The sequence below is a fragment of the Eupeodes corollae genome, chromosome 2, assembly GCF_945859685.1.
Source record: "Eupeodes corollae chromosome 2, idEupCoro1.1, whole genome shotgun sequence".
Taxonomy (NCBI): Eukaryota; Metazoa; Arthropoda; class Insecta; order Diptera; family Syrphidae; genus Eupeodes; species Eupeodes corollae.
The window spans coordinates 79,303,622-79,447,800 of NC_079148.1; the positions used below are offsets into that span (position 1 = coordinate 79,303,622).

At 33.0% G+C, this 144,179-nt stretch overlaps 10 protein-coding genes across 20 annotated transcripts; 6 read left to right on the forward strand and 4 right to left on the reverse strand.

Moving 5' to 3' along the window:
* The first annotated feature begins 630 nt into the window (after positions 1-630).
* LOC129948235 (uncharacterized) lies at positions 631-9,847 on the forward strand. The gene is made up of 6 exons (XM_056059152.1): positions 631-3,345; positions 4,484-4,826; positions 4,894-5,378; positions 8,962-9,317; positions 9,382-9,571; positions 9,628-9,847. Exons 1-6 carry the CDS (start codon positions 1,410-1,412, stop codon positions 9,789-9,791), a joined length of 3,474 nt encoding a protein of 1,157 aa, XP_055915127.1. The 5' UTR covers positions 631-1,409; the 3' UTR covers positions 9,792-9,847.
* On the reverse strand, positions 7,637-8,716 carry LOC129948236 (uncharacterized). Its single transcript, XM_056059153.1, has 4 exons — positions 8,404-8,716; positions 8,259-8,345; positions 7,992-8,128; positions 7,637-7,935 (listed from the first exon to the last, which is right to left on the reverse strand). The coding sequence occupies exons 1-4, from the start codon at positions 8,574-8,576 to the stop codon at positions 7,667-7,669; spliced, it is 666 nt and encodes a 221-aa protein (XP_055915128.1). The 5' UTR covers positions 8,577-8,716; the 3' UTR covers positions 7,637-7,666.
* A 9,125-nt stretch (positions 9,848-18,972) lies between the features above and the next one.
* On the forward strand, positions 18,973-20,738 carry LOC129945318 (pleiotropic regulator 1). Its single transcript, XM_056054975.1, has 3 exons — positions 18,973-19,200; positions 19,265-19,608; positions 19,729-20,738. The coding sequence occupies exons 1-3, from the start codon at positions 19,088-19,090 to the stop codon at positions 20,667-20,669; spliced, it is 1,398 nt and encodes a 465-aa protein (XP_055910950.1). The 5' UTR covers positions 18,973-19,087; the 3' UTR covers positions 20,670-20,738.
* Positions 20,739-24,799: 4,061 nt separating this feature from the next.
* Positions 24,800-35,304, reverse strand: LOC129948042 (ubiquitin carboxyl-terminal hydrolase 7). The gene is made up of 4 exons (XM_056058853.1): positions 34,666-35,304; positions 34,252-34,467; positions 31,769-34,134; positions 24,800-26,037 (listed from the first exon to the last, which is right to left on the reverse strand). Exons 2-4 carry the CDS (start codon positions 34,364-34,366, stop codon positions 25,270-25,272), a joined length of 3,249 nt encoding a protein of 1,082 aa, XP_055914828.1. The 5' UTR covers positions 34,367-34,467; positions 34,666-35,304; the 3' UTR covers positions 24,800-25,269.
* A 1,678-nt stretch (positions 35,305-36,982) lies between these two features.
* LOC129948041 (1-phosphatidylinositol 4,5-bisphosphate phosphodiesterase gamma-1) lies at positions 36,983-41,197 on the forward strand. Its single transcript, XM_056058852.1, has 2 exons — positions 36,983-38,567; positions 38,619-41,197. Exons 1-2 carry the CDS (start codon positions 37,293-37,295, stop codon positions 40,998-41,000), a joined length of 3,657 nt encoding a protein of 1,218 aa, XP_055914827.1. The 5' UTR covers positions 36,983-37,292; the 3' UTR covers positions 41,001-41,197.
* Positions 41,198-46,610: 5,413 nt separating this feature from the next.
* On the reverse strand, positions 46,611-56,480 carry LOC129946821 (WASH complex subunit 4). The gene is made up of 10 exons (XM_056057165.1): positions 56,335-56,480; positions 55,720-56,258; positions 55,436-55,657; positions 53,117-53,881; positions 52,719-53,051; positions 52,382-52,661; positions 52,161-52,315; positions 47,624-48,047; positions 47,257-47,474; positions 46,611-47,199 (listed from the first exon to the last, which is right to left on the reverse strand). The coding sequence occupies exons 1-10, from the start codon at positions 56,351-56,353 to the stop codon at positions 46,750-46,752; spliced, it is 3,405 nt and encodes a 1,134-aa protein (XP_055913140.1). The 5' UTR covers positions 56,354-56,480; the 3' UTR covers positions 46,611-46,749.
* A 1,406-nt stretch (positions 56,481-57,886) lies between these two features.
* On the forward strand, positions 57,887-60,778 carry LOC129946140 (uncharacterized). 3 transcript variants are annotated; one of them, XM_056056204.1, is made up of 7 exons: positions 57,887-58,241; positions 58,303-58,418; positions 58,636-58,768; positions 58,829-59,012; positions 59,341-59,559; positions 59,637-60,026; positions 60,367-60,778. In XM_056056204.1, the coding sequence occupies exons 2-7, from the start codon at positions 58,338-58,340 to the stop codon at positions 60,584-60,586; spliced, it is 1,227 nt and encodes a 408-aa protein (XP_055912179.1). In that variant the 5' UTR covers positions 57,887-58,241; positions 58,303-58,337; the 3' UTR covers positions 60,587-60,778. The 3 variants fall into 3 exon arrangements, with proteins under 3 accessions (XP_055912179.1, XP_055912178.1, XP_055912177.1); XM_056056203.1 differs by having other exon boundaries at positions 57,888-58,200; positions 58,296-58,418; XM_056056202.1 differs by having other exon boundaries at positions 57,891-58,241; positions 58,296-58,418.
* Positions 60,779-68,835: 8,057 nt separating this feature from the next.
* On the forward strand, positions 68,836-119,675 carry LOC129944149 (uncharacterized). Of its 9 annotated transcripts, none has more exons than XM_056053350.1 (12): positions 68,836-68,965; positions 69,617-69,814; positions 108,901-109,521; positions 109,601-109,720; positions 109,850-109,930; positions 115,212-115,320; positions 115,406-115,529; positions 115,592-115,727; positions 115,921-115,977; positions 118,147-118,411; positions 118,676-119,154; positions 119,220-119,675. In XM_056053350.1, the coding sequence occupies exons 3-12, from the start codon at positions 109,023-109,025 to the stop codon at positions 119,336-119,338; spliced, it is 1,989 nt and encodes a 662-aa protein (XP_055909325.1). In that variant the 5' UTR covers positions 68,836-68,965; positions 69,617-69,814; positions 108,901-109,022; the 3' UTR covers positions 119,339-119,675. The 9 variants fall into 9 exon arrangements, with proteins under 9 accessions (XP_055909325.1, XP_055909324.1, XP_055909322.1 ...); XM_056053349.1 differs by having other exon boundaries at positions 68,849-69,091; positions 69,617-69,831; XM_056053347.1 differs by having other exon boundaries at positions 68,849-69,091.
* A 5,292-nt stretch (positions 119,676-124,967) lies between these two features.
* On the forward strand, positions 124,968-143,963 carry LOC129948181 (CAD protein). Its single transcript, XM_056059060.1, has 7 exons — positions 124,968-125,259; positions 129,900-133,887; positions 133,947-134,051; positions 141,056-141,195; positions 141,253-143,137; positions 143,202-143,585; positions 143,654-143,963. The coding sequence occupies exons 2-7, from the start codon at positions 129,916-129,918 to the stop codon at positions 143,849-143,851; spliced, it is 6,684 nt and encodes a 2,227-aa protein (XP_055915035.1). The 5' UTR covers positions 124,968-125,259; positions 129,900-129,915; the 3' UTR covers positions 143,852-143,963.
* On the reverse strand, positions 133,997-140,036 carry LOC129948182 (uncharacterized). The gene is made up of 4 exons (XM_056059061.1): positions 139,492-140,036; positions 137,569-137,703; positions 135,771-137,496; positions 133,997-135,715 (listed from the first exon to the last, which is right to left on the reverse strand). The coding sequence occupies exons 1-4, from the start codon at positions 139,836-139,838 to the stop codon at positions 134,456-134,458; spliced, it is 3,468 nt and encodes a 1,155-aa protein (XP_055915036.1). The 5' UTR covers positions 139,839-140,036; the 3' UTR covers positions 133,997-134,455.
* Positions 143,964-144,179: the final 216 nt, after the last annotated feature.

Sequence of the window (144,179 nt, forward strand, 5' to 3'; positions counted from 1 at the left end):
TAATTGATGAATATCAAATCATGACAAAAAAAGTAAGTTTTCCATTTGTCTGACTATAAAGTATGAAATACAGGGCTGTAGTTACTGTGTTTCACATAAAGGTATGTTTGCAAAATCCTTAGAAGTTGTTCAGATTGGTGTATTGTTCTATATAAATATGTATAATATTTGCATTTAATGGTTTCAATTAAATAAGAAATAAATTAGGTGGTGCAGCAGTCATTCCACAACTGGGGTCTAGTGACTTACAACTTTCAAAGATTCCTGTGTGTGAGAATTGTTGTCAATAATAGATGGAACCTACAGTTTTAAGCCAAATCCGAACGGCTAATTTGAGAAGGCACTTTTCATGACAAGAATCACTTTGCTAATTCCTCGCAAGAGGCAGATGGCACAGGCCTGTGGCATGACAGTTCAACGAACTAAACATCATGCCATGAGCAAATGCGAAAATGGTTGGATTTTGATGTTACAAAAAACGAACACGAAAATCGTTAACTGTAAATTGCTATCAGGAAAGTTTTCTCTGCAAAACTACAAACTGTGAATGTAAAATTTTCATAATTTTTTTGTTGAACCATATATTGGTTCTATTTATTGATGTTATAGTTTTTATATATAAAACTTCAAAAGATAACAGCAGACCTGCAATTTCTGCAATTTTTTAAAGTAACTTAGAAACCCAAAATTTCTGAACACTCAAAAATATAAAAAGAATCATTACCAATTGGTATACAATACAAAATGTATGCCAGTGACAGATGTTACGGAACAGAAGTGCTCAAGAAAATTTAACTCCCGAAATTTTACTCAAATTCTCGTATGTACATACTCCTTGTCTAGTGTTATAACTTCGAAACAAACAAGTTTTGATAATTTATTTGCAAAAAGTACTTAATGAAGAAGTATTTATTTATAAGCTCTTCCTTTAAAAATCACGTAAGGATACGTATCTACATATGAAAACAACTAAAAAAAAAAAAAAACAAATAAGCAACATCTACGATTACGAAAGGGCTCGATATTTCTTTGTATCTTCTTACAGAGGGCCTTATTTTTTCAGAAAAACTGATTCGTACCTGAATTAACTCTATATGCACTACTGTACTGATCAAATACACCATTGCATACATGAGAAGGGAGGGTATCTTTTTCTTCTGAACTCTTGTACACCAAATGACATATTATGTACGCTCTTACACGTGAAGACCAAAAAGGAGAAAGGTAAAAGCTATAACCAACCAAGTCGTCGCACAATCAATTGGCAATGCTTTTGGCTTAGTCCATCTTCATCTATCCGAAGAAGTTATCATCATCATGAAGCTAGTTTTATTTCCATTTGAAACGTCGACGCGTGAATAAGAGTTACGCGTTTTATCCGTAAGAACATATAGAAAAAGCAAAAAAATATGTTTAAATCATTTATCGTTGTTGCCGGTTGTTATTTATGGGTTATTTGGCATTCGGTTGAATCCTACGAATATGGCTACCATCCAAGTTCCGAGGAATTCGATGGTTTATTGCGTGAAAAAACATGGACTCGGGATATAATATTGCACGATCGTAGCACGAAAAAATTCACACCAAAGTTTAACTTAGACAAACCGAAGGAAAATTCATTTGGGTCCACGACGTCGGTGATGGACAGTCCGTTCTCGGTTGGTTCAATGAGTGTTTCGAATAGCCATCTAGGATATATACAACAAGCTGGCGTTATAAGCCATTCTAGTGAAAGTGTTGTTGCGGAAGTGAACGAAAACCAGAATAACAATTCTACCTTACCGATATTCTTCACAAATCCTGTGACTGGAATTGTTTATGCCATTACCGAGGTAGGGGTGAACACAAATAAAACAGAACTAGCCAACAGTGGGACGATTCCTATTTTCGTAAGTAAGGAACAATACGAAAGAGATTTATATCTGCTGAAAAAAAGCTATGAATCCAAATGCTCCGGGAAGAGACCATCACAAGTAATTAAAATAACCAATGGAAATAGACTTAAGAAACCAAGTTCAAATGTAGTAAAAACACGCCTTTTTGTTAACAAAAATGGCACCCGGGTAGCCAAGGAAAAAAAACGAAAACGTTATAGAAAATCAAAGAAAGCTAAAGAGGTGAAAAATCTCCCAGAAAATCCTGGGTCATCGGACAAGAACATTAATCTCGACACACAGCTGGAAAAGCCAAATGGTTTGAATGTGTTGCCTTCGGTTTTTAGCAGGCCCACAAATAATTATAAACTTAACGAATCTAAGCTTAATAGTGCATTTAATGAAAGTAAATCTCCCACAGGAAGTTTATATCAGCACAAAGTAATCAAAAGATCTCTAAACAATACAGATAAACCTACCACAATCTCCTATCATGAAGCTAATAAAATTTCTACCAGATCAATTAACTCTTCGGATTCAACAGAGAAACCCAAGAAGATTCTATCTACTCAAATTCAAGTAACTAGTGAATATCTTGAGCCAGCGCCATTGCCAGCAAAGATTAGGACACCAAAAAACTCGCTCGAAGAAACCAGTCAAACTGAAACGTCTGCACTTCCGCCACCCTCATCGTCACCTCCAAAACGTCTGATTCCTCCGTGTAAGGAGTCTAAGTCCAAAGTCAAAAAGAAACCCCCTGCCTCCGATGAATACGAAGATGATGAAGACGATGATTACGGCTTTGGGGGAATTTCTTATAACGATGATGATGGTAGTGATGAAAACGATGATGAATCCTCGAACCAAGATCAAGGCAGTGAATCTAGTTTTGAAAATAATGTATCCGATTATGGTTCACATGAAGAGGGAACATCGACGAAGACATCCAAACACCAACAAGACGTTCATTATCGCTTCAAAAAAACCACAAGGAAACGAATTAAGCGCCGAAGACCTTATGGCAGTGGGGAATACGATGACGACTACGCCACCGATGATAACGATAATGATTATGATAATGAAAGTGACGATAGCATGTTTGGAATGATTCGCGGTTTATTTACACCAGTTCAATGGGTAATGGATGTAATATTCGATAGGGCTGAACAAATATTTCAGAAGCCCCCATTGCCAGAAATTATGGATAACCGCAAGCCGAAGTTTCCACAATATACAGTATATAATGCAGCTTCGAATATTGATGCAGCAGTTGAAGGGGAGACTTATGATGGTGATGAAGCAAATTCAATTGGATCGTGGTTTGGTTCATGGTTTGGATTTAGAAGACGCCGACGAGGAACTAATACAACGCCAACACCTACTACAATATTGCAAGAAGAACCTAGCTGGTTTGAATCTTGGTTTGGTAATGGCTATAATAAACCCCAAGACAGCGAAGACGAAAGTGAACGTAAGTTTAAATTTATTAATGCTTTATGCTTTTTAATACGCGTGTAATAATCATTTTTGTGTCTGTTCCTTAAAATTGAGAGCCTAACTTTTGGCCAGTAACAAAGTATGGCTTTATTTTAAACCAATTATTAGAATTTTTGTTTGTAGGTTGCTTATATCGATCAGTGAAAATATTAGTTATTTAAAAAAACGAACGAAAATTTTGTTCGGACTGAAATCTGTGGGTAAAATAAATAAATTAGGTGGCTCAACAGTCCGTAGAGACCAGGGCCAAGTGACTTATAACTCTCAACCATATTCCTGTGTGCGAGTAATTCCAGGGATGGAGGAGACCTACAGTTTTAAGCTGAATACGAACGGCTAATTTGAAAAGCACTTTTGCATGACAAGAATTACTCTTGGAGAATTTGTCAATTCCTCGCAAGGGGCAGTATCCGTGGATAAAACTTTATGTGGCACAGGTAGGGATGGAACCCAACGTCTCTCGCATGACAGTCCAACGTACTAAAAAAAGTCTTGGTTCGGAGAAGAATACGTGTACAGTTTCTGATTTGATAAGTATATGAAATCAAATTAAAAAGCAGAGGTAAAAGTATGTAACACACACATGCAACATATTATATTTCTAAAGTCTTGAAAATGTTTTGAAATGAATCACTATTAAATATCCAAATGAAAGATTCATACACCAACCAACGACCCTACGCTTTGCTTTTTTGAACTTTAAAGAACCAGTTTTTGTTTAAGCTACCTAAGACAAAACAGTAAATTAGATAGATAGTCCAAATAATATAAATAATGTGGAATCTTTAAAAAGCTTATCAAATTCAGTAAGATTCTAGAACTTGAAAATTTAACTTGTATCATACGTAAAAACTATTTTCTCATGCACAATAATGGGAAATTCAGCGATCAAATCAAAATTTGAATAAAACACCTGGATTTTAGAATCCCGCATAAGATAAATAGCATCAGAAATGTAAACTAAAGCGGTTTCTGGTGGTATAATGTATATCTAAAAGTTTCTTTATATGTATACACTTTCAACTTAACTGTAGGGACTTTAACATTATTTATTCTACGGAACAGTAGTATTAATATTTATTAATTCTACAAATATCATCTTTTTTTTGTAGCATGGTTTTTTGGATGGTTTAATGGAAAGCCAAGACCTAAGAGAACAACAACCACAACAACCACCACCACTTCTGTACCAATACTTACAATATCAGAGCCGTTAAAGAATCCCCATAAATGGATAGGGCTCCTCGCACAGCACATTATCAACTCCACTTCAACTAGAAGTCCTATAACTGAAACAACCACCGAAAATCCAGACATCCCAAGAAAAATATCCTATAATAAATACCAAATTTGGCGTTTGAAGCCAAAAACCGATTCTCAGGTCAAAGTACTTGAGGAAATAAAAAATGATGAAGAAGGTGCTCGATTGCAATGGCTTAAAGGGCCTTCCTTAAGGTGAAGATGAAATAAACAATGTATTTATTTATGTTCTTATAATTCGTATTATTCAATCTTATTCCAGAGGTCTAACTGATGTTGTGATACCTCCAAAAATGCTAATAGACTTCCAAGGAACATTGGACTTTGAAAACATCGGTCATGAAATTCTTATTTTCGATGTTGGAAAAGTTATTTCATACGAGCAGGCTAAACAAGATGATATGTTTTCTAAAAAGCCTAATTCAGGCAAGGCTATAATGTCATGGAATCGATACTACGATTATGACAGTATTATCAAGTACTTGGAATTGTTGCAAATACGTAATTCACAATATGTGGAATTAATTCATATTGGACGATCGTTTGAAGGACGACCTCTAATCATAGCAAAAGTTGAAATGAAAAAATCTAACGACAAACCACCAAAGAAAAAGAAGCTTCAGAGTAAGAAACCAGAGCAAGTGAATAGTGTGTTTATAGAAGCAGGTGTACATGGCAGAGAATGGATTGCGCCGGCTTCGGCAACATGGATGATCAATGAATTGTTAAAAATTATGAAGAACAATAGTAAGTTGTATGATGTTTTAAATGTTGTTTAAAGAAAGTGAAAGTTTTACATTATTGGTATGGGACATTTTTTTATGATGATTTAAGCCCATATAAAGGATACTTATTGTATATCAACACAACGATGACGTTTGTATTTTTGATCGTTAAGTTAAGTATTGAATTTTGGAAATTGTAGTTGTACTTGTTGTTTTTTATATGCATATGTGAATTATATCTCTTTTTATATTTTTTAGCAGCTTAATCGGAGTAAAATAATTTTTTAAATGCTTCCTAATGTTCGCATAGGGACATGTTATCGTAATTGGGGATAAAAAGCAAAACACAGTGTATAGTGTTATAGGAAAATGATCATAGTTAATTTTTTTTTATTTATAAATTAGATCCGAAACCCAAGTTTGTAGCTGAATCAGATGAAAATGAAATTTCTAGATTTGATTTAACAAGCGCGATTGATAAAAACAATACCAAGATGGATAAAATGTGTAGACACATTAAAAAACAAAATTGACACAAATTTGATTTATGGACTTTTCTTTTGATAAAATAGCTCTGTTTATTTTTAATTAAATTTGTCAAAACGTTAATTCAACCCATTTTCGCTGTCACTCAAGAAATATGAACAGAATTTATCTACTTACAATTTTGTACCTGTGTTTTTTTTTTAGTAAGAACGGTTTACTTCCTTCCATTTGAAAGATTCATGGAGCGATAACTTACAGCTTATAACATCGATAGATGAAGAAAAGACTTTGAAAAAAATTAGTGGTGGTATTCTTGCTATAGCAATTTGTGAAAAGGGAAAATCTTGGTTGACCCTTAATATTTCACGAACTAATAACGCTAGAAACTTTACTTAAATGTTATATTATTTAAACTTAATGCGTTAGCAACTGACTTATGCATGTATGTTGTTGATGCTTTCAAAAAAAAACGAATATATAACGGGTTATGCATTTTGTAGTTTCAAAATTAAGGGCTGGAATTCGACATTTGTCAAACTAAGTTTTTAAACCAATTCTTTTTACAGTTGAAAGTCTGACATTTACGAAAATACATCGCTTTACTATCGCACAACGCATACAAATTGTTAATAACTACTACAAAAATATTGATTCTGCCACAACCAGTGCTACCGACGACCCGAATGTGTCGGTTAATCGTCGTCTCAGGAATTGGGAGTGCCTTACGGCACATTATGTCGTATTTTGCATTTGGATCTACACCTACATCCATTTAAAGTCCAGCTCACACAAATGTGTTTTAATGACTTTTACTTATGAAACCGAAAAATGGATAACCCGTTATATATTCGTTTTATTTAAAGCATCAACAACATGAATATATATTAAAGGGAATTTGGACTAAAAGAATGTAAAGATATGTTTAAAAAAGAGGCTACAATATGACCTGATAACTTAAAAGTTCAACAAAATATTAATAACAACATTTTGTAAGAGATGAACAAATTGAAAGTCAATATCTTCATTTGTTCTCATAATACTTGAGTCGAAAAACATTTCATATCAGTTTTTTGTAAAAAAAAGTTGACAATTGGAATTTCTGTTCTTATACAAAAAATACAGATTTTATTTTTCTAAGATTTTTATTTTACGTTATTCTCGAGATAATGGAAATTGAACATCAATTTTGTATTTATTATGAAGTACTTTTTGTAGATTTTAATTTTTATGAAATAACATAAAATTGAATTTTTAATTTTTCGTACTGAATGTTAAAAACAATATTTTTTTTAAGTTTAAATTATTTTGAAGAGAAGATATTTGAGTCGAAATTCAATTTTTGCAACTTTTAGTTTTTTTTTCGATTTTTCTCAACATATATTATACATAGGTGACAAATATTTTTTTTAGTTTTTTTTTGATTTTATATATGTATACCAAATTTATTTAACGTATTGGTTCCTGAGTCATTTTGTGTTAGCAAAATCTTTTTTTTAAATTGATATAGAAAGACAACACCCACTTCTTTTTATAACACTATACAGAAGTGGGTGTTATAAAAAGAAAACAAAATTTATTTCAAGTCGAATTTTCCTAAAGGTATGGACGACGAAAAAAACGCGAATATATAATCGTACATACGCACGCAGAGATATCTCTCTAAAAATCTCTGATTTAGATTCTACGGACCTCAGACTGATAATAATAACTTCCTATGGGAAGTTAAAAATGAGCGAAATTCGCCTTAGAGAGAACGGACTGTTTAAAACATACAAATTCAAATACAATTTTTTTACTTTTGAAATTATTTTACTCTAAACAAATTTAATAGTTTTCCAATAAAATATCTTTTATACTAACAATTAGGGATGGTTTATTGTTCATTTCCGGTGTCAATCCCGATAGATTGAAATTTCTTGACGTTTTAAATACTTCTTTTTTTCTCTCGTCAACAATGGTTACAGTAAATTTCTTGGGTATGCTTACATCAGTTTTATTTTCACTTATACGGCTTCTGACATTTTTATCTTTAATTTTTACTTCTAAATACTCGGGTTTCGGAGGTACAACCAACTTTGCAGGAATACTTGTACCTTTTTTAGAAAATAGGTTTTTTTTTCTAAAAAATTAAAATAATTTGAAATGTTACCTGAATTATTTTTCATGGTAAGTTGCATTTTATCTTGACTCAGCTTATGTTTCCAACTCATTTTATTTAAAATGACTCGAGTTGTAATTGAAAGGAAAAGTATTGTCAAAAGCCCTGACACAAAAATCTTTGTGCATCTATAGAGAGAAATGTATTTTGAAAAAATGTAATTTTACAGATCACAACATTATGGTAAGGACGGAATTTAATATTTATGACAAGCACATGTGCGTTGCCAATTCATCACTCTACTCCCATTACACTTACCGATCAGAATGATAAGTTGTTCTCAAGCAGTCAACTAAAAATCTTGCGATTGAAAACCAAAAGATAACAGATCCGAAAAATATGAACCTTAAAATAAATATTTTTACTAAAAAAGTATTCACTTCAATTTAAAAACTAAACTAACGCTATAATACAAACTAAATCAGTTGAAAAAGATAAAAAAGTCCGTTGCTCCATATTGTACACTAAATCTTCATTTTGATAATTTGAAGATCTTTGTTCAATTTCTGACAGTTTTCGATAATTTTTGTTTTGACATTTCTGTTTTAATTTGTAAAGTACTTCTTCTTTGTCCATTTTCTTTAATATAATATTTTAAAAGTTAAAAATATTCACACAACAAAATTTTGAAATTTCTAAACAGATTTAAAAAAAAAACAAGAACTTCTATTTATGATGTTTGTAAATAAAAAAATTACTTTTATTTCAGTGACAAAATTTTGTGAGTTTATACTTCTAGGCATATCAAAACCCACAAATAACAGATTCAGTGAGCCCTCAATTAACATACACACATGAGCAATATTCTAACTCACTTTTGATTTATGGTAGTTTTAATTTTAAAAAAGTTCAAACAAATGTTAACAAATATATATTTAACTCAAACTCAGAAATAGGGCTAACCCAAGCATTATAATTTATCTATAAAGATTTTAAAAGGTATTAAAACTTTCTTTTTTAGAAACCAATTTGGGAACTGAGTACATCAAGAATACAACTTGGTATATTATGCCTATTGCTAATCCCGATGGATATGAATATAGTCATCAGTATAATCGGCTATGGAAAAAATCACGAGCCCGGTACATTTCAAAACCAAATGGCATCATTGACTCCGCTATGACTTGGTTGCAAAAGAAAAAATCAGAAAAGGTGTGCTTTGGTGTAGACTTAAACCATAATTGGCATTTTAATTGGGGAAGAAAAGGCAGTTCGAAAGCACCATGCAATGAGTTCTTTGCTGGTCCAACATCATTTTCAGAGCCAGAAACTCGAGCTATTTCAAAATTTCTAATGGACTATCGAAAACAGATAAAGGTTTGCTATAAATTCAATTTCATTGCAATAACATTTCTTTATTTGTGAATTTTTGTTTATTCAGCTTTTTGTATCACTGCAAGCATACGGTCAAATTATTTCGTATCCAAATAAATTCAATTCATCATATCAAGCTGAAAAACTAGATGACCTCCTAGATGTAGCAATGGTTGCAAGTGATAGTCTCAGGAAAAAAGGCAGCAATTCTAGGTACAAAGTTGATGCTAGTAACGATTTAATAGAAAATAAATCTGGTAATTTATTTCGATGTTATCAAAATAGAATTGTTTTCAATAATTATATCTTCAAGGTTCTTCGGATTATTTTGCATCATTTGAAGTTGGGATACCGTTTAGCTATACCATTCATCTATCTGATAGCGGAATTCATGGATTTTTATTACCGAGTACATTTATAGAGCCTACTGCCAGAGATGCGTTTGATATGATAACGGCCATGATTGATTACATTTGACAATAATTACTAAAATGGGGTTTTGAGCAATAAATACATACATAAAATTAACAAGAGTTAAAGTATATTTCTGTATACATGCTACAAAAAGGAAATGAATCACATCAGTACAGTTTTCCCCCATAAGAAGCTCTTGAGTTTTTGTCATCTTTAAAGCTATCCAAAAATACGATTTTTAAAATATAAAAGTCTACTATAAAATCCGCAGAAACAAACAATAAATGCTGGTGAGCTACAGGGTTCAGAGTCGAAATAAAAGATTTTTAGAAAGACGTCTGTGCGTGCGTGAATACGTCAATAATGCAAGAACCAGCAGAGATACCGACTTTAAACAAATTTTGTTATACATATAACAAGCTCTTTATATCTCAACTAGCTTTTAAAATGTCTTCTTTTAAGGCTGACATTTTAAAACTTTCTAAAGATTTTGCAATTTGCAAATTAAATGCATACTCTGTAACCAACATCATGGTCGATAGTTCTACTTTGACTAATGATTTGGCACAGCCTATTCCTACTAGTTTCTCTTCTACAGGTGAAGATATTCTCGCGCAATCAGGTTCTGGTGTTAAAATCGCAGAAAGTATACCTGACAAACAAAAGAAAAGTTCTAAAACAAGGAGCCGAGAAACCTCTGAAGTTGCTAGAAATTCTACGCCCCCCATCAAAAAGAACAAATGTCAACATCACCCTTATACCTACAGATCCCACCGGAACTCCCCATATACCTCTAATTGCTGACTCAAATTTAGCTTCCAATAGTGACTCCATTACAGGAACTGTAATAAACAACTTCATCGATATCAAACTTGTCTCGAAACCAAAAATAATTTGTATATCTCGTGTGGACAGTTACAACGCCAGAAGACATAACTTCCCACTTAGTATCTACCAAAGAGCATACATTCCAGCTAATTCATTAGTTGTACTAAGATCAGTAAACCAAAACACTTTTTTTCGTCTTTTAAATTAATAACGAATCCCACTTATTCTGATTCTATTTCCAACCCAAATATATGGCCCGCAGAAACTTCAGTCAAAGAATTTACTCAAAGTTGAAAACCAAGTCAAAAAACTTAACAGGCTGCGCTCTTCTAAGAAAACGTAAGGGGACTTTGTAGCAAGACTGCTGTCATTTTTCTTAACTCCTAATCATTTCCACACGACGTATTCGTTTTGACAGAAACGTGGCTTAATTCAAGCTTTTCCTACACAGAACTTTTCAGTCAAGAGTTCGAAGTTTACAGAAACGACCGTCATGTTGGTAATGCAAAGCATTTAGGTGGAGGTGTTCTCATAACGGTAAAAAATACATATTTCTCTTCTTCTGTATCTTTTTCATTTGAATTATCAATTGAACTCGTATGTGTAAAGATAACGATACAGACTAAGACTATTTTCATTTTAAACGTCTTCATTCCTCCAAAAAAATTGGAGTCTGTTTATAACGATCTCTCCTTGGCATTAGACTTTCTTATTAATTTGTCCAGCTCTGACATCAATATTTTACTCTTAGGGATTTTAATTTAACACACATTGACTGGATTCCATCCGAAGGACGAATCCTGCCATGAAGCCTCTCCTTCTTCTTCACAAATGGAACTATCTCTTCTCAATAAAGTCCTTCTTACTGACTTACAGCAAACAATTTGTATTAAAAACTCAAAAAATCGAATTCACGATTTAGTTTTTTCTTCTGACGCTATTAGTACTCTTTTTCTAGAATCTAGATGAGGAATTACTAATATTGATAAATTTCAACCACCTTCGGACATTTTTTTTTTACTTAAATAATCACCTTTCTGAACACAGTAATTCCTTTGATTGCTTATGTAATTTTGATTTCAGAAGAGCCAATTTCCAGCAGTTGTCTGCAGATTTAACCATTTCTGAAATTGCTGATACCTCAGCATTTTCTAACATTGACGAAGCTGTTTCAACTTTGTATATGATTCTTAATTATTGTTTAAAAAAAAAAGTAGGTACCCATAAGTTATTCAAGAAATACAAACGTTAGCCATCGTTGGTTGGAAAGATGGCTTTCCAGTTAACTTCACTTACAAGAACCTTAAATTAATTAAATTTTCATAATCTTCACTCCTTTTCGCAAACTAGCTGTAGTCACATACCTGTGCTACAGAGTACGGTCCTTGATCTTTTATCTGCGATAAATGATGACTGTTCAGCCGGTCCCGATGGTATTCCCCCGATAGTACTAAAAAAGTGTAGTAATGCTTAAGTTGAACCCCTTACGTTCTTATTCAAGTTTTCTCTAAGAGAAGTCATTTCTAACACCAATTTTCAAGAAAGGTAACAAGGCGGATATAACAAACTACAGGCCCATTGCAAAGCTTTCTTGCATTCCTAAATTGTTTGAACAAGTTGTTTGTGAAAGTGTAGCATTTTTTAGTAAAAATATCATTTGCGAACAGCATCATGATTTTGTGAAAAAAAGATCAACCGTTACTAATCTCCTCACATGCTCAAACATTTGTTCAAACGTTTTAGAACAAGGTTATGAAGTTGACTGTGTTAATACTGACTTTTCTAAAGCTTTTGACCAACTTAGCCACGGAATTATTTTATTTAAACTTAAAGCTCTTGGTTTTCCAGCATTTTTCCTAGATTGGATCAAATAATACCTTGAAAACAGATCATATAATGTAAAATTTAGAAATTGTCTTTCAGAACATTTTGTCGCTCAATCTGCTGTTCCCTAGGGAAGACATCTTGGCGCTTTTCTGTTAATCCTGTCTATTTACGACATATCGTCATGTATACGCTCAAGTGAAGTTCTCATTTTTGGTGATGACATGAACATTTATTAGACTCAAATATATTTTTAAAACTTTGAGATATTGGCTTTAAACTACTTTTTTCTTTTAAAAAATATTGTTGTCAAAATTCAAGAAAATTTTGAGAAAAATCGAATTGACAGTTTAAAAAAAAAACTTAAAACCTAAAAAAAAAGTAATCATAGCTTAGCCAACTAATTTTCACTTAACAAATATTGTTTTCAACATTCGGAAAAATTTTGAGAAAAATCTAATTGACAATTTGTTTACAAAAAATAAAAACCTAATAACCTTGATATCTCTCAAATTAATTTTATTCATCGAATTTCTAAAAATTTAATAAATGCTACTTAAATTGGTTAAATTTTTTGTTAGACTAAAAATCTATTTAACAAAACTAGATTTTCAAACTAAACTATTTCTTTATATGAAAAATATTGTTGATTATTTTAAATTTTTTAAGAATAATTCAACTGACAAATTTTTTAACCCAACACAAAAACCTACAAACTTTTAAGCAAGACAAATCAACAGATGTGATGATAAGTTATCAGTGTGGGTTGCATCCTAGCCTCTTTTTATTAATGATATCCTGCCTGAAATTTCTAGTCTACTTACCTGCTTCGCTGACGATAGCACCTTCAGCTTTTCATATTCGATGTTAGATTCATCTTGCTCTTCCGATTTAGATCGGATGTGATTCCAACGGCATTTGCAACACATCAGATTTCACATTTTTTACAACTACTCCTTAGCATCCCATTAATGAAACCAAAATAAACTGCTTTCCCTCTGTTTTGAAAAATTTCAATCCAAATACTTGATCATGGCTTCATCAATGGATAATTTTTCGTGTATTGAGCCCTATTGTTAATATTTTCGACACAAAAGATTTGTAAGCGGTCTGAGCTATGTCATTTTGTCTCTAGCATCTAATTGATTCTTATGTGAGAAATTAATGTATTTTCGAATCTCTTAAAAATGGTTGCGAAACATGTTGTTTGGTAAAAATGCGGTTCGATTATCCTCATCTAATTTCCAACAGATTTATTCTCTGGGCATTGAGCGGTAACCATTGTATAAAGCCTATAGAATGCTCTTTTTTGCAAATGAGAATATGATGAATGAATTCTATAACCTCTCTATCAAACAGTATTTGACATACATATTTTTACTGGGGACTTATTTTCCAAATAACATTTCACATTGATCTTGTTTACCTCAAATCTATTAGAACGGTTCAACGTGCTATCAGTACCGCTCTTAGACCAAAGTGCTTGAGTTTGAGATTGCCTTAATATTGCCTCATATCATTGTCAAAATAACTTCGTCCTCCACATTGAAATCCTTACCCATAACAAAAAGGTTATATAACCTGGATAACATCATTGGGAATTGATCGGTATGCAAATTCTGTGTGTCTTTTTGATCCTCCTCTGCATCGTAATCTGATTCTGGTGGTAAAAATACAGTGTCAAACATAGCCTTTGGAAAACAAAAATTGTCAGTTTTTACCATTGCATCCAAGAGGGTTCACATAATTTAAGGTTTACTTACATGATTGGAAGAAAAAGAAAATTAACCGATCTGTCAACTCCCAAACATTGTATAGCATCCAATATTGTGACAATTTCCAATTTTCTATCAATTAAAAATTTTCCGTTTATACGGTTGGGTGATTGTATCCAAATTTTATAATTTTTTTCAAAGAAAATCGGCTGACAATTGCAAGCAATTTGTAGGGAGACTTTAGAAAGAAGAAAATTGATAGACTCATTGGAAGACAATTTTCTTAACAGATGGAAGAGAATAAAAGAACTTGTTTTAGATGTAAAAACATCAGGTCGTGCAAAAACATTTAAAAGTGTATAACATATAAAAAAGTGCAACAATAATGAAACACGCAATACCAGCTGTACTAAAAACATATTCATTAGAGGCCATAGAGGAAACATATTACCCGTGTTTTGTTGGAAAATCTATCCATAGTAAAGTAGGATTTTACACGAATAACAAAAACAATATCCATAGTGAGAATAACACCGATAAAAGTTAGAGTAGAATCTCACTATGGATAGGTTTTTGACATTTATACGAGCCTCGAATGGATCTTATGTGATTTCGTTCTCAAATGTTAGTACGATTGATATTGCATTTGTATCTCGATGGCTGTGTTCGTTGAGTTTTTCTGCATTTGGAATCATGTGTGTTTTCCATTGCGGAAAAAACGAATCTATTACTGTTGATATTATTTAGTTTTGTTAGTAAAAATTGACTAACTGGGCTTATTTTGCAAGAAAAAACAATAGAAAAGATATTTATGTTTTGCTATGTTTCCAAAAAAGGTTTATCTCATTTTAGAATAGATAAATCTCTACTCGATTCAGGTATATAAAGAATTCAACACCACCATGTTCATTAGAGGCCATAGAGGAAACATATTATATATTAGTATATATTATATTATTATAATCTATTTTCTCTATGAGAGAAGCGGTGAACCAGAGCTCTAAATAATTTTACCACCTTCTATCTTTAGTTTTTTCAATAAATTCTTGACTCCGTAAATTCTTTCGAAATACTTTTTGTTGTTCTTTCCTGCTTTTTGACAATTAAATATTGGATGGTGTTGTGGACAATCGTCTAATGATTTAAAAATACCAGAAACAGGGTGCGAACCATTGAATATCGCCCAAATTAAAAATTGCATAGCGTCTGAAACAATTGTATTAACATTTTGTTGTTGTACGATTTTTGCAATTTAACCGATCCTTTGGGCGTTTTAGCATTTTGGCCACAAAGCCCAAAATCAGTGTCATATTGTCTAATAGGGCCCGTACACTACACAAACTGTTTGAGCAAACGAATGTATTTTGTTGTTTTAAAAATGTTTGTGCAAACTGTTTGAGTAGTGTGTAGTGATTGTGCGTGTTGGTGCAAGCGGTTTGAACAAAATCAAAAAATTTGGAATTTTCCGTGCCTGCACAAACATGTTTGTGTGGTGTGTATTGAATTTTCCTCAAACCGATGCCAATTTTCATAGAGTTAACATAATTAAACAAGAGGAACAAATTTATTGGACACCAAATTCTTTTTTTTTTGTTTTTCTGTTTTTTTTAATAGCCAAGGCAATAATCAAAGCTGCACATGCTAAATCACTCATTGCTCCGTGTCCGTAGGTAGTACTTTTGAACAAACGTGTTTGCGTTTTGTATGGGCCCTATAAATCAATTTAAAAATATCCGAAGATGACATGTTTTAATGTTTGAACATTCCGACAAATTTTTTGTTTATGTTGGGCACTACAACGTTTTGAGTTTTAAATTTGTTCAGATCGCCTAAAAACTTGGAACGTCAAGAAAGCGTCACAAATATGTTTGGCTTTATTTCACTTTCCGGAAGGGAAATATAAGTCCAATTTTCAAAGTGAAATAAAACTAAACGGTATGCTTGCTCATAGTGCTAGCATCCAGCATTATGGCGAATAAAAAGTGAAACATGAATGTAACTATCCTGGCTGGGCTCACTATAGGATTTGGGATAAGTACAAGGTTGTGTGAATGCAAAGCATCTTTACATGCCCCCCATGCGTACCTCACTGTGTATATACATACATATATGTCTCAAAGCCCGAACATGTTTTGGGCGTACCGACATTATGACATTTTGTTTGGGCTTTGTGATATTTTTTACGACGATTTATTTTTGGTAATGGTGTCTTGGATTGAAGGGACCTAGTTTTAAGCCGATTCCGAGCTTCTAATTTGAGAAAGTTATTTTTATGGAGGATTTGTCAATTTTTCGAAAGAGGAAGTACTTGTGAAAAAAACAAGCAGTGTTTGAATCCAAGACCTCTGGCATGACAGCCCCACGCACTAAATCACCACGGGTATAGCGATTTATGACTCTTTCAAACACAAATCTTAAAGAAGAATTGACGATTGATTGCATTTTAAAAATTTGTACCGTTATGTGATAGGTCGATGACTTTTGCTTATTTTAAATATATTTCATTTATTTACTAGAGAGAGAGAGGGATCAAAATCTTGGGAAAATAAATCCACAGAAAATTTAAAACATACAAAAATGAAAACAGAAACCCAAGCTTTCAAAGCATTGCCATTGTGAGCAAACATTTTTAAAGTATACAGAAGTTTGTGAAAAGGTTTTTTGACACCATTAATAATTCTAGCAGCCAATTTAATCTATGAGTTAAACCTATGGATTATGGCAGTTTTTGAAGAGATTTGATTTCCTAGATAAATACTTCGAAATCATTTTTGTTTTACCATCAAAGCTCATTTCTCTTAATTTTTTCAACGAGATATCACGGCTTGCTGTGGTGGTCCTTCTGCACAAACTTAAAGTTCCATGATCACATTGTTCCATGCTTCCTTGTCATCCCTGAATTAGGTCGCCCTTAGGGTACTCCATAATATATATACACATAGAAAGACATCACAACATAAGACTGCACAGCAAACTAACATGATGAAGATACTGATGGGATAAGGAAAGGAAGAGCCATAGTTTGTGAACATTGCCACACAGAGATATCAATTTGTACAACATGTTTATATACAAAATGTCAAAAGTTTTCATTGGGAAGTTAGTTTAAAATAATAAAATAGCTCATATGCTCTCGAGATAAACCGACGGAGGTACAGTGGCGGTGAAAAACTGTCCAGTGGTAAACTGGCAGAGGTAAACGGCTGTTGGTATTGGTAAAATGGGAAAGGAGAATAGTCACGTCGTGGACATATGCATGGATCTGTCTCCCTCTACTTCTCTGTATTTAAAATTATCTCATTCTAAAGCCCGATACGCAGTGTTGTTCCATCTAGACAAAAAATGTAGACTACACGATTGTCTTCGTGTAGACAACTCAACGTAGACAATTCATCATTGTCTACATGTCAATGTAGACATTGGAAACAATGTAGAAAATCAATTTTATTTCAATTTTTCAACTTTTTTTTCTCTTCTTAATCATATAAACAAAACAAATTTGTATTATTTTAGTCTTTCACTTTGCATTTTATATTTATTTAAACAAAAATAAAAAATCGTAAATGCTTATGTATTTCATAAATACAATAGAAACCTAATTCATTTTTGTCTTCGACGTCTTCGTCAAAACAATTATATTGATTATCCTCGATTCTCAATGAATAAAAATGATGAATAATTTTTTTCAATCGTTTAAAAATCAAGCGGTTTCTCGACATGGAATGAACATTCGACCAACTTGAAAAAACTCTTTCCATTTGAGCGGAAGAGGCTGGAATAAAAATAAGTTTTTTGAAAAATTCGCCAGATTTGGATGTTTTATAGAATCCATATTCCAAAAAAACAATTGGTATTTTAATATCTTTTTCATAAAGAATTTTACAAAAGTTGATTTTTCTATTAAAAGAGTCCCAATCTATAATTCCATCGCTATTCAGCGATGATTACACAAAAACTGGCACGCGATTTCATTTTGACTAACCGTCAGCTTCAAATTTGCAAAATGAAGGTGTAAATAATAAGCTTGACACCTGTTTATTAATGTGCAGACAGATGAAGAAGCTCGATGTAACTCTTAAGCATTATTCACATGAGCACGACCAATGACCAACGACCGACGAATGAACGAATATTCGTCGATTTTGACATTTCTTTCACATGAGAGTTTTTAATTCGTCGCGAATAAAGTTTGACTTTGACCACCGAAACCAAAACAAGAATGATTTTTTTAGGTTAAGTACGTGCGATTATTTTATTCGTTGGGAGTGTGGATAATGTGGAACGCGAATAAAGTTTGACAGTTCGTATCAAATTCAATTTTTTTCGCGACGAATAAATTTGTTTTCTTAAATTTATTAATATTTGATATTGAAAAGTAAAAGTATGCATCATAAATCAAATAGAAACTATATTGCTATCGTTTTGTAAAGAATTTGTGTGGAAATATGTCTTCAAACGTATATAAGCTCACATTTTATAAGTCATTCGTCGTTCGTTGGTCGCGCTCATGTGAATGCTGCTTTAATATATTGTTTGAACCCTTTTAAAATCAAAGCAACCTTGGCATTAATATTTTTGTCGATTAAGTCTTTGGCTAAAAGATTTCCAATATGACAGATGTGCTATGATATATAAAAGTTTCTGTATTTTTAACCATTTTCTTCATTGTTGACATCATTGTCTACCTTGTCCACATTGTTGACACAATTGTCTACGTAGAAATGTAGACAATCAAAGTCGACATGTAGAACAACACTCCCGATACGTCTACAGGCAGCCTTAAAAAAAAAAACAAACCTCTCGAAGGGCTAGATGGCGCCAGTGTTTTTGACATTTAAGTTGTCATTATGACACTTCTTTTTAGCTTCACCCCACATTCCACAAACAAAAACGTTTACTTTGCTGTCGCCTAGTTAACGAAATATAAAAACCTGCAATTTAATACATTTTTAAATTAAAATATCTCAAAAAACTAATTATTCTAAATAAAAAATGGAAGAAGTGCAGAGACACAGTGTGCACACATTGGTGTTTCGTTCGCTGAAAAGAACACATGATATGTTTGTTTCCAATCAAGGTGCTCTTCCGGAAATTGATGAAAAGCTGTAAGATTGCGCCTTACTATTTCTTTTATAAAATTATAAATTTAAAAATATTAATCTTTGATAGAGACAAAATGAGAAAAGCAATAAAAGCTAGAGATAGCTATTCGCTCGTTTTTGAAAGAGTAAGTAAAGCATTAGAATTGAAACAGCTTAACCCCACAACAGGCGCTGAGGAACCCCAAATACTCGCGATTACTAATGGACCAACTACTTCGGGAAGCAAATCCAACGATACTAATAGTCAAGCAATAGTACCGGTCACTGAGAATTATCAATCAACTGTCGCTGGACTAATTAAAACTACGACAACAACCACAAATAGTGGAATGCAATTGATACCTAAGAAAGCACCCAGCATTCCAAAGCCAACTTGGCATGCACCATGGAAACTGTCACGAGTTATATCAGGTAATTCTTCTATCTAACTGGACAAAATTAAATCGTTTTTGAAGCTAGTAGGTTGGAATCCCAAATACCATTTTTCAAATATTAATATTTAACTTATGTCATTACTGAATTCTTTTTCAGGTCATCTTGGTTGGGTGCGTTGTATAGCTGTAGAACCTGGAAATGAATGGTTTGCAACAGGAGCTGGTGATCGTGTGATCAAAATATGGGATTTAGCTAGTGGAAAACTAAAGCTTTCCCTGACAGGTCATGTTAGTACAGTTCGTGGATTAGCCGTTAGCAATAAGCATCCCTATCTCTTCAGTTGTGGTGAAGATCGACAAGTGAAATGTTGGGATTTGGAGTACAACAAAGTTATTCGTCACTACCATGGACATCTATCAGCAGTCTACTCTCTTGCACTGCATCCTACAATCGATGTCTTGGCCACATCTGGACGTGATTCCACCGCTCGAATTTGGGATATGCGAACGAAAGCCAACATTCACACACTCACCGGCCATACAAACACTGTGGCGAGTGTTGTTGCACAAGAATTCAACCCACAAATTATAACCGGCAGTCATGATTCCACAATACGTCTGTGGGATTTGGCAGCTGGTAAGAGCGTGTGCACCTTGACAAACCATAAGAAAAGCGTTCGCAGTCTCGTCATCCATCCAAAGTTGTATATGTTTGCGTCCGCTTCACCGGACAATATCAAACAATGGCGTTGTCCGGAGGGAAATTTCGTGCAGAATGTATCGGGTCACAATGCAATTGTTAACTGCATGGCTGTCAATCAGGATGGGGTTTTGGTATCGGGCGGAGACAACGGTACCATGTTCTTCTGGGACTGGCGAACTGGCTACAATTTCCAAAGATTTCAAGCTCCCGTCCAGCCTGGTTCAATGGACAGTGAAGCTGGTGTTTTTGCAATGGCATTCGACCAATCTGGATCACGACTTATTACTGCTGAGGCAGATAAAACAATTAAAATCTACAAAGAAGACGATGAGGCCACCGAAGAGAGCCATCCTGTTAATTGGCGACCGGACATTCTTAAGCGAAGGAAATTTTAAGCCGCTATACTTTAAACACTTAAGTTTATTATGACAAATTTAATTAAAAAAAAGAACATAAACGTTTAATTATTTTTGTTAAGCCTTAGTTTTTGGAGAATCAGGAATAGGTACTCAACTTCTTCAGACTTAATAAAAAATGAGAAGGGTAAGTTCCCAATAACAATCAAACAAACTGCTAAAATGTCATGTAAATATCTGCTTCGAAAAAAACAATAAGAACCGTGATTATAATTAAACCCAATTATAAAAGATTTTTGGAATATTTTTTTTTGAAATTGTACTTATGTTTTTGAGAAAATATGTATTAATCGAATAAATTAACTTGGTCGAATTTCTCTTCAAACAAAGTTTTCTTTTCGTATTGAACTCTCGCATAAATATAAGAAATTATAAAAGCGCTTCTATTTTCACGGCAGAGGCTCATGCTATATTGGAAGCGGTCAAAACTTCTCTAAAAAGAAAGGGTAAATACATTATAACAACCGATAGTATATCTGTTATAAACGCTATCCGTAATGATAAATACAATGTTTCCGTTATAAACAAAATTAGAGACATTCTCATTCTTTCACCAAAAAAACTTAAAATAATGTGGACCCCTGGTCACACAGGAATTCAAGGGAACGAATATGCCGACGAAGCTGCTACTGCGGCTCACAAAACACCACTCTACCTCTTTGAAACATTCACTAAAAAAGACCTAGCTAACGCTATTCAAATTGGCAATGCAAAAATGAATCAAGAGGAATGGAAAACATATATTCACCACTACGTCACCATTAACCCAAAACGAGACAAGCCAAATTACCCAACATCTACAACAAAAATCGAGAACACAAATTTCATAAGACTTCGTTTAGGTCACACATCCTCCACCCACCAACATCTGCTCCGTAAAGAAAACCCTCCGATTTGCACTACATGCAACGCAGTCATCGATATAAAACACATTTTGGGCTTAGGACAATGTTCACTACCTAGTTCCATCATAAACGATATTCTTAAAAATAAATCTATTATATCAATTTTAAAGGCTCCATCCATAGAAAATATATTAATAATTAATGAATTTATAAAAGCATCAAATATTTCTATATAAATTGTATCTAAACATTAGAGCCGTTAGTCCCTGCAGCTTGTGCTCACTAAACAATATTACCATTGTAATTATTTTATAATTATCTTGTTAATAAATAATAATAATAATAATAATATAAAAGCGCAAATAAAATATTTTTGAATACGCGTAAAAACCGAATTACTCTCAGAATAGACTAAATTTGACCGTCGAAACGATTTTTGTTTGGAACTTGTAATCTATTAAACTACTTAGCTCATGACTTGGAACTTAAACGGCAGTATATGATAAGTTAATTAATGTTTGGTTTCGCAAGCATTGAGAATTATTAACCGTATAGAATTTAATGCTTTGAAATTTCAAAGCTATTTTCTGTCGATAAAGCATAATACGCCAATTTGAATTCGATCCATCAAATAACCAATGTCCATCAGTTTACCATTGAGCTGGATTTCGAATTTACTTTTAAGTATTAATTATGCTGTATCTAACTCCGTTTTTCCCTCCCATTTTAATGTTTAATTTTCTCTTAAATTATTTCCCATACTTAAACTAACGCTTATTGTGTGTTTAAACATATTAAGGGCAGTCATAACTCAAACAATATTTAGACTTATATAGTATACTATCATCTCTACCAACTTGTGTCTACTATTTTTTTGTTATTCGGTTGAGATCTTCTTAAACCTGAGTCGAAATCTTCCCACAGAGTTTTTGATGTATTTTATATACATATTTTGCGTTATCCTTCCATAAAAGTGGCATCATAACTTACTCGGTAAAGGTTTCTTTTCAAGTTCGAACCGTTATTGAGAGATTCGAAAGGTTCTTACTTCTCTTCTGCTTCTTAGCCGAGTGGTGAGGTGAACAATTATCGACCTTAACCTTCTTATATCTCAAACATTTTTAAAAGCATTTGATATGATTTTCTGAGTTTCCATTGCACGTCATTAATTACCCCAGCAGAATACTATTTCTTAAAAAAAAAATATATTAGTTCTATCCACTGTAAAAGACTTAGAAAACGGGAAGGAAATTGATTTTCACTGAATTCTGCCTTGAGAAATTATTGCGGCACTTGAAGAAATATCTATCCTCATTACTGTCTTCAAAGTCATCCCATACACAAAGTCGAAAACATAATATGGGATCTTGGTAAAATAATTCATAAGGCCTAGGTTTTGTTAAAAGGTGGTATAGGGAAGTTTCAAGCCCTTTTGTTACCGGACCATTTATATGAGGTCTATACGATCTTTACTTAAATATGCGTTTTAGGTTTGGTATCTGTATCAAGTATTCACATATCAAGAATTAAAGGCATCGAACAAAGATTCATCCGTGTTGTACTTCAATATATTTCCTGGAAAAAGCTTACATCTTCACCCCTTATCATGATCGCCTCTAGCTATCAAACCTCAACTTATTACAGGAACATAGAGAAATTGCTGACACACTTTCCATGCATCGGATTATTATTCCCTGGCAGAGTTAACTGCACTAACATCTTCTATTTACCAACACACCTCCTATCAATCCAAATTCTTACTTGCATATGGATAACCTCAAACTCTTTTGGACCCATGCACACTGCACTAAATCAAAAACATAAAATGTAATTTTTTGACTTAGGACATCTCAAATGGAATGGGCATAGGTTTCATGAATGGATGGAATTTTCATAGACTTGAATTATGTATGATTACCGTAGCGTAGGTAAAGGGGTAGCGGTGATATATTCTGCGAAGGGTGTAAAGAGGGTGTCCATTTAAACTTATATATATCGTTTTTCAACATAAAATATGTAAAGGAAAAACAGTTAGTTTTTCTAATTCTAATTCCTCGCAAGAGTCAGTACCCGTAAAAAAAACTTTAGGTGGCATAGACAGGGATCGGACCCAAGACCTCTCGCATGACAGTCCATCGCACTAACCATCATGCCACGGGTACTACTAATTCTTGACATGTTTTTTATTTTATCTTGTGTAGCCGTTCACGGTCATTGTGACTGCAAATATAATGTCTCAGTATAACGTGAACCAAAATTAATAACTTAATGCGCTTTAATGCATGTACAAAACTTTCTTCTATTTTAAAAATTATATTTATTTGTCCGCTTCCATAAATTAATATACAGTCAAACATTTCTATAACGACCCTTCAAGGGAAAAAACATTGCTTCGTTATAAATTTGTATACAAAATTCGTTATACAGAAAATTTATTTTTCTTATATATAAAATTCTTATTACATACCTATTTATTATAAAAATCTTTCACATAGGAAAGGTGTAATTATGCATCATCTGAGGTTTCATCTAAACTCAACTGTAGTTTTGCTATAATTATCGTTGTTTTTTTTTTTAATAAATTCGATTTCGGCCATGTGGAGTCTGATTCCTCAGGTGTAATAACATTCAAAACTATTTCTTTAAATTTAATAAGAAGTTAATCATCGCTTAGTTAAAATTGCTGTTGTTTTCGATTATTATTGACCTTGTTGTTGACAATGGAACTGAGACTTCATCGACAGATTTCAAATTTGAAAATTGACATTTCGTTATACAGAATCAACTTTGCTTACGGGCCAAAAAAATAGTTCCTTATAAAGAGAATTTCGCTATAGAGAATTTCATTATAAAAAACCTAAATTGTATGGGATATTTCTTAAGGGGAAGGGGAAAAAATAATTCGTTATAGAGATAATTTAGTTATAGTTATTAGTTATTTTTAAAAATGATTACATAAAACATCGAATTGTTGAAAGAAGTCAAAATATTTCTAAACCGTGTTTTCTAACTTTCTACATGTCCAAATTTAAGGATGTAATACATCGAATTTCTATCTCAAACTGAGATCTACATCAGAGTTCTACGAGTTGAGAACTTGATTAAAATGAGTTACAACGCAATCGAGTTCTTATTTTTCGATAAAACGAGTTTTAGAGTTTAGGACTTTGTCAAGAAAGTGGTCTACGTAAAAGCTGCATTTATAATAAATTTGTCTCCAATTATTCTTACATAAAGATTTTAATAAAACTCCATTTGAATTACTTCAGTTTAGCATAAGATTATTTTTTTATTTTTAAATTATGAATTTCCTCAATAATAATAATAATTTTTTTATTTCTTCTCTTTTGCATTATTAGTTGTGTGTTGTTAAAAGAAAGTATAATTCAATTGTAACCAAAAATTAAAAAACAAAACAAAAAACACAAAAGAAAGAATTATAACAGAAGCACAATACACATATTTACATGTACCAAACGGCGGAAAATAAGACTGGGAACTGTTTTAAATGTATCTCAACCGGGTGCTTAAAAGACGTACAACAAATATATATTTTTTTATTTATTTTTTTTTTTAGTTTTATTTTTAAAATTTTGAATTTTTTTGCATTTTAATTGTTTTTTTTCTTATTTTTATTTTTTTTTAATATGTATTCAATTATAGTTTCAATAAGCAAATCAGTGTTCTGTTTATTAATAATAATTTTGTTTGTTTGTATTTTTTTGTGTTGGTTTTCAATTATAAATTTTAATAGCTTTTTCAGAGAAATTCAAGGATGTTCTCTTTCGGGACTTATTGATGTGATCAAGGCCAAAGAAAGGCAGTTGGGTACCACCGACAACTGTCGCCTGTGTTGTTCCATTGGGTTGGAATACATCCAAATCGATAAGATTACTATCGACCGCTTCGTTTATGGTTCCATTCGAAATGACAAAAAATTTGTAACTCTCCCATTCCTTGTCTGGCACATTGAGGCGTTTCTGGATTCGCTGCTTCAAAGCCCCATAGGTTTCATTGTGCTTACACTTAATAAGAAAGGGAACTCCAAATGAATTGTACACTTCCTTACTGAAATGCGAAACTGGTATAAGCATTTCGTTGTCAGCTAATTGTGTGTCTTCTATTGGGACTTCCTCAATGCGGAACGTTTTTTGGTTGTTCTGACTGGAGACTGTCTCGCTGCCCATTTGCAAATTCTCAAGCGGAACGTCCTCTTTGAAAACGCACATAATTTTGTGACTTGCCATTTTCATGAGCCGTAATTTCTTTCGACTATTTTCGGGAAATTGAATTTTCTTAGCCGCTTCGTCGAGCAAACTTTTAACTGTTTCATTTTTATTAGGATACAGAACTAGCTCCTTTTCTTCTCTAAGATCGTTTGATACCCAAATGCATTTGAATTGACGTTTGTTGTCAAGTTCGTGTATACTCAAGGACAGTCTTTGATAGAAAATCTTTTTGGGGGCCGTTTTGCTGTATAAGATTAGATCTTTAATTAAACCCTATAAAAAAACAAATGTGAGTTGTTAAAACGTAACAGTTATAGATGAAACAAAATAGAAGGAAGATTACAAGCGAAAAATAAATTACACAAAATAAAAAATAATACGGATAGTAATTTTATAAATAATGCCATTTGCAAAGCTCTTTGCTCTACTGTATTCGATCACATGACTTCAATTCAAGCTTTAAACAAGAAAAGCTCACATAATTCCCTGCTATGACTTCTTTTTTTGTTCACCATATTCTAAAATATTTGAAGTCAACTTAGCCTAAGAAAATAGTATAATAAGATATTCTGACAACATTTCCATAGGCTTTTTTACACATGTGGATTTCAATCTGGCGATACATTTTCGGAATTGCTGTTTTTGACAGCTTTCACGTGATTAATGATCAGTTTGTTTTGCCATTTTATAATGGCCAAACAAAGGGTTCGGTTGGCGCGACACATCGGTGTCGGTCGATATAATCGCCCAGCAAAGTTGGTAGTAGTTGAAACAACCACGGATCAGATAAACGATCGGGCGATCTGAAAGGGCTGCATTATTTTTTGTGGGGTTACATGAAGCAGTTTGTCTACGCAGAAAAGCCCGAGATTGGTGACTGGGAAGAAATATTCATCGCGTTATTTCTGACATACGGCTCTAAAAAAATGAGCAAAAATTGAGACGCTTGCCCGAAATTAATTTTAATGGCAAACCCTTATTTTTATAATAAAACTAAATTTTAAGCCAAAACATTGAATTATATGCTTTTTATTTCTTTAGTAATAGATTATTTATGCTGTTTATAATCTGCTACACCTAGGGCTATACAAATTTAATAAGAGAATAACCAACTTACAAACTAGTTTTTCTTAAGGGCAAACTTCGAATTCAGTAAGATTAAATAACGATATGTTTGTTAAAATATGAGGAAGAAGCTATTAAACCATGCTTTGGATGTATACAGCCATTTTAGTCTTTGATAGCTCATATTTTGATTTTATAATTATTAGAATTTTAAACTAATTTGTTTCCTCTGTCGGCAAAAATCATATCAATATGGTGTCTTCATTGAAAGTGATCAAAAATCTGCGATGCACTTTCAAACGATTTCTTCAACATCGTTCTGAAAAGAATTGTGCAAAACTCAGCCGTCAACACTAGAGGCACAATCTTCCAAATTACTCGAATACGCTGATGATATTGAGATAATTGGAAGATTAAAGCGGGATGATAGTGGAGCTTTTTTGAGCATTGCAACGGAAGCGGAGAAGATGGGTTTAGTGGTCAATGAGGGCTGTGAGCACAAGTGGAGATTGAAGGAAGACGTCTTTTACAGCTATAACTTTGATGTATTTAAGGACTTTGTCTACCTAGACACCGCTGTAAATTCAGACAACGACACCAGCCCTGAAATCAAACGAAGAATAACTCTTGCAAATCGCTGCTTCTTGCCTTAGAAGGCAATTGAGTAGTAAAGTCCTCTCTCGAGCAATCTCTTTTATCTTTCAAAGAAAAATGAGAAAGTCTTAGGATGCTTCGGGGGAAAATTCATTGGGCGATTTTTGGTCCCGTCTGCTGGCTGTAGACGCATGTTGGTTGACGCCCAGTTCCGTCCGGACTGTAGCGCCACCTTAAGTAAGCAAGCAATCATAGTGACTCACAATCTAATAAAAATCTATTGGAGTAAAATAATTACCACTCTTTATTTATTAAGCAACAATGTTTTCTTTTGACTTTTAGAGTTTTCAAATCTGTATCAGCTCATTTCTTCACTCAAGTACTAATTCTTAAGCCTATAAATTTGGAACCGAGTATTTCCTAAGCAACTTCGCAAAACAAGCGAGAAACTGGTTATTTTAACAGTTGTGAGTATTCGATTTGGAACCAATTGATTTCTTCATAGAAGTACTAAGCTATAGTTCTCTCAAATACCAAGTATTGAAATCAAAGTAATCAATTTTAATCATTTTCGAATTTTATTATAAATATGGAAGTCCATTTTTTTTTCATGTCGCAACGGAATCATATTGAAATATGATTTTTTGTGTGGAGGTAGTTACGAGGTTGGAGATTGTTTTAAACTTAATTTTAACACGGTAAAATATCTCATTCACAGCTCATTTGAGCAGATCCGCCAGTTACAATTATAATTATATAATTCAATATATTCTTTTCGTTTTAGAGCAATAGTATGCTAGTAATTGCATATCATTAGGTGGTGCTTGCTTTTTTTGCAATATAACAATATCGAAATCTTTGTTATTTTAGTTTGCGATAAATAAAACATCAACATATTTGTTTACTGTTGCAGTTGAAGTTAACACATCAAAACCAATTTAAAGTGCTCCTAGAGCTGCTGCAGACGAAAGGCATTCTATGGCTTTTTGAAGTGAATAGAAAAAAAGGTTCAACTGAACAGCAAAGGTTTTCCAATAAAAGATGGAGATGTTTGACAAATTTGGCTTATTCCATTAGTATACAGTATGCACAAATGCGACTTTAAAATTTAAAGTTAAAAAGAAAGCAATCCACAATTCAAAGGAAATCAATTGTATGAGGGCCAAACCCAATGAAAATTTTGTGTAGATTCATAAAAGTTTCACTAGAGTAATGATGCAAAAACGTTAAAGTCACAAACACAGATTGTGGTATCACTTTTAACGTCAACTGTTCATTATTGTAACGATGCATAAACTGATGCGCAAGAAAGTGATTAGTTGTTGAAGCCTTTGATTCATTTGGAAATAAGGAGAAGGAAAACGAAAAGGAAGTAACTTAATAGCAAACATTTAATAAATTAATATTTATTTATGACTGTTTTGTGTTTTTATTAGTACTTCACAAAATCTGAAATAAAATTAATTTTAATATTAAACGCTCTTCGTTGAACCGCTTACTAATTGCTGCACGCATATTGTATACTAAATTATATGTTTTCGGTCATTATAATCAATTAATGTTTTCAATAAAAGAACGTCTATTAATAATTAAATAACAGAAAAAAGTTATTTTAACGTCAAACAAATATCCGATCAGCATCGCATCGGCAAAAGGTGCTATGCATCAACATGTGTGAATTTTCTCTTTATCTATCTCCACTTACTGCAAGAAGCTACAGCAGATTTGCATATTTGAAAAAAAGATGGTTGAATTCAAGTGGGTGTATTTCATCTCAAATTCACGCAGATGCGGACGGCTGTTGCAGTATTAAGAAGCGATCGCTTTAAATACAGTTGATAGTTTCGGTTAATTAGACGGTAAGTTCTGGGACAAGAACATGAAGACCAACATCAGGAACAGTAGCATGAAGTTGAAGAGCCATCAGCAGGAAAGAAATGACTTCACGTTTCCCCTTTCAAAAAGGAAAGAACTTAGCTTTTGGAGAAGCAGTGTGTACTTCAAGTACTTCAGTGTGGCTTAAAAGTACTTCAGTGTGGCTTAAAAATCTTTTTACAAAATCGTCGCGTCGAATAAGTTAAGCGTTAATAGATTTAATTTGGTGTCAAAGCTCCATCTTATAACACTGATCATCAATGCGATTTGCGACGATTAAAAGACGATCAATGCGATTTGCGACGATTAAAAGAAATTGAATAATTCCGCATTAAAACGCACACAACCTCATAACTGTATTGAAACATTGGATTGAAGGCCTGATTTGACATTCGACAATTCTTTGATGTTCTAATACATAAAATATAAATTGTGTGAAAAACGATTTCTTACAAAAAATAAACAGAAGTGTCCTTCGTGGAGAGGCAATCAGTTCGACTGAATTGATTTTCTTGGAAAATTGGATTTGAAATACGAAAAGAGCAACCTTCGCATCGTATACATTCGTGTCACATGTAATCGTGGAGGATAACGTGTAGATTTAAAACACACGTGTAAACATGAATAGACGAAACAAGCAGCCCGTTTGTAACGGTATTTGTAACAGGCTTCAAGGTCGCCTAGAGTAGTAAAGCCAAGTTAAAAATAGAATTTAGCATTTTAATCAAGAATGCAAAAAAGACAAGTCGAGAATTACTATCCAGATCCAGACCTGGCGTTCGAAAAAAAAAAATCCACAACTTACCAATAATCGATGAGGAAGTTCGTCAAGGAGAAACTACAATAACATAACTTAATTCACTCCTAGGAGTAAGCTTATTGAAGTAGTAAGATGAAAAGCGTGACTATATCACACAGAATTCAAGGACTGCAAATGAGTTTGTGCAGGATGACCATTGAGAATTCACGCTGTTGGAAACAATTTAACAGAACCTTTCGATGTCAAAAAAGGTTTTAGACAAGGTGATGCGCTGTCATACGATTTTTTTAACATCGTGCTTGAAAGAATAGTGCAGAGCTCAACCGTCAAAACTAGAGGCACTATCTTTCAAAAGTCTGTCCAATTACTGGCATATGCTGATGACATTGACATAATCGGAAGAACTCAGCGTGATGTCAATGGGGCTTTTGTGAGTATTGAGGCAGAGGCGGCAAAAATGGGTTTAACGGTTAATGAGGGAATAACAAAGTACATGCTTTCGTCTAGAAAGGACATATAACACCGACTTTTTGGTCAAAACGTCACAATCGACAGACGTAACTTTGAGGTAGTCAAGGACTTCGTCTACTTAGGCTCCGCTGTAAACGCAGCAGACAACACCAGCGCTGAGATAAAACGCAGAATAACTCTTGCTAACCGCTGTTTCTTTGCACTAAGAAAGCAATTGAGTGGTAAAGTCCTCTCTCGAGGGACCAAGTGTTGCTATATAAGAGCTTTATCATCCCCGTCCTGCTATACGGTGCAGAAGCATGGACCATGACAAAAGCGGATGAAAGCACTTTGTGTCGCTTCGAGAGAAAAATTCTTCGTGTGATCTACGGTCCCGTATGCATCGAAGGGGAGTGGAGGAGAAGATGGAACGACGAACTATACGGGCTGTACAGCGACGTAGACTTAGCCAGAAGAGTAAAAGTCCAACGACTAAGATGGCTGGGTCACGTAGAACGAATGAAAACCAATGCTCCGGCCCGAAAAGTTTTCGAATCCGCACCCACAAGACAGCGCAGTAGAGGAAGACCGCGGATCAGGTGGCGCGCACAAGTGGAAGCTGACCTCAATCAACTTGGATAGCACATGCTAAGAGTAGATGGTTTTGATTTTATTGAATTTAATTTATTGTTTTAATATGGTTCTGGGCATTGCACACGCGTGAACACACAACATATAGCTGCGGGAGAAGAACGGCTTTTCTATATTCACCCATGCTACATTTGCTCTTGCGCGATATTAATTGTTATAGCTTAACTAACTTTAATAAAGAATTAAAGTTTTTTAATTGAAATGGTTAAGAAACGCCTAATGAGACCAAATGGAAACACCTAATGATATACTACTAATTCCTGTTCTAAAAAAAGAATCAATTGAATATCTAATTACAAATTTTAAAAGCGGATCTGCTCAAATAAGCTGGAAATGATATATTTCACCTTAAGCCTTGTAACTACCTTCACACAAAAAAAAATTATGTCATAATATTGCTCCGTTGCGACGTGGAACACGGGCAAACAAACAAACAAACTGATTTTCCCATTTATAATATTAGTATAGAATGAGAAATGAAAAAATTACAAATTCTTTACCGAGTGGGAAATGCTAACATAGCCAATACTAACCTAGCCTTTGTTCCTTTATCATATACAAAATTAGATATTTTTCAACAAAAATAATAAAAAAAATCAAACATCTTACCTTATGTGTATATGGAATAGCATTCCCCGGAGCGTCCTTGTAGCTGTGATTACATGTAAAGAACTGCAATTTATTCGGATCGGTATTAAGGCGTTCCGCAACTGCCTGTGCCATCTGATCGTAAGTGTTGCGATTAGACAACTCCAGCACGAATTCCGGATCATTAGGGTTACATTTATCACAAAATGTTATCTCTATACGATATAGTAAATCCTTGAAATAGTCATCGACAGTGGGCAGTTCTAGTTTCATGCCAACATGTTCTTTTTCGAAAATCAATATGTATTCCTGCAAGTTGTCTTGTGAAATTTGCAAAACCTTCTCCAGAGATTCTTCCAAGTTTAAGATTTTCTTTTGGCTTGACTCGTCGTAGACAGTTAGTTCGGTGCCCGGTTCGAAGCCTAAGCTTGCATTGATACCGGGTATAATTTCAATTAAACGTCGCCGAAGATCCTCTTGGCTGCAACCAATGTAGTTAAGGCGCTTATTCGTTGCATCGTAGTACTTGTAAAAAATCAATACATCACGCTTCGGATTGAATGGCAGCAATGGACCTGGAGAATCTGGCGATGCTAGTTCTAGGAATATATTCCAGGGCTTTTGAGAATTGGCCACATGGTCTATAGTGCGATGACCCTCGCGATTGAAATCGATATAGCTAAATTTCTGTAAATGCGATGAGGCAAGTGACCAGATGCGCATACGATCCTTTCCAACGCCAAAAGTTCGCACAAACATCGCAACCAAATCATCGATTGTTTGGCTTTGTTTTAGTTTGAAAATTCGAGGGTGTACTTTGTCTAAGTCGAATAGTTTGCGTTTTTGCTGCGACTCAAAGTACTCCTCCAATATAACCTGAACAGTAACATACAAATTAGCTTCGGTGCGTTCCTTGCGACGGATGGACTCGATATTCTTCTCAACAAGCAAACGTTCAACTAACTCTTTGGGTATTTCGCTCTCCGGAATTTCGGCAAGGACCTTTGGCAGCTCTGAAGCACGAATGTATACCAACATATAGGCGTTGCTGCACTTGGCATGAAACGATATGTCCTCATCCATGCCTCCGTAGTTTTGATTAATTGCTTCTGCTTTGCGGCAACTTGAAACAACATCGTCATCAAATTTGAACCATTTACCATCGGCTTTTGGATTGATAAAAACCACATAATGACCTCCGTGATTGTCACCGGAGTGAACCAAGACAGCGTGCAGAACGTAGTCAGCTGGGGTCTCCTGCTTCTCGGCTAGATAGCGGTCTAAATTGATCTGCTCGTAGAATTCGAAGCGGTCATTGTACTTAATCGAACTATCTGTTATCGGATCGTATTGGAAACGCATTAAATGCAAGTGCAGGACCGGCGGAAAGGAGGTGAATATAACGCCTTTGCTTGCCTCCTGCAAGCCATGTACGCCTGCGTCGTATTTGTTGTCTCCTTCGAGGGTCTCCGGAGCTATGTAATCCTGAAAGGAATCATAAATCGTCTTCTTGTCCTTTATGTTCAATTGAATGTCGTAAAATGTCTCGTAGCGGGTGCTGTTATATTCCACATTCTTGCATTTTATGTACGAGGACATTTTTCCTTCAAAGAGGCTGGGAATAGTGCCCTCCAAGCAGGTGCCTTTCATCTTCGATTCCAACTTGTCAAGAAGAACACGCAGGAACTCCTGAACATCGTGTTGCATAAAGGAATCCAGCGTCTCCCACCCAAAACTCTTGGTTAATTTTTTTGTGCCCACGGGCCTGTCACCAAATTGCAACTCGTGGAACACCCTTTGCAGCGATAAACCCACAGACTTTGCACTATCGTCTGCTTCAGTTGGTATCTTGTAGACGGCTGCGCGCAACTGATTAGTGAAGTAGAGGGTTTGCAGCAAAGAATTCATGTAACAAGTGGCTCCTTGGTTCTTCAAACCCACACAACCTGTGTGCTTCTTTGAATCCCACAAAACCCCATGTGGAGCATCTGCAATCACGTGAACTTCAAGCACGATTGTATCGTTTCTCACGTAGCCCTTCTCGGGGTCCTGCAAATCAGCCCAAGTTATAAAATTCGAATAACCATAGTCGTTCTCTTTGCTGTAGAACAAATGCTTTATTCTGGCTCTAGCGAATGGCGGAGCATTTGGCTTGAAGCACTTCAGCCTCAGCTCAGCTATGGCATTACACGACCAAGCTGTTGAATCGTTCTCTCCATTGCACTGTAGAAAGAACCCCATAGAGCGCTCAATGGGCAAGACCATGATCTTCCATGGCAACATCCGGACATATGTGGGTGGCGACAAAATTGTCGTCTTCAGCGTGGAGATGTTTTCAACAACAAACGAGAATGTTGCTTCCGCACGGAATTGATCGCATTTTGGATCTGTTTTTTTTTTTTTGTTTTGTATTTTTTTTTTTGGAGTAGAATGATGTTAAATTTGATAGGGAAATTTAATTTAGAAAAAAAAATAATAGATGTTATATTTCTACGAGGACTTACCATTTTCATCGGTGTCTTTGGGCTTAGCCAGGGACTGCTGCTGTTCGTCAACCACATATTCTATTTCTTGAGTATCCATAGCTTCTATTAGTGGGTCGGCTTCTACCACATCCATTTTACGTAATGTAAATAAGTAGTGATGTTGTTTTCTTTCTGCCTTCTTTGTCACTTGAAATGCAGACTTAAATGCTGTCACCGCGGTTTCCGCACCACTGTCTTTATGGAACAAAAAAAATCTATATATGTAACCAATAACCAAACAAGGCCGATTTTGTGTCGAGTGTTTATGAAGTTTATGACATGAGAATTCGGGAGGAGTGTGCCGCTGTCACAGCCGCCACCGCCGTCGCCGCATGCATTTAGCGATTGTATATTTTTATAGCAAAAATAATTATATTTACGATATTTTCTTACCTTTTTGTCTTTTTCTGAATATGGAGACTGTGCCCAAACAAAAAATAAGAAAGAAACTCAAAAATTAAACGATCATCGAAGTCGAAGACGACGACCACGACTACGAGGGGAGCAAACAGAGGAGGCGAAGGCGATTTCTTATTCGACTTTTCCTATTCCTTCCTTTCCTTTGTAATTAGAAAAAAGTTACTCAGTATATTTTTTCTTTTCTTTTTGTATTACGAATTGGCGTGTTCTTATGATGAGAATTGGTTTTGTTCTTGTTCTTGGTCACAATAAAAAGGATTCACAGGCGCAGAGCAACTAAATAAATTAAAATAGATGGATTTTTCAGTGAATTTTATGATTTTTTTTATTTTTGGAATATCAATACAGGTGTGAATTTGAAGGACTGCGTGAAAATATTTAAAATATTTACGATTGCAAAGTAAGTTTTATAGATTTTTTTTAGTTTTTACATTTTATTCGACTGCTACCGCGATTACATGTGAACAATAAAAAAAATGGAAATGGAAATACACAATTTTTAATTCGCACAGCCACAGCAGAACCTGTCAAAAACACACGAAAATAGAAATGAGTTTGAGTTATGAGCGGAGTGTGCTCGGTTCGGTACGGTTTCAATGGATGGTGGTGCTGCTGGCGCTGTTTGTGCAGTTTATGCAGCGCTCTCAACCTAAACTCAACTATTAAATGAAAGCGTTCAACGGTAAAATTTTTGCGCAAAAATGTGTGGTTTTCGCTGGTTGAACGCAACAATTTTCGCGTTGTCGAGAGGTTTTACTATCATCGTGGGCTTTTATGGACGCGGCACCTAGTATCTACGGCGACATTAGAGTAAGCAGTTTTCTTTCTTAACTCTTGTATATAAAACTTCCAACACCTCCTTGATTCTAAGACGAACGTTAGCAAAAAACAGCTCCATAATAAGACTATTGATTTTATATGAACAGATTATTGGTATATTAGTGGAACATGGCATAATTCTGTTTCTATATGAAACAGTATCAAGGTATTGAAAACTGACATGAGAGTCTACTTTATACAAATGAAGTTGAAAAGAGTAAACGGCAACAAATTGTTTAACTCAATTAATTACTAAATTTTAAGTGGCTTTTCAAATTTCATTCACGTTCCCAGGTAAAACTAAAATAACTTAATCACCACCGAGCCAATTGGTTTGGAGCCCTTTGTTTCCTTAATTATTGTATGAGATAGACTAAACTAGTTAAATAGTATTTTGATGGCAAAATAAGATTGAGCCTTGGATCGAACTCGTTAATTTTTAACTTGATGAAAATTCAAATAGAACGGCTCAGGTCCATTTGGATCTTTGCCTCTATCGTGCATATCAAGCTTTAAGCTTCGCATTACTTCTTGTAGTGAGAAAACTTATAATATTTTCAAATGCAATTTTTATTTGTAGGCCTCAATAAGATTATTTTTCAAAGAAACTAATAATAATTAAACATCAATTCTTATAAAGTTTGAAAAAAGAAACACAATACAAGCATCAAGTAACAAAAGTTTACCATATCTGCGCTGAACCTAGAGAAAGGCTAGAACATCAGCGCGAAGTTGGCTACTAGCAGTCCAGATCTAGTCAACGAAAAGGGGACATCGGCTGGTACAGGACAATATACTCAATACTCAATTAATTCTTCAGCCTGTTTGTTCAGCACAAATTTGACTTAAAACTTAATTTGATCTTCTTTGGAGCATTTATATTTTATTTTATTTTTTAAATTGAATTTAGTGCTGTCAAAATCAGATAAACTCTTTTTAGTTCTTTAAGATTAAAGGAGCGGGCTTCAACCTCTTTAGAATCTCCAAAGTCTGACTTTTACAACTAGCTGACCGCTGTATGTTTTTGGTTTTTTGTTCACTCGGCAAGTTGTTGATTCCTGCGTCTTGGGACTCTCCCGCTTGCGTCTTTGCAAAGAATGATCTTCATTCACTTACCGTATACTCATTGCCACTTTTGCTTGTTGACGATACTAACTTTTATATTATCATTTCTACTTTTATACTTACTTTTTTAAATTGGTTTTTCCACTTTTCAGAATTCATTTTAAATTTATTTGCAAACAATTTGTTTTATTTTAAACTCAAATACTCTTTGATACCGTCGCAAATACTCATAAATTCTATCTCGGACGCTATTACCGATTTAAATCATGTTCCTTGAATCATTCCCAATTAAATCGAACAAAGCTTTATAGGGTTCGGTTTTTTGACAGAAGCAACAGATAGTTGCATTTCTTGACCTTACCACTCCTCTCTTTCTAACAAGATTGTCAGACTGATTGGTTTTGGTTTTCATTTGAAAAAAAAGTTTTTTCAAGTGGCTGTGTTTTCAAAGAAGTTTTTCTGTTTAAATTGTTTATTTATTTAATTATAAATAGTGCGAAAAATTCATGTATCCCACCATTTGAAATTTAGTTTCTTTGCTTAAGCCTCGCCATTCAAAGCAATATTTTATTTAACGAACAAATAATACATTAAAATTGTGTGGAGCTGGCAGCTTTTATCTCATCAGGCTGGAAGTCTTCAAAACGAAAAAATATGGAACATTAAAATAAAAGAAAAAAAAAAAAGAAAATATTTCAGGAAACAAAAGAATAACTATGAATTGTTTTAGTGCCATAAGTGTACCCACTTTGGGTGAAATGGAACAAACCATTTGCATGCTCGAGCGCGGAACTATCGTAACGAAGCTCTTCTCCAAACATCGCCCAGAGCAAAAGAAACTGATACTTGTGCGTGAAACCAGGCAGTTATTATGGTCACCTGTAAATTCCAACACTCGTACTGACTTCGAGGGTTCATTGGATCTGCGAGAAATGAAAGAAATTCGAGTTGGAAAGAATTCGAAGGAGTTTCGCAATTTTGCCGAGGAGACCAAGAAATTCGAAACTACCAAGTGCTTTGTCGTTCTCTATGGAAGCTCCTTTAAGCTAAAGACCTTCTCAATTGTCGCCCTCTCCGAACAAGAATGCGAGAACTGGGTGCGAGGCCTCAAATACATGGTCCAGGACACCATCATGGCTCCCTATCCAATGCAAGTCGAACGCTGGCTTCGAAGGGAATACTATGCAATCGAAAATGCCAATCAGCACTCGAAGGAGGGCGTCAATGTCACGGTGAAGGATTTCAAAGCGTTTTTGGCCGGAGTCAGTTGCAAGATGACCACTGGAAAGCTAATGGAGTTCTTCTCCGAGGAAGATATCCGCCGCAAGTGTGATTTGCGCTTTGATGACTTCTCTCGCTTGTATTGCCGCCTTCTGGTGCCGTCGACATTCGTAGCTGATTGTTTTCTCGAAAATCCGTGCAAATATTCCAGTGATTCTGAGACTGTGACACTGCGAGAGTTCAAGAAATTCCTGCTCGCCGAGCAGCAAGACCCAATGGGCCACGACGATATATTGGCTTCTAACTTTGTCCGTGATTTCATCCAAGACATCGAACGTGACGTCCAGGAGCCGTATTTCACAATATTCGAGTTTCTCGATTTCCTCTTTTCCAAACAGAATGACTTGTGGGATAGGAACCGCGACAAGATTTACATGGACATGAAGCAATCCATGTCCAATTACTGGATTGCTTCGTCACACAATACCTATCTCACTGGTGACCAGTTTTCCAGTGAATCATCGACCGAAGCTTATGCAAGAGCTCTTCGCATGGGATGTCGTTGCATTGAACTAGACTGCTGGAATGGCCCAGACAATCTGCCATACATCTTCCATGGCCACACCATGACATCGAAGATAAAATTCAAAGATGTTATCAAAACAATCAAGGAACACGCTTTTGTTACCTCGGAGTACCCAGTGATTCTATCGATTGAACAGAACTGTTCCCTTGAACAACAGCGTAATATGGCACAAGCACTAACTGAGGTAAGAATCCTTAATTATCTTACCTGATTCATTTACATTTTTTTTTTAAAGGTGTTTGGAGATATGTTGCTGACCCAACGCTGTGATCGGCTTGAGACTCAAATGCCATCGCCATACCAACTGCGGCGAAAGATAATTCTTAAGCACAAGAAACTTCCCGAGTATGAGGACGGGTCGAGTTTGAGCAGTGTCGGAGGAGGCTCGGGGGTTTCTCTCCGCTCTCAGGATGACAATGAAAACACCCGAAACGTTATCAAAGAGGGCATGCTTTACTACAAGGATCCGGTGGACAAATCCTGGAATATATATCATATTGTTTTGACCCAACAGGAACTTATCTATTCATCCGAAATCGATGAGAATCGCGACGAGGAACACGAACACTCGTCGTCGTCATTAATGCCAAAGCCCAAAGAAAACCTAGTGAACGATGAACTGCATTTCGGGGAGAATTGGTTCCATGGTAAGTTGGAGGGGGGACGTCAAGAGGCAGACGCATTGCTTGATGCCTACAAGCACCTTGGCGATGGAACATTCCTGGTCCGTGAGTCGGCTACATTTGTGGGAGACTATAGTCTTTCATTTTGGCGTCGCAATCGCCCCAATCATTGTCGCATAAAGCTGAAGCACGAAAACGGCATGACGAAGTACTATTTGGTCGATAACTTTATTTTCGACAGCTTATACAGCCTGATTGTGTATTACCGCAAGAATATGCTGCGCAGTTCGGAGTTCTCTATCACTCTCAAGGAACCAGTTCCACAACCAAAGAAACACGAGACCCAAGAGTGGTTTCACCCGAATACCACCAAAGAACAAGCCGAGCAGGTACTCACAAAATTGGACGTGGGGTCTTTTCTTGTTCGCAATAGTGTGCAGAATGCCAATGCCTTTGTGATCTCGTTCACCATTACCAGAAAAGTGAAGCACTGTCGTATACTGCAGGAGGGGCGGCTTTACGTCGTCGACACCACGCAGTTCGAGAGCCTGGTTAGCCTAGTAAACTACTTCACCCGAAACCCTCTCTACAGGAACGTTAAACTGCTGTATCCGGTTTCGCAGGAACTTTTAAAGCAGAAACTGCTAGCTTGTCAAGTGTCACTGGTAAACGAAAGTAATGGAAGTGATTTCAACGATGCGTTCAGTTATATGGATCCCAGTTTGGACGACCGTGTCACATGCAAGGCTCTCTATTGCTACAAGGCCGACAAACCTGACGAATTGTCATTCCCAAAACATGCAATCATAACAAATGTCCAACGGAATAATACTATGTGGTGGAGGGGAGACTACGGTGGTATGATTCAACGTCATTTGCCGGCAAACTACGTCAAAGTGATCGATGCTTCGAGTGACGAATACAATTGTTTTGTAGGCGATGAATGTAGTACAAATGAGAGCTTCTCGCGAACTGATTCGATTGAGATTCATGGAGCCATTGCAAATCTGTATGAGTCCAATGAGGAGGGCATCCTCGTGAAGATGCACATTCAGACACCCACCATGCAAAATGCCCTTGTAATTGGATTTGATAACCAGGAACAGGCAGTTGATTGGATCAAGGCCATTCAGGAGGCAGCCCAAATTGCAAATCAACTGGCTACGGAGCGGAGGAAGAAAGAGCGCAGTGCACGAGTGGCTAAGGAAATGTCAGACCTCATCATCTACTTCAGAAGTGTGCCCTTCAAAGAGCACGGTTGGGTGTTCTATGAAATGTCCAGTTTTCCAGAGACAAAAGCCGAAAAACAATTCCTCCAGCAAAACCTGCAACTGTTCCTGGCATATCATCGGAATCAGATAAGTCGAGTATATCCCAAGGGCCAGCGCTTGGACTCTTCGAATTTCAATCCTGTGCCATTTTGGAATGTCGGCTCCCAAATGATTGCCCTAAACTACCAGACCGGCGACAAAGCCATGCAAATGAATCAGGCCAAATTCCGCGATAACGGCAATTGTGGTTATCTCCTAAAGCCGAAATTCATGTGTGTGGATAATTTCGATCCCAATAACCCACTGTCCATCAGTCCGGCGGAGGAGAAAATCATAACTATTCGAATAATAGGTGGGCGACATTTGTTTCGAGGCGGCAAGAGCAACAATCCTTTGGTTGTTGTAGAGATTATCGGTGCAAGCTTCGACTCTGGCATCAAGCATAAGACTAAAGTCAATGACAACGGATACAATCCGGTCTGGAATGAGATATGTGAATTCTCTGTTCGCAATCCGCATTTTGCATTATTGCGTTTCGAGGTGCAAGATGAGGATATGTTTGCCGAAACCCATTTCATAGCACAAGCTGTGTATCCTGTCAATTGCATACGAACTGGTTATAGAAGTGTTATTTTAAGGAATAAGTTTAGTGAAGAACTCGAACTTTCATCGCTTCTAATACACATATCTGTTATAAATGGCAGCTCCTTGAGGGGTATTTAAGTATTGAGCTTAAATTACTACATAAATAGTATATACCAAATGACCAAAACCAACCGATCAAAAATTATTTTCCTAACACAATGAGTATACCTAGGATCTTCTACACTTAACAGTATATATGCATTTGTTTGTTTTGTTCGTTCGTAAATAATCTCTTGTTAAGTAAATATGTTAAATCATAAAAAAAGAAAAAAAAACAAATTTCAACTTAAATGTCGGAGCATAAAAATGCAACTAAATACACTTCCCTATTATGCTGGAGACTTAAGGTAACTTTAAATCACAAGGGGGGTAGAGTTCCTTCACAATAAAAAATAAAAAAGTATCGTTGATCTAGAAGAAAAATTGAAAAAACTTAAAATTACAGATATTTGAGGTTTTTTTTTAAATTTTTTAAAGAGTTTATCAATTTAAAACTACGTACGCGTTTACGTTACTAAGTTTATATTTTTTATTCTTTTGACACGACTGTGGTAAATCAAAATATTTTAATTTAAAAGAAACAGTAAAAAACAACAACACAGTTTTTAGTAAACTTTTATTAAAAACAATTGAAAATTCACATCAAAGTTAAACTCGTACAACACGCATTCGGTTAGAAAAAAAAATAAACTCTTTGATAGCCCTTAACCTGTTTGCCAAAGATCTAACCAATTTTTTTAATAAGCTGAAGGTATTTTTGTGCACTCTTCCAGCAGCACCTTTTAAAGGTAATTTTTAATGGAAACGTGTTGCGATCTTACCGGGTCTTCCAAATAGCTTCATAAATGTTCATTGACGGTAATGTCAGGTGATTGCAGAGGTGTCTCAATCACTTTTGCACAATTGTACAACAGCCAAGAATGCACCTTGTAGTTTTGTGCTTTGGATCATTATCTAGATAGAATTGAAAACTGTCTCTTATTCTTAGTTTATCCGAACTTGTATGCAAGTTTACCTTTAAATGTTATGGATATTATGAGTTTGTCTACAATCCCATCGATAAAATGTACATTTTCTACTCCTATATATTTTTTTGAGCTCTTTATTGGGCATACGCCAAACTCTCATCGGTGTTAACGCATGTCTTTCACTGGTAAAAAGCTTTAAGAGAACCGCTTAAGCAAAATCAACTCTTTTCAACTTGTTGATTTTGCTTACGAACGATTTCTTCCTGGGAACATGTCTATTGTGGTTGTTTTTTTTTTTTCTTAAGATCATCCAAACAGCCTCTAGTCTTCGGCTTTTTAGCCAGCTTAGGAGCACTTATTTTGGGACTTTTTGTAGAATCCATCTCCCATCGAAATCATTATAAAAAAAATTAGTATAATTTACTAAAACAACAGTTTCTCGCATGGTCTTTCCACTAAAATGAATTATAACCAGATTTTGCACATCTACAGATGTTGGGATGTTTTTTCTATATATTTCGAACAGACTAAATGTCTTATGTTTGAAAAGACTCACAGTAAAGACAGCTTAAAAACAAAAATTTAAAAAAAATTGTGGTACGAGTTTAACATTGAAGTGTTTTTTGACTAATCAAACAAATCCTTGCTTATGGTTATTTTAACCGTCGATTTTAATTAGTTTTTCTTAAGAAGTACGCGATGACTGTTTAAACTGTATAATTGCGAAATCTGTTTAAAAATGTAATGGTTCACTAATTGTTTGTACGAGTTTTATTTTAATACATTGTATTTTAAATTGTAGATCTCCACAAGTTTTAGTTTGAGGGCAGTTGTTTTTGCTTAAATTGATGGAGCTTAGTTTTTATTTTATTATTAAAACGGATCGGTAACATAATTTCCGTCAATATTCGACTAATTCTAGAATCTAAAGTCATAAGAAAAAAGTCTGAAACTGCCATTATTCAAAAATTGAATTAACGGCAACAAAGTGCCTTATTTTTGCGTGTAGACATAAATTTTTTATCAATTCCAAACAAAATCCATCTATCGCAAGAAACTACTTACATTATCTTACTCTTATGACGAGACGGGGCGGTGTGCTGACGCGGTGATTCGGCAAATATTCGTTTGAATGTTTTTTTTTCAATTTTCTTCTGGATTGCAAAATAGGGTATTGAGGATTTTTATATTTTCCAATGTTTTTATTAATCAAACTTTCATTTTTTTTCACCTACATACATACATTTTGTGTTGTGTAGAAATTTACTTATTTATGTATATTTAAATGCTAATGCATAAGTTTATTAAAATGTAAGCTGGAAAATATTTTTTTTATTTTAGATAATTTTTATAGGTAAAACATTTATATACATATACATATATTTTTATATATCATAATATTTTAATAGAAGATATATCACAAATGTAATGTACTTTATTGCATTTAGTTACAATTCTATTGATTGTAATTTACAGATATAAATTACTGAACAAAAACAAAAAAGTTGATTGAAATCGTTTTTGTTCTTAACATCATTTTCAGCGTTCTTCCAAATGAAAACTAAAGAAAGGAGAAGAATTCAAAACGACATAATATAATTGTCGTCTTTTAAGGTGGATGTAAACTGTTAGCTCCTTTTGATTTGAATTATTTGAAATTTTAAAACCATTCGAAATGCGCGGCATTTAAAACAATTTACTTGTTTTTTACACTGATGTAAGTTGGTAATTTTTTAAAAGCAAGTTTACTTAAATTTCAAGTTCCTACACCATAACGGTTTGGAAAACCGATTCTCTTTTTCTGTCAATTTAATAGCTCTTGTAAACTATTAAAAATGAAGTTAAAAATTAACCGAGAGACAGTTGCGAATCGTAAACAAAATATGCATCTCAAGTGGATATATTTGTTGTCGTTAGTTATCTCAACTAAAAACTTAAGAAATTTTGTCAGAATGAAATTTTAACAAAATATGTTAAAGAAGTTAAAGTTCTTTTATTCCCATGACTTGAAAAGTATCTTATGATACAAAATTGGTCGCATAAATACAAGTATTTTCACCGTATATTTGAACACAAGACAAATATCGTGTTAAGGTACTTGCATTCAACGCATTCCGAAGTAAAGATTACCATATACTTTCATTCCTTCCTTGAAAAGTTATATTTTGGTTTTGAAAGTGTGCAGTCTTTTTTTAATATTCATTGGAATAAGATTAAATTGTAATAGATCTGAAAAGTGTGATGATGGTAATAAGAACATATGCGATATCAATCTAAACTAAACTAAATAAAATATTACACATTTTATGTTTAAATGTTAATGTGTTTTTAAAATTAAAAAAATGTATGGCAATTTATAACAAAAAATAAGATAACATAATCAGTGTACTGAATCGTTATAAAAATATAAATGTATTATGTTTGTATACAAAAATATAGTTTATCTATTAAAAACTAAAAAAGAACTGTGCGTTTTAACTAAAACAAGCAAATAGTTATGGAAAGCTAAGCCAATTATTTGAAAGACAAAAATGATACAAGATTCAAACATTTTGAATAAAAAGCAATTTCATAAATCTTTGTCCTTATAGCGGCTATTGAGAGAGAGTTCTTATTTAATAAATGTGAGCGCAAGGCGACAACTAAGGAATACAAGGGTGAGCTGATGAGCATTCCTTACCTAAGTCTACGTAAAGATAATTTCTCTCCTACTCCGAATGGTTTGCCTGCAATATTATTAATATGTAAACCCCTTGGAGTACTGCGTTGTGTTTTCATTTCTCAAGCTATTTCTCCAAAGCTTTGAAAAGATTCATTTATTTTATCCGTTCATAAAAAAGGAGCAAACAATTATGGTATGAACTACTGGCCCATATCCAAGCTTTTTAGAGTATTGTGTACGACTCTTTCTATTTTTATTGTAGACCTATTTTTTTTCTTTCCAAAACATGGCTTTTTAAAAGCCAAATCCATTACAACTGTTTTTGTGTCTAAAAACTCTAAACGAATTAGAGAAAGGTAATGAATTGGACGTTATAACTATAGACTTTAGTAAAGCTTTTGATAAAATCAATCACCGAGTTGTCTATCTTAAACTTAAAGCCCTTCATTTTCCACAAGTTTGTATGTCATGGCTCAGATCGTACCTTAAGAACTGCCGATGTAAAGTTGTTTTCAGGTAGGTTCTCAATCTCCGATACCATTTATGCAAACTCAGGAGTCCCTCAATGGAGTCATCTTAATCATCTTTTTATAAAAAAAAAAGTTATTTCTACTCCATTTGATTCTGTGTTACTATAAAATTATCTTGACTCATTTCAAACTTGGTGTGATAGAAATTGCTTAGAACTAATAATTGCAAAATACTAGTTCATAACACTTACCCGTAAGCGATCACATCTTCCCTACCGAACTTACAGTCTGCAGAATTTTACCATTCATTTTGTCTGTTCTTTTCGCGACTTAGGAGTTAGTTTTCACACTCAGTTAAGTCTTCGAGCTCATTTAGATTACATTATTAACAAGGCCAACTCATCCCTTGGCTTCATTAACCATTGATCTATACAGAGTTCTCGAACTCCTATGTTACTAAATCCTTATACAACACCTTTGTACAATCCTTACTTGAATACGCTAGTCAAGTCTGATCTACCCATCAGAACCTTCACAGAATTGGATCTAAGAAGAAGATTTCTTCGATTTTCACTCCGCGGTCTTCCTTGGGGTGATAATCTAGGCTTACCACCTTATGAAGATAGTTTAAAACTTATTAACCTGCAAACCCTCCAAAAACGCTGCGAAGTCGCTGATATTCTCTTCCTACACCAGCTTATACCAGGTACCACAGACTTACCATTTCTTTTAGAAAAGATTCATATTTATACTTATCCAAGGAACGTAAGCCAGGTCCCTTACTTTCGCCTTAATTATGCACCTATTACAAGAATGCTGCGCTTAGCTAAAACCGTGCATACCAGTTTTGACTTCCCTTTTCCCTTAGAAAAAATCACTACAACACCTTTCTAAGATTTTTTTAAAAGGTTTTTGTTAATTAAAAACTAATGCGTGAGCCTTCAGTCCCAAGGGAAATCATAATATAAAACTAAAAAAGGAAAAAATAGCTTTAAAACTTAATTACGATATTGGGGAACCAGCCCAAATATGTGAATTATACTCGATTTTCGGACGAATAAAAGTTTTGTAAATTATAGACAGATAAGAAGGGTTAAAAACGGTTCAGTATCTTCCATTTACCTACCAGCCGTGGTTTGTGGCCATGGGGGGAGGGGGGGTTAACCCCTTTTGCGAGGGTAGAAAACATCGAGTTTTTGAAGCATTAAATTCTAAAAGATTTGTAATAACCAAATAGACATTGCTTATCATACCCTAAAGAATCCTATTTGTTTCATTAAAAATTCATAGCTTTCGGCCTAAAAATCTCCTTAATCTAAAAAATGGTTTTTGTTTCTTTTTTCAAGCGTATTTACAAAAACCAAGTTAGAAATGAGATGAATTTCATTTAACGCATAAATAGTTATGCTTCGAAAATGTAAAAGCCACCTTTTTTTAAAGCCAGAAGTCATAGTTCAGAAAAAACTGGAACCAATATCAGAGCTCCACGAGTTATGACTGGTTTATCTTTTAGACAAACAGTTTAATTATAAGTGAGCTCTAATAAATAAGTGGTAAATTGTTTGATTTAAAAAATAAAACCCAACTGTACCCAATATGTTAAATATTTTGATTTATTTACATTTTATAACTAATAATTTCAAATTTCAATTTGTAACAAAAATAATAACCTTTGTGTATCAATTTAACTTTTAGGCACATAAAATGTTTTACAATTTAATTGAAAATTAATGGAAAAATATCTTCGCACTGCAAAGATTATAATAAAGTAAATTATATTCCATTTGATGTGTGGTTATTCGCTTTTCAGTCAGTGCCAGCGTTTGTTGGAGTTTCTCATTTTCATCTTTACGTCCAGCAACATTAGAATTAATTTCATTCCTCATCAAATTGATTTTCTTACGTTCAGCTTCAAAACGTTCCGTAACCGTTTCAAACCAATGCAGCGAATTAAATTCACTATATTGGTCTAATAACTTTAAAATATAAGCCAAACCAACCGTGAAACCATCATCGAATAGAACAGCTTCTTGTTTATCTTTCTTGTGAATTTTCTCTTTGGCATTCAGAATGTACTCAACATAGTTAAGTGTAAGAGCTGGAATAATGAGATATACGTTCTTCAAATGGATATTATTTGGATTACTGAAAAATGGTTGGAATGCCTCAACTAGAATCTGTAAATGCAAAAACATAAAAATAAAAAGAGATCTCAAATGCAGGGAGGGATAGACCTTAAAATAATCAGTTCCATCAGAGAAGCTCTCTGATAAATTACGAATATTGGTTTCGAGATTTTCAGCTGCCGCAACAGATACATCATTTAGTTGATCTTTCTTGGCATAGTCGACAAACTTCAGATTTTCATCGAATTTGGGGAGAAAAATGCTGGCGCTGTAATTAGCGTGTATGCTGCCTGACCTTACAAGGCGAATATAACCCATGGCATTACCTATACAAAATTTGTAAAATACAAAATTATACTCAATTCCAACTCATTCTGGAACACATTAAATAATTTGATTTGAAGTGCTGGCATATGCCCATTGCATAAGCTTTGCGTCAATAATGCATTTTGTTTTGTTTGTTTTTATTACTCACCAACGTGTGATATTACAGTTCTAAATAAATCCATGTACGTCTTTCCATCTTGAGACAATCCCAGCTTTCGAATGTCCTTATTAAATGCATCTGCTCGTTCATACGGATAGGGTTTGCGTGAATTTTGTTTATTCTCCACCGATGCACGAAGTTCTTTCATTAAACGAGATTTTATTTGCTCATCGAAGAGGAACTGTGAGAATATGTAAAATTTTTGGCGAAGGAATTGATAGGTAAAATTAACGGTGGTATTTATAATACCAGTTCCATGAGTTCGAAGTGAATTGGCAATGTGTCGAATGCCAATTGTATCTAAATGTTTGTTTGAACTTTTTTGCTCCACAAATATTTGTGTGTTCATGTTGTAGACGTATTTTGAAACAAAAATGTGAATATTTCGCATGATTTCAAGAACGTCTATACCCTAAAAAAAGTAGAAGAACAAAAAACAATGTTTAAAGAAAATTAAATTAGTAAGAAAAAAAGAGGTCTAGTAAAATTAATGACGTCAAAACCGCTAAGTTAACGATATAGTGTATCCATTTGAGCATCATATAAAGAATATTAAGCAAAACACTTCACCACCGTACTTAACCATCTTGAACTATGCTCTATTGCTACATTAATAAAATAATGCTTAGAAAGACGAAAACTTTACTCTTGAATATATAAAAGGGGTAGTCGACGAATTAAAAGAAAGAGACATTTAAAGGGATAATCATTAATGTCGGGCCAGCTTATCCCGCATAGTTCATATCAACTACTTTGGGATTAAAGTAGAACAATGCTTGGCGTTTCGTTCTTCTAGAATTTCTAGTGTTTGAATAGAGATTTTTTTCGGTTAGTCATATGCAAAAGTGGCACATAAACCACAGAAGCATATCGCCATTTTAAAGTGGAATAATGTTAAGTTCTTGTTAGAATCTATTAGAGGCAACACATCATAAAGAAACATGGTATTGAATTTCTTATAACGTGACTTAGTCTTGGTTGCGATAAGCTTAGCAAAGTGCAACAATCAACCTATTGGATCATGGGTCAGACTGATCAACTTCCCCCCCTGCATTTTATGTATCAAACATCTATGACAGCAAAGAACTGCCAATCATCTCTAGTTAAAACTCAAAATACTTTTGCAAATAATTTTTGCAAAAGCTGCTGATGAAGTCGAAAAGAATACAATAAACTAACTTAACTTTGTTTAAAGCGTCATGAAGGTGACATTTTATGTAAATTAAAGTTTTTTTAACAGCAATACAAAAATTAAAATAAACAAATGTATGAACTACGGAAAAATTTTAACCATTTTTATACAAACCCTCGCCAAAGCACTTTTCACCAGTCTGGATCGTAGTTATCGTCGCCGCGCCGCCGTTTTGTTGCAGATCAATTATCATAGTAATATTTTATATTAAAACACTTTTTTCAGTCACGTGTAAGAATCATAATTAGCATTTAACCTACATATGTTTGCCACACGTTTCAACTAACCAGTGACATAGGAAAAAAAAAACAAATCTAAATAATATTTTCCGTCTTTCCCAATTAGACGAAGTAAAGATTGTCAACAAGAACATCAATTCGACACCAACCATCTTTTCATCCATTTTAGGACTGCATAATAGCATCTACATGGCAAACTGTATAGCGCCATGTCTAGTTTTGGCATTCCTGCCAAACTCGGTCAAAAAGTCACCATTGACAGACATAACTTTGAGGCAGTGAAGGACTTTATCTACATATTCTACGAATGCAGAAAACGTTGAGATCAAGAAAAAAATTACTTTTTGCTAGCCCCTTTTTCTTGGGCTAAGAAAGCAATTGTGTAGTAAAGCCATCTCTCGAGCAACCAAAGTGTTGCTATATATATATATAATACCCTTATCTTCCTCGTCCTGCTCTACGGTGCAGAAGCGTACATTTTGACAAAAGCGGATGAAAGTACCTTGGGTCGATTCGATAGAAAAGTTCTTCGCGTGATCTTTGATCACGTATGCTTAGAAGGTGAGTGGAGGAAGTAAAGGAAGGCGGCAGCAGGAAGATATCTAGCTAGGAACCGAGCTATATGGAGAAGTTTATTTGGTAAGACCCTAGATCACACGGGACTAGAGCGTCACCTAAAGTAAGTAAGTAAGCAACTACATGAACACTAGACACCTCTGTCAACAAAAAGAATACAAACAAGTGTGACAATACCATTACTAACGAAGACCTTTTAAGGACAACTTATCAGAGTTTAACTGATATCTTTAAATAAATTGGGTGGCGCAACAGTCCGTTTGAGAACTAGGGCCTAGTGACTGACAACTCTCAACCATTCCTGTGTGCCTTAAAATAAGGTCCTTATTATAAAACTTAAAGCTAACTTAAACTACCTATTCTACCTATAAAATACTTAAAACTAGAACAAACACAGCAGCAAATCTAACGTTTTTTGTTTTTATATTTTATTGTCTTTTTTTTATGTTTTTGTAATTTTTTTTAATTTTTTTTCTTTTTTAATTTTTGTTTGTGCCACCATGCCTATTCTACTTAAAACTAAACCCTGAAACTATAAAACAAGTATGTAAGCTGGCCAAGGCTTAAAAACCCATCCCGACTACCCAATATCAAGTGCCGATTGAAGCCACCAAAACTGGTTCTCCTGCTTCACCCTATCAGTTCCCTACCGTTCGGACACAGCCCTACTGAACCGAAGGAGCTCTGCTCCGCCTTGTGCCATGACGCGGACGTCCCGATTGTATGGCCTATCCACGGTTCTTCGTCTGACGTGGTAATTTAACGGAACTGCCCATCTATCCTGCATCAGACGCATTTGTCTAAAAAGAGGAATGCCTCTGGTGGAATGAAGCCGCTCAAGCGTGCATTTTCAAAATACTCGTCGTTCGGATAGAACCCCCCGAAAATTAAATTGTTGGCCGAAGACATAGCTCTTGCAATGTGTCCTCGAACGCGTTTTATCACGAAATTGTCAATTCTGTTGATTCGAGACCCGTTGTACAGGACCTCGTTGGAATAGTAATGCACGTAAGAAGATTCGGCTGTTCGATATAAGCCGGTACAGCGTCGTAAACACTGCCGCTCGAACACCTCTATCTAGGAAGGGGCAACGCCGAACCACACAGGACAACCATAACCGATCATCGGCCGTATAAGGGCCATGTAGCAAATTACCTTCACTCTGGGGTCAAGCCAACTGCTAAAAAAACAGCCGTTTCGTCAGAGCGAAGGCTCCTCTGGCCTTGGTCAGAGCAGCATTTATATGTCTGTCGAAATATAAATACTGATCTAACCAGATACCGAGGTACTTCACTACACTTTTGCTCGCTAATGGCTGCCGGTAAAGATCAACGATGACCATCTTGCGCCAATTCTTGCACGTATCCCCCGTGGCCCTAGCCAACGGAGTCCGGAACAGATTTGTCTCCGACTTCTGGACATTTATTTTCAGTTTCCAGTCGTCGCAATATCGCTGAATCTTGTCAAAATAACGCTACAAGAGAATTCTAATAACCTCAACCTTTCGGGCCGTTCTGTACACAATTAGATCGTCGGCGTACGCAATTGCCTTTGTAAGACTACCTATCAGATCGCTTGTGTAAATGCTGAAGAGAATCGGCGAATTCACCGCTCCCTGTTGAACACCATTTTTAATTGCGAATGTTGTGGTAGAAGTTACATTGCCACTTTAAGCATATCATAAAGTATATACAAAAATGGCTTGCTTATGCCAAGCCTGCTCAGTTTTAGGTAAAGATCCTCTAACCATACGGTGTCAAAGGCCTTTTCCAAATCAACCAGAACAGCACTTGTGCATTGTTGTTTTGATTTATTCCATTGGATATCAGAAACGAGTTTAGACAGGATGAATTGTGTCATGACCCGCCTTGACCTGTTTATCCGGAATTATTTTGTTGTCCAGTTCATCGCACTAATCATCATGTCACGAGTACTACGTGATATGATGAATTGATATCTTTACTTAACTAAAAATTTCAAAAACTGAGTAGAAAGCAAGTAAGAATTCAAACACGTTTTCAGAACCAAAATAAGATTGGGTATAGTTGGAGTCCTCTGCCAAGGGGAATATGCAAAGTGATTCTTGTCCTTGAAATTATATTCTTTTAAAAAATTAAACGGTATTTTAATTGTACATTTAATCTTTTATGAGAGGTGCAACAGTTTTAAGTTCAATTATCTTAATTATAGATTCTGTTACAAAGCTTTAAGACCTTGTTGCTTGAAACATCCATATGATAAAATGTTTATCTTATGAATGGAAGCGATGTCAAAAATATCAAAGAGACTGTGCGGGCCATTATAGGTCGATATCCATAACGTTTAAGGGATGGTAATAAAGTTGAGGTCGACCATTTTGAATGAAACTATGTTTTTAGTTTCTAGCTTATGTTGTTTTATGCTTGTAACAAAGCTAATGGCTTAACAAGGTTGTTCTATTTCTTCATGCTTAAATTTTAAAAGCACAGTTTTCAGTTGTGCATTTTATCAAAAGAACAAACAAAATATATACACATACCTGCTCAATTGTCTGGTTTGGTAAATAATCTTCGATCGGATTCAAATTCAATCTATAATTTCCCAGTTGACGCATTTCTTTATACGTTTTCCAATCGTGCAATGATATCGTCGTTAAGTTATAAAACATATTGCTCAAATAGTTCTCCACATGATCTGCAAAAAAATACAATTGTTCAATAAACTGCACTTTATGTACATATATGTAGTTCAGTTTTACACCTTGTAATATTACATATTGTCCATTTAATTCAATTGGACATATATTAATTAAATCTCTGTAGTCATTGATATTCTGATCGAATGGATTCATTTTCTCCAATTGCAAACTCGAATGAACCTCCAATCGAAGAAATGTTTCAATCTGTGCGCACAAATTACTTGTGATTTCAGTTTTGAAGCTTTCAAAATTTGATTTTTTCAACATGTCTGCCAATTTTATGTTACCCAATTTTAGCATATCTAGCGATCGGCCACAATCATTACTGGATTTTACGAGGAACTGTAAGAACAAAAAAAAAATACAAGGAAAAGTTGAACTACACTATAAATGTCTTACTTGAAACGAATTGAAATCCATTTTCTTTTCAACTATCTGCTTTAAGTAGACAGACAAAAGATTCTGATGCCAATAAATAAAAGATGTATCACAGAGTTGTTCTAGATTTTCCTGAAATGTTGCTAGTAGTTCGATTCGATGCATTATGATGGTGAATCTCTCGTATTGGTCATTTGGAAGTGTTCGACCTGCGGAATTTGTGGCATTAACAGCGAGATAAGCAACTAGTATTCTAGTTCGAGTAGCAGGACCTTGTAGGCACTTTTCACATATTTTCAAAGCAGCTAAAGCATCAACATTCTTGTCGTGCATGGTTGTGCTGGTAATTTTTTTCTGGAAAAAATAATGATTCATAAACTTTGTTTTATTTTGTTTTTTTATTTTAACTAAAATCTCACCTTAGCAAATGCAATTATTTGTAAAGCCTTGTATTGCAAATATTGAACAATACAATTGATAATTTTTGCAACACTCTCAACATCACTCTGGAAAACTAGTTGAATCATTTTCAACATTTCAATAAATTTACAAACAGCCAGCAGAGTGCTTTTGGTCATTGTTGTTTGCTGTAGAATGTGCATATTAATAACTGCCTTAATGATATAACTTAATTGACCCGAGTACTGGAGTCCCTGCAATAGCATATTGGCATGTTCTTTGAATTGTTCCACTTTAAGTTCACATGTGGCAGACTTGAGAGCATTCTTAACATTTATTATCCACAGAGATATCTGACTGCAATATAGCTTACAATCACGTTGTAAGTTTTGTACACGATTTTCGAGATAAACTTGTCTTTGCTTGGTTGTGTCGTTTAGTTGTTTTTCATAGGGTCGTACTAATGTTTCGGCGTGTTTTTTCAAAAAATCTCCTGGTGTCCATACAATATTTCCAACCAGAGTTATGCCCATGTGTCTGTTGTTTGATTCTTGTATAATTTTGAGAAGTTTCAAATCGAATTGTCCAAAAAAATCATGACAAAGAACACATAAAGCATTCATTTGGACAATCATTTGGGTCTCACTAAAATCGCACAAATCCATTGGCAGCTTTTCGATTTTGCTTAACTTCATTCTTAGATAGTCTTGAAATTGTGAACCCAACTGACTTAAAGCTTTAGGTCCAATTTTTTCTTTAATCATAAAAGTGCTGTCGAGGAAGCTCTAGAAAGAATGAACAAGTTAAATTGCACAAAGAGAACAGAAGAATTACCAAAATTGATTAGAACTTATAAGGTTTTATATAAATTTGGTCCGACTAGAGTAAGATGAAACATGTTTTTGTTCTTTGCATATGGTGACAACCCAAATATCGCTATACTAAAAGAAAATCTTTATGATAAAGGCTTACATGTGAAAAGTTTTTAAAGGGCAATATATTTTCAATTTTGTTCATAGCAGCCAAAACCTGCGTTGTATTTTTAAACATATAGCCAATCAAGAACAATGTTTCCAAAACTAAAGGTAAAGTAAATGCGATCAGCATTCCTCACAACACAATGTTGTAGTTTTGAGAACCTGCGAGACGAGGTCCTTTTTTTCAGATCATTAGGACTTTTTATGCGCAAGAAGATTTGGATTTTTTATTAAGGCTTAATTTTTAGATTATCATCTCATCGATGTGCAGCTTAAAATTCTTGCTTAATACATTTGCGTAGAATTAGTATATGACATTGTGGATGATTTTAGTTATATAAGGCTATCAATGCATTTCAGTGAATTTTGAATTTATGGGCCATCCTTTTCAGTTAACGATGCGATGTAAAATGTCTTAACCCAAATCCAGAAAATATTACAACGAAATCTATTTAAATACATTTAATAAAGAGCCATAATCTCAGATCCAAAATCCAAATTGCAGCACAAGTTTCAGTTAAAAAAGTTTCATAGATATGCCTTGAAATATACTCAAACGTTTGATTCTATCTACTTTGAAAGTCTCACAAATAGAATAGTATCACACGCCTTTGGAATCGAGTTTAGTACTGAAATCCCTCTGTTAATTTGAAGGCAAGTAAAAATAGATACAGTGACTGTTTTATTAAAGCTTCCTGAAACGAATGCATCTTCAAACGAATCATAGTAAATAATGTTTGACTTCCAATGATGGATTTTATTATTAATAATCAAGAATGTCGACTTCTATGAATTAGCAGCTAACATATTACACTACCAATGTTTTTGAGATTTTACATTTTTCTTAGATTCTAGCTAAAGTGTTTGTTTTTCTGATTAACTTGCTTATAAGCTTTATTAGGCTGTAAATAAGATTTACAAAAAGTCAGTATTTGATTTTCTAAACAAGTTCAGTTGAGCAAATACATTTTTTACGGAGCTTGCTGCACTAGTGATTGAACCAATTACATTAGAAAACTAATTTAATTGCTTATAGCAGTAATTTTGGAAAGCGGAAGATCTAATTGCATTCATAAGGAGCAGAACTAGCTTTTGATCAACACTTAAACTAAAGGCTATTGTAAAATAGACCAAAAAAGTGCCCCTACTATTTTAATAGCTTGAAAGTATTCCCCAGAAACTGCGTAAATGTTGATGTGTAAACCATTATCATTAGTATTTATTATTAGGTGATTTTTTATAAATATTTCTAAAAGTAAAGAATTAATACTACATCTAGGCGCATTCATTCAAAATATTATAAAGTAGGTACCTATATTGATAAAATTCATAGTTTATAAAAACTGTTGCGTTGGAACTTACCTGAAAAATGTTACCCGAGAAGAGAAACTCCAATTCGTTAAGCCAGTTGATTAAACCAACAATTTCAGCCTTCGAACAGAAATCGAATTTATTACTATTTCGTGTGATTTTTTCAACTGTCTTTCTGTACGATGACCAAAATCGATGAAAATTAGAATTCGAAAGAATCTCATCAAAAATCATAAGGTGAAACAAAATATTTCCCAAGCTATCAAATACGTTCTGAAAAATAACAGGCAAAGACTTAAAACCCTAACAACCTTAGAGAAATTTAAATAACTTACAAAAAATTTAAATTCAAAAACTTGGTTTTCAAATGCAATAAATGCTCCACATTGATGCAAAACATTGCTTGCTAGAAGAATACATCGCTGAACAAGGAACTGAATGTTACACAGAAATTCCAAAGAGGAACTCATTTTCTGCAAGTACTGCTGAATGTTCTTGGATTCAGCAGATTCAGTTTTATCTAGAATTTTCATCATTTCGTCATCGCTGGCTTCTAAAGTGCAAAGATCTTCGTCGATGTACAAAAATTTGATTTGCATGGCTTTGGCTGTGGCGACAATTTCATCGATTTCATTGCAAAGATAAGCAAAAGTGAGAATGCTTTTGTTCAATAATCTATCTGAATCAATTAATTTGAGAAGCGGAAGGTTCTCTTGATTGGAGTCATAATTGACTTTAATCGGTTGATTGAATTTATCAATTTGTGGTTTTGTTTTTGTGTTGTTTAGGGATTTGGCAAGTAGTTCCTTGAGAAGTTGGTCGTGTTTTGTCAAAAAGTTTCCAAAATTCTTTAATTCCTCTTCGGCGGAGGAGACTATTGCGAAATAAAATAAAATGTGTTAATGTATTTATTTTAATCTGCAATATTATTTAAAAAAAAAAGAACAAACTTTGAGTATTTTGATCCATATTAAATCATAAGAAAATTACAACTTGTTGGGAAAAAATAAACAATTATTTCGTTTTAACTTCTGTATGCCTACTTCTGTAAACAAGAAGAAATCTATTTGAAATCAGCTGCCAATGTAGTGTCAAATTAGAAGAGGTTCTGTTTGATTAAAAAAAATAATTTGCTCTCCTGCAGGTTATACTACGTTTCCACCGGGCACTAAACCGAGATTTAGCTTGATTTGTCACAAATCTCCTTGAAATCTCACAGATTTACAATAGAAATTTTAATCTCCTCAAATGAAGATTTCAAATAAAACTCATTGAAATCTACTTGGAAACATTAGTTTGTCAAATCAAACAAACTTTTGTTTCGGAGAATAATTGTTGAACCGGCAATAAACAATAAACAATTCAAAAACGAAAACGAAAGAAATCAAAAACGAAATAAAATGTAAGTATACAAAAATAATAAATACATAGGTACAAGAATAAAATAAAACTAATTACGATTGGTTGTTATGACAACGTCACATTAATCTCCTTTTATTTGGTGGAAACACCTCATGATTTATTTTAAATAATTTGCCTTAAATCTCGAATTATTTTTTGGTGGAAACGTACTATTAGGCGGACAAAATTGTATAACTAATTTGTAAACGCCATCTTTTCTTTGCATTTGGCATGTAATGACATAAATTTCGAGAAAATAAATAAAGTAAAAACAAAGTTGAAAAGTTTGTCCATATTTCCGCTGAATCTAAGTAGTTCGATCGTTAGTTGCCCAAACATCGCGCACATATGCAACTCCAAAAGTAATCAACGAAATAAACCAATCCACAGAAAACATTTATTCACTATTTCTATCTCATATACACGAAACAAAATAATTTCAAATTTGTCCTACTCTTTTGCTTATAAAAGAAAAGAGAAGAATTTCAAAATTATATAATATATACTTTTTGTTTTTTGAAAGTGATTTGAAATACATTTGACGTTTAAACCTCGTCACACTTTAAAGAATCATTCGACTGAAATGCACTAATACATGCATACCAAAGAAACTATTTTGTTGCATGTGCGCGCAGTTACGTGCATCATAGTAGGATACAGATATTTTGTATGGGTTTAAGCAACTAATAAATGTTCGCAATCAATGTAAAGTGATACTCTTCTCTCAGAATTTTTTGTGAAAGGAAAACATTGACTAATTTTTTTTCTCTCTTGCACTTAAAGAAAATCATTCAACGATTTAGCTGAATGTGCGCGCAGTTACCTATAATTCCTTGTGACACAAACTAAGGAATTGGTTTGTGGTGATCGTTTAGTTTGTTTCTTAACACAAACTAAAAAGTTGCTCGAATGGCTGACTGAATGGTTTCTGCATGTGCGCGGACTCTCGTATAAGACTATAGTGCTCAGATTAGAAACCAAACAGTTTCGAAACTAAAAGTTGCATGTGCGCTTAACTGAACGTGAATTATGTAGCCTAGTTGGTAGATTCGCTTTTATCTGCATTTGCAATTATACAAAAAAGTAAATCGGGTATGCTGTATGTAAAAAAAAAAACAAAGTAAATCGGGTATGATGTATGTAAAATAAATAAATGTTTGAATTAACAACGTTTTATAAATATAATTGCAAAAAGAAATTATATCGTGAATTGGCCTTAACCAACTACTCAGGGATTAGAAACATCAACTGACATCTCTGGCATAAACACATCTGGAATTTTGACGTTTCAAAAATGTTCGATTGGATGCTCCAATCCTACAAACAAAACAAACCAGTGACAAAATCAACCTTTTTAAATTATTTCAAAATTGTATTTTGAAAACGATTTATTAAAATGATAATAGAAAAGTTAGGTAAATTTATAATAATTGATGAAATACGACATAATGCAACTGTAAGATAATTTATTTTGTTCTTTTCAAATGATAATTTTTTTCTAATTTTTAAGCTCTCAGAAATATATTTTTTGAGTTGTTTACTTGGCTATGAGATGCTTTCCCTATCCGAAGATTGGCCAGCAAAAATTTATACATCACAGTTTATTTACGATATTTTATTAAAAAAGAAACCTGTGAGTATTTTATAGTATTTATTACTAAACTTTAATTACATTATTTAGAAACTAAGTAAATAGATTGCTTGTTAGGTGAGGGAAACCAGATTTTATAATGATTCCTAAAATGTAATACCTTCTAAAATCCGGTGGATTAAGGGGCAACATTAAATGTAGTTAGACAAATTCCTTGAAAATCATTATACCTATATAATCATTTTTATTCTATTTAAAGAGAGTTCATCCCAAATGCTTTCGAGTCCTCAAAGCCAATGTTCCAATGAAATTTAAATCCAAAGACAAAGTTATTTGGGTTACAATGTTTGAATCAGATGAAATGAAAAACAGTGTTATGTTTCATTTTGATGGTAGGTATTTAAATTTATTGTTTTCTGGTATCTATTAAAAAAATATAATTTATTTTATAGACAACATCAACAAATATTTGTACACTGGAGTTTTTAATGAAATAGACAGTTGCTTTGCAAATGAACATTTTATGGGTTACATGCAGAAAGAAATAGATTATGTTTATATAAATACGATGTTGTGCAATAGTAATCCATACATTTGTACGAGAGATATAATCGATGAAATAAAACAAATTTCTCTGTAAGTACATGAGCAATTGTTTAGCAAGATGTTTCATTATAAGTAGCCTTTTGTTGAAATGTATCTATAAAATAGAAAGGTTTTAGTCCGTAAAATGAACCGTTTTGGTTAAAATTAGGGTGCACCTAGAGATGCAAACTTTATTCTGTTAAATAATATCAAGGATCTTAACATTCTCTTGGTGCAACCAGGGAACACATGGCAGTTATTGTATTTCATACAAAAGCTAATAGTTTCTTGTTCCAAAAAATTCAAATAAAACTTGACTGCTATACTCCGTATTAAAATAAATGACAAAAAACAAGAGTCTTTTATTTATTTATATTAGGAAACATCAAGATTCTAAAATAGCAGTGATTATACCAAATTTTGGCTATGAAAAACTTTTAATTCATCTTGTACGGGCGTTTCCGCAAAATGTCTATCCAACCAAAACTCAGAGATACATACTAACCAAACTTGGTCATTCCGAGTATATTGGTACAAATGGTCAGACTTGTAGAATCATAATATTTTTACCTGGAATTCCTACTGAGTTCTTTGAAACGTAAGTTCATCGTTTTGGTAATTTACTTTTAAAATGTAATAATTTTATATTTTGTGTGTTTGTTTTCTTTTGCATAGCGATTTTATCACGATATACATCACAACAGGTAATTCATCTACCCTAGATAATGAATATGGTGTTTACCTAAGGCAATGGTATCCAGCTGCATCACTTATGGATCTCCAAGTTCTCTTGGAAATGATTCGACCAAATCAAATTGTTCCCATTCTAGAAAACAACTTCGTAGATAGCATTGATTTGCCATTTAGCATAAGAATCCTTGCCAGAAGTGTCTCAGCGGGAAAAGAAAAAGAAAAGGAACTAGATTCATCAGATACAGAAACCTGGGCGGAATATAATTCTGTTGTAAGTGTTGAAACCAATAACTCGGGTGCAACTGGAGGTCAAAATTATGCAACTACACTATCAATGCCTTCCACGAAAGCATTTTGCCCGCAGGCTCAGAGGTAAGATATTTTCGATAATTAATTTTTATCTTAAAATATGAAACTCATAATTGGTAAATATGTTAATTAACCTTTAAAACTACGTATTTTCAAAAGTTTGGAATTTTATATTTTCGTCATTTATTACGAATGTTTGCTACTACGAATTTAATAAGCCAAGAAAATTTATAATTAATTGTTACTTTAACAACGATAATTTTGACATATACAAATGTTTCTGAAAAACTCGAAGGTTTTGTGTTAAGTTCCAGTATTTTAACATTTTGTTTTTTTTGTTTTAGTGAAGTAGTTGAATAATTTTCAAACTGAATTTTTTAACTTTTCAATTTTTTCATTTCAGCACAAAACTTCCAATAATTAAAAAATCAGAAGCATTAAAAAAAGAAACCCAGGGGCCAATAATAAAACCAATTAATACAAAATTACCATTACCTTTAAAAACTACAAACCTAACAAAACAACGGACAAGAGTTATTCGTCAAAGAAAAGACTTTATATTTTCCGAATCAGACGACGATGATTTTCAGATACAAACAATTAAAGCAAAGAAAAAATGTTAAAGGCATACAATTCAATAGTTATTAATTTGATTTATTATTATTTTCACATTGTACTATAAGTTATGTAAATGGATTAAGAATTAAGTTAATTTAAATGTTTTTCAGATAAGTGAAGTGGATTTTTTAAATATTAAAATAAGTTATACATACACCATTACACATGTATATAAAAACTTAAATAAAATTTCAAATACTCGATAATATTTATTAAAAGAAAATGCTTAATTTTTCGATGCTAAAGATTCAATGGAAAACGAATTCAACATCAACAGAAGAGAAATAAAAAAGTCAAGTTGGATGATATGACATGTGAAAAGTATATCGTGTTTGCAGGAGAAGGTGATTCATGTCAAGAACTTTGGTCATACTTCGATGCTTTGAAGTCAGCAAGTAGTACGAATTAGTTCTAAGCAATAGAATATGAGCTATCATTTCAAACCGTTTTTTCACTCGGTTTTTCGAGCACGACTTGTTGCGAAAGGTATCGATTGTGTGACAAATTTATACCTGCAGATTGGTTCGACACAGTTTGCATACCATCAGCCCTATCTTCAAGACTGTAGTAATAGTGAAAATGTTCTCTATGTAGCTATTTTTGTTGACGTTGCAACACTTCTTGGAAAACGAGATAAAATTTAAAACTTTATGTTTTCACACAAAAATGAATTCAAAATTAAACTGAAAACTCTTGACCCTTATTTTGGCATAACGGTAAACATTGAAAAGGATGGCAAAATTGAGGAAAGAAAAGAATAAATATGCATAACGAATTTTGGTCCTTTCAGAATTGGAAAATGTAATCCAGTTTTGATTCCAACTGGTTAGGAGAAAGAAAGTTCTTAATTTTAAGATATAAGGGGACAACAGATAGATGTATCTGGCAATAATAAATTGACCACAAAAAAAAGCTTAGCTGGAGAATTCTACCAACGATGACTGGAATAGCGTTTAACGAAATTTTCGATATCTCTGTGGTACTACAAACTTATCTTTAAGATACTAAATTAAGATAAGAGAAAAGAAGCTGATTAGGGAAGTGATCTTAATACTACTGAAATGAAAAATATTTGATTCTAAAAATCATATTTCGATGAAGATTTGCAAAAAGAATAATAGAAGAAAATTTTATTTCAAAAATCATACAAGCAATAAACTTGCTATATGTTATATGTAGTTAATTGGGCAAATAGATACTACAAATATATTTCCAACATTATATACCCATACTAGCTCACTTATTTGCAAATAAATAAATCATTAAAAACGGTAACCTTTTAACTCTTATAAGTCTTAAAATCTGTTTCAAAAATATAGTTTTTTTTGTCAACCAATTTGCAAACTCAAATCTCAATTTCAAATGCCAATATTATTTCAAAGTCAAAATTAGACCAGTTGATGTAAAAGTTTGTGAATTTAAATCGGTTAGTAATTTGAAGAAAAGGAGGTCATTTTTTGTTCCTATACCTTATCTCTCACGTGATCCCAATTAAAAAAGTCTAAAGATGTTAAATCACAAGATATTGACTAATTGTGATCAAAAATGGTTGTGTACTTTTGTGGCACATTGCGTCATCTGGTAGTAATATTGTAATACATTTTTAAAGCATTTAAAGAGTTCAAGAAAAAATAAAACGCGTTTAATCTGTGTATGTATATCAAAAATGTTCATATACAAAAGGATAACCAATTATGTTTGGACAGGATCCAAAAAAGAGCTTTGAAAATGATAGGCGATAGAACTATAACCGAAACAATTACGCCACTTGAACACCGCAGCAATGTTTCATGCCTTTCGTTGTTCTACCCATATTTTTATAAACAGTATTCTGTCGAATTAGCCAGTTGCATTTCCCCCTCAAATAATTCAGCCGTAATACTAGTACTTCTAGGAATGCACATCAGTTTCACCTTGAGCTCAATTTCCGACGTACTGTCAAGTATAGATATTCTTTGTTTAACCGAACATCGAGAATGTGGAATGCTTTTCTCAGCTCTGTTTTTCCCTATCATTTTGATATTCAAAACTTTAAGCCCAATGTTCATCGGTATTTCCTCTTTAATCCTTCCCTATTTTCCTAAAGCTCGCACTGTGTTTAAACTTTAAACATTTTAAGGGTATTTATAACTCCTTGAGCGCCTGTTTATTATATAAAAAAATATATTGGGCAAGCACGAACACTTTTGGAAGAAATTGGAGTCGTATTTTAACAATAACGCTCCAAATATTATCTCCCAAGGCTTCAATACTCTCCGTCTTAATTTCATAGACTTAACTTAACCCAAAAAAAAGTCTGATGTCGTTAAATCTCACGATTTTGGAGGCCACGCCATCCATCCACAGGTTAATGATTTATTGAATTCATGCGTTGCATAAAACGAACCATTATTTTGATAATAAATTAGCAAACGTGGTTTCCTAGTAAGTCTGTTCATTATGAAATGGCAAACTTAACTGAGTGTTACTCAAGCGGCACCTAAAAAATATCAGTCCAATTTGTATCTAGTTTCAAAAGCGACATCTACCCAAACCTTTTGTTGGAAAACCGTGCATAACTAAAGAAAACAGTGAATCATTTTTTTTGGACACACTCCTAACAGTTACAGTACGATATTTTCCAAAATAACAAATAAACTAATAGCAACCAACAAAATATTCGATGGGTTTGTTAAAGCCCAATAGAACAGGTATAATTCAAAACAAGTTCGAAAATGTAACCGGTTTTTGCACTTTTTTGACATTTTTATCAATAATACATTCGGCCCTTGAAGTTGAAAGCTTGGATTTATCATTAGGACACAATCGAAGAAACAACCAATGAATCAAAAATCTGCTATGTTGGTATTATTTTCACGTTTACTGTGCTAATTTTAAAAACTTTGGTTTTTGCTAAATTTACTCTAGTATTGCAGATTTTTACCTAACCTTGCTATTGACTCTAGATATAATAATAAGTAATACCATTTTGAAATTTGCATTCAACGTGCAAAATTTTTAAAATAGTTGGCCACTCAGGTATTCATGCATTTTTTTATACCAAATATGATTTAAACTTTTTCAAAAATTATTTGTTTTCACATTTTGCATTGAAATTCAATGTTACATAATTTTTTTCTTTAAGAAGTCAAACAGTTATAATAATTTTCTTCAACTTATGTGTTGGCACAAGTAATGTAAAATAATTCTGCAAATAAAAATGATGGAACTCATTCACTTGTAGTCGTGGTATTCAAAAATGTAATGTAAGAAAAAAAATAATGCACTGAACAAAAAAATGCATATAACTTTTCTTGTGGTTGGGATAGAACTTTTTTTTATCAGTTTTCAGGACGGTCATAAAGTCTACTATGCGGCATTTCAGGGTTATCCATTACTAACGGGACACCCTGTATATAATTTTTGCTGTTTTTTTAAATTTATTTTATTGTAAGAAAAAACTGTCAATTCAATTTTTCTTAAAATTTAACCAGACTTTAAAAACGTTAAGTACTATTCACATGAGCACGACCAACGACTAACGAATGAACGAATATTCGTCGATTTTGACGTTTCTTTCACATGAGAGTTTTTAATTCGTCGCGAATGAAGCCACAGCCGAACACCATTCACCACCGAAACCAAAATAAGAATGATTTTTAGGTTAAGTACGCGCGATTATTTTATTCGTTGCGAGTGTGGATAATGTGGAACGCGAAGAAAGTTTGACAGTTCGTATCAACTTTAATATTTTTCGCGACGAATAAATTTGTTTTCTTAAATTCATTAATATATTGTATTGAAAAGTAAAAGTATGTATCATAAATCAAATAGAAACTATATTGCTATCGTTTTGTTAAGAATTTGTGTGGAAATATGTCTTCAAACGTATATAAACTCACATTTTATAATTCATTCGTCGTTCGTTGGTCGCGCTCATGTGAATACTACTTTATTCTTATTATTTTCCTTGCATATGAATCTATCAAAAAATCTTTGATTTAGTTCCAAGGGACCTTGATACGTCAAGAAATGTCAAAAATTTCAATTTGATAAATCGGACTGATTTCAATAACTTTCAATGGAAAGTTAATTAATTGAGTTTTATAGTGATTATTTTTTTGAACATGCCTATTGTTGTGGAATTCTTATGTGAATATTCACCAAAAGAAATAAATCTTTACCTACTACCTCGTCTTTCTTGGAAAAATGAGCAGAAAGTTTCCTATCAGCGTAATTTGGACGATTTCTTTTCTAAAAACGAGTTGATTACAGAACCCACAGAAACACTTTCAAATCAGCTCACAGAATAAATTTGAAGTTCACAGAATAAATTCGAAGTTCAGCATCAAACAAAACTATAAGTCAAACAGTTCTTATAAAAAAAGTGGTTCGATAAGCTCCCAAACAAAATCCAAAGAAAAATCAACCATGATTTGCATTAACTGCATTAACGTGGAAATGGTAACTCTAATAATGATCTGCTTATTTTCAATGCATTGAAGAGGGTTGTTTGTGAACACATTATCTTTATCAGTGTTGCTTTGGCCAGAGAGAAAAAAACTAAACGAGAGAACCAACTTCGACGGTTTAGTTTTTTCTCTCTGCTTTGGCTGCGCATGGTAATGGCTAAAACACAAACACGCTTTAGCTTCGGTTTCGCCTGACGTTTACGAGTTCAGCCATAGGAATTCAATGCATGCTACCACAATGAAGCTTCGACCTCACGCTTCGTTTGACAATTGTAAGGAAAAGAACGTAATGTAACGTAATGTGACTCCAAACGGAAGTTTTAGTTCAATTATCTAAACATTTGCTTTGTTTGACAGCTCATCAGCTGTAAAAAAATGTCAACAAACAAAATATTTGCTCTTTGGGAGGATGAAATAATAGAAATGTCATTCAAAGCAACCTCGAAGCAGGCCTAACGTAACGCAGACGAAGCCGAAGCTGAAGCGTGTATGTGTTTCAGCCATAAAGGTCGTGGGGATGTATGCTCGTCAAATCGTAATTACAACAAAAATTTATGTTTAAGTCATTGGCTGAATTTTCTTTTTCAGTAGGTAAAAAGGGAATAAAACCACTGACTGACACCATTTGCAAAAAAAAAGCTCTCCCATAAGACGTGTACTGACAATTTTTGTTGAACAGAGTATAACAGAAATGCGATCTTCTATAAGCTCTCACAACTTGGCATATCTTCCAACTTCATTAGAGTGATAAAAGAAATGTAAACTAACACATTTGCAGCAGTTTGAGATGGCTTATCCTATTCAGAATGGTTTGAGACAAATAATGGCGTGAAACACGGTTGTGTTCACAATGCATTGTTGTTTTCTCTCCCGGAGGAGTAAGAATTGCAAATACTACCATTAATGTGTTGTTATATGCAGATGACCTTTTCATACTCTCTGAATCACCAGAACATATGCAATTAATGATTAATCGTTTATCGTGTTACTGCAAAAGATGGGGACTAACAATTAATACAGAGAAGTCAAAAATGATGGTGTTTGTGCGATATCCAAGAGTTCACACCTAACCGAAAAAGCCAATAGCTCTCAAAGCTTGCTTAACCTATAATGGGAAAATGTGTTTTCCAACAAAAGCATAATTTAATCTGCAAAATATAAGATATTCAATGCAGTAGTTAAATCAACTCTTTGCTATGCTTCACAATTTTAGGGGTCATATGAGTACGAGGAAATTGAGAACTTCCATAAAAAAGCTCTTCAATCTACCCCAAAATACGCCTTGTTACGCTATATACTTGGAAAGCGGACTACCAAAACTCTTGACAAATACACATAAGTCACAGGCTGTCTTCATAATAAAGGTACGCTGCCATTATGAGGAATCAAGGCTTTCAAAAAAAACTACTTTGGTATGAGTTGCGGAATATGGACTGGTGGTACGAAAGATGGCAATCTATTGGCAACGCTTGTGGAAAAACCTTATTGATGTAAACAACCAACGTAATTTGAAAGACCAACTCTATCGCATTGTTCAGAAAAACGAAGACTCTATTCGAGATGCCTTCATCGTTAAGTCTTGAAATTCTGAAAGTAGAATCTTATACAGTCAGGTTAATTATAATCTAAACAAGAAAAACTGCTTTCACGACTCACTTACATAGCTATGATGAAATATCCGTGATATTCAAAGCAAGGTGTGAGCTCATTTTGATTAATGGTAACCCTTTTAATGGAAGCTTTAATCAATTCTGTACACTTTGCAACCTAAAATCGAAAGAAGATTGCTTTTATATCATAAGTATATGCCTGACATTCAAAGCGCAAAGGCAAATTTCCTTTGGAAAACAATCATTAACTATGCAGGAACCTATGCAATTTCTTAACGAGTGTGACTGGAAAACCCTAAGCAATTTCTTAAAAACAGTTTACAAGTATAGGATGTTATTAATATCAGAATACGTTTGATACTTCAGTTCTTTTTTTGTTGATTAGTGAAAATTTAATAAAATTTTAAAATAAACATTTATAAACCAATCAGGCTGACGGCTTAGCAATTGTTTCTTAAATTCATAATTTGTATTTTATTTTTTATATTGAAATGTAAATAAATGAATTACTTAAGTTAATTATAATCACAATTTTACATGGAATCGGCTCATGTGATAACTGATACTGATAGTTACATTTTTAACTTCCCATAGGAAGTTATTGTAATGGGTCCGATTTGTCAAATTGAAAATTTTGACATTTCTCGACGTTTCAAGGTCCCTAGAGTCGAAATAAAAGATTTTTAGAAAGATGTCTGTGCGTGCGTGTGTACGTACTTTCGTACGTCCGTACGTTCGCGACGTTTTTTTCGTCGTCCATAGCTCAAGAACCAGAAGAGATATCGACTTAAAATAAATTTTGTTATACAGATAATAAGGCAGAAAGATGCAGAAAGGGCTCTCAAGAAAATTGCGTGGGTGGTTTTTTTACCATAGCAGTTTGAAAAAAAGGTGAACATTTTGGGTAACCCTAAATATCTTACGAACCAAAAACGCTAGAGACTTGAATTAAATTTTATATAATATATTGTAACATGATACCAAACAAGTATATTTTTTGAAAAAAAATAATGTAAGAGTTTTTTTTATAAATCAATAAAACTGAAAAAATAAATTTGTCACCTCCAAAATTTTACGACTGAAATATGATTTCATCTCCAAAACAATTTTGTGCAACGAATAATAATGTTTTTGATATCTGATAAAATTTTGAGAAAAATCTAATTGACAGTTTTTTTTATAAAAATAAAAATCTAAAAAAAACATTACTCAAAGTTGGTAAAAATTGAATATCGATTCAAATATCTTTTCAAAAACTTAAAATTTAGGATTCAAACTTATTTTATCTTATGAGGAATATTGTTTTCAACATTTTGAAAAATTTTGAGAAAAATCGAATTTACAGTTTTTTTACAAAAAATAAAAACATTAAAAAAAAATTTATAAAAGTTGGTAAAAATTGATTTTCGACTCAAATATCTTTTCAAAACTTTGAGATAATACCTTTAAAGGACAAATTTTGAGATATATCGAATTTACAGTTTTTTTACAAAAAATAAAAACATTAAAAAAAAATGTATAAAAGTTGGTAAATATTTACTTTCAATTCAAATAGCTTTTCAAAAATTAAAAATATTGGCTTCAAACTTATTTTATTTTACAGAAAATATTGTTTTCGATATTCAGTAATTTTTATATAAAAATCCAACAGTCCGTTTTTTCATTAAAAATAATCTACAAAAAATAGTACGCAAATTTGGTAAAAATTGGTACGAGTACATATAGGCAAACTTTTAAGCAAGACAAATCGACAGACGGGATGGGAAGTTATCAGTGTGGGTCGCATCCCAGCCTCTTTTTGATCGTCAAATCTGACTACCACTAAATATTCTTTATATGTTAAGTGATTAAACTCAATTCTAATAGATTGAACAATTTCTAATTAGGTTGACAAGTTGAAATTTTTAAGTGGTTCTAATATGGAGTGTCTTTCATGAACATTGGCAGCCCTATTCTCTTTTCATTCTAACAGCAACTTCACCGGCGAACTAGAATTACACTAGGTATGAAACTGCTCAAACAGAAGCAACAGCTTTTGAGTGTCTACAAATTGCACTCGTTGTTCATAAAACTTCCCTCATAGTCTTTATGTTGACGCTCCGGCGATGAGTGCGACGTCATCGTTTTTGTGTGGGGTTTTATTTTTGTTGTTTCGTTTTGGCGGCTTCCACACTCCACCGTCTTCGTCGACGCTCTACGCTCCTTTTTGCTTTTCAAATCAAACCGTTTCATTCAGTCGACGTCGACAGTCATTCAGTTTCATTCAACGGCTTCTGTTGCTCTGTCTCTGCCGTTCGTCGTCTTCGTCGCAGTCGTCATTTGAGTTGAGTAAAATACCACTTTTCAGTTCTTGCCGGTGTCGTATTTTTTCGAAAGCGGTATACGAAAAGGTGGTTGATTTTCTTTTTATACATTCAAATAAAATTTCGGTTTTATTTTGTGTTGAAAGGTAAACAAGTTTATCCAAGAAGATTGTTTTTTTTTGTTTTGTTTAATTGCATTGTTTGCTAAATCTTTTCTATTCGTTTCGTGGTCAATTTTACGATTCTTTTGTATTTTTTTTGTGTTCAAATCGAAATGATCAACAGTATTGCATTCAAATAAAATTTTAAGTTGTTTCGAAATGATGTCATGTTCATCGCAGGGAATGACGTCATTGTGATCTTATTTCGCTAAAATAAAGTGAGCTCTAGCTCTACAAAAAAAAAACCTATCAATATCAACTAAAGAGTAAATATTAGGTGGTTATTGTGTTAGTATTGTTCGTAACGTTAATTGATTCAGGGTATCTTTTCGAATGTTATCAGTGCATGGCAGTTAAAGTTAACGTTTTCAATCGCAGTGAATGGTTCGAAAAATGCAGTGTTTTACCTAACTGCCTTATAGCAATATGAGTTGTTATTTATAAAATTTAAAAATAATTAATTATTTGTGATTTTGTGTCAATTCTATAAAAAAATCTTTATTTTTGCAGAAGAATTCGTAAAATCGTAAAAGTGATCAAATTTGTACGCTGAATTGGAATACCTATCTACAATAGGTATACTTACATATACAAAAATTGAAAGTGAAACAAAAATTCGTAATTAACTTTGGAATACTTATTCCTTCTCATACCAGAACAAAAACAATCTACAAAATAAAACCAAACAATTTGCAGTTTTATTTCGAGGTGAGTCGTGAGTGAAGGTATGTTATATACGTATTTATGTATTTACATGCATACAATCATGTGTAAATAAACTGATTAGATACTATCTAAAAGTAACAACAACAACCAACTCACCTTCATTAAAGAAAAATTCTGCTGGCTAGAGTTTCAGATGTCGTCACTTTTGTTAATTTGAACTTCGGCAATTCAAATGACTAAAAAACGAGTTCTAAATGCGGGTTTAATAATGTGTTACGTGGACTCATTTGAAGCAAAGTTTTTCCCCAATTGATAAGTAGGTACCTACCTGTGTATATAGTGATAATAAGAATGTACATGCATACATACTACGTTCCAATAGGTAACAGATGAAATAAGTTTAATATCGACATTGAAGAGTGTAGAATTGATATGAACAGTGGGGTATGTGGGTACGGCAAGTTAACATTGAAATACGATCATGTTTTTCTTGTTGTTTGATATTTAAGTTTAAAAAAAATGAGTCAGGATTTCCGCAGATCAAGCTCAAGGTTTAAACGCAGACAAACGAGATTTACACAATTTTTGATTTTATTTTTTAGATCTAATTATTAAATACCTATGTATGTATGTACCCACATAGTTATTCAAACAAATGTGTGATTATGATTACCCATAGCTAAGGCAGTGCTTTCTCTTTGCATTAATGAGAAAAGTAGTAAAGGGGTTTTGTTGGTTTATTGTTGTTTCAATTGATTGAGTATTTCTTAGATGGGTGAGTAGACAGTGTTGATCAAAGCAAGGGCGGATACAGACTTTTATTCAATGGGGGGTTGGGGGTTGGTGTCCACACTTAACATACATAAATGCACCGCTTGAAATTGTTTTTTAGTATTCTGTACAGAATGCGGCTGACAAAATCAAAATAACATTATGTGTATCTTCATTAAATTAACATATTTTAAGGCCTTAAGTTATTAGTTTTTTTTTATAACACAGTTAGTCAGTCTACCTATTTGATTTGGGCACCTCCATACAAATTTTGTCGTATAATCTTCTGACGCAATTTCTGGGAGTCTATCAGCCCTATTCTGCTATTCACGTGGATCGTATATTCGATTCACTCATTCGATTCCCCTTCACACTGCCTTTGCATTCTGCTATCCATCGGGTAGACTACATTATCCCAAACCAATTTGACACTTAAATAAACAGCTGTTCATGTAAAAATCTGGGGAATGTTGGATAAATTGTTGTGATTCATACAAAAATTAAGTTTTATCAATCCACCTAAACAAAATAATTTGTTTAATTTTTGGAATTTTGGAAATAAGCAGTATTGGACTTTTTATTCCAATTGGAGGCAGAGGAATAATAGAATCCTCAAACAGAACAGAGAGATTCTAAGAAATGTTAAAAAGTGTCTTCCTTCCCCTTAAAATGTTAATATTCTTTTATTTATAAAATAAATATGCTAAATTTAGCAATAAATTAGTTTTCACTTAGATTTTTCTTACAAAAAATTAACAAACCGGACATCAAATGAAAAATCCGCTGCATTTTATATGCGGATCTGAATTGTATAAAATGAATGGTTTCACGTGAATAGAAGAATACCGCACACTATTACCGACGTTACCGACATTCACAGATTCACTTCGAATGAATAGCAGAATAATGATTAGTGAAAATTCAAGTAAAATTTCCCCCGATGGATAGCAGAATAGGCCTGTATTATTACTAACATTTTCATAGAAGACATATTCTAAAAAAAACTGTCTTGTATGAACCTTATACAAATATTTTGATCAAAAAGGAGTCAACAAATCTTAAAAAGTACATAATTTTTCTAAAACTTAAAACTAACAAAGTAAGGTAAAAAGTAATTTGAGAAGAAACTATAATGTGGTACTCACAAATTACACGTGGCAAATCTCTTCTGCCTTCAAGTTTCGAGAGATTCAAAGCTTTTAAATTAAATGAATATATAGGAAACATTCATTTTGTAATTAAATTAGCCATACAATTAACGAAAGTGTCACTTTTGTTGCTCTTGGAACAATTATATTCTTAAAATTCATGTTTAAATCCCAATTCGTAGTAAATTTCTTTAATTATTACTATCTTAAAAGTTTTTGTTTTTAAAAGATTCAATTTAAAAAAAAAACACACACACTTTAAAGAAAACCTTACATTAATAATTATTACAATGTAATAAGATAGAATTGAAAACTAGTTTCAAAAATTAAAAGCAGTTCGTGTTAAAAAAATCTGAATATTTGCTTTTTCTCTGAGAAAAGATCTTATTAAAATAATTTGAAGCATTGCTAAAGTTTGTCAAAATTTTAAATTTGGTTAATGCCTTTATTATTATTACAAACACTAATTTAAATTTATATATAATATAATTTTATATATAATAAATTAATAATTCAAAATATAAGGGGGGTCATATCCATTAACGCAATAAGTTAATTAAAAGGAATTATTACGTAAATTAAAATAATACTCTCCCATAGGGGGTCCATGACCCATAAAACCCGCCCTGGATAAAAGAGTAAAAAACGAACTTGTATTAATAGAATTTTTTTTATTGTAAGAAATCGATTTCTCAAAAATTGAAAATGTAATCCCATAATAGATCTGATTTTGTAGATTTATGGGGAGGCCCGATTGAGCATGATTGTGAAATGTGCTAAAAAGCGCTCAAAGTTTCAAGAATGCCAGTTGTATCTCTGTTTTTCAAAAAACACGTTGTTCCACGCCACAGAATTTATTTATTTATAGGTACATAGATTTTGAACTATCAACAATTTCAGTATATTCCCTTAAACCATTAGAAATTAGTAATTTTTAGCGTAATAATATGTAGATTTCACCTATAAAAAAGTATTCATACAATATCTTATTTTTAATCCTTCTAATGTTTAAGAGACGCGCTATCTCCCCATATAATAAATAAAGACATTTTTTTTTGGATAGCATCTTAAAAAACTTTATTGAATTCGTTGTACCAGTATTTACCAGTCGCTGAAGAAAAGTCCTTTAAAGCCTCAATAATCCACGTCAAAATTAATTAACTTCGTTTATTTCAAGTGTTATATGAAGATAAAACATTGAACTTGCTGTAACAAAAATACATTGCACTGAACTATTAATTTCTAAAAAAAGTAGTTCTCAAAAAGAACAAACTTACAAAAGACATCATTTGGCCAAAGCCGGAAATACAAAGAGCAGTCTCCGTATTTCCTTCTAATAAAACTCGTTCGCTTGGTAATATCTAATTTTCTTATTATTATACATACGTACATATATGTACATATGTTTAATATTTTTTAAATATGTAATCATAATATTTTTGCAGTTTCTTGTTTGATTTATAGTTTAAGTGGGTCATCCATGAATTTTTTATAATTGTTAAGTAGATCTAGATTTGTACTTCCCATAGTACAAATTATTTGTTTGTATGCCGCAAACAAAGCTTGCAGAACCCCACTGATTCACCCAGTAGTCTATATTTCATTAAATTATCATAGATCGTGTTTTTGTATGATTTAACATCTCCCTTACCATGAATTTGCTTGTAAATATTTACATACATATACTGTTAGTAGTCGTCTCGACATAGAAGGGTGAAATAAATATATAAAATGAAAATGCACATGCATATTTCCACTTACCCTAAACAATTGTTATCAAGTCCTGCTAAAATTTTAAAAATAAAATGGTGAAACGAATCATTTAACTTCTAAAAATTCAAATGAAAATATCTAAGCATTGGACGATAATGCTGAGTAAAGTTTAGGCTGCCAAATTGTTACTAATTACAAAATAATGTTCCAATATAATAGCTGTTTTTAGTCCCGTGTTATGCTTTGCATATGATCCATTCGTAACCCTATAAACTGACAGATATAAACCGTTTTTTAAGTTCTCAACAATAGCGGAAAATTCATGCCTACATACATAAGTTTGCATTCAAATAACTCGTTAATGGGGTAAAGACTCGTAAAGTTCAGCTTACCTTGCTTATACCAATGTTTATACAAGTACACTAAAAAACAAAAGAAGGATGTATTTTTCAACTCTAATCAATAAAATTTCATTGAACTCTTAAAATCTACACGGCCAAACTATATTTTAATTTACTAACTCCACTTGGGAATTATGTGTTAAGCTTAACTTAACTCACAGAGCAGCCCTTCTGTGTGTGTGTTTGTTTTTTGGTCTAACCCGATCCATCATCCTCATTCCAAAACACAGTTCTATACTTTCACAGAAAGACCGAGTTGTTTCCTTGCTTAAATTCAACATCCTTTTTAATTAGCTTTTTTAAGTTATCTCAACCATAATGCCAACTTAAACTGATGAATGGTTATAAGGGTACCTATCATAGTTCACTGTTTGAACAAAACTATTCACTTTGCATTTATACCTGCTCAACAGCTTCCTGTTTGTACGAGTACATTGTACATATTATGTGTACGAGTACATACGTACACATTAACTGTTAAAAAAGCAATAAGCCTTGATCCGTATAAATGACCCTCTTGCACTTTGCCACAAAATTATAAATATATGTATGAAAAAAGCAACAATTTTCTTCTTGGTCTTCGTCATCGTGTCTTTGGTCTCATCATTGGTGTGGTAGACACTTCGTTGAACATTACAGCTTACGGAAACAACACCCTTCAACTTAACCCCCATATATGTAGATTTTGCATTTTCCGCCATCCAACTGTGACATACACAGAGTGCCTCTGTTCCACTCCTTACAATATACCTCTTTTATATTAATGCGTTCTATGTTATGCTCAGGGCTGATCCGAGTCATATGGGGCCTTAAATTTGGAACAATTTTTGAATCTTCCATGCACACTAATTTTTGCGGAAATGTATCCCTTTGGGCGCCATTTTAGTTATTTTAAACTTCCCATAGGAAGTTATTGTAATGGGTTCCATTTGTCAAATTGAAAATTTTGACATTCTCGACGTTTTTTTTTACCATAGCAGTTTAAAAAAAAGGTGAAAATGTTGATTAACCTTAAATATCTCACGAACCAATATTGCTACGGGCTTGAATTAAATTTAATGTAACATATTGTAACGTGATACCTAATAATTATATTTTTGGAAAAAAATCCAATTAACGGTTTTTTTATAAATCAAAAAAACTGAAAACAAAATCTAACTGACAGTTTTTTTTTATAAAAAATGAAAACCTAAAAAAACATTACTCAAAGTTGGTAAAATTGAATTTCTTTTCAAAACTTTGAGCTATTGGCTTTAAACTACTTTCATCTTTTAAAAAATATTGTTGTCAACATTCAATTTAATTTTGAGAAAAATGGAATTAAGAGTTTTCTTAAAAAAAATTAAAACTTAAGAGAAAATTTAACAAAAGTTGGTAAAAATTGATTTTCGACTCAAATATCTTTTCGAAACTTTTAGATCATGACTTCCAGCTAAATTTAACTTACAAGAAATAATGTTTTCAACATTTAGAAACATTTTAAGAAAAATCGAATGAACAGCTTTTTATACAAAAAATAAAAACGTAAACAAAAAAATTAATAAAAGTTGTTAAAAATTGATTTTCGACTCAAACATCTTTTCAAAAATTTGAGATTATGGCTTCCAACTAATTTTAACTTATATGAAATATTGTTTTCAACATTTAGAAACATTTTGAAAAAAAAACGAATTGACAGTTATTTTTACAAAAATAAAAACCTAAACAAAAAAATTAATAAAAGTTTGTAAAAATTGATTTTCGACTCAAATATCTTTTCAAAACTTTGAGATTGGACTTTAAACTACTTTCATTTTTAAAAAAAATTTGTCGTCAACATTTAGTAAAATTTTGAGAAAAATTGAATTGACAGTTTTCTTACAAAACATAAAAAAAACAATTCTAAGACTTGGTAAAAATTTACTTTCGGCTTAAATAGCTTTTCAAAAACTAAAAATATTGTCTACAAACTTTTTTTAAAATCCAAAATTTCGTTTTTCCATAAAAAAAATAAAATCTATAGAAAATAGTTCGCAAATTTGGTAAAAATTGATGTTCGGTTCTTGAAATCTACCAAATGTCGTTCATCTAATTTGTAAAAATTTAATAAATGCTACTAAAATTGGTAAACATTTTTTCGACTGAAAATCTATTTAAAAAAACTAGATTTTCAAACTAATCTATTTCCTTGTATGAAAAATATCGTTGGTAATTTTAAAATTTTTAAGAATAATTTAACTGACAACTTTTTTAACCCAACACGAAAACGTACAAACTTTTAAGCAAGACAAATAGATAGACGGGATGGGAAGTTATCAGTGTGGGACGCATCCCAGCCCCTTTTTTATAGTTGTTTTATGTAATTTAATTGCAAAGTAAACAAAACTTATTTTGAAAATAAAATTGAATACGATCGCCAAACTAGAACTGAAAAAGATGATAAGTGCGGCACTGTTATAATCTTTTCATGTTTTGTTTTCTTTTGCTGAAAGTCACCGTACTCATATTGGGTTTCAAAAGAGGATTGAGCATCGTCCAATTCGTTTTCGTATTTAGATATTTTGAAAAAGGAAACAAAAAAGAGGCTTTATATTGCAAAACACACACTGAGTATTTTCTTTCCCTACGATATAAACTTTTCTTTCAACAACATCTATATTAATTTAAGATCCAGAAGTTCGAAAGACAGTTTTTGTAATTATATGCCTTTGCATGTAAAAGGTACCTTTTTACATGTTTTGTGTGGGTATTCTTAAGATGTCGTTGACGTTTAATAAAAACGAAAAGCAATTTTTTTTGTAATCATGCACGCTAGTTCTTCCTACAAGAATAAAAGTGCTTTTCAATAGTGGTTTTTAAAAAGTTACAAAAAGGTACATACATACAAACGAGTACATTACATGTTATTTTTTATTAATGCAAAATTAATTACTTGAGGCCTTATTTTGTATGAAGTCGGACTCACATATTTGTGGCATTAGGTATACTACTAGAAACATTGTTGGAATTTTCTTAAACAAGATTTGTATAGTTTTGAAGACAATGACAAGAGTTAAGAGATCTTATTTTTACACAAGATTTATATAGTTTTGAAAATAATTTTAAAAGTTAAAAATCTAATTTATTTATTATCTTGGCCCTTAGATCCATTTAATTTCTAAAATGAATACACGTTCGGAATAAGTTCTGAACAGAGATCTGTTTTTCAGGTAAAAGTGTACAATAGGACATGCCTTTCCAATAAGAGGTTTCATTTTGATATTACAAATAATATTTTTTAACTTATTTGATGTTTATTTCACTGCAAAGAACAAATTATTTCATTAAACGGGAACGGAATGAATCAAATGACTGCCTTGACTACGGTTGCAACATTATATAATCTTTGTTTATGCTAAGCTAGACTCGTCGGTTTCCAGGGTTCTTCCCAAAGAATTTGGGTTTAGAGTTTTCAAACTCCGTTCTGTTTTATTAGATCGTTAGGTTCCTATAACAACGATAACTATTTATTTCATGTGTGGTTTTTTCTTATCACTACATTAACAACTTATTGCATTCCCTTTATAATTTATATACAAAGATAAAATAGCACGGTATTTTATATAATTTAATGCCTCTGGCGGTATCGGTGTAAAGACTTGTCCCACACAAGGGTAAGAGATTAGTCCCGATTGGGATTGCGTTCCCTCTCCCAATCACAAGACTTTAGAATAATTAGTGTACTTAAGTCTTGTCAGTCGTACACTTAGAAAAAATAAAAAAAAACACGGCCAAGAAATTTGTATTGCAACATTTTCATTATTTTTGTGGTAAAACTTCACAAGTTGTTCAATTTTAATCAATGTCGTTTTACAACTTGTCTAAACTCTTATTGGAAACTCAAAATAACAAGTTAAATTTTTGAATTCAAAAACAAAATCACTATGGATAGTACTTTTATTCTTGTTTTTTATTGATTGCTGACGGATATTATTATAAACCTGAAGTTAAAAACAAATGATAATTAAAACTATTACGTTTCACTCTATTAGTCACATCTCGCATATCTAAAATAATACTATTTTAATGGCCACAAATATAAATAAATATTATAATAACACGTTTTAAAGCCTTTGTTTGGCTACAAAAATATCCGATAAAACCAAGGATATGACTCATGATCTTAAAAAAGAAGGTTTTTTTTTTATTTTTTAATCAAACGAATTGCTCACATTGAACACTTGTGAACGGTTTTAATTTCAGAGCCTATACACTCGCTAGAACAACACAATCAACACTTAAGATTAAGTAAGTTAATCACTTATTTCAAAGAAAGAATATGTACGGATATTTTTAAATCAAAACATTGCATCTTGCTGACTTTTTTCTCCTATGATGTGTTCTTTTTACATAAATAGCTTACACTCCAATGGATTGAAAGATCTTTTATGCATGCACATGCATTTATTACGTTCAAGGTTATTTAAAGCATATGGTTTAGTTCAAATAAAATGCATTGGACGTACATAATTTTAGTGAAAATTTGTAGGCTTCCAGTAAGAAACGTTTAATTTTTTGTTTCAGATTATTTATTTTATATTTTGTTTTCAACTTTTAGCTACAAATATCTTGAAATTTACTTAACCAATTTTTAAAATATTTGGCAAGTATACTCAGTCCCAACCTATGCTTTGACTGATGACCCTTCTCTGCTTTAAGACTCCATCTCTATAATAACTCGTGCTGGACATAACATTAGACAATGATTTCTTAGTATAAGATCACATCAAAAAATTATATAACAAAAATAAATTTTATTTTTGGAATAAAGAAGCTATAGGAAAATAATAGAACTTAAAACTGTATAAGAAATTTTAAACATTTCTCTTAAGCAAAGGAGCTTTAAAAATATTTGTTTTTTAATCGAAAACCAATATGTATTTACATTTACAATGAATTAAATTGATTTATGATTAAAAATAAACATTCTCCGGAGTGTTTTCTTAGACAGAAAAAAAAATACCCATCTCAGTGTTATGAACTTATTGTCGGATCCAAAGCAGCAGTTATGTAAAATTCGAATTTTACTCAATTTTATATTCGAGCTATGAAAAAGATTTAAAGTGGATTTTTAATTTGTCCATTTGGAATGTATTTGGAGAGCGGATTAAGCTCTTTAAATGCCTTATTGAGCAGCAGCAGCAGAAGTATGAGCATTGATCTGATTTTGCAATTGCCCTTACATAATCCACCAGAAGCGATCATTTTTATTGATCTTTAAAAACATGCATATGTTGGAAAAAGCCCGAAGAAAATGTTGTTTTCCTAATTTTGTCTATATTCTGAATAGACAGTCCATCACTGTATAGTTATTTCAAGTGAAGGTATTAGAGAACCAAAAAAGAAAGAACCGTCATCTACCTACACTACACAGTGTGCTTGTAATAACTAATTTTGGAATTTATTCCATTTGAATGATTTATTGCACATGTATTTTGCTTTCATACATTTTTTTCTTATCGATAATTTGCTGTATCAATATTTTAGTTTTTTTCTTAAACATATACATTATTAATCACAAGCACAACAAAGAATTCATTCGAATAAACAAATAATTAAAGATTGTGTGTTTTAATAAAGTATATAAACCAGTCCAGCAAGATTTGTATTTCTTTATGTTTTTATCATGACTTAATAATACTAATTGGATGTCGCAACACTCCGTTTGAGAAATAAGGCCTAGTGACTGACAACTCTCAACCATTCCTATTTGCGAGTACTGTTGTCAGGGATGGGAGAGACCTACATATTTAAGCCGAATCCGAACGGCAAATTTGAGAAAACACTTTTCATGACAAGAATTAATCTTGGAGAATTTGTCAATTCCTCGCAAGAGGCAGTAAACGTGACTTAAGATCGTTTATTTTTAATTTAAAAAAATAGTACGTATACGTCTAGGTTTACCTTAAGAATAAAACCGCATACTTTCGAAATGAATTATATATATACGCATACAGGTTTTGGACAAACATGCAAATTTTCCCTCTGAGGGGTTAAATATACTTTCCCAATGCTCATAGAGGAAAACACATTGTTATGAAAATTTGTTTGCTTCGACATATCACAAGTCACTAATAATTTGAACTTAATAAATTTATCAAGATCGGTGTAGAGTGATAGCTACATATAAAATTAATTTTGATGAGTCAGTCTAATAAAGGTAACGTTTCTCCCTATTTCCAAACGAAAAAGGTTCAGTTATGACTGTCGTTGTATTTTCGTCGTATTAGTTGTAATACTTTTGGATATTTTTGTCATTAAAGATCTTAAAAAAACTAGTTTTTGTACTTGGGCTTAGTCCTCATATCTTGCAGGAAAAGTTTGTTATATTGACAAACAATTCTTTAGTTTACATGACGGTCGTTCTTAAACTAAAGGAACGTTAATAGAACGACAATTCCTCGGACAAGGTTGAAAAATAAAAAATTGTCAAGTTTTGTTTGTGTGGATAATTAAACATTGGACGGTAAAAAAAATCTTATAAAATAATTTAAGTGCAACTTTTTTTTCTATTTATAGATTCAAATTATTTCGGGTTCATAGAGTTTGATTTGACAGTTAAGGGCTTAAAAACAAAAATTAAAATTCTTAATGTCAATGGAACACTAGAAATGTTTTTAATAACGAATATTAAGGCAAATTATATAAGAAAAGATTAGGTATCAGTTATGTATATAGGCTTACATATATGCAAATAGACTTGTTTAGAAAAATGTTATTGTAAGCAAAAAGTCAAGCAACATTTGCACAAAATTTCATTACCACACTATCAAGGCAATACCAATTTAGAAGTAATAACCATCAACAACTGCAAAGTTATCAAAATGTTGATAAAATACAATACCAAACTGAATAATATTTCTTTTGTTTACACGCATAAACGATTATATATAACTATAAAAGTTATAAGACATAAAGCAAACAAAAATTCGCTTAGGGTATTTTATCTTTTATTATTTCTTCACATCCAGTGAGTGAGTTTTGATTACAAAATTGTAGGAGAAGCTGGGACAAAGTTGAAACATTTTTTTTTAAGTTATTTATGTTTATTGGTTACTTTTGTTTGGAGATTTATTTTGTATCAAACTCTTCAGATTTTAATTTCTGTAAGGATTAAACAACTTAATGTATAGTTTTGAAATACACGAATATTTTGTTTAATATTTGTGACGTAATGAAGTGAATCATGAGCATAAAGAGCACAAAAAGTTAATAAAGTATTGCGATGCTCTAACTGAACTCAAATGCATATTATGGGGTCAGTAGATTTTTACCGATTCTGACCTGGAAGCTTGAAAACATGTTATGAACTTTAGCTGTAAAATTATACTTGCAATAGATTTTCCATCAATACTTTACTACTCCTTTGTCTCCTACATAATCAAATTTGATTTATCAAATTCATCAAATATAAAAAAAAACAAACGTCTACGAGACCTCTTAAAAGAAACACAAAAAAAAAACATTCTTGTATTGTACATATATTTCAAACTTCATGACATCATCTAGCTAAACTTTGAACATTTTGGTTATTATTCGTGCCAAATTAAATTTAATAGCATTTTTTTTGAGTTTGCCTATTTACAATAAAAACACTATAATACAACATAATACACCACCCGAAACAAGTGACTCGTAAAATAATTTGACATTGAAGGAATTCCGTTTGGTGATGACTTTTTGTTTGTGATATTGTGCTTATTTTTGGTTTTAGTTTTAGCTGACCTTAATTGAATATATGTACATATATTTTGTACTCACAAGAAGAATCCATTCAAATTCACACATTTTTATCACAAGAAAAGCCACTTAACCGCGTCCTATTTTATTATGTATCAAATATCAAAAGCAATATACTATTTGTTTCACTGGTAGCCATAGAAAAAGTCTAAGTCAGGATTTGCAATCAAAAGTAGAATTATTTTCCCACTTTTTGGAGCCATTAATTAGGATGTAAATAATTAGTTGTAACAATTGAAATTGTTTTGTTTGGTGGTCTTTTATTAAAGAGTTAAAGTTTTTGCGAAAGAAGGTAGCGAAATTTACTATATATGTAGAAAAATTGTCACAAAACGGTAGACTTTTATTTGAAATCGCTTTTGTTTGGAAGAAAGGATCCGAAAAATGTTTTACATTAGCATGTTTTACTATTAACTTTAAACAAATTCAGGACACTTAACTGCACACTTAGTAATTTATTTTGTAATTAATTTGTATTTAAAAAAACAAGGGGTGAAATCGGCCAAGGTGATAATTGACAATAATCAAAATAAACGAATTTGATCTGTGTAAGGTGATAGTCAAATTAATACCTAAAAAGCTGTCACAACAAAAATGTGATAGTCGTTTTCAAACAAACATATTCATTCCGAATAGAGCTTCCAGACGCTTGCACAAACGACTGGAACATTTTCTTAATTCGCTATTTTTCATTAAAAAAACGCATTCCTATGACCGACAAAGCTTAGAAATTCAAAAAAAAAAAAAATCGAGAAAAGTAAGAATATTATTTAAACACAGCCAATTTGATACTTTTATTTAGATGTTTTAGAGGAATTAATTTAAAATTCCGCCATGGCAACAACTAATTTTAAAAATTTGAATTTGAAATTGTTCAATCGAATTGAATTGAGATGAATCATTTTACACAGACGGAATAAAAACGATAGTCAATTTGACCATCAAAAATATGATAGTCGATCATCACCTAAGCCGATTCCACCCAGATTGCAAAAATAACCAATATTCATTTAAAATGCATGTTTTGAACAAATAAAATGTTTTTTGATTTTCGGTTTACAAATAAATCTGTATACAAATTCATTTAAAAAATATGTTTTGTGTATCTAATTAAATTATCTATATTTGATTTTACCTAAACAAAAAAAGATATATTGTGAGATATTTTGAATTTTTACACTTTAATTTGTATTGTTTAACTACACAAACCACAGCAAATTCATTTGTTTATTAATAAATATAATATTAATTGCTTCCTTGATCTTTTCCATTCTAAACAAATCCACTCAATTCCATATACCATGAGCAAAGCATATGCGCCTTGCTATGCAAACAAAATGTTTCCGAGGTCAATGTGAATTAAATGGATAAGTTTTTATGTATTATTGATTTGAAGACTTTTAAACAAAACGAAATATGAAAAATATAACTCTTTAAACGATTCGAGAAATTTTCTAAAAAATACAGAACATAAAATTGACATACAAAAAGTTAAGTTTGAAATGAGTTTCGGCATCAAAACTCTATTTTTACTTGCGACATATAGGAACTATATGGCAAGTTTTGCATTCGTAAAAATTTCGAACTCGAGATTTTAATTGTTTTTAATAAAATCTAAAGTGTACAAAGAATATGATAACCGGCAGTCTTAACCTTATACAAATATCAACATATATTTTTTGTTTTATGAAAAATACCTGATCAATTTTTGTTAAAACTTTTTCAGTCGTACAATATCTCAAATTATTGTATAAGGTTGAGGTCTGATAAGTTCAAATGAAATGAAAAATGCAACCCTTGTTCGTACAGGGATACATTTTTTCGTACTCCATAGTCATAACTGGCTTGTAGTAGCGTAAAATGTGGGTTTTTTTGAAATTTGTTTACAAAAAATCAAGAGTTAAAAATTGATAAAAATTTGTTTCCAACGTAAATAGAGAACAAAATAATGATACTGTATTCAAGGTTATTATGTAAAGTTATGCTCAAAACATTTGTTTACATCGAATGAAGAAAATAAAAATACTAGTCTATGTATTGTTAAAATTTGATATAACTTAATTCAACTTACAATATAGTGTTTTTTGTACATTATATTTTTTGTAAGAAAACTGTCAATTGAATATTTCTTTTTTTTTTAAAACTTCATTCAATTCATGCAAATTGTATGTATACGTGTAAAATAAAGTTCAATTGAAGTCAACAGCATTATTTGTTCGTAAAATATTTGAATTTTTAAGCCTAAACAAAATGCACGACTCGCTTGTACGAACTGCTCCTCTATCCAAATAGTCTGTTTAAAAATAGTATATATATTTTAAGATTTAAAAATATAACTATAAAATAAGTTTGTTTTTCAAAAATAAAAAAAATTCGGTTCATGAGCTCTAAAATTTAAATTTGAAAACAAAATAACGGTTATTATAAACGTCGCGAAATATTAAAATGTTCAATCTGAAAAATCTGATAGGTTATATCAACTTGAATTGGGAGTTTAATAAAAAGGCTAAGTCATTTTTTTAATTTCCAAAATTTAAGCATTGAAAATGTCTGGCTTAAGTGATTATGTTAATGACCTTAAATATAATTTGTTTAAATTAATTGTTCCTAGAAATAAAGCAACAGATTTAAAGATTTTTTTTTAATTAAAACATTAATTTGTTTGTTTTTATTTTTATAATTGTTTTCAATATTTTGTTAAATCTCCTTTTGCTTAAATAAGAGCTCAATTCTGCGCTCTCGTATTATTGATGTCCTTAATTTGAATCTCGCCTGTTAATTTGTCTACCACATAAGGTTTTTAAAATACGCCTCTTTAAAAATGCCAAAAACAACTAAAAACGGAGTTTTCAAGGCTAAGTTAAAACTCAAAATATCTCTAAAAAAATAATAGTTCGATGTTCTTTTTCTTTTAGATTCAATTTAAATTATTAGGATCTTACTTAGTTTCTGGAAATTCTCATTAGTTATAAATTATAAGTCTTTATTTGTCTCTATATAAAGTTTTGAGCAGACCTTAAATTTGTAACTTTCATAGTCTTGGACTTAATTCCGAATGCTAATTTTGAATCAAAAGTTTTAAAAACTAACCTTTATCATTCTAAGGAGTTTTTTTGTATGAAATTTTATACGCACAGTTTAAGGCAGCTGCTTGCCGAATTTACAATTGAATATAAGAATGAAACAACAACAACTTGTGTGTGCTACCACCAAGTTCATAGGCTGGAGTTATAGCTATTTCACGGGGCCAACCCGATCATCAGACTCCTTTAGTGGTGCTTAATCGCTTTATGTTCAATTTAATTTTTGAAGAACTTTTTGCCCGAGCTGGGCTTGAACAAGCGATCTAGCGTGTGAGGAGCTAGTGCACTTTTTTTTTTTTTTTTCAAATTCATTTTTATTTGATTCAATCTTAAACCTATCTTAAAGCTAGACAAAAATTCATAAAACTAGCCTAATTATCCATAACTTACAACTAACTTAATGGTCCTATACGGACACTCTAAGCTAAACTATAACACTAATTACTAATGCCTTTCGGCCTTAAGATCTATTTTACTTCAATTTAAATTTTATTTGTTTTGTTTTTATTAGAAAATTTTGAAAAAACTAATATCAATAACCTTTTTTATTTATTTTTACTTACAAACTACTTAAAATTAGGTCCTTAAATAAAACTTAAAAACTAACTTAAACTACCTATTCTACCTATAAACTACTTAAAACTAGAACAACCACAGCAGCAAATCTAACTATCTAACATTATTTTTCATATTTTGTTGTCTTTTTTTTTTTTATTTTTTATTTTTTATTTTTTATATTCCATGTTTTCTTTTTTTTTATTTTAATGTTCTTTTTTTTTTAAATTTTTTTTTTTTTTTTGGTATTTTTTTTTATTATTTTTTTTCTATTTCTTTTTGTGCCACCATGCCTATTCTACTTAAAACTAAACCCTAAAACTATAAAACAAGTATGTAAGCCGGCCAAGGCTTAAAACCCCATCCCGACTACCCACTATCAAGTGCCGATTGAAGCCACCAAAACTGGTTCTCCTGCTTCACCCTATCAGTTTGGTCCCGTTCGGACACAGCCCTACTGAACCGAAGGAGCTCTGCTCCGCCTTGTGCCATGACGTCCCGATTGTACAGGAGTCGCCTATCCACGGTTCTTCGTCTGACGTGGTAGATTAACGGAACTGCCAATCTATCCTGTATCAGACCGCATCTATCTAAAAAGAGGAATGCCTCTGGGGGAATGAAGCCGCTCAAGCGTGCACTCTCAAAATACTCGTCGTTCGGATAGAACGCCCCGAAAATTAAATTGTTGGTCGAAGACATAGCTCTTGCAATGTGACCTCGAACGAGTTTTATCACGAAATTGTCAATTCTGTTGATTCGAGCCCCGTTGTATAGGACCTCGTTTGAATAGTAATGCACATAAGAAGATTCGGCTGTTCGATATAAGCCGGTACAGCGTCGTAAACACTGCCGCTCGAACACCCGAAACTTCTCCATCTGGGAAGGGGCAACGTTGAACCACACAGGACAACCATAAACGATCATTGGCCGTATGAGGGCCATGTAGCAAATTACCTTCACTCTGGGGTCAAGCCGACTGCTAAAAAACAGTCGTTTCGTCAGAGCGAAGGCTCCTCTGGCCCTGGTCAGAGCAGCATTTATATGTCTGTCGAAATATAAATACTGATCTAACCAGATACCGAGGTACTTCACTACACTTTTGCTCGCCAATGGCTGCCCGTGAAGATCAACGATGACCATCTTGCGCCAATTCTTACACGTATCCCTCGTGGCCCCAGCCAACGGAGTCCGGAACAGAATTGTCTCTGACTTCTGGACATTTATTTTCAGTTTCCAGTCGTCGCAATATCGCTGAATCTTGTCGAAATCACGCTGCAAGAGAATTCTAATAACCTCAACCTTTCGGGACGTTCTGTACGCAATTAGATCGTCGGCGTACGCAATTGCCTTTGTAAGACTACCTATCAGATCGCTGGTGTAAATGCTGAAGAGAATCGGCGAATTCACCGCTCCCTGTTGAAGACCATTTTTAATTGAGAATGTTGTGGTAGAAGTTACATTGCCACTTTTGACAACAAACTTTCTACCGTTAAGCATATCATAAAGTATGTACAACAATGGCTTGCTTATGCCAAGCCTGCTCAGTTTTAGGTAAAGACCCTCTAACCATACGGTGTCAAAGGCCTTTTCCAAATCAACCAGAACAGCACCTGTGCATTGTTGTTTTGATTTATTCCATTGGATATCAGAAACGAGTTTAGACGCAGCATGAATTGTGTCATGACCCGCCTTGAACCCGAACTGTTTATCCGGAATTATTTTGTTGTCCGCAGCCCACTTAGTCAGAGCCCTATTAATGATCTTTTCGAAAACTTTGCTGATGCTCGGAAGAAGACTTATCGACCGAAGATTTGACGGGTTGGAGTTGTCCTTTCCCTTTTTCGGGAGAGGATGAACCACAGCGGTCTTCCAATGCGCTGGATAATATGCATTATTCAGTGCATTATTAAAGAGCGTGGTGTATATGTCAATTGCTTCCATCGGTAAATGTCTTAGTACAACGTTGGATATACCATCGACACCTGCTGACTTTTTGTTTTTTATTGAATTGAAGATGAGCTGAAGCTCAACCTTCGTCACTAACAAAGGACTTGGTCCCGTTTGCTCGGCGATTATGGCATTTGCCAAGGAATCGTCATTGAACCGCATGAAACCGCGGTTCTCAGATCGCCATTGTGTCATATCATTTCGAAGGTAAAAGTGATTAAGTAGGGCTCTGTTTTCCAGGTCGTGGTTGGGGCGAATGCTAACATTCACCTTGTACACTTGCTGGAAAGCAGCTCCCACCGCCTCCACTTTTTCTTTCGGATCTTCAATTATATAAAAGTCATCGTCAAAGATGGCTTCTTCTGGATCTATTTGCGCTGTCATGAGTACGTCTCTGTTTTCTTCGGTTCTTTGGAGTTTAAGACACGGAAGGTCATTATCGTTTTTTTTTCTGAATATCTTGTTGATTTTGGGGAACATACTAGGGTCACTCGAATTAACTGACCGGATCTTGCGGTCCCAATACTTGTTAATTGATAGCCTGTAGTTCTCCTTAATCAACAGATTGACATTTTTTATTGACGATTTCAGTGTCCTAACCTCCAAGTCGCGTGGGTCTGTAAGTCGTCTGTGCAAGTTTTTGAGTCTTGTCAGTAAGCCACTTTTGTGCCTACGTAGTGCGTCAATTGTCGCGTTTCTGTAAGCGTCCATTTGGTCCCGTTCTTTGTACTTTGGGATTGTCCGTTCCATCGTTCGTTTTATTGTTTCGTCCATCTGTTGTAAGTGTTGGTCGATTTCTGTATTTGTCAGGTTTCTGTTGTTTGGTGGGGCTATGTCACTCGAACGAAGTTCTCTCGCTAGGGCATTGGTGAAACGAGGCCACCGCATCTTACTGTAATTGTAAGAATGCGTTGGAACGTATTCCTCCAACTCCACGCGTTCGTTCGGAATCTGCATTACAGCAGCCAGTCCGCAGTGATCACTGTCGTACTCGACTGTCTGTAAGCAGTTTCGCGGGTGATTACCCACTTTGTCTGTAACTGTCAGTCTGGTGTCGTAAAGCAAAAGGTCCAGAAAGGAGCCGCTTCTTGGATACGATGGCCTTTCAGTAGCCAGCAGGTCGACGCCATACTCAACGCTGTAAAGATTCATCAAATTAAAGAGATGATTACCTCTGGGATTACTATGTTGATTTCCCCAATCTTCATGTTTTGCGTTCAAATCACCGGCCAAGATGAAATAGTTTTCTTCCAAGCTCAGTTTAAGTTCCCTAAAAACAATCTCGAGTTCTGAAGCAAAGTAAGTAACCTGCGGAGCTCCAGCCGCATAAGCCGCAATCATATACATCCGCTTCCCTTGAGAGAGAGAGATGCATACAACGCAAACTTCTAGCGTCTTGAGCTTTCGCAATTCATTGTTGTATATGACTTTATAATTAATGCCTTTTCGTATAAAGAGAGCGACACCGCCCCCTTGAGTGGAATCGGGCCGGTCTCTTCTTACGATATTGTAATTTTTATGAGTCAATTTGTGTTTGTGGTTTAGCTTAGTTTCGCTAGCCATAAACACATCGGGACTGTAGTCTTTCAACAATTGGAACATATTGGCTCTTCGTTCAATCCTTATCAGTGAATTTACATTCACAGCTAGGACTTTAAGGCGCGTCTCCGGCAGCGCGCCCATTATGGTCTAAATTGCGCCAGGCCAGGCAACAAAGAGTAGAGATGATCTACCCTTTTGCCTTGCTCCTTTACCTGACTTTGCAGCCCTGTTAGTTGACCTTGAATGCTCAACAACAAGGCTACAATGTCAGGCTGCACCTCTGGTGCCTTAGGCACAGGGGCCTTGGGGGCAACCGTTGGTGGAGCCTGTCTCGTATTCCCATTCCCTGACACCATTTGGGCGTAAGAGAATTTGGGATCCACGAATTTTTGTGTTGGAGCCTGTCGAACTGTTCGACTTTTTTCGGCTTTTTGACTGGCCTGTTTTTGCTTCATTTCCTGGACCTTAGGGCAACCCCTATAGTTAGCCGGGTGCCCTTGGTTTCCACAAAGGACACACTTGAGCAGGGTCAAATCCTCAACCCGCTCATTCCCCAGCTTGCACTCTCCTTCTTTGTGGGTTTCTCCGCACCTCACACAACGCAACTGCATATTGCAGTTGGCATTGGCATGGCCAAACCTCTGGCACTTCGTACATTGTAGAATGTCGTCGTGCCTTTTTAATGTCTCCCAGCGTACAGCTTGATTGTCGAGAGATACGATTCTCTCGACACTATTCAAACTGCTTTGGGGCGATAATGTTACGAGGAACATTGGCAGCCTATAACCCCCTCGTCTTGACTTCACCGTAGTGAAAGGCTTGACCCCGATAAAATCGAGATCGTCACTGGCTTTTTGGCGGAGCTCAGCTAAGAGCTCCTCCGGTTCCGTGCAGGAACTTATGCCCTTCAGAAGGACCGTCTTAAACTTTTCACTTTTTGGCGTGTAGCTGAAGAACTCAGCTGTGGCCTCTTTTAGCAACCCTTTTACTAACTTGTATTCGGCCAGTGAGAAGCACTGGACCGAATAATTCTTTTCTTTTTCGCTTAAGAGTTTAATTAAAAAATTGCCCTTAGTGGCCGACTTACATACCTGTTTTATGTCGTCCAGGTCAACTCTATGGGTCCTAATTGGTGGTATTTTTTCTTTCTTGGCCTGTGGTTGTTTCTGGTGTTGCTGCTGCTGTTGCTGTTTCTGTTGCTGCTTCTGTTGCTGTTGTTGACTTTGCTGCTGTTGATGTTGCTGCTGCTGCTTTTGCTGTTCTTGTTGCCTTGTTTGTAGCTGTTGTCTGGCCTTAGCCGAAGTCGATGGGCCGTCGGACATTGGACCTGTCACTGCAGATGACATTTTTTTAGTTTGCTCCGCTCCTGTGTTTTTGGGAGCGGGCTTGGCTTGTGGCTGTTTTTGCTGCTGTAGTTGTTGTTGCTGTTGTTTTTGCTGCTGTTGCATTATTTGCTGCTGTTGTTTTTGGGCTGCCTCTTGCTTTCGGCGCGCCTCTTGTTTCAGCTTTAGCTGACTGAGGAGGGGCTCAATTTCCTCCTTGAGCTTATTTAGGCTTTGCTCGAACTGGCTGATGGCTGCCTGTTTGTCTTGCAGGGCCTGCACCAGTTCTCTTTCATCTTGGAGGTCCGCCGCTACCTCCAAAGCCTTGTTTGTCTGCGGGACTGGCTCTGGCTCCGATTGGATTAAATCCTTATTTGGAGACCTGAAGAGCCCCTCTCCACCTTCTGACATATATTCAGTTTCCTCAGACTCGGCGTAGTCTGAGAATTCACTGTCCGTGGTGATTCCTTCCCTCTTCTCCATTTTTTTTTTGTTGGCCTGCCGTTTAGCCGAATTGGTCCTCTTTACCTTATTTGGACTTTGTTTCGTCAGCTTTCTTTTGTAGGTCTTTGACTGGTCAGATGCCTGACCTGATGTTGTTGCGGTTTTTTGCGGTACCGCTGCTGGCACCACCGCAACATCGCCTGATGTATTGGCAGAGGTATCTTTCGATACCCCTGCTCTTTTCTCTTTCATCATTTGCCTTTTTTCCCAATTTATAAAATCGGCAATTTCCCGATTATGAAAAAAAGCTTCCAAATTTTTCACTGACTCGCTCTGGGACTCGAACCCACGACCCCTGGGCTTGTCTGCGGACGCCACCTCCACTGGGCTACCGTTTAGTTGATGAAATTGCGGCTTAATGCCTTCTTAAAAGGAAAACCCCACAAATGCACTTTATAAATTTTTTTAATTTTAAATTAACTAGCAATCACTTTTAACACTTGTTATCTCTCTGGAAGTCAAAGAACGACTGCTAGTGCACTACGCACTACGCCATGGCACCGCACCCACATGAAAGTTGTAAGCCAATTACAGGTTTTTTCGTTCTATCGAACTATACTGAACCGATTAGCATTTTTCTAAGCACACACAAGTAACCTTTATCAATATTTTTTTAAATATTTTTTTAAATATATTTTTTTAAGATATTTGAAAAACTTGATGTAATTAAATTGCCTAGCCGACAGATTTCTTACAAGAACAAAACATACTTGAAAACTGTTTTGCTTTTTTATGTTGAAACCCGTTTAGCCATACAAAATTAGGAAAACATGATGGATTATATTGAAAAATATTAGCTTCATAAGCTTACATAGCCTCAAAAAGCCTTTTATACGTATTTGTTTGAATTTTAAAAAGTAATATCTAAAAAACCTGACGTGATACATATGTTCTGAAGTAGCATTCGAATTGAGGCTATCAAAATCTACAAAAAATGTGTATTTTTATTGCTAGGATGATAACCTTGCAAACAAGTGTTATATTATAAAAAATTCAGCTAGTAAGAATTTGAAATATATTATGTACTTATGTAGCTAGGAATAGGCATACGCATATTGTGCAGTATTCTATGACCTACTCGAGTTTTGCTAAAAAAGAAAAATACTGCAGTTTTTCCAATTGCATTCGATCCATTACAATCGATGTAGATACGCCTACGTTATAACTCTCTGAAGTAGGCGAGAAGTTCCCAAAAAAATCTTAATCTAAACCGAAACGATGAACATTACAAAAAAGAAAAAGAAATAAAAATTACACAATCATTCAAATGAATAAGCACACAATTAGGAATACAAAATTGCATTGTAAATGAGGTCCCTCCTCAGATATAGTGTTTTTCTTTTAAAGCTTTATCACGCTATAAATATATACAACTATGCGCCATCAAGCGAAGCCGATGTAATCTATTTTTAATCGAAATACTGGAAGTTAAAGTTATACTTTTGGAATTATCGCGTGACTGACTGAGTGACTGACAGCCGCCGCCGCCGCCGCCGCTCGTACTGGGTCAACAGGCAGCTGTTGGAGGAAGTGTATTTAAGTGAAGTAGGTGTGCGGCTAGCAAAATGGGGTTAAGTGATGCATCGATCGTTGCGTTGTGTTGCGTTTTTTTGTTTTGTTTTAGGAACTTGCTAGTTGATGAATAAATACATATAAATATAGGTATTGCAGTTGAGTTTCCATAATTTGCGGCTTTTCCTAACAATATACTGTAAGTCAAAGAAATATAGTTAAATAGTAATGATAAAAAGTAATTTATTCTTTTTTTGAGTTCATTTTTTATTAAGTAGGTAGGTTGGTGAAGTGGGTTCACATGGGAAATGTGGGCGGAATATAATGAAATAGTTATTTTTACATTTATTGTTTGGTATACCTTTTTGATGAAAATGACGAAGAACCATGTGTTTCGTGAATATAAATTAACCGAATTTTGTTTTGTAGGCTTAATACACGAACATAAACATAAAAAGGAAGAAACAAGTGTCCCATTAAAAGTATGGATTTGCGAAAAATATGCTACGAGTATATATGTTTAAAAAGGTGTGTAGAATCTGCGTTTTGCATATGTTGAAATATCACATATGGTTGCTATTATTACTACAGGTTCTTAGGTGTTTTAATTGTTTAAATTTGCATTATAATTGTCAGCTGAATGAATCAAGTTTTTTTGGCCATTGGTAGTTTATATGAATATCCAAGATAGCAAGTGAAATGGATTTGGTATCTGAGCTTTATGTTTAAACGATAAAATGGGTTGTCAGCAACCTTAAATGTATTCTAGAAAAATCATTATTCAATCAAAAAAATGAATTTAATTTATCATAAACTTCCATTGGAATTTTTTTTTCCTGGAATTATTTTGATCGCTCGAATATTTTTTCACAATCTTGAATCACTTTCGAAATAAATTTAACGTAAACAAAAAACTAATGTGTACTAATAAGTGTACATATTAATATGCAGTTCATTTTTATGGGAGCTATGTTAAGCTGTTTTAATCAAAAACCTACAATTATGTATTTTCCATAGGGAAGTTATTGTAATCGTTCGGATTTGTCGAATTGAAAATTTTGACATTCCTCGACGTTTCAAGGTCCCTGGAGTCGAAACAAATTTTTTTTAAAGGGATGTCTGTGCGTGCGTGTGTACGTACGGTCATATATAGTTTATTGATTTTGTTTAAATTTTACAATGGTTTGTTACAATATAGTGAATTGATACAATGTATTTTTCAGCTAAAATAATATGAATGTATGTAAGTTTTATAAATTATCAATAAGGTTTATATAATTTTGACCGGAGGAAAAAACAATAAAAACCTCCATTTAATGTAAGAATATAATAAAATCATGAAGCTAATGACTAGTAAGGGTATGAAGTGTAACAGGTAAACAGATGAACCAATAAATGAATAAATGATAATTTGTGAACAATAAATATGAATAAATATATAATAAATTACATAAATATGTAAATAATTGAATAAATAGAATAGAATAAAATAAATAAATAAATAATTTAAACAAAAATAATAAGTAAATAAATAAGTAAGGGCAAGAGTACGATAACTTAGGCGACAAAGTTTAAAAAAAATATTACTTAAAATAGAAGAAAAAATGTTAAAAAATAGCGGTAATACAATTAAGTATGATACGTTTAAGTTTTGAAAAATTACACTTTAAACCTTTTTTTAACTTTTTTTTTCAAAAACTATGCATAGTTTTGACTTGATTTAAAAACTAGCTAATAGACACAAGTTTTGGCTTTAAAAAAATGTATAAAACTTAGTTGTAAGTACGATCAATATTATTTAGTAATTGTCGACTGAAAGTAAAGACTTCCTAAAAGGGAACAGCAGTTTGGTTGCTATCTTGACTTTTTTTAGTGATTGCTTGTAACTTGTCAGCATTAAATTTGATTTTCCATCGATTGTAATATTATAAGGTATGCGAAGAAAGTATTGCAGTGTCGTTAGCGAAATTGCTGCTTCACAGGATGGTAATTTGGGAAAGTCAGAGGTATACAGGTTATACAAGCTCGGTGCAAGAACAGATCCTTGAGGGACACCAAAATCAAAATGTATTATTTCCGAAATACTACTATTTATATGTACCATAAAAAATCTATTTGAAAGAAAACATTGAACAATTTTACACAGATAAGGTGGAAAATTAAGGGAAATCATTTTATAAATTTGCCAAACGCTTTTTCGATGTCTAAAAATATCAAAATTCGAGTAGACTTACCTTGGGAGCGATTGCTTTTAAATTTGTTACTTATACGAAGCACTTGATGAGATGTACTGTGGTATCTCCTGAAACCAAATTGTTCATTTAGATATAAGTTGTTATCAGTTATTGTTTTAACAATTTTGTTTTCAATAATTTTCTCATATATTTGGCTGATATTGCTGAGTAAACTGATTGTACTTTCAGTCCCAACAGAGTTTTTGACGGTCATACGTCCGTACGTCCACGAAGTTTTCGTCGTCGCCCATAGCTAAAGAACCAGTAGAGACATCGACTACAAACTAATTTTTTTATACAGATAATATTGCAGAGAGATGCAGAAACTTTAATTAAATTTTAAATTATATATTGTAACGTGATACCAAACTAGTATATTCTTGGAGAAAAATCCAATTAACGGCTTTTTTATGAATAAAAAAAATATAATTATTTGTCACCTCGAATATTTTACGAACAAAAAGTATTTTATCTCCAAAATAATTGTGTGCTACGAAGAATAACGGTTTTGACATCTAGTTCTTAACGGACTGTTGTGCCACTTGATTAAATTAAGGACTTGTAAAACATTTACTTTCGACTCAAATATCTTTTCAAAAACTAAAAATATTGGCTTAAAACTGATTTAATCTCACAGAAAATATTGTTTTTGACATTCAGTAAATTTTGTATACAAATCAAACACCCCGTTTTTTATACAAAAATAAGAAATAAGAATGTTTTAAAAATGATACTGAAATTGGTAAAAAATTGGGTTTCGACTAAAAATCTTGTTAACAAAAATAGATTTTGAAATCAAACTATTTTATTATATGCAAAATATTATTGGTAATTTTTAATTTTAAGAATAATTTAACTGACAACTTTTTTAACAAAATATGGAAACCTAAAAACGTTTAAGAAAGACAAATCGAAACGGGATGGGAAGTTATCAGTGTGGGTCACATCATAGCCCCTTTTTTTACTTAAATGTTTGGCCAATATTTAAACTATATATTTTTAAAGTTTATAGTTTACAGAAACAATTGAAACTATTTTAAAAACTTGTAAAATATCAATTCTCGTTCTAAAGTTTCAAACGTTTAACTTAATTTAAATACGATTATGTATTTTATATCACAGAGGCAATACTAACAGTTAACGAATTAAAACGTGAAAACTCATAAATGATAGGAGACTGTCCCCCTACACTCAATTATTTGCACTTCTTTGCAATGCAAATTTATTGTGGTAGTAGATTTAAATTTGATCTTCTACTAAAATTGGCCAATCACAATCGTAATTTGCATACTGAAGACAGCAGGGTGATTACACTGACGATGTTGGATCAAATTTCAATTATTTTTTTAAATTAGCTATCGCAAAGTGTTAGATCATTTTTAAATAGTTTTGTTTATGCTTAAAAGAAGAATCTGGCAAAATTTTAAATCTGTAACTACTATTTATTATTATTATGCACAGTAAACATTTACATCTCACAAATAAAAAATTAAATGATTTATCCCCTTACTGTTATCTTTACAGTTATTAATTAAATGCAATCATTTGGAAATTCAAGACTTTTTTCACAATTTTCTTGAGTATGTGGTAAACATACGGTTCATGGAGGCTATAAGCAACACCAGCAACACAAAAAGGCTTAATATCAAATTTGTTGCTGTATGTGGTTTGCAATCTTTTTAAATTTCAAATAAATTTTTATTGCATGAATAAAAGTGGAATTTTGAAGTAAATAAATGCGTTCTCCTAATAAATGACTATGTAATCCAATTTAATCAACGCTTAGCTATAATCTATGTTATAATCTTTTGTTTTGGGAGTTGGGATACCTTCTAAGAGTATATCAAGTAATATTGTATTGTACTCATCCCTATATACATACCTTTGTATTGTAGTCTTGCTGGTGAATTCCTTTTAAATTTAACATGCTTTAGTTGTTGCCTATTTATATACTCAATTAAATGGAGTAAGTTTGGCAGATTTTCAATAAATTGTTTTAAGAAATCCATTGATAAGACATTTATTATTAATAGAAAAATAGAAGGTCTTGAAAATACTGACTGTCAAACCGTTTCTCAATAATACACTTACCTTTTAAATGGCAAACTGTGTTTTAAAATAATCTAGAGACTTTAAAGGTTTTAAATTGTCACTTTATTTTTGGCGCATTTCTAAGTTAAATAATTTTAGAAAATCTTAAATCTCAAAATTCCATTTCGGAGATAAGCTTGAAGTTTGATAAGTACTTTTAAAATTTATAAATATCACTTCAAGTGCTGTTTTCAGTGTGATTTTAAACAAATTATCAGGCCATACTGCCCCACTGTGTTTTGTCGTTGGTTCGTTTAACGAGTTATATTATACATGTGCATACAATATCCTCTCGACCCGGATGACTAGTGGTAAAGTGAAATTGGAATTATATTTTATTTTACAACCTTATATAAGAGACTTTATATAAAAATACAAAGTATACAAACGTACCTACCTACTCACCATTCCTTACTAAAACTAATCTAGAGGGTGCTTAAGAGCATTGTCGTTTGACGTTTTTGAGTCTTGTTGCTTTTATATTTGTGTCTCATAAGAAACGCATGAATCATACAAAAAGGGGAGTTCTTTTTTTCATTACATTTAGATATGTTTTTTTGTATTTTTTACTGCCTATATTATGCTTTAAAGACTTAGGCAAAAGTCCATATGTGGCTTGTACCTATAAGTCCCGACATACTAGTATTCTGTTGGGGACTTGAACAGAACAAGGGCGAAAGTAATTACTATACAAAGTATACATTTGAATTTATTTGAAAACGCATAGCTTAGGCAGGTACAACCCGATATTAAAAATGAATAAATATCCATGATAATAAGTGTTGATAAATTTGGTTTTATGACGGCAGGTGCTCATAACTGCTGTTATTATTTTATCGTTAATAAAAACGAAATTAATGTCATAATGACACCAAGTTCCTATATGCCTGAATGTACTTGTTAACATTCTCTAATCTACTAGACATAAGAGGTATTCGACTTATTTTTTTGGTCTATACCCTAACAATTTGTCCTTCTTACTTTAATTCCTCATCATTAATTATGTAATATTTGTTATCCCATGAATGGTCCAAACTGAAAGCTTCTTTTAACTTTTATTTCAAAGAGGTCAACAACATAAACCAGAAACAGGAAGACTGTATTTTTAATGAAAAAAATGTTCAAAGAAAAAATGTTTTGTAGGAAGGGTTCATAAGCGGATAAGGAATACAGTTTTGTGTAAAAATGTTAGCTTCTTACTAATACAATTTGAAATGCAAAATTCTTATAGGCCAAAAGAATCAACCCTTTTTCTGCACGTCACAGTTCCTTGTCTGAACGTAAAGAAAACTAACAAAATGTAAGTAAATAAAGCTTAGGGTGAAGTTGTGTCTTTTTTTTTAATATTTAAAAGCTTGTTATTTTAAAATGTTCTTGTTCATTCGCAGGTGCATGTGCTGTGCATATTGCATAGATACATTATAATTGCATGTTCACGAAAAAAAAACTCTTGGTCTAATGATACTTAAATAACATAGGGCTTTGTATAATTATTATATATAGGTCAGCCAGTAGCTGGTTAAAAGTTGAATGACTTGACTTTTGTGGACAAAATTTTTAAAATATAGCTTTGTAGGAAGAAGATTTAGATTTAGATTTTAGTTTCATACTCAAATTTTTTAATAATTCTATTTAATAAAAGTGGTTAAGTAATGAATATGAAAAAATTACCCTATTTTAAACTCTGTATTTTGGATGATACAATAGTGTACTTCTTGCTTTTAACTGAAAACCACCTGAAAATCTTAAGCAGTGATTTGAATTTTACATAGCATGGCACATCGAGTAAAAAATAAACCTATTTACACAATTTTCTTAAAAGCTTCAATTCTTATATTTTATTAAAAATTGTGAAATTAATTTCTTAATTAACTACACCCTGCATATAAATAGTGAGGTATGTTTGGAGCCAAGTTGAGACTTGAAGCATAAACTCAATTTTGGCCAATTAAATAAGACATAAGCCTGCTCCATTAATGCAATGTTTTTTCGTTAGCATCGATTTTTAGCTTTGACAAATTTTAGATCGTAAATGTAATAATGAGCTTTTATTAAAAAGGTCGTATTACCTTAAAACAGCATAATATAAGCATTATTTTTACGAAGTTGTAGTATTCCATTCTCTACATTTTTATGCATACAATAGGACTTTTTCATATATTTAATTTAATTTAATTTAATTTACTTACTTACTTAAGGTGGTGCTACAGTCCAGAGCGGACCTGGGCCTCAACCAACAAGCGTCTCCAGCCAGCTCGGTCCCTAGCTAGCTGTTTCCAGTTTCGCACGCCAAGTTGGTTGAGTTCTTCACCGACCAGGGTCCAGGCTTCAGCGCCATAAATGAGATCCGGGATGATGAGTGTCTTATAGATGGTGATTTTAGATGCTCGAGAGAGGTCCAAAGAAGCAGCGATTTGCAAGAGTTATTCTTCTTTTGATTTGCTAGGTGGACAAAATCCTTAACTACCTCGAAATAATAGCTGTTCATGGTGACGTTTTGTCCAAGACGTGGTTGTTCAATGTCCTTTTTTGATGACAGCATATACATGGTCCTGCCCTCATTGACCACTAAACCCATCTTCTTCGCTTCATTCGCAATGCTCAAAAACGCTCCACTAACATCACTCTTTTAACTTCCAAGTATGTCAATATCATCTGCGTATCCGAGTTATTGGATGGACCTTTAAAAGATTGTGCCTCTAGTGTTGAAGGTTGAGTTTTGCACAATTCTTTAAAGAACGATATTAAAGAAGTAGCATGACAGTACATCGCCTTGTCTAAAAAGATCAATTGCATCGGTAAGATCTTTCGCGTGCATTCTCCATCGTCATTCTGCAGTCGAATTAATTTATTCAACGCAATTTAATGACGAAATTTATCCAAATCAAAATAAAACAATTGATCAATCCATTTTTCATGTTGCTAAATTCACAGCGTTCCATTCATCATCTTCTAGAAAGTACAGAATTAAACTTAAAGTCCCAATGGGAAAAATACACACTTGACTTATAGTTGTTTTCACCTTCATGCCTTAATCTCCATAGAGTAGAGGTAGACACATTCAATTTAGTAAACTTTTTGTATGTTTTGTTTGAATTTCTGATCTAGTTCAGTTAAATTGCTAATGAGTCGAATACTTTTGCCAACAAGACCACAAAAACGCCGGTTTGTGTAAATATTTAATTGCCTTATACGCATACGTACTTACATTCATATAAACGCTTATGTATAATACAACGTTTTATGTATGAATAATTTCGCTAAAAATATTTACTTTTCAATTACTTAAAAATATATTGTACAATATTATAAGCCAAGAGAAGAATATGCACATACAGTGTTAGCCAAAACTGAAGCAACAGTTTGCTTCAAAGAACGTCTTACGATGTAGTACGTTATATTGATCATGAAATCATAATTTTTTTCTTGTTTCCTATAGCCACTCTTGTTGTTAATTATTTTACTAGATCTGAAAGCAGTTAGCAACAATACAAGAAACAAAAAATAGCAAAGAATTATCTCCAATTTGTTTTACCGTTGGCCAAAACTAAAGCAACCTTTTGGGATATAAATAAATGGGATAATGGATCGTTTTTTATACAAAGACATTTTGGGAAACATCATGCTCCCCTATGCAGAGGAGAATGTTCCTCTTAAATGGACTTTCCAGCACGATTACGATCCAAAACACACCGCCAGGGTTGTAAAGAAATGGTTTCGTGATCATAAAGTTGAGGTGATGGAATGGCCAACACAGTCTCCGGATGACAATTGTACGTGAAAGCTGTAAAACTCCAAATGACCTCTTTGCCGCAGTCAAAGAGGCTTGGAATAGTTTCCCTAGCACTTTTATCACGAATCTTATTGAGAGTATGCCTAGAAGATGCAGAGCAGTGATCGAAAATAACGGTTTCTCCACAAAATATTGATTAGAAATCACGTTCTTAAGTAGATTATTTTATTTGTAAATAAAGTTGCTTTTGTTTTGGCTAGACAGAAAAGACATTTTTTATTGTAATTTTTTAATTATTTTTTTAAGGAGTAAAATATTTATTTTTTGCTTTTATAATTTTGATTTTTAAAGTTCAAACATTTTCGTAAACTATTAGCGAAATGAAATATATGTACCTTTATGCATTTAATTTACAAACATTTTGTTTTATTAAAAAAGTTGCTTTAGCCAACACTGTATATGTGTGTATTTATTTTTGGTGACAAATGATTGGATTATTTCTTTCTTTCATTGCAATGGAATTCAATTGAAATAATTGTGCAATTAGGAAATTACTTCACTAAAAACGCACCTATTTGAGTCATGTTATGCTATGCATGTCATCATTTCGTAATAGAAAATTCAGTAAGTCATTCATCGATCTCTGATGAATTTACGTAGCAGTGCAAAATAAAAGAAATAATAGACTCGTGTCATGAGGGTAAGTGTGTATAACTGTCATGCTAAATGTCTCGGGTTCAATTCCTACCTGTGCCACCTAAAGTTTTGTTCGTGAGGAATTGACAAATCCTTCAAGAGTAATTCTTGCCATGAAAAGACTTTCTCAAATTTTCCGTTCCGATTCGGCAAAAAAACTGAAGGTCCCCTCCATCCCTGAAAAGACACACACCCAGAAGTAGTTGTGTGTTGTAAGTCACTAGGCCCAAGTTCTCTTCGGACTCTGTTGTGCAACCCAATTTATTTGTATTTAATATTAGATACAACAATATAAGAGTGTAACATTTTTCGAACAACATACATTGGTAGTTACATGCACTTCAAATTGGTCTGTTTTTTAATGGAAAACACTACTTTAATCACCTTATACTATTACTTGTCTTTGTTTTATTTATTTATTTAAAGTCTTGGTTTAAAATGTTTTGTTTTTTATTTTTTTTATTTTGTCGATTGTACTTGTAAAAACATACGTGCATTAATATTGAAATACAAACACAAAATGTGTTGATAACCCAAATTTATACTAACGTAAATGTTAAATTACATTACAACATTCATTTGATTAAAATCTGGCTTTCGAATTTATAAACAAACCATATATTGCAAAAATATAAGTAAGGCTTACCCTATAATAAACTAAATAATAATTTGAAATTAAGCATTTACGTGCTTTGACTATTCGTTCACGGTTAATATATATATAATAGCCCTTCAATTAAAATTCTATTTCCGGTTCTTTTTTAATGCAATCTATTGATTTCCTTCTAGTTGTTCCATTTGATTTAAGTCACGCAAGCAATCATTTCGTTTCAACAATTATTATATACCCTACATGATTAGACTCATAGGTACATAGAAGGAAAAGCATAATTATTTATATACTTATATGTGCTTATGTAGATGTACATACATCGCTTTATCAATTGAACCACGTGAAGTAAAGGTTCCTAATAATGTGATTTACTTTCATTCACTTTCATGCATTTCCTACGCTAAAAAAACGGGAGCGGATTTTATTAGCCAATAAGCCTTTCATACTTAATGTTCTAACTAGACTCAATGAGGATTTAATACTCATGAAGTTTACTTCCGAACAAAATTGGATCAATATAAAATTTTTTTTGAAAAAGGTTGCTCAACCATTTACAACAACATTCATCGACCAAAATTCCTACCAAAAAAATGCCCCTGAAGCATGTAGCCCTAAACCAACTAATGGTTTTGTTGCCTTTTTCGTTATGTTCACTTTTGGCAGCCTTAGGTATAGAAAGTACTTCACCCATCATCAACCACAAAATCATTATTTATTTGTTAGCTTGCATACTCATTTACCTAACATGATCATGAATATTCCACCACAAAGTGCAATCAGGTGAATGAAACTTCATGGTGTTCCGCATTTGTCATTGTTTTATTTTTCAGAGTTTCTATCGATTAAATTTCTGTGTTATGGAATATGGATACCTTAGTGTAGGTCGCTATAGTGGTTTTGTTCCATATTGATATGCAAGGAAAATTTTACCTACTACTTCCGTTGGGACAACAATTATTATGAAGTGAATATCATGAATGAGTTTAAATAAATCACACTATGGTTCATTGCATTTGGATGGTTTTAAACGTAGAACATTTGTATTTTTGTTTTTTAATAATAGACATTTTAGAGAGTCTGCATTTCATTTCCGTGCGCAAGTGTCTGTCTCTAAAGACCGAGATTTTAAAACTTTGCTCAGGAAAATAAGACTGTAAAAAGTTATAGAATACCTGTAAGGAGATATGTTTTGTTTAAATTCTTAACCAGATTTTATTTGAAAATATTAAACACTAACGCTAGTATGGAAAGTTAAATCATATTTTTAATTATATTAATAATTTACTATCTTATTCTAATTTAAGCAATTTTATAGCAATAAATTACTCATGAGCACAAATAACATCTTTTATAATGTATGTTTTCACTAATTGAAATAATAAGAATGCTTTTGGTATTATAATTATTTATCAACTAGTTAATTGCACTATAAGTACCATAGCCATAATCGTGCGATAATCGGCCCAAATAATGCAATCTTTAAGAACAAATCTAACAAATATTACGAGTACATGAAGAATTTTTTAAAACTTAAGGATCTTCGAATTCACGATTGAAAATTTTAATAAAACCTAATGTTTTATTAGCTTTTTTATAATGTGATTATAATGGTCAACAAAAGTAATTTTTTGGTCAAAAATATTGCAAGTTTTTCTAATTTGGTTGGGATTAGAAAATTTTTATGTTGTATTTAATAATAAATAATTAGTATTGCACCATTCTCATAGTTTTTTAGGGTGGTTTTAAAGAAGTTTACGTCAGTTAAAAATGTTATAGTTCTTAATATTTGTATTTGTATATCAGCATATAATAATGTCATTAAATCTGTAAAGTGGAAAGGAGGTGATTTATAAATAAAACGAATAACAGTGTAGTGGACCACGATGGCTCCCTTGTGGAACACCAGAGTTGACTTAAAATTTACTTGAACTATTATTTTTGAAAACATTATAGATATTAGACAATTAAGTATTATTAAAACCATGAACCGCTTTTGTCATTATTGGCTTAGTTTGTTAAATGCCTTGCTACAGTCCATAAATACGTAGTCAACTTGTAGATTTATTTAGTAAACTCAAGATGATTTGTAACTGTCGATTTTTTTTATAAAACCATAGTGATTATCATAGAAAACAGTAGAGCAATTAGAAGAAAGAACATCACAGACAAAAGACTCAAACAATTTTGGAATGACTGACAGCTTAGTTTGAAATATTTTCGAAACATCTTTGGAGATTGTTAGATTATTAAAACCTTAGGGGAAAAATTGCTCCAAGCTTGAAGAGTTATTGTACAAGTTAGAATTTGAAGAGAAAGTGTCTCCTAGGCACTCTTGAAATATTCCTTCTTCATACGACCTGCTTGAGGGGAATCCGTCAAATTTAGTTTTCAATCAGCATATGCCCAAAAGATTCGTGCAGATAATTTTAAATCGCATTTGGTAATTACAAACATTATCTGAATCCTACATAATATGTACGTTTAAATTGAAAGAAATTGATAGTGCAGTGATATAAATCCTTCGTACGTATCACCCTGCAAAACCCGTTTGTTTACATTGTTGTATTTGTAATGTAGACGAATTCAACGAGAAAAATTGACTTGTTTTTACGCATACATAGAATCACTTACTGAGGAGAAATCACACGCATACTTAAATGAGTCTGATTTCCGGTTTAGCTTGTAGGCAAACCAATATGGCTATATATCTTAACTAGAGTGTTTTTGATGATGTCTATCTTCCTCCAAAAGTTTTACGTCGCTTTGAGAAACAGCAGTTCATTTTATCGAAAATAAAAGTTCATGATGGGTATATTCAACACTATCGAGATAGCGGATCGGATAGAGAGAAAATCTCCTGTTTCTTACGACTTCTGTGTCATAATATCGTTGGGATACACAAAAAGGAGAAATCGTCAACACAATTTTTGATGTACTTTAAATCACTCACTGATGTCGTTTTCCAATTCATTTTTTCATTATTATTATTTCGAAACATTTGCTAGAATTTGTCTTATATTTTACAAGAAGCAACTTGCAAACCAATTGTTTAGTCCATTTTATTATTTTGTTTGATTTTGAAGATAATTTTGTATGATTTTTATAAGTATTTCATATATTATTTAAAGTGTTAAAAGTTAAATAAAAGTTTTTGTTTAGAAAATGCAATAAAATTAACTGTGGTTTTTTTTAAAGTACCATTTTTAGCACAAGTTCAAGTTCAAGTTCCCACCTCAAGGGACTGTTTTCCTTTATCCCATACTCGTTTTACCTATGCTGCGTAGAGCAGGACGGGTAGACGCTCTAGTAGCCCAAAACTTCTTTTTGAAAATTGCACTACTTTATCTAAACAGCACTCACTTCAGAAATATGTTTTAAATGGTATGTAATCGTTTTGGAGAGATACAATACAGGCTTTTTATCGAGATTTTGATTAGAAACAGCTGCTCAATGTCAAAATTAACTTTAATTTAAGTAAAATTAGTAGTACGCCCACAACGTATTAACGATTGTTTTGTATGCCTGTCATTATTTAAATTATTTGTGACACAAGTTCCATAACTCTTATTTTAAATTATTCTGAATTTGAGAATTTTTTTTGGATAATATCTAACGAGACATATTGACAGATCCCTTGATTGAAAGAAAATCTGAAAATGTTTATTTAAAGTTTTTGTTTGAATAATAAACAAACAAATTTGCATTCACATTTACCCCCTCTCTAAATTGAATGATAAAGTTTTTAAGCCAAAATCTTTTTTTTGTGTCAAAAAATCAAATTGTCTATTATTAAATAATTATTTTTTTCTTAATCAATTTAAATTGCAAGGAATTGTCTCCTATCATCATATCGAAACGCTTTTGTCATCGAATGAGTTTCTTGAATAATTTAAAAAGGTTAATTGAATTAAAATCAAACAGTTTTTCTGCTCTTATTTTCTGTCAAATGACCTTCGGGTAATTGAAAAGAATTTAATATTATTGATCACTTCTGATGTGGTCATAAGGATGATTGAATTAAAATAATCATGTGCATCATGCAATTTTTATTTGAATGAAATTGCAAGTTTCGTGATGTTTATTTTATATATTTTGTTTATCAGACTAATACTGTCAAATAAATAAGGATGTTTCGAAATTTCAATTTCGACTCATCCATATAATTTTTGAGTTCACTGAACTTTGATGTAACCCTTGCTAACATTGCATTAACGAGCTTCATAAAAGTAGGGAGAGTGACAGACTAATCCAATTAACGAAACGATAAATAAATGTCCTTATTCCGGCATATGGAACCATGTATTGAATGTTATGTCACATCAGGGTCAGTAAATGTGGACACCTTGAGCATATGGCTATGGTGTAAAAGAGTTTCATTTTGTATATTCATGTAGGTTTACCAAGGTTCGAGTATACAAATATTGAATGATGATGGGGCTACGTGGCGGAGGCTAATAAATGTACTGTATATTCATACTAGAACACTCCGCACCAATTGATCAATGCCAGGCCAATAAGAGTTTTTGTTTTTTGTTCTTGGGTATGAACAAATGTAGACACAAATTAACAAATAATCTTATACATTTATAATAAATAATTACGGTTATTACGGGTTTTAATGGAAGACTATCACATTGAAAGTAAAGATAAAAAGATTGTTCTTGTTGTGATATGCATATACATACATATTTCTATATGATGCCTAACATGTTCGTCAAAAAATCGAGTATAAATAATTAAAATGAGCAAACCGTAGTACAAAAATTAAAAAAAAGTTTGTCTTTTTCAGTAGATGTGGTGTGTAAAATTTATTTCAACCATAAAAAGTTATAGGTTGAGAGAAATGGTTTAACATTTTTGCCCCCAATTCCTGCAATAAGAGGGTTATTCGTATCGTGTCCTGCAAGTGCAAGGTGTCAGTAATATTTTGTAGAAGATATAGACAAACTTTCATTCTGATGTTCTGTGCAACAACGTCAATATTATTTCAGGAAATTAACCTTCAATCCTTTCTCTTCCATGTTTTATCCCTTAATTGGATTAATGTAGCTTGAGCACTATACCTACCAGGGCCGGGGTGTGGTTATCTCTGTTAAAATGGATGAGTAGTCATAGTGTATTATGTAACTCTCTTTTGTGATATTAAACACTTTTATGTTAAGTGCTGCTTTTAATTCCCTATACAAAACAACAATGCCTTCTTAAAAACCGCAAAGCACAATTAATTTGACTTGAATCAAAATTTTTCAGTGTAAATAGTTTGAGAAATGGCTTCTTTATAAAGTAGTTCCAATAAATGATTTGTATGTGTACATTTTGACTGTTTTGAAAATTGATTTCTCGAAAAATGTTTTGACAAATGACGATTTTGCCAAGTAAATTTGTTTAAAAAAAAGTAAATAATAGGATGATCAGAATAGAATCAACGGTCTCACACATTGGGAACACAAGAAGAAATTGATTTCATTGTGATTTTATACCCCGAGCGCCACATTATTAATTTGTGTCATAACCTGAAAAGTTAACGCGTCTTTGAAAATAAGTCTACTCATTTATTTTTAAATATAACTTAGCGCTAGAGAGATGGAAAAAGAATAACAAAAAATGTCTTGACATTCTACACTTCGATTCCATCTATTTCTATGCAAACGAGACCTAGTGAGCTGAAAATTTTTAAAAATCAAATGTTAGACAAATCAGTTTATTGCATTTAAAAAGGAAATAAATTTTTACCGCATTTTGTCTACAAAATGTGGAAAAAGCGTGGTTTTTATAAATAAGTTCTTATACAGCTAATGACACAATAAATAAATTTAAGAAAATTCTTTGATGTAAACTTTAACTACATCATAATAATCCCATAAGGGATGTATGGCGACACTATGTTATTATAAAGAATATCATCATACCTCATGAAGTAAGGTCGCATTAATAATTGAAACGTTTTTTCGCATTCCAATCACAAAAAAATGTTGATAAATAAATTAAAATAAGAAAAATATTAACTTTTCAACGCTGTGACATTTAAGTTTTAAGTTTAAGAACAAAAAAAAAGAAGAACGAACAATTGTAAATTACCATCTTCTCCACCCAAATGCTTCAATTTATTTTACCAAACAAACTTAAAGTGTAAAGACTTCTTTGTTGGGGTACATTTCATATGTAATTTGTACAATTTTCATATATAATTTGAAAGTAATTCACAGGTTTTGTACATCAATCCCGATCATTCCATTAATCAATATTTTCAATCTACAAGTATTATAAAATGAAATGAAGAAAAGAGTTTATATTACCAACAAGTTCAAAATATAGCTTATACGCCGGAGTCCACTATTATTATACAAAGTTCCACAAAATATGATTTTACTTTACAAACTGTTGTATTAAAACAACAGGATTTCGGTCCAAATTATGTAAAGAATTGTAAGTTAAACTATTTCTATATATGAACGTTCATTTCAAGATGGAAAAAAATCGAAATCAATATATATAATATTTAAATTTGGATGAATTTTTTTTTCGTCCATTGTCTGTTTCATCTTTAGACTGTTAAAAAAAGAAATAATTCTTTTCTCTTCCGGTAAAATATTTAAATCGGTAAACTTAAGTGTTTTCCCTTAAAAGTGGATCTTTTGTCCTTACAAGAATACTATTTGCAATGTTGTTGATAATTTAGCATCAAAGTGGTTCAGAGAACAATCCGTCAACATTCCAGATATTGTGAATATATCAATGCTCTTCGTAGGGTAAACCATCAGAGGTGAATTGAAAGAATTGTTTGAGTTGGCACTTTAAATTGATGTCAGACCTCCCAATCACTTTTGGTTAATTCGATCCGATAGTTAACAATCGTTTCGACAGACAAGTAGGGGTCTTAAAAAAGATTTTAAAATAGTGGTCTGCTTGCTACACGTCTTTGTCTTCCTATCAACAAAACTATAAACTTTCCTAGACAAACATACGCAGTACATTTCCTTTTTATATCCATATTAATCAATTCCAACGATCAAACAACAAAATCAAGAGCACGATTTTGCTAATTGCATCAAATAACAATAATCGTAAATTGTATATATTTCATGCTCAAAATTATTTGCAGACAATATAATTTCCTTGTTAGAAAATTCCAATCCTACTGCGCCATTGAAAGTAGTTACTAAATGTATACCCCAACCATCCATATTGTAAACCAACTCCAAAAAAAGACTCCTAATTTATTATTGTTCATCGGAGTATTGGGTTGTACCAGGTACCTACGCTGTCAACTATCATCTGAAAACAAAATAAAAATAAAACTTTCCTTTTCATATCCTTTTCCATTTCGCGTGCCATATTTTTGTTGTCTTGTTGAGTCGTGTTTTCCTATAAAATTCCATATCCAATCGTATTCAAATTAATATATCAACATGACTTTTATGAGAACTTCTTATGAACCTCTTATACTAATGTCGCCCCACACTGCACAGCCATAGTAACAATGGTTTTCTAATTTGCATTTCCAGGTTATCAATCTCAGTCAAAGTTGGCTCATATTTTCAAGGTTGAATTATACAAGAAAAACCAGTACACCCAACTTATATACACACGAGTACAATCAAGGAAACAATAACAATACAAAACAGACATGTCCTCGATGAATATGCCCCCACCACCGCCACCCAAACCAAATAAAATGAACGGCAATCGTTCTGTGAACGGCAGCACCAACAGTCTTTGTGAAATTCAGAACGGTAATGGTCGTAGTCCTTGTCACACTCCGCCACATACGGACCGAGAACAAGTCGTGATGACTCCCAAAGGCAAAACAGCAAATAGCACAGTTATTCTAATTGAGAGGAAGCTCGTTGACGAGATCAATGACCGAGTTCATGTTGCTGGAGGAGATCACACCGGAATCATTATTAATAAGGACACAATAAATGGCCAGAAGAGTGCCACAGTTCGGGCTCATCTTTCTCTGGAATTCCGTGTATTCCTGGTTAGTGCAAATAGTGGAAAACATTCCCAAGAAGCTAGAACTCTTAGATTCTGGTTCCGCGAATGGCTGAAGGATGAAGAGAAACAAGCTCACATTGCCCAGGATTTCTTCAGAGAGCTCGTCAGTCCAAAAGAATTTCCCAGAGGTAAGCTTTGAAGCCAAGTCAATTAAATTAATTTCGTAAATATTTTCGAATTAACTTATCGATTTTTATCTGATGCTAGATTATGTAGGTTTCATTAAGAAGATTATGAAACTTCTTCAACGTGGATATGATGAAATACAGTCTCTAGAGATCGAACTAAAGATACTTGAAGAAACCTCTGCACCTCCCTCTAGACCACGTAAGTAGCACGAAATGTTATTTTTTATTTGATGATGGTGCCCATTTTGTTCTCTTAAAATAATTATTTTTCTTCATATTTTTCGTCCCATTTTTGTTCTATAATTTTTAATTTTTGCGCGACTTTTAGCAAGAGATGGTTACATTATCTATTGTTATGGTGATTGCAATCGAAAGTTTGAAGAAGCCCTTCTGGCACAAAAGCAAACAGGTGATGGTGATGACCTTATGAAGGCTATTTGGTTGGATATCTATAATGAAGGCGCACTAACCAGAAAATAATATTAAAAATATTAATTTCGTTTTTTGATTTGTGATTTGATGAATGTCGTTTAAGCTTTTTGTCATTTTTATTTGATATCAATGATGTTTCTTAGAATGCAAAAAGATAAGACAAAATTTGCATGACAAGAGTTTTAATAAAACAAAACAAAAATCATCAGCTAGCAATTGGTTTTCCTTTTGCGCATAATGTTTTCAAATTAAAAAAAAATATTACATAATTAGTGAATAAAAATAAAATTATTAATAAGCGTGTGAAATCTAATTAATGTGAGTTTTTTACTAATAATTAATTCTTTTTTTTTTAATTTTGTTACTGTTGGAAGATAGAAGCATACATTTAAATTCAAAGAATACCCGTGTTTTTGGCATTCTATAAATAGTATAGTAGAAAACTCGAAAGAAAACGCTTCGGCAGAAGCCAGAGTTTTGTGTATACAAATTGGTACAACTGAAAGATCTGTCAGAATAATTATAAAAAAACACACAAATAGAAGAAAGTTTTACGAAAATCTATGTTTAGGAGTTGGTTTTACAGATATTACATTATGGTCTGTTTATTTGCATGTCTGTGTAAAAAAATATAGTTCGACATGGAGTAGGTAGCATGTGGTGCTGAACTAATCAGTTCTTCATTGTTTAACACTTGCACTTCACTCATCGAAACACCATTTGCATTTTAGAAAGTGCTGTGAAACTTAATCATTTTTAAATCTTCTTGTGCAGTGGAAACACCAAAAAGATTTATTTAATCTAACCTAAGATAAACCTTAAGTGGAAACATAGCAAAACTTAAATATCTTTTCTATTCTTGCAAAACAAGCTCAGTTAGCCTATTTTCATCAACAAAACTAAATAATATCAACAGTAACAGATTGATTTTTTTTTCGCAAATGGAAAAAACATGATTCCAAATGCACAACTACTTAACTGCCATCGAGATACGAATGCAATATCAATCGTACCAACATTTGAGAACGAAACCACATAAGATCCATTCGAGACTCGTATAAATGTCAAAAACCCATCCGTAGTAAGATTATACTTTAACTTTTATGGGTAGTATTCATACTACGGATATTGTTTTTGTTATTCGTGTAAAATTCTGCTATACTATTGATAGGTTTTCCAACAAAACACGGGCAACTTGTTAATTTTTGGCAGGTTGGCGACAGCCATTTTACTTAACAGATTTCAGAAATGAATTAGTTGCCAAAACTAGTATTGGAATCTTCGAATTTTGTAGCTGTTATTTATTTTTTTACTTTCGATGTACATTACATATGTATGTAGATTCTTTTTATGAATTTCTTTTCAAAATAATTATTAAATACCTGAATCATTTCGCCAGTGTTCCTACGATCTCAGAGATTTCCATATTCTGAGAAATATGAACAAAATTTCTCACTTTTGTTGTGAGAAATCTGAGAACCGAATTTTCCTGTTTCAATTTTCAAGGTTTCTCTATCGCACAATTCGGAAAAGACGAAACGAAATGGAAAGATAATTTGATTGCTAGATGAGAATGAACAGTGATTTGTGTTTATATCCGTCTGAAAAAAATCTCAGATGTCGTAGAAAGATAAACTGGCCAATTGCCTGTATTGACTCCTGTATTGGATTAGCTGATAAAAGAGATTTTCAATGAAAGTTTTGTTCAAAATATTGGTTGACTTGGTAAAAATATCAAGTGGTTCCAATTAAGTTTCGTTCTTAAAGAATCTTAGTGGTTGAATCATAAATAATTCAAGTTAAAGAAATTAATCCAGAACCCTTTCAAAAATTCAAAATTCGACTGCCCTTATATTAATATATATGTAAATTCAAACTGCCCATTTTCAGTAAAACCGTTTTGATTCCGAAATAAAAAAGTAAGTTAAAAGTACTATTATTGATTTTTAATAAGGCATGCAATGCCGACAGTAATATTTGAAAATACATATTTTTGAATTACACGCAAAAATGCTGTGCAGGAAAAACCAATGTCAACCCTTTTGTCAGCCCTCTAGAAAACTTAAATTTGGTTGCAATCAAATCACTATGACTCCTTATGAAATTGAAAAAAAACCTTATCGTATGAAATTATGTTCGAACTTGTAAAGAAGCTCTCAATGCTGCAAGAAAAGTATTTGACTCTTTTCCAAATACTTCATCTGTTCAGAAACATTTTTAAAGTAAAATCTTCTAACGAAAAGTAGTCGCAGTAGTCCTTAAGTCTTAAAATGTCTCTGTTAGATAATTTGTTGATTCGATTTTGCACCTGCGCAGAATATTTATTATATACTACAATATAAAAATAAGATGTCGTGCTTTAAGACATTAAGATAAGCCGTTGGGAATTTTTTTTCAACTGATAGGTCTAAGATTTGATAATCGTTTATAATATGTTTTCAAGTGCAATTTAAAAAAAACTTAAAAAATTGGCTTTTAATTTTCGTTTAATTAACATACTTCAAACATAAAACAAAAACAATTCATAATAAGTCAATATCTTTACATACATTAAAAGTTCTTAAGCAATAAATATAAAACATATCTTATCTTTTTAAAGCATTTATGAATTAAGTTTGAAGCTTTTTCTCTACAGGTAACCCCTTTAAGTGTTAAAGTTTGTGTAGCTACATGTATAATGAAATGGTTTCCCATAAAGAACACCACAAAGTTAAATGCATCCCGCCATATAATACCAAGGAAGTAAGTGCACTTAGCTCTATGTACGTTTATTTATTTTTTCAAGAGGAAGTCATATTCACTGGTATATGAACGCTGTACTTGCATGCACTTCCTCAAAAGTATCCACGAGACGAAGAAGCTTTCTTCTATAAATTTTCCCTTACGGCCCTAATGGGATTTATAATTACGTCACAAATTATCCACATAAGTGATGATGGTAATGGTGATGACGGAATGATAAAAGATGACATCTTTCACATCTCCATTAAAATCAAGACAATTACTATACCTTTAATTTGATACGAATATATACATATATGTATAAAAGTATATACCATTCTGTATTGTGGTTTAAATAAATTTCATCAGCCAGACAGAGTTATTTTTTTTTATTTAAAAAACTAAACAATACAAAAAATATTTCTCAGCTCCGCTGCCTGATGCTGCAAGAAGATGTTGCTCTTATTTATAACGTTTTTATAGTTTGAGAAATGCAATTGTTTCGTAGTTAACTAACCTACCCCTGAGTAGCCACCATCACAAACTAATTTAAATCATCCATTGTGAACAATGCAATCATGCTTACGTTGTAGTATTTTTTTTAATTTTATTTGTATGTACACTTTATTTATTTTTTTCTCTTTTTAATATTTTAAAAATGTATTTTTAGTTTTGTTTCGATGAAATTTATTTTGAGTGGACAAAATAATTTGTGGGATTAAAGGGAGACGCACTCTCGCACAGTGGAGTATTTTTTATGGAAAATTCAGAAGGAATTACTTTCATTTTATTTAATATCTGATAAATAATGTATTTTTAAATTAAATAAAGTACACAAAATATCGTACTTGTTTCGGCCAAAGGCTTAAAACACAAAGTCTAATAGATAATATATCTTCATATGTTTTAAATATCCCTTTCTTTCCTTTTATCTTGTTCCGATTATATAAGTTGACTTTATGTCTTCCCTTCTAATTAAAGAGTGAGTCATCTCCTGAAATTTGTGTTTGAAAAATAGATCTCATGATTACTCGATGCAAAGGTTGGTTTAAATACAAGTTTCTTTTTGCAGTAAAATTAACAAAATTAAAAATATTTGTATGCATTATGCCGTTTCACGACATTCCTATGATCCAATGATGTCAAGACTTCACAATTCACACCAAAATGTCATTTCTTGATCTGGGTAGGTAGAAATGGTGATCTCAAGGCAACCTAGCCTGAGATCCAATTAGCGCTGTAGTGCGCCGTTTTAATACCAAAAACTCGTTTGACCTGTGATTTAAAGGGACAGATTTATAGAGAAGCTTACGTGGAGGTCATCCCTGACAACCTCCCTAAGAGTACACATTTCCGCTGCTCCAGAAGATGGTGCTTTCACTGGCTTTGTCCGGTCGTCAAGCTTGCTGTTTTCCTGAGACGTGCAGATCTCTACCTGAGATCTGTTTCGCTTAACGGCCTTTTTTCGGCTGGCCAGAAGGTTCTTGTATTCATCAACAACCTTCTGATTGGCGTCCCTCTCATGAATCACTCCGGTCTCTTAATTTTTGGCAATATTGGAAAGAATGTGAGAGGCCGTTTTGAAGTTCCTCGAGTTGCGTGGGAATGTTGGTCCCACGAGTAGGTCGGAAAAAAGAGGTCAGCCCAGGCAGAGCCGATATACCGGGTTTAAGCAGAAGATAAGACGGACCCTGCCAAGGCATCCGATTGAGCTCGTAAGCGATTGGTTTGCCCCCAGCCTTTCATTCTTCGGCACGGATTATGTAAGACGCTCACACCACCACTGAAATTAGGGACCCCGTATCTATGGTCAAATTGCATTGCTAATGCTTGCGATTATTAAGGAGTAGGAAACTTCAGCAATTCAACCTGACCTTAGCTGATCTCTATCTTGACAATGTGCAGAGACAACTGTGGTGATCATTACGGCCCGGTAACCACTGGGAGGGTTTAAAACGAGGATTTTTGCCAGGCAATGATCTGAGTGCATTGGCTTTTCAACAATAACGTTTAACAAGGTCCAAATGCCGCAGTTTTGTTTAATACTTAGTCACCGAAATGAAAATAAGCATTTTCAGAAGAGATTTTGTGCTCGCCCAAAATCGTTGTCCAATTCAAGCTGCTCTAGCGTTATTTGTGTGAAACCATACCTAGAATTATACATATTTATTTTTCTTTCATTATAGTGAAAGAATTAGTAAATTTATATCGTTTTGAGCGTCTTACGGCTTATACTGAAAACCCAAATTAAATGCTTTTTTAAGCTAGTTATTATAACTATAGCTAATCGTTCTACTGTATTTTTAGGCGAAAAATGCTTAATTAAGTGTTCATTCAGACGATATTTTATTTTTTGATGTTTTAATTAATATACTAATTTAACCTAAAAATTAATAATTATCATTTTGCTATTTGGCAAAAGTTTCAATGTAAATACTCCATTGTGCCAGCAAGCAACAAACAGCAAAAACAAAAAGAATTTAATTCCTTCAATTTAATAATAATTTATATCCCGTTTTATTTGTATTCATTTAAAGTGTCCATGGAAGAGTCACAATTTGAATCGCCACCACTGACACAGGAAAAGGTTCTTGAACTAATTGAGCAAGCTTATCCGAATCCCATTACACCAGAAGATTTGGCCAAGTACGTCGTCGTTCTTATGAGTGGATGTTTATGATTGTTTTTCATATTTAATTAATTTTTAAATGTTATTTTTTTTTTTAAATAGGGACTATGGTTGGGATGAACAAGAAGTCATAAAAGTATTCCACTCGCTTAAGAGTCGTGGCCTCATTAAATCTATGGAATATAATTCATACACAAGAATTCATCATGAGGATAAGGAAATTAAGGTAAAAGCGATAATTAATTTCTATTCAATTTAATTATATATCTGTTATTTTATTTCATACAGGTCGTTAAACAAATGCCAACAATTGCTTCCAACAAACAACCGACAATCGCTATTATCACCGCTCAATATTGTGAAAAGTTGGCCGTTGATTCCATGTTAGAGAACAAAGAGACATTTGTTCGTTACACAACCGTAGGTGAGTAAAAAGTTTACTTTCTCTTATATTTTTTAATTGTTAAAATAACTTTAAGACAAATCTACTAATAAAAGTATAACAATAATTTATTATTATAGAAATGGTTTCTTGAAATATGATATAACTAATCAAAACCTTTTCTCTCTTTAATATTGTCCCATTGACATTTCTTGTATAATCTTAACGGCTGTAGACTTAGACCCCAAAACTGTGAATTCACTTAAGAAAATTAAAAAGAAACGAAGATTTGGTAAGAAGTACTCATTACTGCAAAACAAAAGCAAATCACACACACAAACAAAAAACACTAAATTTAAAAGTGTGTTTGGCTCTACAATATATATTTGTTCATTTTTGGTGATGGTTTTTGTTGTCCCTACATTTTTGAACCCTCCATAAAAACGTATTTATGCCTTAATTATTGTTTTGTCCTTATAGTTAACTTGATTTACTAATATGTATTATCATTTTGTTTTTCCTTTACTACTAAAGAATATACTATTTACTTACTCTACAATTGTGTTTTTGTTCACCATTTTCTATCGTTTTGTTTGTCCTTACTTTATTATGGTATATGTTTTTGTTTGTAAATTTTCTTGTTCCATTCCTCTGTCGTCAAAAGAAAACTTACAAATGTGTTTATTAAATAAGAGCATTTTTATCTAATACATATGTACGTACATTTATTTTTACAAAAGTTTAAAGTTTCATATTTAAAAATGAAAAAGTGGCTTTAGGAAGAAGGACGACTGTTTATGAATTAGATTGAGCTTTGAGTTTATCAAGAGACGATCTATTTTGTTTGATTTGTAAGTGGAAATGAAAAAAGAAATTTGTTTTATTTGCATTTTCGATTTTCATTTCAGCTCAATACTTACTGTTGTTTAATTTAAGTCGTATTTATAAAGGTTTCATAGAAGCTGGGTAAAGTTACGATCACCAATTGACAATTTCAATTTTTGATAATAGTTTAAAGATAGGTTTCTTTGGCAAACCGCTCATGTCGCTGGAATACACTTAATAATTTCTTATTTTTTTCCAAACGGATTACTAAAAAAAAACGATTGTACATTAAAACTTCATCTGATCACAAATGTGTCTAAAAACTTAATCTTTTACAAAAATCAATCGTTTGAAAAAATAAAGAATTAACATTCCTTAGCCGTTCGTTTTTCCTAGCCTTCCCAATAATTCATAAAACAAAATTTTCGTCCTAGGATTGGTAATCAATATGTGGATGTAGAAACATTAATAGGTAAATTCATATGTATGTATATTTATATGCATGTACATACAATATGAAATTTCATAAATTTAAATGCCATTTAATTAATCAGAAAAAAATTGATTTCTTCAACTTTTTTTTCGAAAATCGTTAAAGTGTTTTTCTTTTAAATTCATTTTGTAAGTGTAGAATTGTATAAAAAAAAATTTCAATTTTAGTTTATAAATATTTTTAGTATGCAGTTATTTAAAGCTAATTTATATACTTTTTAAAAATGATGAAACATTTTTGAGATATCGAATTTTGAAGGAAAATAATTATATATTTTTTTATTAAGTTTATATTATCAGTGACTAGACCAATTGCCTAGATTTTATTTGTTTTTCTTGATAACAGTACAATGAACCCATAATTACAAAATTAATGGTCACGTCACTTCTGCTTTCAAGACCTTACATATAACGTGTATTTACATTTTTCATTCCCATAATCAAAATTAAACGAACTTTTATTTTTTTTTCGAATACGCTTATGCTTAGCTTACGAAAATACTGTCAGGACAACTGCCGGTTTAGGTGCTTAAAGTTAACTTCGTTTGATTATTTGTTTAAAACTCATACCATACCTATCTGCACGGTGGTAAATTAAATATTCTGAATTCTATTTTCTTGCAACATGAATTTTTGCTCTTAGTCTTCACTCTCTCGTCTTAGACCTTATTCCCTTCTGAAAACTTTAAAAAAGCTAAGAATAGCAACAAGTATTGAAAGGATGTTACGAACAATGTTTCGATAACACTAAAACAAGTAATATTTCGTTAGTTACTTGTGTCTTAAAAACTTGTCGCAAATCATCACGGCGCGCCGCGCCGTTTTCAGACATTATCTTCTTGGAGAACAACAACGATCAATTTTATGTACTCGTTTTTTCTTTTAAACCTTAATCATAAACATTTTTGTAATACCCTTTTAGAATGTCCGTTTTTTACATACCTGGTAGCACCAACATGTTTTGTAATTAATTTTAAATTGAATGTATATTCAACAGAGTTTTTATTTAATAAAATTCCATCACAGACATACAATTCAAATAATAACACCACACCAAAACTATGCCATTGTACAAGTTCTTATTCAAAAAAAACTAATATCCTGCGCTATGTCGTTGTGTTTTTCTTTTTCATTTTTCTTTTAGGTGAATCGAACGTCTACACATTGGGCAACATTGGCGCACATAGAATTGTTAGCACAAAACTTCCATCGGTCGGTAGTACTAGAGAAGCTATGACTGCCACAGGGAATACCACAACCAGACTTTTGGGGACATTCCAGAAAGTTGATTATGTTTTCATCGTTGGTGTGGCTGGTGGTGTTCCACATTACACAGATTACAAAAAGCACGTCCGGTTGGGTGATGTCGTTATATCTTATGTTGATAAAAATAGGGCGCTATTGGGAAGGTAATTTAATTTATTTTAGAATTTTTTAAATGTATGTTAACAATATATTTGTTAAAAACCTTATTATTAGTGCTTGTTCATTTTGTAAGTACAATGTCTTAAACGATTTTGATTACATTTTTGATCATATTAAATTCAAGACAACACAAACTCTTCCAACCACTGACAAACCTTTAAAAAGCTTAAAATGAAAAAATAAAATATATAATTAAAAAAATAAAAACCATTATTTGATACTGTTACCAAAACATTTCTTTATTACAGAGGTGCAGATAAGAAAGCTGAGAAGCCCTATGTCTATGTCTATAGCAGTGGCGAGGATCTAAAAACTTATTACCCTGTGAATGACTGCCTACAACAAATTGCAGAAAATCTGCAAGCTAACATGCAGAGCAAACGACCTTGGGAAGAATATCTTAAGGACGGTCTTAAAAATCTTTCCATGAAAACCGATACAGATTTCAATCGACCAGCGTTAAATACAGATAAGCTTTTCATGAATATTGGCAATAACGAGGTCATCGAAGTTGCACATCCAATTTCTGGAGAAGATGTGGTTGATGGATTACCACGATCTCGGTTGCATTTAGGACCAATTGGTTCTGGACGTGATTTAGTGCGAAATGATGGCCTGCGTATGAAATTCGTCAAAAATCATGGTCTGCTTGCTACTGACGTAGAAATGAGTTCGGTGCTTGACAGTATTATTGGAAATTGCAGAGAAAGTTTCATTTTAGTCAAGGGTGAGTTTAATTAATTTATTTACGTTTGTTAAGAATGTTAATGTTCATGTTTTTCCTTATTTCAGGTATATCCGATTATAAAGATGGAACGTCAACACGCAAATGGCTGAACTTTTCTTCTCTTGCTGCTGCTTCTGTGATGAAGTCTATCATTTGTGGAATGGACGCTCCCACAAATGTTTAAAAAAATAAATACATTTAATCAAAATAAATTCTATATATTAACTTTTCATACATATATTTAAACTTAATACAACAAGTAGATTTTGCATTTATACTAATAAATTTTATCATGACCATGAATTAATATTCATGATTCTGTTTTTACTATGAATAACTATACCAAAAAAAACTTAATTTAAAAGTTAAGTTTAAATAAAAAAAAGTTTTTTTTTTTAATAATTTGATGAATACATCAAAAGTAATGTTTTGTTGAGTTTACCTATATTTTCTATGTTTTTATTTTTTGTTTATGTAAATATACGATAGTAACTTAAAAATAAATCTCTTATTAAACTTAATATTTATATAACTTTTGTTTTCTTATTTTAGTTTTCGAAACTGAATACAATAATATCCTTACATTGATGGATTGATCTTAGATAGACAAAAATAATAATATTAAAAGTTTCAAAACAAAAAGCTAAATAAGTATTTCATTTTAACTGAAATATTTTTGTTTCGTAACTTAGTATAAACTTGTTTAGTTCAACTAATTATATTCTTTTTTTCTATCTATTCCGTTTTTAAAAATTGATTTATTTGTGTTTCAATTGTTATTAAAAGATAGTGGGTAGACATTAATTTAACAAGTAATGTGTCCTTAACATCTAAGAATGGGCTTAGACTTCATACTATATATGTTGTGTGTAATTGAAGCGTTTAGATGATGAACATTTCGAGATATTTATATGGAGTCGATTGTATTCCAATCTCACAAAATGTTGACAAAAAAATAAAACAATATCTTTTTACCAATTTCACTTTTAAGTCTTCGCTACGCATCCTCATTTATCGAAAAAAAAAGTATATACCTATCACTGACCCCTTCTTCATCCAAACTCTTCATTTATTTATGTATGTATTAAATTAGTTACAAAATCTGAATTGTTGAATTAACTATGTATGTACAATGTACATACATAGATTGAAAAGTTACAGTATTTGTAGAAGTTCATAATTTTGGAGGAAAACTGGAATAATGTTATTCGTGTCTTTAAAAAACATGGATACACGGAATCCGTCAAATTAGAAAAATTCTATAAAGTAATTCATTCACTTATAACTCTGATCTTACTCACACGGCTAGTTAGGTTAATAGACATTTTTTGATTATTTATAAATCTGCTTTGTAAAATTAATTTATTTACTTTTGTATTTTCTGATTGAAAATTCTGAATAATAAAGTCAGAATTATCTAAATAAAGTTAAGTTTTACTGGAATTATTTGTAATGTTTTTAATAAGACTTATAAACATTAAAACACACTTGAGCTGAAATGGGCCTAACAGGTTAAAAAAAATCCTAAATTGGTATTTGCTATAATTGATATTAATTTGTGAGCGATAAAGTTTCCTGGGTCTTTAGCAAAAACGAACCAGTTTCATTTGTTATATACCGACTTGAGCTATTAAAAAAAAGTTATCCCTACGCATAGTTTTATTAGAAAGGCATTCAAATTGTAATGAAAAAGCAAATGGATTTATAAACATTATAAATTTTGTAAATCATGGTTCAAATTTGAAACATAAAAACAACACAAAAACAAAAATTGGAATAGCGGTACAACTTGTAGGTTGCTAACATTTTATACATACATATGTACAAATGAGCAAGCATGCACAACACAGATGCACCACAAACTAAAGTTTATGCTTTTGAAGAATTATTAAAAATACGCACAAGAACGTGAGTTATTTAAAATCTTAGTATGTTTTTAATTATGTTTGAATCATCGAGGAACGTTATACGACACTTTTATTTTTAAGTTCTTACTTTGATTAAGTCTTACCCCTATTTAACATTACAACTAACAGAACGAAAGAAAGAATTTGTTGATATATTTAACATAACTATGATTTATGAAATTAGACTGAAACAACTGTAACGCAAACACGATAAAATCTTTTACTGACTTACAGCAAACAAGTTGTATTAAAAACTCAAAAAATTTAATTTTAGATTTATTATTTTCCTCTGACGCTATAAGCTCTCTTGTTCTAGAATCTAGATCAGGAATTTACATACTTATATAAAACTATAAAATATTAAACATTTGTGTGCTTTGACTGTGGCCGCCCATTTCAACCAACTTTCATTCAATACAAAATTCTTTTTGAACCCTCCTAAGTGTGTTTGAAATTTGTTTAAATTGTCCATAAATTATGTACTCAAAGTACATTCCAACTTTCTTCAATGATGGTTTTAGTTTTCGTATGATAGGTATGCGGAAAATCATATTAATTTTGTGGCATTAATATTTGTCCCGACATGTTGATATCTTAAGTGTACAACAGTGATGAACATTCATTGTATTGCTATTCTTATTTTTGGTTCTTGATTTTAATCAACTCCCATTGTTTAGAAATACCTAATAATTTTCACAAGTCTCAAGCACTAGGTAGACCAGCTCTCATATACTCTTGTGCAATGTCCTGTGTGTTGCTTTTTGTAAAAGTATTTTTTTTTTTATAGCTCACAAAATCTTCAAACAAGTATTTTCAGATCATTGTGGTTACAAGCAACTCAAGTTTCAACAGAAGAAAAGAATCCGTAGCTATGTTAATGAAATACCGAGAAAAAAAGGCAAAAAGCCTTTGCCAGGTAGAGATATTTGAAGAATTTTGAATGATCATACTAAGGAATCCCGAAACTGTTTGTAGGAAATGACAAATTTGATATCGTGAGTTCGAATATCGAATTGGTTATGTTTCCATCACTAGAGTAGTATCTATGTATATATATATACAAAATGTTAAATAAAAGAATATTAAACTAATAATATTATATATTAGAAACAAAAAATAAAGTTTTTTTTATATGTCTTGACATTTTTGGAACGATTCATAAATAATTTGGTTATGATTTGTATTTGGTATTTTGGTTTACCTATTACATTAAGTTATGTCATTGAAAAACTTTTTGAATCTGCACTGTGACTTTTTTACTAATGGTTAATTAAAAGCAAAACCATCATGGTAAGCGAATAATTCTTAATTCGATTTAGTGAATAAAGTTAATGGTAATAATTATGAGCCTAGTTCCGACAGTTGAGTTCAAGTCTATTACAAAAAATCTTTATTCTTTTTAATAATATAAAATTACACTTGGTTTATTTAGCTTTTTTCTGAGCTTATACGGAAGTTCAAACAATTTCTAATAGTATGAAACTAAGGAATTGTATTATTCAAAAAGTTAATAACACTTAAATCTTTTAAAAGATGAGTTTTGCCAAAAAGCTGGTCGTATTAACAGCTGCACGATAATTGGTAATTTCATCAACAATCCGAATCTGAAATTATATAAAAGTACATTTTGAATTAATTTCTTTTCTGACACAGGATGTAAAAATAAACATTTACCTTTATTATCATATAAGTACATAATATTGTAAAAGCTTCTTAATAGCACGTTAACTTCCTTCTCTTATTCGTCTATCAAATCGGAAAATACAGCAAATGCAGCTAAAAATTAATTTTGAGAAAAAATATTTGCATTTTCCGCGCCACCTTAGAATTAAAAATATTTTTGTACAAACATAAATACATATAATTTTGTTCAGGTATTAGAACGAGTATGTACGTATTTATAAAAAATATTATTTATTCAGGGGGTATGCATTCGGTGCGGTAACCGATTTTTTGATTTTGGGTGTTTGGTTTCCCCTATAGACCTATGGCACCCATCCTGGAATAAAAAAATAATAAAATTTGTTTCAATGGAATTAAAAACAATCCCTCCCTATGGAATAAAAAACAATCTCTTTCTATAGAATTATTTCTATACCTATTCTGATCTTACAAAAAATGCTAACTCTAACACCTGTTAAAAGTAAACTACCTATGCCAAAAATTGTAGGTACTATTGTGTGTCTACAGGTGTGTAACACCCAATACCTTATTCCTTAAATTTGGCTTGCTAAAATCCCTTTTTAAAATTTGAAATAAAAGTTTTGTGGTAAGTTGCTATAGCAAACAAAACTATATTTTGGATTTAAACCATCAAGTAGTTTTTGTAGAACTTCGTTCTCGTGTACAATTGTGCCAAATATATTGCAAAACTGGTCTTCTAGATCGCGAACGTATTGAACGAAGTTTGATGGTGAAGCCAGAAGGTTGCAGTTATCGAACTGCTTGAAGCTGGTAAAAACTAAGTTCACTGCGGAATCCGAATTATTAAAAATTGGCAAAGGGATTTCGCAAGTGTGCTTTTCATAACATTTGCGATACAGCCAATCACAAACATACTCAAAACTATTTTCCTTTAAAAAATCTTCCGCACCTATACCCTCAGTCGAATTGACTGCAAAAGATGTAACAGCATCTTTTAAGTAAGAGATGCAGGCCTGTCTATTAGAATTTCCATATCTAACTACTTTTACATATTTTAATCCCCATAACTGCTGAAATATACTAATAAAACTAAAAGCTGTTATTCTCCTATTGTTTCCCCCTGAGCTCCTAACATTGCCAAAAAAATGCTCTAAGCAGTCCTGATTTAAATGTCTAGTAAGTACATATTTAAAATTGCGAGTTTTTAGCTGCTCCCACATAGAAATGCTTGTAAGGTTTTTGCCATCAGAACCTATAACTTTTATTGATTTCAATAATTTCTTTGCGTCCTGCAGAAATCTAAATTGGTCTTCTTCACAACAAAATTTTGATTGATACTTGTTTCCGTAAGAACGAGTGGAAGAATTGAAAATATCAAATAAGTCATTGAAGAAAAAAACCATTTCTGCAGTCCCTTTCATACTATCATAGTTCCTAAACTATATAAAGTGCTGAACCTAAAGTATGGCTAAAAATCTGGGTAGCAAATCGAACTTTCATTCCCTGAAAGGGGTTAGGATTAAATGTTCACTAGTAAGCTTGGGTGCACATCGCAGAATGATCTTGGAATCGATGTTATAGAATGTAACAATATCATTCCAAGAGGCTGTTAACGCTGTGCCTGAAGCAAAGAACGATATATCATTTTTTAAAGGGCAATTACTTGAACTTTTAACCAAATGTGGGACATCGTAGAAGCAACAAATTTTTTGATTCTCTTTCCTTCTTCAAAATACCACTTTTTTTGCAGTAACACCAAGTTCCCGGTGAAGTCCACGAAAATTTGCCCCTTATATGGTGTGTCTATGATTTATACACTGTTTGATTACGCAGTATATTTTAAAAAGATGAGAATCAAGAAGAACGAACATTTCCATTTGGTTTCCTTTATGATTGCTTCATTTGATAAACATTAATTTACCCTGTTTGATTTCAAGTAAACAAAAAAAAAGGTATATTGTTTAAATAATTGATGAAAGTTAGTCTCAGGGATGCACCAGTCAATAGTATCATTTACAGTTTAATTCATGACATCCAACTCTACATTCTGTACTATAAGTAAATAGCTGCCAATTCTCTTATACTCCAAACTTGTGTTTATCGCGTATATACAGTATGGATATGTACATACATACTTCATGCTTTTCCTGTTATTTGTTGTTGTAACGTATTATGTATCAAGTAATAATTCTCACAATCTTATATTTCTACTATTTAACACTTCAACTTGATTCTTCAGCAGCTCACTCAGTTCCCTTTTAATTTTCAGTCGTTTACTAGCGGCCGATTAGGAAGGTTCGTTCTTTTATTACGGTTGGTTTATGGAAAGATACAACAGCCACGTGGGTGTCTTTTTCTTTGATATTTTTGTCACAAAAAGCTTGTTTTACTCAAGATAAACCAATAGTTTTTTGGAAGTGTTAAATAACTAAAATATATCTCAATTGATATCAATTTAAAGTGCTATTCGTGTTTAAGTGTTTAAATTAACAAAAAGGAACAAGTGTTATTTCTGCGCATCAATCTATAAAATAGGAATAAATCCATATCAAAGGTACCTAACTATTGTATGTAAATAAGATTTAGAATAAAAAATGCGTAGAGAAAGCAAGTTTATTTTGAACAAACCGAGATATTTTTTAAAACGATTCTAGATTCTTGAAGCGGTTGATTCAATTAATAACTTAAAATAAATTAAAGTCATATGTACGAGTACCTAGATCTTTTGATTTTGTGTTGCTCCTTATCAGGGTCGACTCAAATAATGTACCTTCACATATCTATACACGTAAAACAACCGGTTCTGAAAAAATATTTCATTTAAGGCGCAAGTAGTATTAGAAAAATGTGAAATTTCCCTCCGTTCTCTTGTAGGTCAACACTTTTTTTCTTGATATAATCAATTTATTGAGAGAGAAAAAGGTCAAAAAATGTAGTGACAGGGCTCGGAATTCAAACGTATTAGAAACGAGATTTATTGTTTTAAACAATTACAACACGCCCTTTTCTATTAGCATTAGTTCAGTGCTCCTTGTTCCTATCCTCAAACCGAATTTAGTAAAAAATTTATATCAAAATATTTAAATTTTGAAACCGCAATGAAAACAAAATATAATCAACCCTTTAGGTTTGTTTGTTCTGTAGATTTAACCAAAGTACTGAAAAGGAGGTCAACCCAAATTTTTCGCAGAAACTTATCATAATAATCAACGCCTATTTGAACCTAATGATACGTTTATTCAATTACTCGTCGCATTGTTGTAAAATGTTTTTGTTTTAGCGTTGCACTTTAGTTGATAATCTAGGAAACTCTAAATTCAAATTCGAAAAAATAACAATCAAATGTAGCAGATACAGGAAACCATACTGCCATAAATTATATTCAAGATATTAAGTAAAAATAAATTATTTTTCTTAAATGTAAAAAAATACAATTTCACTAATATTCTGTGTGTTATTAACCAAATCCGAACCCTATGAGGTAGTTGTTTTGACTGCGTGTTTGTTTGTATTAGTACGTACAAAATGTACATAATAAAGATGAAAACACCGGTTTTTTGCCGGTCTCCTCTCTGGGAGGGAAGTGCTTTCAATTGTTTATTTTCTTATTTATGTTTTGTTTATTTTTTTTTGGTGGTTGTTGAACTACTCAAAAAAAAATGTGTTAAACATATAATTGTCATCCCATAATCAATGAAAGAGAATGTGACCTAAAACGTTTCGTATAAAAGTAGACTATTTTTTCTTTAATTTAAAAGACAAATAAATATAAAGATTGATAAGACATATCGAAGTATAGCGTATTTTATGCCCATTTACAATAAATTTTTCAAAGATCATCGTTTTTATATCTTCCATGAATTTTTGATAATCGTACTTTAAAAATGTTTTTGTTTAAATTTATACGTACTTAGTCTATTGCTCTTAAATTAAGAAGAATTTTTAGTCTGCATAACCATTACATACCGTTGAGACTTAATACATTACATGTATTGATATATCTCCGAAAATAGTTCAAAACGTCCTTTTTTATAACACTATTTAGTTAAAAATGGAAAATGTATTGAAACCGCACATGCAAAGTGTGTTTTATTTGAAAACAAATTGATAAAAAAGATTTCAATTATAAATGAAAGGAACTTGAGTGTACACAAATTTAGTTTAGTATCACGTAAAGGGTTACAAATATTAACCTACACAAAAATAAAACATTTAGTGCTACATCTAATCATGAGATAAAAAATAGCTTTTTTTTAATAATTCTGAATGCAAAAAAGTTCACTAAAAATTAGCTTGTTTTGTGTTTTTAACTTCCCATAAGAAGTTATTGATTTCAGTCCGATTTGTCGAATGGAAAAATTTGACATTTTTTGACAATTTAAGGAACTTTCAATGTAAACCAAAATTTTTAGAGTAATGTCTGCTTTCGGGATACAATTTTTCGTCGTCCATATATAAGAAACCAGTAAAGACATTGACTTCATTTACATTCATAATAACACCGAAAGATGCAAAAAACACTCAACAAAATTGAGTGGGCGTTTACTTTACGTGATACTAAATATGTATAATTTTGAAAGAGAATCTATTTACTAACGATTTTTTTAAATCTATACAAATATTTTTCAAATCAAAAATGCTTCGAACAAAAAATTTTATTAGTTCAAAAATGATTTTATGTGTTGAAAAATAAAGTTTTAAACATCTGTAGCCCTACTGTAAAGCGTTTCGAAAGCCAATCCGGTTCGAATCTGATATTCGATTCGTTAATGAATTCGTACTCTGTAAAATGTTCGAATCAAACAATCGAATAAAATAATAGTCTAGTACTTTTTCTATTTATCGAATAGATTTGCGGAGTTTCGAAGTATTTCTTATGAGATTTGTCAAAGCACAAATACAAAAAAATTAAAACAAATCACAAAGAAGACGACGAAAAAATTAAAATTAATATTCAGCCATTATTATCACTTGAGAATATTATCGTAATGACTTTTTATACTTCACTGTTTTGCAATTGCCACATCTTTTTTTAATTCAAGCTTAGAAAGTTTAAGCTGACTTTTTTCATAGTCACTTCGTTTTTTGTGTTGAAATTTGTCTTTTGCCAAGGTATATTTTTTTTCCTTCAAGTTATACGAATTCCACCATAATTTCCAAATTGCTTTTGTTTGGTATGCACCATTGCTGAAACGTATTGCCAGGTACGAAAAATCCGAATGCCGATTTGTCATTCCGTAAGTATTAGATTTCTTATCCACATTAGAAATAGAGAGTACAAAATATTCGTTTTCGAAAATATTTGCTTTCGAAACGCATTACAGAGTAAGGCCCCTGGTAAAGTTTAAAAAAAAATCGAATTGACAGATTTGTTTTCAAATAAAAACCTTCAAAATTACTACTAAACAAATAGGATGAAATAAATTTTGGAAAAAAAGATAAAAGCTTTAAAATAGTTTATCTTATTAATAAAGTTGTAACTTTTATTTGATAAACTAAAAAAAAATGACATTGAAAATTTTCTGAAATGAATGCTACTCGTAAAATAAAAACCTTCCAAAATAAAATTGAAAACTAATAACAATAGTTTTCGACTCAAGTATCTCGGGAATAATTAATTCTGTTTAGTTTATAAAAAATATTGTCACCAATATTATGTAATGATTCTAATGAAATCCAATTGACAGTTTTTAATACAAAATAAAAACCTCCCACCAATTTTCTAAGAATTACTTTCGATTAGAATTCCTCTAGAACAAATTAGAGTATTTAGTTCAAAATTATTTGATTCTGCACGACATATTGTTATGTAATTTTTGCGAACAAAATTGTCAATTTTTGCTTACAAAAAACGAAAAAGTGCAAAATAAAAAACTTATAGCTTCCATTAAATTCCATCAGTAAAATTTTTGTTTTTAGTTTTTGAACGTGTTACAGATTTATTTCTAGCAAAAGATTGATGCAATAAGATGAATCCTGTATTCAAGTATTTTTTTTTCAAAAAGAAACAATGCATTTAAAGTTGTTTTTAATCTTTAAATCCATTTTAATTTTTTCAATGATGAAATTTCATTTTACTGAACAGCTGACTGCCAAAAGCCACAAAAAATTCCATTTAGTTTTACTGTTGTTGTTCCAATTTTTAACTGTTCCGAACACATCACTTAAAATTTTACTGATGAAAGCAGCAGTAAACAAATTGTCTGAGGCGCAAAGCTCGATGTTAATATCAGAAGAAAACAACATTTAATGACGTAAATTTACTGATTGCTATAAACGCTCATCAATAAAACATTTCATATTCCTTCTGTTTCAAATTTTACGGATGGATTTTACTGATAGCAAATACCGGCCTCTTGAAATATATATTTTAGACTTAAGTATCTTAATAAAAAAATTATATAATTAAATTTTGTAAAACTATTACCGATTGAGAAAAAAAAATATTAACTAAAACAAGAAATACTAAAAGCTAACAAAAATTTAATTTTAATTTAAATATCTTCAGAAAAAAAAAGAAGATACTACTTCTACTACTACTACTACATCCCAAAGATGAAAAAACTTTGTTTATGTTTATGTCCTAAAATACTTATTTATAGTATTTTTTTATAAAAATATATTGATTTAAAATCTCGAATACATCCTTACATATAATCTTTTTACAAAAAGACGATACGAATCTTAGGCAGGAACCAATTTTTTCTAAGCTCAATATAATGTCGGAATCAATACTAATAATAGTTCGTACTTGAAATATATATATATGTAATCGTATGTGTTGATTAAACTTAGAAAACAAGCTATACACAATTTATGTAACAAGTACATATAACTATTTGTAGGAAAATCTTGTTGTCATTAGAATCAGCTTCAAATGCACGTTTCATAAATATTTAAATTTATTAATTAATAAAACAAATAAATTTAATGTATTAATTCATAAATTAATAAATTATTTACTCCAGTTTCTAACGAAAAATCAAAAAACGCGTCTGTAAAAAAAAATCATTGATGAATAGACTTTACTAGAACTGTATTTGTTGAAGAAGATTAAAATATGCCATTATGGCAACCTCAAGATGTCATTGATTTATGTATTTTAGCCTAAAATACATACTGTTAAAAATTAAATGCATCTCTAATAGTTTCTTTTATAATATTTAATATATTTAAGCTTCATTTTCTTTCTAGCCGATAAATAAGCACAATGACATACGATTGCTACCTTGTTCTACAGGACTCAACCGTCCTGCCAGGACGATCATTTGGCAGTCGTCAAGAACGAGATGGAGAAGTTGTCTTCCAAACTGGTATGGTTGGGTATCCTGAGTCGATGACTGATCGCTCGTATCGTGGTCAGATTCTTGTTCTTACATATCCACTTGTGGGAAACTACGGTGTTCCCGATACAAGAGAAGTTGATGATCAAGGTCTCCTGAAACATTTTGAATGGACTGCCGGAATATCTATATCTGCATTGGTTGTTGGAGAAATTTGCGAGACTCCATCTCATTGGCGAGCAAAGCAGACACTTTCCAAATGGATGGAAAGCGAAGGCATTCCCGGAATCAGTGACATCGATACGCGTGCTTTGACTAAGAAAATCCGGGAGCATGGTTCGATTTTGGGTCGCATTGTATATGAAATCCCTGCCAACCCTGAAAATCTTCAATTCGAAGATCCCAATGAGAGAAACCTTGTGGCCGAGTGTTCTGTGAAAAGTCCAGTGGTCTTCAATGAGTCAGGTTCACCAAGAATATGCGCAATCGATTGTGGACTGAAATTAAATCAGATAAGATGTTTTGTGGAACGTGGAGCTCGAGTGGAATTGGTTCCATGGAATCATGAACTGGACGAAAACGATTTTGATGGTTTGTTTTTAAGCAACGGTCCTGGTGATCCAGTTGTGTGCAAAGATACAGTTGCTCAGGTGAAGAAGGTTCTTAAAAATGGAAGACGTCCAATATTTGGAATATGTCTGGGACATCAGTTGCTGTCTACCGCAGCTGGGTGTAAGACCTTCAAAATGAAATACGGTAACCGTGGACACAATCTGCCTTGTGTTCATAAAGGAACTGGACGGTGTTTTATGACTTCCCAAAACCATGGTTACGCTGTGGACACCAAGACCTTACCTTTTGATTGGGAACCCCTTTTCACAAATGCCAACGATCATACCAACGAGGGTATTATTCACAAGGATAAGCCATACTTCTCAGTTCAATTTCATCCTGAACACACTGCTGGTCCTGAGGACTTGGAAATGCTTTTTGATGTTTTTCTAGACGCTGTTCGCAATGTGAACCACCCCGGTAAAAGTCTTCGTGAGCAGCTGATTGAGAGGCTAACATACGTGCCAACACCCGATTCCATTTTGGAGGAACGCCCAAGAAAAGTTCTGATTCTTGGGTCAGGTGGTTTATCAATTGGTCAAGCTGGAGAATTCGACTACTCGGGATCGCAAGCTATTAAGGCGATGAAAGAGGAGAAAATTCAAACAATCTTAATCAATCCGAACATTGCTACCGTGCAGACCTCCAAGGGACTAGCCGACAAGTGCTACTTCCTTCCATTGACACCGGAATACGTTGAACAGGTTATAAAGGCAGAAAGGCCTAATGGTGTTTTATTGACGTTTGGAGGCCAGACGGCTCTAAATTGTGGTGTAGAGCTCGAGCGAGCTGGTGTATTCGAGCGATACAATGTCAAAATTTTGGGAACTCCAATAAAATCTATCATAGAAACTGAGGATCGAAAAATATTTGCGGATCGCGTCAACGAAATTGGCGAGAAAGTTGCACCATCTGAAATTGCCTATTCAGTAGAAGAAGCCTTAGCTGCTGCTGATTCTCTGGGGTACCCAGTGATGGCACGAGCTGCTTTCTCACTCGGTGGATTGGGATCAGGGTTTGCCAACAACAAGGAAGAGTTGAGAAACCTTGCTGAACAAGCTTTGGCGCACTCGAGCCAATTGATCATCGACAAATCTCTTAAGGGTTGGAAGGAAGTGGAATACGAGGTAGTTAGGGACGCTTTCGATAACTGCATCACTGTTTGTAATATGGAGAATCTTGATCCTTTGGGAATTCATACTGGAGAAAGTATCGTAGTTGCGCCATCACAGACTCTTTCGAATAAAGAATACAACATGCTGCGAACTACAGCAATAAAGGTCATCCGGCACTTTGGAGTTGTCGGTGAGTGCAATATTCAGTACGCCTTGAATCCCTTCTCCGAGCAGTACTACATCATCGAGGTCAACGCCAGGTTGTCAAGAAGTTCTGCCTTGGCCAGTAAGGCCACCGGATACCCTTTGGCGTATGTGGCTGCAAAACTCTCCTTGGGTGTAGCCCTCCCGAGCATAAAGAACTCTGTGACTGGAGTAACAACAGCGTGTTTCGAACCAAGTTTAGATTATTGTGTTGTAAAGATTCCTCGTTGGGATTTGGCAAAGTTCATTCGGGTCAGCAAGAACATTGGTAGTTCAATGAAGAGTGTTGGTGAGGTGATGGCAATTGGTCGAAACTTTGAGGAGGCATTCCAGAAGGCGCTTCGAATGGTGGATGGAAATGTTAATGGCTTCGATCCCTATCTGCAGCCGGTGAAAGATGAGGAACTCACCGAGCCGACTGACAAACGACCATTTGTTCTCGCTGCTGCTCTTAAGGCCAAATATACGATTGATAGGCTTCATGATCTTACAAAAATTGATCGTTGGTTTTTGAGCAAGATGCAAAATATAATTGAATTTCAGGAACTCCTTGAAGCCAATGGAGCCCATCTCACTCATGACCTTATCATTCAGGCCAAAAAGATGGGCTATTCGGACAAACAGATTGCAGCGGCAACAAAGAGCACGGAACTGGCCGTCCGTCGACAGCGGCAGGAAATGGGTATTGTTCCGTTTGTGAAGCAGATCGATACTGTTGCTGGAGAGTGGCCAGCTGCCACAAACTATCTCTATCTTACCTACAACGCTTCCGAGAACGATTTAGATTTTCCTGGGAACTTTACAATTGTTGTCGGATCCGGGGTGTACAGAATTGGATCTTCAGTCGAGTTCGATTGGTGTGCTGTTGGGTGTTTGAGAGAGCTGAGAAAGCTGGGAAAGTCTACAGTTATGATCAACTACAATCCAGAGACCGTTTCTACGGACTACGATATGTGTGATCGTCTGTACTTTGAAGAAATATCTTTCGAAGTGGTAATGGACGTGTATGAAATGGAAAAATCAGATGGAATCATTGTTTCGATGGGCGGACAATTGCCAAATAACATAGCAATGGATTTGCACCGACAGCAAGCGAAGGTGCTGGGAACATCTCCCGAATCAATTGATAGTGCAGAGAATCGCTTCAAATTCTCGCGGATGTTAGACCGAAAAGGTATACTACAGCCCCGTTGGAAGGAGCTTACAAATCTTCAATCGGCCATTGATTTCTGCGAGGAAGTTGGCTACCCATGCTTGGTCAGACCATCCTATGTACTTTCCGGAGCAGCTATGAATGTAGCTTACTCCAATCAAGATTTAGAGACTTACCTTAATGCTGCTTCTTTGGTCAGCAAAGAGCATCCAGTTGTGATATCGAAGTTCTTGACCGAAGCCAAGGAAATCGATGTTGATGCAGTTGCGGCTGATGGAGAAATCCTCTGTATGGCTGTTTCGGAACATGTTGAAAATGCTGGAGTGCATTCAGGTGATGCAACTTTGGTAACACCACCACAAGATTTGAATCCAGAGACATTGGAGAATATAAAACGTATCACAAGGGATTTGGCATCGCTACTCGATGTAACTGGTCCCTTTAACATGCAGCTCATAGCCAAGAACAACGAGCTAAAAGTGATCGAGTGTAATGTCAGAGTATCACGGTCATTCCCATTCGTTTCCAAGACTCTCAACCACGATTTCGTGGCGACCGCAACTCGAGCCATCATTGGCATGAGTGTGGATCCTGTCGAGGTTCTGCATGGTGCTGGCAAAGTCGGGGTCAAAGTACCACAATTTAGTTTTGCACGTCTTGCTGGAGCTGATGTTCAGTTGGGAGTTGAAATGGCATCGACTGGAGAAGTGGCTTGTTTCGGTGACAATCGCTATGAGGCTTATTTGAAAGCTATGATGTCCACTGGATTCCAAATACCAAAGAAAGCCATTCTCTTGTCAATTGGTAGCTTTAAAGTTAGTAAAAAATGTTCAATTTAAAACAACATTTATTTAAGTTTATATTTTGTTTTTAGCATAAGATGGAACTCTTGCCATCCATACGAGATCTTGCAAAGATGGGATATAAGTTGTATGCCTCAATGGGAACTGGAGACTTTTATGCCGAGCATGGTGTCGATGTGAGTTGGTTTTAGTTAATTTTAAAGTTTATTGTACTTCATACGCATCATAGAATTTACGATTTTTGGATATTTTTTAAGAATCAAAGTGATTTGAAATTATTTAAAAAGTACATAAACTTGTACTTGTGGTGAATAAGCACGCGTCTAATAAAATGTGTTCTCGATAAGATAAGTTATCGATTAAACAAGTATCTGCAATCAAAAAGCTATTAAAATCTAATTAACACAAAAGTCGGCGATTCAAAACAATATTTTTATTTTTATACTGTACATACATACGAGTACATATGTACGTATTTTTCTTAACTCTATTTTTATATTTATACAATTTGTTAAAATCACCCAATCTTATTGCTGATAGTAGTTCTTTGATTTATTTGTATTATAAATTAATAAGAATTCTATAATTCTGATGTTTCAGTGTCATTGACACCATTCACTAAGATAATACTTTCAGTGTTTTTCAATGATAACTGAGTACGACGTTTTTCGAAAACAGCTGGAGAATCCATTGAGTAAGATGATAATCGGGAAATTCTTTTAGGTGAATGTTGAAGCTGATAATCAGCTATGCCATTTTCAAATCGGAGTATTGTTGTTGGAGTATTTGGAATGAAATTGACTTCATTTAATTTGGTATTCAATGCCTCAGCACTAAGTAGACTTTCCTTTTTAGTTGGATTCAATTTGGATCGAGGAGAATACTGATGTTGCTGTCTTTTAAACTTGATGGATTCAATTGTCGTAGGTGGTAGGCCAGGAGTCTGTATACTATCTGTACGTCTGAATGGAACTGATGTCGTAGGGACTATTAGACTATTGTTGTCAAATTTGTTGAACGACGGAGGCCTTTGAGCTTCTTCACTATCAGTATCCGTATCCGATGACGAGGAACTCGGATATCTTGGCTTCTTTTTGAACTGAGGAGGTTTCAAGCTCGGCTTGTGTATCCTTATTTCTGAGTTTCTTTTGCTTGGTTTTTCCGTATCAACGGATGATTGCCTCTGCAGCCAATCATTCTCATCAAATTGAAATATAAACGTTGGACTTGCAGCCTCATCGTAAAATTTAATTGACCTTCTAGGTTCCCTGTACCCAATCAAATTGGAATCATTTTCATGAATATCAGCCTTTATCGTTATGTGCTGCTTTGGAGGATTTTCTTCTATGGGATTTGCAAATTTGATCGAGGGTCTTCCTTCCCTTTCATATTTGGTTGACTCTAGCTGAGACAAGGAACTTTGACATAAGTAAACATCTGACCTTGATTCCTTAACTTTAGGAGAATCCATATAAGGTGGACGAAATGAACTTAAAGGCTCAAGACTCGTACGAATGGGCAATGCTGGTGGTGGAATATTTGACTCTGTGTTGCTAAGTATAGCGATCTGGGATTCGATTGTTTGAATCTTGGATATATATTCAATGGCACCCATATCACAACCATAGCCACTGTAGAACTTACAAAGTCTCTTAGCCTGATTAAGATATATTCTAGCTAGGTAAATTGAACGGTACTCCTTTGATTTTGTATAAGTCTCGCCCATCGCAATCAAATTGTCCAGAATTATCTCGAGAATGTTAGTTCGGCGAAGATTCTCAATGCCCTGGTTGTAATCTTTTTTTTTGTCAGAATCTTTGAAGTTTTTGGTAAAGACAAACTGGAGAAAAGAATACTTAAGTTATTGTTTCTCAAGAAATATATGAAGAACTTACCTCTAAATCAATCGAATCCACTGATTTTCTGTTCCTTTCAAATTCTTTTCTGCGTCTCATCTCAATGCTCTGCTTCATCATCAGAGTTCGTCGTCTCATGGGTCCTTTGATCTTTTCCTTCTGCTGGGCGAAGCCAATCAATCCATGAACATCAGTTGTTTCTTCAAGCATACCAGATAGATCTGCTTTCATGCCTTCTAGTAGGGGAACAATCTTAGAATTCTTCGACAGGTTCTTCAACTTCAAATAGTTACATTCGATCAAATTGTTGTAGATTTTCTTGTAGTCCATTTTCGGTATAAAGTCATCTACAAGATAAAGGTTTCTTAAAGCTATCATCACATGCATAACCGGATTGGATATTATCTCTGCCAATGCACTGTGTAGACGAACCAATGAGTACTCGGGAATGCTCTCGAAAAGATTTCTCTCTTGAATGAAAAAGTCCGGAAGACACTTTTCCCGCAGGCGAGTCATAAAGGCCTTAATGAAACGAATAAGCACGCCTCCCAGAAATTCCTCTGGCCAGGTCACGTAGTTTTTTTCGCATTCCCAGAATAAATGTGTCCTAAGATGATCCATGGTAAACATCAACGTGTTATCCTTCTCGTGCTGTTCCACAAAAGCTTTCACAAGTGCTTTAGCAATCATGAAGACTTTTATTTGGGTGCTGGTTAGGGTTGTTTCTAGAAACCGTTCCGCTTTCGGAAATATAATTTTCCACTCGATTTCTCGATACGGATTTCTTTGCCTTTTGGGAGCGTGTCCCATTGGAATGACATGAAAGCCAAAAGTCTCAACTCGTTTAATCATCTCTGGAGTTGGCCATTGAAAGTGTTTTTTCGTCAAAGGGTTCGTTCGAGTTGGACGCTCACGTCGTTTAAATTGAAAAGCACAGTCAGGCCAATTCTGGGCATTGTGAGCTACATGAATGGCCGGAATAATTTCATAGCTCTTCGTGTGTATTGAAGCACCTCTGTATGTTCCATTCACGAACTCATCTTCACTGAGACCAAGTTTTGGGGCAAGTTTTCGACGAAGCAATTCCGCAAAGTATCTCATGAATTCTTTTGAGTTCAAATACTTGACTGGTGGATAGTTGAATTTGGAAAAGTGTTTCAGATGAAAATCTTCATCAAAATCTAACCCTTCTTCCAGTGCCTCCTCATCTTCTTCATCTTCCTCATCCTCATCTGGAATTTCAATGAAATCATGAAAATTAGCAACACAAGGTTCGGGCAAAATTTTTGTGTCAACCTGGATGTTTGTCATTGCTAATTCTGTCAGAGGATGATGTGAATTTAGATGAGTGATGTAAGCATAGTCATACTCAGGACCAGAATTGTATCCACTACTGTTGGAATAACGAAATCCATCACGTCGTCTAACGCTTGACGATGATATCGTACTCTCAGAAGCAAAATAAATGCCTTCATCAGAAGTTGCTATTGACTTTGGCCGAACAACGACGCCGTTAGCATTTCCGAGGTGTGGATTTCGAAGCATCAGCCGCACATAACCCTTCCATTTGGTACTTTTGAGAATCGAAGCGTATTCAGCGCTACATGGAGTTGTTTTGTAAAAATCCGTTTCCATGTCAACCTTGCAAATTGGAGATAGAGAGTCGTAGTTAGCTTCATTTGGTCGGGCAATATCTATGTTTTCGAACACAACGTACATAGTTTGGGGTTGCAAAGGTTGAAAGGAGTATTTTTCTGGGCCATGCCTTTAAAGAGTAATTTGTAAATGTTATTGGGACGTAGATTAATTGCTTTAATTGTACAGGCTTATTGATTACATTGGTTTATATCTCACACGTTTTTCCACAGCTGCGTCCAAAGCATTCGACATAAGAACAGAATGTTCTTCGAATTGCTGATTGAGATTATTTTCCATTTGCTTCCAAAGATACTCGTAAGCTGCTGATATTTCTCTATAAGTATTAGAAAACGAATTTTGGTTAAGTAAGTTGAGAATATCAGAAATTAGTATTTTGATAGATAGGTAAAGTGTCCTTCAATTTGTCTATGTTTATTTTTTGTTAAATTATTAAATGCAGCATTTCTTTAAAAAGGTAAACAACTACTATTACAAATTTTACAGATGCTTGTTAAGTTAGCCTTGCGGCAAATTCGAACCGTACGTAAATTGAGACGAACACTTTCCAAAGTCAACATATTTGATTGTCAAGTAAAATTTCACACTCTTTACTTTAGAAAAAAAAAAATACATCCGGCATTGACTTACATACAAATATAATATTGTTATTTGTCTTTAGAAACACACTTTGATTTCATTACTTGTTTAATGTCAATATCATGCAAGTACTTCAATGTTAAGAGTTTTTTCTTCAATCAAAACACAATTTGTCCTTATCTTCAATTATTTTATTTATAACTTCAAAGACATTAGTATAAACACAAATCAAATGATATCTTACAAAAAACATTGTATGCAATGAAACGAAAATGTCTTTTATCTATGTATGCATATATGTTATAAACACTTCACTTCAAAAGTGTGATCAGGAAGTTGAAAAATCGGCAGGCAAATAATTACAAATAATAGGTGGACAGAACTAGGGCCTAGTGATTTACAACTCTCAACAATTCCTGTGTGCGAATCATTTCAGAGATGAGGGGGACCTACAGTTTTTATGCCAAATCCGAACGACAAATTTAAAATTGTCGTTTTCAAAGATTAATATGAAATTTGTTTGATTTTTCTGATTGTTTTTAATTAGTTTCCTGCAAAATAGTTTTTTCTCAAAAAATAACTTCCCATTAGAGGATATGCAAAATTTATGATGGATGATTTCTAACTAAGACATGTTTACACATACGCTGGTCTTTATGTTCCCTACCTTAGTGTTTAAGAACTTCCAAGCAACTTGCTTGCAACCTCTGACACGGAGTGGTAAAAGTGTTTCCAATGTTGGTAGAAACTTATAGAAAATTTAATGTGTTACCATATTTCAGAATTGTTAAGACAAACTCTTTTATTATTGTTTGTTCAACATCGCATTTCTTTACTAATAAGAGAAGCAGAATGCTTAATCTTTAAGATTCATTTGCGAAATTTAAATGGCTTGAAAATGACAATTTAATATTTTCTGCAAGTTTTTGGGAAATAGGCATTAATTGGATTTTAAGAGTTAGCCAACACAATCATTAAGAACTTTGAAATTTCAAGATCTCCTTTAAGAATATTGGTCGCTGGATAGCTTACCCTGTTCACTCAAAAATATTTTTCAGAGTAACTTATTGAAGTTTTAAAGGAAAACTAAGTACTTGAAACCAAATGCCCATAAGTTGAATCATATATTTATGTATGTAATTCTTAATGAATTCATTCAATGGAAGAATATAAAACATTGAATTTTAAGTGAAGCACTCGAGACTTGGTTGACGATGAAAAAACAAACATTCAATAATTCTGTTTGATATTGTGACGGTTATAACACAAACTTGATTGTCGTCAACTAATTAAAAACAACCTGATTCTAGTAGAGTTGTTGTCAATTTTTATCTTAACATTGTCAATACCTTGTTGGTTATTAATAAAAACGTTTATTGAATATTTGTCACTGATATTTTCTCGTTTAATTAATGTGAATCACACATAACATTACTCTTTGCAAAAGAATTATTCTTCAAGGTTTGTTTGTTCATTGTCAACTATGAAAGTTCATTACCACAGGGGATATATGTATCCAACTTACCGTTCAAAGTTCCCGAAGAATTGCAACGTAAACGCCATCTGATTTAAAATAAACACACAAAGATCATTATCCAATTGATGTTTTAGGCTCTGTTCGATTTTTAACTCATACTCCTGTTGATTTAGCTGATAACTTTGTTGAGACTCCGAAATTTCCCGATCGTTTTTTGTATTTTGATTGTGTTTTTGATGTTTCTGTTGTTTTTTAATATTTTTTTCTTGAATTTTTCGAAGAGCCTTTTGCTGTTTTTCTCTTTTCTTGATTTTCTGTTCGCGCAAAATTTCTTTTAACTGCAATTCTTGTAGAGGATTTTTTGGTGTACCTATTTTGGACTTTGAGCTACCCATCGCTCTGGGTGTAATTTAAAGTTTCGAGTCAAACCGGTTCTCCGTAATATAATATGCAACAACCGTTTAAGGGGATTTTTTCACGACTAATTTTAAAGTTCGCTTGCGAAATTATTTTTTATTTTTCGCTCCGCTGAGTTGGTGCTCTTCATAAGAGTTCTCTGATATCACTGTTTCAAAGCAGTAAGAACACATCATTTTTTGTTAACTATAATTATTGATAAAATTATGACACTTTTGATTACAAGCCCGATAACAAAGGCCATTATCAAATAATGAATACAAAACACTGTTTTTGATTGCCGCGAATGCAACTTATTTGATATGTTTATTATAATTGTTTCATTGAGAATGGTCGAATGAAAAAAAAGTAACTAGTTCAATAAATAATTGAAATTAAAAAAATATACATTCGTATATATAGGTGCACCACCTTAACCACGTACTTTATATCTCGTTGATAAAATACCAGCCATCAACGAAGTGTGTTCTTATCAAAAAATGAAAACGCATCAAAGATGATAACTGCAGAACACTTTTAATTTTACTCACCAATAATTTGTTTACATTATTTAGTTATAAATATAAGAAGTGTTTGACTCTGATTATTGTCCAAACTAATACGTTTATTGAGGACATAATAAAGCTAGTAAGAAGAACTATAAAAGTGTAGTAAAAGACACTTCTTAGGTCAGTTAATAAAATGTTTTATCTTTTAATTAGTCATTATAATAGAAAACTCCGCAAAAGTGAGAATTTGTCCATGTTTATGAACTTATTTAATAAAATTCTTGAGATAAATAGGTCAGTAGGGTTCTAATAGTGTCCAGGCAATGGCGAGTGAAGAAATAGCACTGTGTAGAAGAACATCCTTAACAATTCTTCACTTCCGTTACTTCTATTTCTTTATTATTAGTGGTAATTTATGTTTTCTTGTATGATAGTACATACTTGGACATTAAAAGATTCATAAACAAATAAATACAAAAACTAAATTTAGTTTCGAGTATCAAATAAATAACAAAAAATCAATATGGTGAAATTTCCCTCCGGTACCACTGATAAATTTGATTTATATATAAATTTTTCATTAAAAAAAAAAACAATATTTTTTCAAAGATAGTCCAAAAAATTAGAATTTCATTATAGTCAAACAAATTGTTTCAATTTTTTTAATAATTTTCTAGAAAAACAATTTAATAATAAATATTTTTCAGGTTGAATCGGTGCAATGGACTTTCGATAAGGTGGCCCCTGAAGATGCCAGTGGCGAGCTGCGTCACTTGGCTGAGTTTTTGGCGAACAAGCAGTTTGATATGGTAATTAATCTTCCAATGCGTGGAGGTGGTGCAAGACGGTAATTTGAACATAATAAAACACTAGGTTAATTTTAACCGTATTTTTTTTTATTTAGTGTCTCATCATTCATGACCCATGGTTATCGTACTCGACGTCTAGCTGTCGACTATTCGATCTCTTTGGTAACGGATGTAAAATGCACTAAACTTCTTGTTGAAGCTATGCGTCGAATTGGTCGTGCACCGATCATGAAAACCCACACCGATTGTATGACTTCACGCCGAATGGTCACATTGCCTGGTTTCATTGACGTCCATACCCATCTGCGTGAGCCAGGTGCCACCCACAAAGAAGATTTTTCAACCGGAACGGCTGCAGCTCTTGCCGGTGGTGTTACTATGATTTGTGCCATGCCAAATACCACACCCTCAATAACAGATCGGACTACGTTTAATTTGTTTCAAGATCTTGCTAGAGTTGGAGCACGATGTGATTATGCTTTGTATATTGGAGCATCGGACAGCAACTGGGGTCAGCTTAGTGAAATAGCTCCTCAGGCAGCTGGCTTGAAAATGTACCTCAATGATACTTTTAGCACATTGAAGATGACCGATATGACCGTGTGGGAGAAACACTTTCAGAGTTGGCCAAAACGCTGCCCGATAGTTTGTCACGCCGAGAAGCAAACCATGGCGGCTGTTATTCTTCTTGCACACATGATGGATCGGTCCATTCACATCTGTCACATAGCCCGCAAGGAGGAGATCATGATTATCAGGGCCGCTAAAGAGAAGGGCATTCGAGTGACCTGTGAAGTGTGTCCGCACCATCTATTCCTTTCAACAGATGATATCGAGACAATTGGCGCAGGACGTGCTGAAGTTAGACCAGTTCTCTGCTCCCCTGAAGATCAGCAAGCTTTGTGGGATAATATGGAATACATTGATGTGTTTGCCACCGATCATGCTCCACATACAATTGAGGAGAAAAACTCCGAAAAGCCTCCACCAGGCTTCACGGGCTTGGAGACAATATTACCTCTTCTTTTAAAGGCTGTCAATGAGGAACGCCTGACGCTGGAGGACATCAAGAACAAGTTTTATCGCAATCCGAAGAGAATATTCAATCTCCCAGAGCAGCCAAATACTTATGTCGAGGTTGATTTAGATGAAGAATGGACAATTCGCAAAGAGAAAATGCATTCCAAGGCCAAATGGACGCCATTCGATGGGACAAAAGTGAAAGGCCGTGTGCACAGAGTTGTTCTTCGAGGTGAAGTAGCCTTCATTGATGGAGAAGTGCTTGTTCCACCCGGTTTTGGTATCAATGTTCGAACACAATACACTAGAAAATCGCTACTTAATCAATCAATTGAATCACTGGACTACAACCAATCTACCGAAGCAATCGACTGCCTAGCGAAAACAGACATATTGAATAGAAGCTCAGACTACGTATCCGATCTTCAAACAAATGAAGCATTTTCTAAACTCCTTCCCGACCCGGTACCAAAACTAGCCGTTCACTTTGCGGGCGATCCTAACTTCTTGAGACCTATATCGCCGATTGCTCGAGTTCGTTACGATTCCATTGGCAATACAACTCTTAAGGAACTCATTCAAAAGACTAGCAGCGCAACAGCAAACCCTACTGCGCATGGGCTTCTGGGAAAACACATTCTCACTGTAGATATGTTCAACAAGGAGCAACTGAATGATATTTTCAACCTAGCTCAGATATTCAAAGGTCGCGTTACAAAGGATCGTCCATTGGATGACATACTAAAAGGCAAAATTATGGCTTCTGTATTCTATGAAGTCAGTACGAGGACATCTTGCAGCTTTGCCGCAGCTATGCAGAGACTCGGTGGACGGGTAATCTACATGGACGAGACGAGCTCTTCGGTTAAGAAGGGTGAGACTTTAGAAGACAGCGTTGCGGTGATGGCAGGTTATTCCGACGTCATTGTCTTAAGACATCCTGAACCAGGTGCTGTGTCTGTAAGTTTGCTTTTTATATTCTTGAATGACATGAAAAATAAAAGTAACAATTTTTTTCTGATAGAGGGCAGCACAACACTGCCGCAAAGCCCTGATAAACGCTGGCGATGGTGTAGGAGAGCATCCCACCCAAGCCCTTTTGGATATTTTCACCATTCGTGAGGAAATCGGTACGGTTAATGGTCTGACAATAACGATGGTTGGTGATTTGAAACACGGCAGGACCGTGCATTCTCTAGCACGTCTTCTAACTCTCTACAATGTAACCTTGCAATACGTAAGCCCCGATAATCTAGGCATGCCAGATCGTATAATGCGCTACGTCAGCTCGAAGGGTATCAATCAAAAGACATACAGTTCTATTGAATCTGCACTGCCAACTACAGACGTGCTCTATATGACGAGAATACAGAAGGAACGTTTTGCTTCGGAAAAGGATTATAATAATGTAATGTTTTTTGTAATATTAATGTAGAGGGATATAATTAAGTTCATGTATTTTCATTTAATTTTCAGTGTTGTGGCCATTTCGTTGTTACTCCAAAACTAATGACAGAGGCTAATAGACGTATGATTGTTATGCATCCTCTTCCTAGAGTATTTGAAATAAGTAAGGAGTTCGATTCAGATCCTAGAGCGGCGTACTTTAGACAAGCTGAATATGGAATGTACGTAAGAATGGCACTTTTGGCAATGGTACTAGGAAGAAACTGATATCTTGAGGATCCAAACTAAAACTACAGATTTTTTTTATATATGCACATTGCACATATACAACATAATTCAATTATGTAATGTAAGATTAATAAATTTTTTTTATATAGAAGAGTAAGATGCTTTGGCCTTTTATTTATAGCTAGTTTTGCAATAGGAATTATATGATGAAAGTGTTAACAGAACCAACAGATAATAAAAAAGGAATTCTTGGTTTGATCATCGTCAGAACACCCTGTTCTTATTTTGTATATCACACACCTAAAATGCTTCTTTTCTTGTAGACAAATAAAATGATTAAATATTGTTGCATACTTTCAAAATAATT

Coding starts and splice junctions, on each gene's coding strand:
- LOC129948235 (XM_056059152.1), top strand. CDS start 1,410: ATGTTTAAATCATTTATCGTTGTTGCCGGTTGTTATTTATGGGTTATT. Junction 3,346..4,483: donor CAGCGAAGACGAAAGTGAAC/GTAAGTTTAAAT, acceptor TTTTTTTTGTAG/CATGGTTTTTTGGATGGTTT. Junction 9,572..9,627: donor TTTAATAGAAAATAAATCTG/GTAATTTATTTC, acceptor TATATCTTCAAG/GTTCTTCGGATTATTTTGCA.
- LOC129948236 (XM_056059153.1), bottom strand. CDS start 8,576: ATGGACAAAGAAGAAGTACTTTACAAATTAAAACAGAAATGTCAAAAC. Junction 8,129..8,258: donor ACAACTTATCATTCTGATCG/GTAAGTGTAATG, acceptor TTCTCTCTATAG/ATGCACAAAGATTTTTGTGT. Junction 7,936..7,991: donor TACCATGAAAAATAATTCAG/GTAACATTTCAA, acceptor TTTCTAAAAAAG/GTACAAGTATTCCTGCAAAG.
- LOC129945318 (XM_056054975.1), top strand. CDS start 19,088: ATGGAAGAAGTGCAGAGACACAGTGTGCACACATTGGTGTTTCGTTCG. Junction 19,201..19,264: donor CCGGAAATTGATGAAAAGCT/GTAAGATTGCGC, acceptor AATCTTTGATAG/AGACAAAATGAGAAAAGCAA. Junction 19,609..19,728: donor ACTGTCACGAGTTATATCAG/GTAATTCTTCTA, acceptor ATTCTTTTTCAG/GTCATCTTGGTTGGGTGCGT.
- LOC129948042 (XM_056058853.1), bottom strand. CDS start 34,366: ATGGATGTGGTAGAAGCCGACCCACTAATAGAAGCTATGGATACTCAA. Junction 34,135..34,251: donor CAAAGACACCGATGAAAATG/GTAAGTCCTCGT, acceptor AAAAAAAAACAG/ATCCAAAATGCGATCAATTC. Junction 26,038..31,768: donor CTATTCCATATACACATAAG/GTAAGATGTTTG, acceptor GTTTTTTTATAG/GGTTTAATTAAAGATCTAAT.
- LOC129948041 (XM_056058852.1), top strand. CDS start 37,293: ATGAATTGTTTTAGTGCCATAAGTGTACCCACTTTGGGTGAAATGGAA. Junction 38,568..38,618: donor TGGCACAAGCACTAACTGAG/GTAAGAATCCTT, acceptor TTTTTTTTAAAG/GTGTTTGGAGATATGTTGCT.
- LOC129946821 (XM_056057165.1), bottom strand. Junction 53,052..53,116: donor AAATAATTGCATTTGCTAAG/GTGAGATTTTAG, acceptor TATTTTTTCCAG/AAAAAAATTACCAGCACAAC. Junction 52,662..52,718: donor TGGATTTCAATTCGTTTCAA/GTAAGACATTTA, acceptor TTGTTCTTACAG/TTCCTCGTAAAATCCAGTAA.
- LOC129946140 (XM_056056202.1), top strand. CDS start 58,182: ATGATAATAGAAAAGTTAGGTAAATTTATAATAATTGATGAAATACGA. Junction 58,242..58,295: donor AAATACGACATAATGCAACT/GTAAGATAATTT, acceptor CTAATTTTTAAG/CTCTCAGAAATATATTTTTT. Junction 58,419..58,635: donor TTTTATTAAAAAAGAAACCT/GTGAGTATTTTA, acceptor TTCTATTTAAAG/AGAGTTCATCCCAAATGCTT.
- LOC129944149 (XM_056053350.1), top strand. CDS start 109,023: ATGTCCTCGATGAATATGCCCCCACCACCGCCACCCAAACCAAATAAA. Junction 109,931..115,211: donor TCTGGCACAAAAGCAAACAG/GTGATGGTGATG, acceptor ATTCATTTAAAG/TGTCCATGGAAGAGTCACAA. Junction 115,321..115,405: donor ACACCAGAAGATTTGGCCAA/GTACGTCGTCGT, acceptor TTTTTTAAATAG/GGACTATGGTTGGGATGAAC.
- LOC129948181 (XM_056059060.1), top strand. CDS start 129,916: ATGACATACGATTGCTACCTTGTTCTACAGGACTCAACCGTCCTGCCA. Junction 134,052..141,055: donor ATGCCGAGCATGGTGTCGAT/GTGAGTTGGTTT, acceptor AATATTTTTCAG/GTTGAATCGGTGCAATGGAC. Junction 141,196..141,252: donor CGTGGAGGTGGTGCAAGACG/GTAATTTGAACA, acceptor TTTTTTATTTAG/TGTCTCATCATTCATGACCC.
- LOC129948182 (XM_056059061.1), bottom strand. CDS start 139,838: ATGGGTAGCTCAAAGTCCAAAATAGGTACACCAAAAAATCCTCTACAA. Junction 137,497..137,568: donor CGTGTGAGATATAAACCAAT/GTAATCAATAAG, acceptor TACTCTTTAAAG/GCATGGCCCAGAAAAATACT. Junction 135,716..135,770: donor TGGATTCGATTGATTTAGAG/GTAAGTTCTTCA, acceptor TCTTTTCTCCAG/TTTGTCTTTACCAAAAACTT.